Source organism: Bos indicus x Bos taurus, chromosome 18, assembly GCF_003369695.1.
Source record: "Bos indicus x Bos taurus breed Angus x Brahman F1 hybrid chromosome 18, Bos_hybrid_MaternalHap_v2.0, whole genome shotgun sequence".
Taxonomy (NCBI): domain Eukaryota; kingdom Metazoa; phylum Chordata; class Mammalia; order Artiodactyla; family Bovidae; genus Bos; species Bos indicus x Bos taurus.
The window spans coordinates 52764719-52904717 of NC_040093.1; the positions used below are offsets into that span (position 1 = coordinate 52764719).

General features: G+C 49.7%; 5 protein-coding genes across 9 annotated transcripts in view; 3 read left to right on the plus strand and 2 right to left on the minus strand.

Moving 5' to 3' along the window:
- Positions 1 to 2508: 2508 nt before the first annotated feature.
- On the plus strand, positions 2509 to 52043 carry ZCCHC14 (zinc finger CCHC-type containing 14). Of its 2 annotated transcripts, XM_027513854.1 has the most exons (13): positions 2509 to 3203; positions 19856 to 19979; positions 26907 to 26980; positions 35835 to 35906; positions 38749 to 38858; positions 39589 to 39683; positions 39765 to 39819; positions 40788 to 41067; positions 42605 to 42696; positions 43021 to 43148; positions 43995 to 44135; positions 44225 to 45694; positions 46721 to 52043. In XM_027513854.1, exons 1-13 carry the CDS (start codon positions 2646 to 2648, stop codon positions 46774 to 46776), a joined length of 3255 nt encoding a protein of 1084 aa, XP_027369655.1. In that variant the 5' UTR covers positions 2509 to 2645; the 3' UTR covers positions 46777 to 52043. The 2 variants fall into 2 exon arrangements, with proteins under 2 accessions (XP_027369655.1, XP_027369656.1); XM_027513855.1 differs by lacking the exon at positions 35835 to 35906.
- On the minus strand, positions 51873 to 65444 carry MAP1LC3B (microtubule associated protein 1 light chain 3 beta). Its single transcript, XM_027513856.1, has 4 exons — positions 65264 to 65444; positions 57201 to 57256; positions 54490 to 54596; positions 51873 to 53659 (listed from the first exon to the last, which is right to left on the minus strand). The coding sequence occupies exons 1-4, from the start codon at positions 65301 to 65303 to the stop codon at positions 53485 to 53487; spliced, it is 378 nt and encodes a 125-aa protein (XP_027369657.1). The 5' UTR covers positions 65304 to 65444; the 3' UTR covers positions 51873 to 53484.
- A 5239-nt stretch (positions 65445 to 70683) lies between these two features.
- LOC113875444 (mucin-7-like) lies at positions 70684 to 74180 on the minus strand. Its single transcript, XM_027513861.1, has 2 exons — positions 73558 to 74180; positions 70684 to 72087 (listed from the first exon to the last, which is right to left on the minus strand). The coding sequence occupies exon 1, from the start codon at positions 74177 to 74179 to the stop codon at positions 73571 to 73573; it is 609 nt and encodes a 202-aa protein (XP_027369662.1). The 5' UTR covers position 74180; the 3' UTR covers positions 70684 to 72087; positions 73558 to 73570.
- On the plus strand, positions 74146 to 110588 carry FBXO31 (F-box protein 31). 4 transcript variants are annotated; one of them, XM_027513857.1, is made up of 10 exons: positions 74146 to 74526; positions 84698 to 84769; positions 87954 to 88040; positions 94835 to 94911; positions 99482 to 99649; positions 100209 to 100283; positions 104662 to 104771; positions 105801 to 105954; positions 106828 to 107189; positions 108448 to 110588. In XM_027513857.1, exons 1-10 carry the CDS (start codon positions 74178 to 74180, stop codon positions 108668 to 108670), a joined length of 1677 nt encoding a protein of 558 aa, XP_027369658.1. In that variant the 5' UTR covers positions 74146 to 74177; the 3' UTR covers positions 108671 to 110588. The 4 variants fall into 4 exon arrangements, with proteins under 4 accessions (XP_027369658.1, XP_027369660.1, XP_027369659.1 ...); XM_027513858.1 differs by lacking the exon at positions 87954 to 88040 and having other exon boundaries at positions 74147 to 74526; XM_027513859.1 differs by lacking the exons at positions 84698 to 84769; positions 87954 to 88040.
- Positions 110589 to 120321: 9733 nt separating this feature from the next.
- Positions 120322 to 139999, plus strand: part of C18H16orf95 (chromosome 18 C16orf95 homolog) — an 85296-nt gene continuing 65618 nt past the window's right edge. Inside the window, exons 1-5 of the mRNA XM_027513672.1 lie at positions 120322 to 120449; positions 121167 to 121307; positions 125262 to 125408; positions 126253 to 126289; positions 129443 to 129650. Of these exons, the coding sequence (XP_027369473.1) occupies positions 121167 to 121307; positions 125262 to 125408; positions 126253 to 126289; positions 129443 to 129650 (533 nt within the window). The 5' untranslated portion in view covers positions 120322 to 120449. The remainder of the gene's footprint in view (positions 120450 to 121166; positions 121308 to 125261; positions 125409 to 126252; positions 126290 to 129442; positions 129651 to 139999) is intronic.

Here is a 139999-nt window from a genome sequence, read left to right on the forward strand (position 1 = left end):
TCCTTCAGGGCTGACTCTAGTCTCTGATCTCATCTTGATTCTTAACTGAATTATACCCACAAAGACCCTCTTTCCAAATAAAGCCACATTCTGAGCTTCTGTGTGAACAGGACTTTGGGGAGGACACATTTCATCTCAGTGCATATTCTGAGTAGCAAACAGTATGGGCTGAAGTGACAAGAAGGTGGCTGGGAGTTGGGAGCCCTCGATCTAGTTGCTTGTGGCTCAGTTGCCCCAGTTGCCAAGGGGCTCCACTAGCATCTCCGACCTCCATGCCAGCTGGGAGGTGGGGTTCCTGATTCCTTTTACAGACGAAGAAACTGAGCCTCAGAGGGATCAAATGAATGGCCAAGGTCACATGGCCAGCTAGAGCTGGGCCTGGAATCCAGGTTGACTGGCACCAGAGCTTAAGGGTTTCACAGACAAGTCTGGCTGGATTTGAGGAAGCCCTCAGCACCCATTAGGTCCCAAGATCTTTCCACTCCAAGGAACTTAATTTATCAACAGAAAGCAAAGGTGAACTGTTTTGGTTTTCATGTTCCTTCACTTTCTCATATTGTAGATTTGGGAATGTGGCTACTTCCCTGGAATCACTTGATAAAGTGCAGTTGGGGAGAACAAGGATTAACTCAATTACTCACAGGAATCAATCTGTACTGGGGAAGGAAGTGGGGACCCAGCTGGGCCCAGCCTTGCCCCTGCTGCCTGTGAGGATGTGATACACTTGGGAAGCTGTGCTGACCTTCACCTGGATGCGGGCTCCTTCCCACAGCAGCCAAGAACAGCAGGCGGTTCCAGGAAAAGTTGCCCAAAGAGTGGAGGGGGTGGAAGACTGGGAAGCAACTGTGTCCCCCACCCCCTCACCCCTCAACTATGGCTCTGCAATATCTGTGCAACTTTGAAGTCTGAAGGCTGGAGAACGTCGTTAGGAGGTTTGTATCTTGGACTATATCCTGAAGAAATGCATTCATTTACTCAATCAATCTCTATTGCCTAGTACCCGGCACCAGGCTGTTGGCTCCACAGGCGCGAAGGCAGGCTTGACTCGCAAGCCCCCCCCACCCCGCCCCGCCCCGGAGAGCTGCTGAACGAATGCAAAAGCGGGCCAGATGGACGGATCGACAGGAAGGGCCGGGAAGAATGACTTTCTTGCTCCCAGGGCCTAGGTTTCCTTATTGGAGATGGCAGACCGCTGCCCGCAGTTATGGCTGGGCCACCACCTTCTCCCCCGCCTGTCCCCAACCCGCAATCCGGGCCAATGGAAATGCTCCCTGACCCTGGCCGGTGTGCTCTTATCCTCTGGGCTCCCGAAGCTGAGGAAGTGACTCGTGAAAGGAGGCCGGCCTAACGGCTCCATTTGGGCGAGGTTTTCTCACAAAGCTTATTCCCGTCACATCCCAGGGCAGGCCAGCCGCCTCAGGGATGCGGGCGCCAGGCCTTTGTGAGCTCACGACTTTCTCATGGGCCGCCCCCGGAGGCGGCCTGTGGTCACCCTCACTTTCGGTGGAAGCACCCGGGGTTCAGAGAGGCCAAGCCACTCGCCCAAGGTCACAAAGCTTCGCAGAAGCAGAGCGGGAATGGCGATGCGGGGGGGTCTCCGGAGGCCCTCTCCCAGCGGCTTTTCGAAGACACCCACTACCTCCCTATTGTGACGCTCAGGAATAAAACAGGAAGGCCGGACGCCCGGCTTTCACCTAAGACAATGCTCCACGCAAATCTGCGCGAACAAAAGCAACCATAAATCCGCCTCGGGTTTTCAGCCCACCCGGCCCCCGCCAGCCAATTGACTCCGTCGGCCGCCGCGGGGCGGGCCAGGGAGGTTCCAACGTGATCGACAGCCCCGGGGAGGCGTGGCCGCGGCAGAGGCGCATTGGATTGGGGATCCGGAACAATCGCAGGCCGAGAAGGCGCAGCGCGGACCAATCAGAGGGAGGGGCGGGCTCGGCCGCCCGGCTTTCGTGAAAGGCCGCCTCCCCGCCCACTTGCGCCTCGTCGCGGCGCCCGTCAGCTGCGAACGCGGCGCTCGGCCCGGATTCGTCCGCGGCGCTGGAAGCAGAGGCGCGAGGCCGCGGCGAGTGCCGGCACAGATCCCTCCGCCGCCCGCTCCCGAGCCCTCTCCAAGCGCCTCTCCCGAGCTGCAGCGGCCTCTGTCCCGGGTAACGGCCGTCGGCCCAGTGCGGCGGCGCGGCGGCATGGCCCGGGCGGCTCCGTCGGGGGGCGGCCCGCAGTGACAGACCCTGCGGCGCGGGGGGAAATGGGGGCGGCCGCCTCCCGGGCGACGACGACGACGACGACGAGGAGCAGCCGCCGCCGCCGCCGCGCACCGGCCGCCGCCGGGGACGGGCGCGGGCCAGGATCCCGCCCGTGAGCGGGGGGCCCGAGGCCGATCGCCGCCCCCGGCCGCCCCGGCCGCCCCGGGCCCCCCCGGCGCCCCGCGCGCGCCCGTCCGCCGGCCCCTGGCGGGGGTCTCGCCCGCGCCGCGCGCCCCCGGCCCCAGCGCGGCCCGCGGCGCCCGGCCGCCCTCGCCCTCGCCCGGCCCCGGCCGCACCCCCGCCCGCGCCCGCGCCCGCGCCCGCCCGCGCCCCCGGCCCCGGCCCCGGGCGGCGGCCCCCGGCCCCGCGTGGCGGCGCGGCGCGGGCGGCAGCATGGTGGAGAAGCGCTGCCCGCTGCAGAGGGACGGAGTGTACCGCTGGTTCTCGGAGCTGCCGTCGCCGCAGCGCGTGGAGTTCCTGTGCGGCCTGCTGGACCTGTGCATCCCGCTCGAGCTGCGCTTCCTCGGCTCGTGCCTGGAGGACCTGGCCCGCAAGGACTACCATTCGCTGCGCGACTCGGAGATCAAGGCCAACAACCCGGCCGACCTGGGCAGCCTCACCAACCTGACGGACGAGGTGGTGCGCAGCAAGCTGCTGGTGTCGCTGGCGCTGCTGGGCTCGGAGCAGCGCGAGGCGGCGGGTGTGCTGTACCGCACGCTCACGCACATCGACTCCATCATCCACAACTACGGGTTGCAGCTCAACGAGGGCCGCACGGGCGATGAGTTCCTGCTGCTCTTCACCATGGCCTCCAACCACCCGGCCTTCAGCTTCCACCAGAAGCAGGTGCTGCGCCAGGAGCTCACGCAGATCCAGAGCAGTCTGAGCGGCGGCGGCGGCGGCGGCCCCGGGGGCAAGAGCGCGCTGCCCACCTGCCCAGCCTGCCACAAGGTGCGTACCCGCGCCCCAGGCCCCCACCCCAAACCCCCACCGGAACCTCAGACCTCACGCCTTGCTCCCCAAGGTGCCACATTACCGCAAACCCCTACCCGCGCCCGGAGCTTCCGCCCTAACGTGTCCTCACCGACTCCGCACCCCAACCTCCCACTCGCACCCCAAGCGTCCGCTCCACATTTCACTCGTGTCCCACGCCTCTCCACCCGGCACCTCCAACCCCACCCTCACTTCAACTTGCCATCCCCACCTCGCACTCCGAACCCGCACCCCACGACCCTGCCCGGCCCCTCACGCTCTTTGGGGGCCCGGGGGAGGGGGCTCCGGGATTGGGAAGAGCGCCCTGAGCTGAGTTAGCGGCCGGCCAGGCCTTCGGTCCACGTCTTCCGCTGGAAGCGCGATAAGGCCTTTGTCCCCTTAATCAGGCTCTTGGGCGACAGATAACCGTTACACAGTGTGTCCTCTTGGTTCCTCCAAATCTGGTGTTTATTATCAGAAAAGGAAGCCGCTAGTGAGGTGGGAGGTGGAGATTAGAAGGTGCTGGAAGGGTAGAAGACGTTTGCAGGGTGCCGTGCGGGGCCCGAGGCCTAGGTGCCGGTATCCCCGGAGCCGTGGGGCCCGAGTCGCCCCGAGGAGGTTAGGGTCGGCGCGGGCCGCAGGCCGCCGTGGGCACGTGTCCGTGTGTGCGTGTACGTGAGTACACCCGTGAGTGTGTGCATGTATGCGTGTGTATGGAGTGTATATGTGTATTTCTGAGTGTGTTCCTGTGTCTGTGTTAATATTGCGTGTAAGAATCAGGCTACCGTAACAGAAGGAAAAACAGGTTTGGAGCCTTGAACACCCGTGAAACAGTTACTTCTCGGTGACCCGCCTTCCTTTGTAGGAACGGATCCAAGACTGATGGGGAGCCGACTAGGACTAGTTAAAAGATCTGGTGTCTTCAAATTAAACAGGAAGGGCAGAGTGGTCATTCACTTAGAAATGTGAACTTTTGTCTAAATGTTTCAAAACTATGTAAACACAAAGTGTTTGGAGCTCAAACTTATTTTTAGCAGCCCCTTGGGACCCTGTGCTAGGATTGTGCTCCAAGCAAAAGGATTTATCTGTGACCATGTGTGGTGTGTGTTTTTATATTAAAACTGATTTTCTTTGGAAAGTGGAAGATTGCAGTCACACCAGTAGTCTAAGTGCTTTCCGATCACGGCTGAGTGTCCTAAACTAAAACTTTGATTCTCTGATTTGCTAGTGGTGGTTTTTCAGCTGTCTTTCACTGGTGAATTGTGGCTTTTAATGACTTCCTTTGAGACGTGGTTGTGGTACCTACATTGGTTTTTAATCTGTCATATCGCTTTTGAGATAGGTACTACCTCTGAGACTGTAGTCTCTTTTAAGTGTGTGTTCAAATCCCACCCTAAAAACGTTCTTGCATTTACAACAAAGGGAAAGCAGGGTCCTGTGAAATGTGGTTGTCCCCAGGGAGCTCAGTAGGCTTTGGGGTGCTGCTGCTCACGGGGGTTCAGTCCCCAGTGGCCAGTTTCACCAGTCAGTCCTCTGCTTCTGTTCCTAAGTACTGCCGCTGCCCGTGACTGTTACACCATTCATAGTCAGCTCTTGAAGGGGATTCTTTAGTGTGTAGAGATGCATCGCCTTATAAAAGCAGAAGATGGTGATGATTGTTAACGGGGCAGTGAGCTAACGCTGGAAAAAAATGGGCAGTGAGCTAAAGCTAGAAAAAAAATATCTTTGATAAGAGAGACTTTTTGTCAAACCAGAACTACCCCTTGGATGAGGTTGGGGGGCTGATTCCCCTCCCCAGTCCCCCCTTCCTCCCCCCTCTGCTGGTCTGGCATGGGCTCAGAATTGACTAGCTGTGTGACCTTGACCAGAAAGAATCCCCTTTTCCTGGTGTTTTGGAGTGGAAGGCCTTGTGGGCTTGTTTGAGGGTTCCATGAGGTCCCCTTTGAGGTGCCCAGCAGATATGCTGTGAGCTTCCTTTGCTGCTTGGTCTTCTTTGGCTTTCTTTAGAGGAGCACTGAATTTTTTTTTTTTTTTTAATGATTTTGGCTGCAACACAGGGCTTGCAAGATCTTATTTCCCCGGCCAGGGATTGAACCCAGGTCCCTGGCCGTGAGAATGCCCAGTCCTAACCACTGGACTGCCAGGGAATTCTCTAGGAGCACTGACTTAAGTAAGGCACGTTGTTAGGGAGTGAAATACTTATGTTTCAGAATGTTAGTGTTTTCTAAGTTGATTTTTGAATATGTAGTTACTTGGAGTTGGCATTTTTCTTGTTCATCTGTGGGAAATTGGAGAGATCTGCCTGACCTTTGATAATGAGGTTATAGTGAGTAACTTTGGGGCTCTTGCTTCCATGTTTCAGAAACGGTCATGCTGTCTAGTTTTTCCTGGACAAACTAAGGTCACTCACATTCATTTAACTTTCTGTTCCTTTGCTGATGTCCAGTATATGCCTGACATTGATGCAAAACTCACATGAAATCTACCATGTAAGCCTTTGCCTTCTTAGTGTCTCTTTTAAGTCTGACATTTAGGGCAGTCCTGAAAAAGCAGCCTGGTTAAATCTCTGTTTACATTTCTTTTTTAAGATGTTGTGTTTTGTTTTGAGCTCTCTTGAGTTTAGAGACTTTGTGTCTTTTAGAGATAATGATGATGATTGTTTTTTATTCTTTATCCTGTTTAAAGAGAGACTTCTAGTAATTAAATTTTCTGATGTAGTGGTTGTTTCTAATTGCTTCTCCAAAGTCTCACTGTTATTCTAAAATTCTTCTTTCTCCAAGGACCTGTAGAAGTTTAAAAGTGGGAAGAATGTAAACTAGACATTTTAACTTTCAGAAAGGAAGGTGTTCATAGAAAACCTGGAGGGAGAGTAGGGTGGCTTCATGGTGCCCAGTAGCTGTTGGCACTATGGGTGTGTAGTTCAAACTGGTGATGGTAGCTAGTTTCCACTTGACACTGCCTCAGTTCATTTTATTTAATTATAAAGTCATAGTTTGGGAAAGTGTTTACATCTATCCTTTGCTATCTTTTCTCTGTATAAATGATAAGGTGCTGTGGTATGTGCTTATTTTTTTAAATAATAGCTTTATTGAGATTTAATCTCTGTATTGTGAAATTCACCCCTCGAAGGTGTATGATGCAATGTTTTTTCGTATATTCATAGAGTTGTGTAACCATCCCTGCTGTCTTGATTCCAGAACATTTTTATCACCTCTAAAAGAAGTCTGTGCCGATTTGTGTCACTTCCCCTCCCCCCTCCCCCAGCCCTGAGAACTGTACTGCGTTCTGTCCGTGGGTTTGCCTGTTGTGGGCACTGGATGTCAGCGGGGTTACCGTGTGTGGTCTCTGTGGCTGACTGCCTTCCCCCAGCGCACTGCTCTCCGAGGGTCGTTCGTGTTGGATGGGGCCTTTGTCAGCACTTCTCTCCTTTTAGGTAGAGTGCTTTCCGTTGTGTGGGTGGATATGGCCTGTTCTGTTTATCCATCCATCAGTTGGTGGACAGGTGGATTGTTTCCAGTGCTTGTTTCTAGACTCTTTTTGCTTTGTGGCTAGTAGAGTCTTGTCTTAATCCCTTACACCTAACACTCACCTGGTCATCTTTGGAGTGTCACCAACATCTGGCCGCTGACTCTCAAGACCGGAGTCCACCTGGCGGAAGGCTGTGTAGCGCGCAGCGCTGTGCCCTGCAGGTTTTCCTCTGGAAGACCCTGGGCTTCCAGAGGAGCTGCGCTGAAAGGTGGCAGAGGCCACTCTGCTCTTGGGGCTGATGTCAGCTCCAGGGGCACGCTGTGAGCCCCTCCTGCCCTTGTGTCCGGAATCCTTGGGTCAGGAGCTTCACGGACCTACTGCGAGAGGGTGCAGAAACTGTTTTTGAAGTGCTTAGCGCAGGAGTGTGGTGGCTGGTGGTGGTCTTCTGGCCGTGTGCCCTGGTCAAGCTCTGGAGCCCTCCACTGTGGGATGAGCACCAGGGAGGCTCGGGGTCCACACAGGCGCGGTGAACACATCTGCTAACAATCCCTCGCCCAAGGCGAGCAAGAGCTGACTTTGTCTCATTGATTTTCCAAAAGTTTTTGGAAATCATTGCAGTTCCGAAGGGAGATACCGGGTAGTTTGTCATGTGAGCTAGAAGTGGCTTTCTCTGGTCTCTCCTTTAATCCTAAACCCTGGCCTGTTGGAGCGGGGAGTCGTCTGAAACCACAAGAAGGGACTTTGCTTGGAGCCGCTGTGCTTCCTGCTCAGGTTAAAGGAAGCACTGTGCCTGGGAGGCCACTGCGGCTCCGCGGTCACGCTTGTTCCGGGCAGCCCACGTCCAAGGCCACCCGTCAAGGCCACTCCCAGCAAGTCTGACTTCCTTCAGTGCACTGCAGGAGAGGGTGTCCTGAGACAGATTGATTGGATTTTATTTATTTATTTTTGGCCAGCTTTTGTAGGTCCCAAAGACTGTCCTCTTTTTATAGTGAAGCACATGGTATAGGAATTGAGACCTCCTGGGGTGCAGTTTTACCTGCTTTCCTGCTGCTGGTGTGTTCATTACAGATGAAAGCCCCTCACCTCTCCTGTAGCTGTCTCCCCGCTGTACGATGGCTCAGACTATGTGACACTTGAATTACTGTCCTTTGCCCTCATGTTAAATTCAGGCCACTTACTTTGACATGAGCTAGTTTACACGTGCGTCGTTCAACTCAACAAACATTTGCGTTTCTATTCCATACGTGTTCTGGAGTGTAGTTGTGGAAGCTGGAAGTTTCCTATCCTGTTAGGACGTGATGAGCAATGGGGTGGCATCACTGATGCAAGTTAGAACGTTAGTGTAGATAAACATCAACATTAGCCTTATTTCTGCAGTTTTTGAAGTTCATTATTTTTATTTAGTCTTTATTTTACCCATTTTCTCCTCATTCCTGTACACTTTATTTCCCTTCTTTTGGATTGAAGACATTTTGGATGAATGTATTTTCCCAACAAATTCATGTGTGCATTTTACAGCTTCAGAGGAAGTGAGGAGAAGGGACCTGAGCTGGTCCAGCTTCTGTTTGTTGGCAGAATTGGTGACTGTTAATAAATAAAATAAAAAGAAAATTTTTATTACATCTAGGAAAAGCAGTTTCTACTTAAGTGTGCTTTTTCCTTGCCTTCGATGGGTTAAATTTTAGAAGAGATCCCTTGAATAGCTTTTTTTTTTTTTTTTTTGAGAAACCCCCATTCAGAATACTACTTCTCTCTAGTTTAAGTAAGAACTGTTGCTGCAGGTTTACTATTATTGATAGCCTACAGATTATCGATGGGTTTCTGGTTTTTTACTTTTACCCTTGACGTAAATGGTTTAGAAATTAGTTTCCGCAGGAGAGCTTCATTCAGTCTCCATAGCTGTTTTGTATGCGCCTCACTCTGTGTAGTAGCCTCTCTGTTTTACAGCTGCCCCGTAAGACCCAAACGTTACAGAAACACTTCTGTCAAAGTCAAAAGCAGTTATCGAGAAGTGATAAAATATTGATTAGTTTTGAAGCAGCTTGTTTTGTTCTGGGTCAGAAGGCCTGGAGTCATTTCGAGTGAAGAGAAGACAGAGGCAGGACAGACCCTCTCTCTAGTAATCACCGCCCTGGCGGCTCTCGCTGGTGCAGATGTCACGTGTAGGAGGCAAGGCTGGCAGGGGGACCGTGGACGTGCCTGTGAGGGGTCAGGGCTTGGGCTGGGTGTTGTGCAGGTTTGTAGAAAAATCACCAGCCCTCAGAAAGTCTTCCCTGTCCCCGTCCTATCCTTAATTGCTCCTTTCAGGGGCAGAGCTTTCCTTTCTGTCCCAGGAAGCCCCTCTGCCTCTGTCCTGGTCACATCTTTCTGTTTCCTCTGGGACACTGTTGGGTCACGTGCTGCACTCTGCCACTTCCTGTCCTCCCCACCACCCCACGCCAACCTTTGACCTCCGCTGTTTTCCCACTTGGCGCATCAGCACTTTGCTGGAGGCAGCAGAACCCTTCCTTGCACTTGAACCCTCGGCCATCCACTGTGGTCTCGTTCCTCTGTGGCCAGGTCTTGCTTTCCAGGGGGCGCCCATTTTTAACAGTCTGGTGTGAAATCTTCCAAGGTTCTAATGCCTATCTAAATATATACTTATGTATTCTTTGAAAACATCATGTATACATAATTCAGTACAAGTGGATCTCTCATCTATGCCGTCTTCATGAGTGTGACTGAGCATGCACGCGCACACACGTGCACACACACCCCTAGTGATACAGGACACAGCAGCCTCCTTGGACTCAGTACTACTGCTCTGGGCCTGACTGTCAGCTATTCCTCAGCCTCCTGTAACCTGGCTTCTGCCCCTAGCCTCTTCAAGGAAAACAGTTTTAATTAAAGAGTACCCAGTAATCTTTTAAATTAAAAATATTTTAATAATGAGAGGTAAAAATAAATGGAAAAGCTACAAAAGAATATTCAATGCACCATCCCCTTCTCCTTACTCCCCTGTCCCCCATGCACTTGGGGAAGGATACATAGAATATTTCAAGCTTCTGTTCCCTTACCTGAGTGTAGATACTTTTTATTCCACATTTTTAAAACAGGTTTATTTTTACCCAGGAACCCATGCAGTTCTGTTCCCCTCTTTGTTTCTTGTGGAACCTTCCAGAAAAACTCTATTTATCGATAGATGACCCGTGCCTTAGCGCGCACACAGGTCTGTTCATCGCTTGTGCCTCTTGGCGTCTTTCTTGATGAGCATCGTGTTGCCTGCAGAGCTGCTGCCCTGGGTCTCTGATGATGGGCTCTGTTCCCCCCTCACTACTACAGATCACGCTGTCACTTCCCTGTCCTGTGCATGCCACCTGCGTGCGGCAGACAGCACGTGTGGCCCTTTATGTGTGGTAAGCGTGTCTGCAGAAGAGAAGCCTGGACGTGGGGTTGGTTGTGGGTCACATGGTCTGTGCTCCTGTGATTACTGGGGTGTTGCCGAGTTTGTTTGTGGGATCCCCACAGAATGTGAGAAGGCGAGGAATACCGCTCAGTGTGGAGGTACACGTTCAGGTGATCCATTTTATTTATTTTTGTTGAGCTTTCTATATCTTTTGTCCCCTCTCTGTTGGGTTATTGATCTTGTCTTTATTCTTTTTTAGGAGCTCTATAAGTTTCAAGGAAATTGTCCTTTTGACTCTAGTGAAAGTTTCAGGAATTTATTTTCCAGGTTTGGGTTTTTTTCCCAAAAGACTCTGCCATGCAGTTTGGGTTTTTCTTTTTAACGTTGTCTTTGTCAGTCTTGCCTGGCTTCAGGGTGTTGTGTCGTAATTAGAAATGCAGTGTGCATTGTGCACAGTACTGTACGCGTGCGTAGATTGTGCTCATATGAACGTAATGCATTGTACACAGCCACCGTTCCCTGTGGTGTGCTTATACAGAACTTGTGTGGTTTCTCATTTTGCATTTAACCAATCCATCTGGAATTTATTTGGTCTAAGGTACAAAGCTAGTTTTATATTTTCCAGATGACAGCCTAGCTGTCCCAGTGCCATGTGTTGAATAGCGCACCCTCCTCTCAGATCTGAAATGCGGCGTATTTCCGGTACGTTTCAGTTTACTTCTGGACTGTCTGTTGGGTCTCACTGATGTCTCTATCCTGATGACCTGTGATTTGCCAGATTCACCCCTTATCGTTCTCATCTCGTTTGTTCTGTGGGCTCTCTGCACTGTAAAATTCTCTGGGGGATGGTGTTTTGTTTTGTTTTTTAAACAACTGTGGCTGCTGAGACGCTCAGTTAAAGGGTCTGGGTGGGGCTTGGTTGGAGCTGCCTGGGAGCCCCGCCCCACCTTATTCTCTGACAGCCCTCCCCCACCCCCACCCCAAACTTCCTCCACTTGTTTGAGTCTTAGTTTCTGTTTCTCCTTCTTGCCTGCCCTTTTGATGATGGTATTCCTCGGACTTCTCTCCGCCTCTCTCTCTCGTTACTTGATGGTCTGCCCTCTCTCTTATTCCCCCAACTCTGTAACCAGCTGCGACTGAGCTGTGGCCGGATGCTCCAGGGAACTCTGGGTGTCCAGAGGCGAGATCCTGTCTTCTGTCTCTGACCGCTGAGCACATCCTGACCCGCCGGCCAGGATCCCACACCGTTGGCAAGTCTGCCTGCTTTCTCATCTCCACAGAGTCATTGATTTCCACCGACACTGCGACACGGCAGCCGGGTTGTGCTCTTCGTGTCTTTCGGTCTGTCCCTCGCTCCCCCTGTCCCCACCTCTCCCTGACATACTTGGCATGATGGTTACATATGCGGGACACTTCTTTGTAAGTGGATTTGGGTAATTTATGAGGGAGTTAGGGCACAGATCACAGTAGTCTTCTGGGAATAAGCACAGCCCTAGCTACAGGCAGCTCCACTTCATCCCGAGTCAGGAAGCAGGCGAGTGATGGCCTCCTTTTAGAATTAACTGCTGTCCTTAAGTCCACAAGAGACAACTTTAGAGCTTCTCTCCCTTGTTTTGTGATTAAATTTAAAAACAGAAACTTTGGTGCCTTATCTCTTTTTAGAAATAACAGTGACATGTTCGGGTGCTGCCCTTAAGTGGGCTCTGGTCTAGGATCCCCGACCTGGGTCTAGTGTGTGATGGTGCCACGCTGACCGCAGCCCCCAGGCGTCACAGCAGTGGCCCCAGGAAGCTGTCCGTAGGGCTGGTGCTCTCTGGCCTGAGCTCCTAGCGTGGCGCGCGGCGTCCCAGCGCGGCACCTGCCCTTGGCCTGGCTGTGTGTTTTCAGCTCTGTCTGTAGTCCGTTCCTCGTGTTCACGCACCCCCTTTTCCCCCAACCCCCCCAGATGCTCTTCTCTCAGAGCGGGCCTCTGGCCCCACTTCCTGGCTCACACAGTCTATAAAGCAGCCTTCTTTGGCTCCTTCTGCCCTAGCCCTTACTATACTGTGTTGTAATAGGTTTTTTCACATTTTCATTCCCAAACTTTGATTATTGGAGGCAGAGACTGTGTCGTCATCTTTCAGTCCCAGAGGCTAGTGGTCCCTGCCTCCTGGTAAGGGGGGCTGTGTCCTGAGCAGTGGAGGGACATGCCGGGGGTTTTCGAAAGGCCACTCGAGTGAAAACATTGTCTTCCTCAGTGCTTTTCTTTCCCGTGGGCCTATTAGTAACATCCAGCTGCTATTTCTCTTATGTACTATATAGATGCAGAGTCTAGTGAATTTTAACTTCTGTATCCTGCTGTTTTATTTTTCAAAAGCTGGTGTGCAAAAGCTTCTGTTGGGAGAAACTCTCTGAACTTGATGGTTTGGCTTTATATATACCTTAACAAAACCGACGGGGAAGGCAATGGCACCCCACTCCAGTACTCTTGCCTGGAAAATCCCATGGATGGAGGAGCCTGGAAGGCTGCAGTCCATGGGGTCGCTGAGGGTTGGACACGACTGAGCGACTTCACTTTCACTTTTCACTTTCATGCATTGGAGAAGGAAATGGCAACCCACTCCAGTGTTCTTGCCTGGAGAATCCCAGGGACGGGGGAGCCTGGTGGGCTGCCGTCTATGGGGTCACACAGAGTCGGACACGACTGAAGTGACTTAGCAGTAGCAGTAGCAGTAACAAAACCGAGTTGACGGACAGGTACACTGAGAGCTGGGAACAGAGGGTGTATTCTTCCAGTGCTCTGATGGGCTTGGCACCTGTAGAACTACGCGCGTGGGTCAGGTTGTCTCAGAGAGGAGTCTGTAGGTCTGAAAGTAAGACTGTCTGCTTGTATTCCTTTAATATTTGCAAAGTTGTGACTCGTGGTAAGCCCTAGGTATTTTAGTGTACTGTAGAATGGCAGGAAACCAACGGCTGTTAGCACCCTAGTTGTTAGTTTATATTTGTTATACTTTAAACACTGATGTGGAATTCATTATGAGAAGGGAGCATTGTAGCATCATTTCTGATTATTTAGGACTTTTACATAAGAACCTCAATAGAATTACTAGAAAGAAATTGTATCCTCAGTTTTCTTACTGATTCACAGTGAATCTAATTAAAACATGTATTATGTAGGAACTACTTCTAGAAATATTATAGTCTAGACTAGAAAAAAAAATAACTGAAAAAGAAAGAGAATTAATTTGTGGGGAAGAAAAACAGCTCCTCCTCCCATCACATTTGGGTATTTTAATAAAAATTAAAAGCTTGGGGATAATGGTAACAACCTATTGCTGTAACAGAGTTAATTAAGTGAATGAGATACTTTGATGTGGGTTGTTGGGCCATGTGGGACAATGTGTGGTGAAAATAACCTACAGGGGACGCCCCATCTGCATCTTGGGCTGTGACCCCACTGGACACAGCGCTCCCCGGGCCCTGCTTCCCCGGGGAGGACTGCGCTTCTCCTATCACCAGCTTCCCCACCTCTGTTCTGGTGTGCTAACTTTGCAGGTGGGAATTTTCTGAAAAGGCTTGTTTGTGTGGGTCTTTTCCTTGACTAGTTATGAAGCACATGAGCCATGTGCTGTTAATATTTGTACTGGTGGGGCTGGGTTACCAATCACAGTGATTTTTTTCCTTTCAGAATAGGCGTCTGCTCACAGGGCTCCTACCCAGACACATCCCCGGGGCCTGCTTCACTGGTGCTTCTGAACCTTTGATGTGTCCTCACGTCCTCTTTTCCAGCTGGGGGTCCGGCTCACCCCCAGCGTCTGTGGGTGCCTGTTCTGCCCGTCGCCGATGCCCCCGTGTTCTGGGCTGATCCTGTGTTGTGGCTCACACCCCGGGGCGTCGCGCAGCACCCCCGGGAACGCGCGCTGCTCTGCGATGCTCATGTCAGGTGCTGGAGCTTTACGTCAAGGGCCAAAGCGGGCAGTAGAGCCCACCTCACTTATTGTGACTAAACACTGAGCCAGGCTCTCAAAGAGTACCCCAATGTTGATGCGTCCTTCTGGCCAGGATGTACAGGATACCAGTGTTAGGCATACTGTGCCCTTCTTGTCAGAAGTGCTGAGGGTGAAAATAGCCTGCGGCAGATACCCTGTCTGTGTCTTTGGCTGTGATGTTCTGGAAAGAAACTACTGGAATGGACCTTGCATGCCGAGGGGAGCAGCTTCCACCAGGACATCAGTCACGTGACTTAGGTTTTTCCTGAAGGGGGAGGGCTATCTTCCTGAACATAGTATTTTACATTTCAGAGTCGCTTTTGGAGTTTATAGAGATGGGGGTTTGTTCCCACCTGGCTGTGCCTTTTGAACTTGTGCATTTACTAACATTTCTGTGTGACCCCTTGCATCACTGTGTTCCTCACCACTAACATTGTGCCTTTCTCTCCAAAGCACTGTTTTGAATACTCCCCAGCCCCACCTTAAATTTCCTGCCTCTTACCTGCTCAGTTCCAGGAGAATACACCTGAGCTGTTAGGTTGTTTAAAGTAAAGCTCTCAGTGAGAGCTGGTAGTGCACTGTTCAGACGAAGCCTTGCCTGCTCTGCGCCTCGGCCATGTTGCCAGCCTGAACCGTGGTGGCTTCCTGCAAGGTGACAGGCTCCAGGCGCTCCCCCAGTGCCCTCCCTTACCGCCGGACTCTGGTTTAATCGCAAGCTGTGGGGTGGCCTGGAGCCAAAGTTCTGAGCTTCCTGGGGCACTCGGTGGGGCTAGATGTGCCGTGGGGCTGTACCTCCCAGGACTGCTTGTGAAGAACTTGGCTCTAGAATTGCTTTGCTAGAACTCATCTAGTTACGTACTTGGTATCTCGTGCTGAGATTTTTGAGCGGTAATCATTTTTTTCTCCCATCTTTTCTCTCTTTTTAATGAGCAGAGCTCTAGGGTAGGGAATATTAAAAGGAATGTTTTTATGTGGAAAACGGTTTTTGGTTAGCTCTGGCTTTCACTTGTCCTAAGTCAGCAAATAGCTTTCACTATTAAACTATCTATTTTCTTGTTCTGGTTTTTTAGAGACACGTAATCACTGCTTTAGTAAAATGCTTACAAATCACTTTTCGTTCAGATTTTATGTGTTTTTTCCCATTGACTTACAAGTATCAACATTCAGCACGTTGTTCTTCCCGCTATAGAGGCGGCACTTGGAGGACAAGTTGGAAATCAGGGACTCTGTCGGTAGATGCTGGAGTTGAGGGTCTGTTCCTGCTCCTGGAAGCCCCTCCCGCAGGTGTTTGCTTGGCTGGCTCCTCTCCCGCCAGGCTTCAGCTCCACCGGCCTGCCCCCAGTGGCGGGGTTTCCTGTCGGCGCTTCTCAGCACCTCTGACAGCTCCGTGACAGCACTGGCCTGCTAGGAGACAGGGCAGCCACTGGGATGAGCAGCTGCCGTTTTTTAGAAGTTGCTTCTGTTTGACCTTTTCATGTTGTTTGCATGAATTTCTAAAAAATTAGAAAACAAAAAATATATTTTACTCACTCAGATAAAAAATACTATTAAAATTATGGCATATTTTCTTCTTTTTCCAATGCCTATAATGTATGTGTCTGTACAATTTCTATGTTACACATTCACATACCTAAATGTGAGTGTTCCCCATGCCTTTCATTTTCTGAAGTTGTTTTTTAAAGGCTGCATGATATTTAATCATATGGATGTACATTTACGTATTTAAATATTAACCTTGCTGGATATTTTTTTTCCTCCTTTTGGCCACACTGCACGGCTTGTGGGATCTCAGTTCCCTGACCAGAGATCAAACCCATGCCCTCAGTGGTGAAAGCCCGGAGTCCCACCCACTGCACCACCAGGGACTTGCCTGTTTTTCTTCTTTTGAAGCTTAGATGAACGTTCTTGCACACAAATCCTTGTATCACTGGTTATCTTTTTAGGACAGCTTCCTCCCAGTGCATGAGTGGGCCCAGGGGTCTAGAGACAGTGAAGTTTGTTACAGACACACGGCTGCAGTGATTTGCACTTGCTGGCTGGGGATGAGGTTGCTCCCCTGTGACATCACGAGCACTGACTCATGGGGCATTTGCCTGTGGTCCAGATAATCAGGTCACCGTCCATGCTGTTGCAGGGTGGCGCTCGCTCGTTATAGAAGAGTTGCCTGTGGGTGGAGTGTCTATTTAGAGGAGAAGGCAGCCCCCAGGTTCCCAAGACGGGGATGTGGAATCCGGGGCCTGCCTGGACTGCATCCCTGAGTGAGGTCAGTGGTGCAGCTTTGTGTGCTCCTCTCGGGGTGCGGTCGAGCGGCCGCCCAGGGGAGCTTCTCTGCGGGACCCTGTGGGTGTGCGTCCCCTCCAGTGTCCCCGCCATGCCGTGTGTCAGCACGTGAACCTGTGTGATTGCCTTCCCGACTGGCCTGCACGTGCCCTGGTTGTCGCTACAACTGCCACTTCACTGAGTCCTGACTGTCTTTCCAGCGCGCTACTTCTAAAGCTTTCCATTTAAATCTCACAAAAACCCTGCGAGGTGAGTGCAGTGGAGGAAGCTGAACGTGTGCCGGAAAGAGGTCTTGGCCTTGGTGGCTCAGTCGGCAGGGCCACGGCTGCAGAGCCCGAGCTGTGTATGAGACATGGTTGAGGGGGCCCTGGCCCAGGGCACAGCCAGGACAGAGGCCTCCAGTGTATCCTGACCATCTTCCTGCCCCGGAGGCCCAGTGGATGGAGCCAAGGGCCGTGGGAGATGTCAGGAGCCAGACCCCGTGGGTCGTAGGAGGGGCGGCTGGGAAGGTGGAAAAGGAGCTGACTGGCCCAGAGGGCGTCAGTCGGCGGGCACTGGCAGGAAGTGGGGCTGTGAGCCTAATGGAAAACATCCGTCAGGCCTGCGCTGGGCTGGTGGCTGGACCACGTCTTCCCAGAGCCTCCCGGCAGCAGCAGAAGCGACCCCGGCACCAAGCAGGGCTCAGTTCTGAGTCCGTCAGGCTGCTGACGGCTCTGCTTGTGAGCGTGAGTCAGACAGCGCTCGGTTGAGCTGTGTGGGTCACATGGGGCAAATTAGCTTCACCAAAAATAACCCCAAAAAACAGCATTTCTGGGAAGCACAAGTGAAGACAGCTTTCAATGTAAACAAAGGACCAGAACAAAGATAGAGGGCTGGGTTGAAAGAAGTGAACTTTTGGAAAACTAGGAAGAAATGCTTTAAAAGTGCCAAAGAAAACAAATGTTTTTTTTTTTTTTTTCTTGTTTTAGTTTTCTTTCCTGTATTTATGTAGGATGCAGTGCATCCATCCTGCTGGGTAACTCCAGGGTTCCACGTGCAGTCAGGGCTGAGAACCAGAGTCATTTCTGCGCCCCTGCCCTCCGCCCCAGGCTTTACTGGCTGAGTTCTCTGCCTCAGTGTTCACCAGAGTGGCTGAGGGCACTGTGGTCCATTTTTGCAGCCCGCTCCCCAAAGGCTGTGAGTCTGGAGGGTGGCGTCCGTTCTGGCCAGTTGGGCTGTTGCAGCCTGGGCAGGGGTGTGTGTGTGTGTCTGCTCCACACGGAGAGGTTCCTCACGGGCCAGCAGGGCCTGCACTTCCATTAGCTGTTGCTGAGACCCTCAGTCTCCCTTGCCTTAGGACCAGGACTTAGAATTACCCGCCAGGGCAGCTGAGAGAACGTGGGGGGTTCCTGGGGGTCAGGCCAGATGTGGGAAGTTGGCTGCCGTTGTGTTTAGGGTATTGGAAATGTCAGCCTCCCAAAATACTGTTTGTTATTTGAAGTCTTGCTCTTTGAGTAACTTTGTTGTGGCTCAGTTGCTAAGTCATGTCTGACTCTTTGCCACCCCATGGACTGCATGCAGCACGCCAGACTCCACTGTCCCCTGGAATTTGCTCAAATTCATATCCATTGTGTTGTACTTGTCAGTGCTTTTACCTTATTTAATAAAGAAGTTCATTTCTGGAATATTCTGGTCATCGGATGATAAAAGAAAACTTTGCTCCACCTAAAGGAAATAATGCAAATTAAACAACAAATATAAGTAATTGGAAAATACAGCATTTCGGTAAATGTTACCAAATGAATGGACTTTTTTGGTGGAGTGCTGGAGGGGGAGGGTTTTCTTCCTTGAGTTCCGTAAACTTGCAGATTAGCCAGACCTGCGGAGTTACTAAGCTTGTGTGGGGACTTGCGTGTGGGGAGGGGACACCTGCACAGCTGGGGCCTTCCTGGGCCAGAGACTGGCCTCTAGGAGCAGGCAGGGTCGTGCCTGCAGCGGCCTCCCTGAGCTCTGTCTGTGGGGGGCTGGGTGTCCCGTCTACCGAGGTGGCTGGTGCGTTCTGCCCACCTCCACCTGCCCCAGGCCCTCCGCCTCTGCCAGGTGCCCCGACCAGGCCTGCACACAGCAGGGTCTGTTCCGCCGCCCACCCGCTAGCCAGGTAACAAGGTGAGCCGAGGACAGCGGCAGCCAGAGAGCTTCCTGTGTGCATCTCGCATCCGCTTCGGGTGAGGGTTGGGACCAAAAGTCATGCCGCTTTTCCCAAACCTTCTCTTTGGCTGTGTGTGTAGCACTGTGTTTCTCCATGTTTTAAAACTTGCTGCTTTTGGTAAACTTTAAAATCGTAACTTTTCTCTACTGTCCTTTTAAATTGTGAGTAGGAAGACATTAAAGCATTGGTCATTTTTATTCCTCTAAATCCTAAAAGTAATAAATACATTCGGCTATAAAAATTTTCAAATACTGGTCGTCATTAGGGGAAAAAAGTAAAGGTGCTGCCCCTCCCCCCCCCAAGGACCCCCCCCTCCCCTCCCCTCCCCTCCCCTCCCCTCCCCTCCCCTCCCCTCCCCTCCCCTCCCCTCCTCTCCCCTCCCCTCCCCTCCCCTCCCCTCCCCTCCCCTCCCCTCCCCTCCCCTCTCCTCCCCTCCTCTCCCCTCCCCTCCTCTCCCCTCCCCTCCTCTCCCCTCCCCTCCTCTCCCCTCCCCCCCCAAGGACCCCCCTCCCCTCCTCTCCCCTCCCCTCCTCTCCCCTCCCCTCCCCTCCCCTCCCCTCCTGAGGTCACTGTAGAGTCCAAGGCGGCCTTCGGGGGTCCTGGCTGTCTGTAAACCTAAGATGAGGGAGCGGAGATGGGGCAGCCCTCCTGGCTCCTGTTGGGAACTTGGTGTAGGCTGAACCCCAAGGCAAGCATAGAGTGGGGGGCTGTGGGCGGTGGTCCTTTTTTTCCTGGCTCTCTATCAGTAGCTGTTCAAGGCATTTTCAGTGTTTCACTGTTACAGTGAGCGCGCCCCCCCCCCCCCCCCCACACATTATTCTCACCTGTGAGTACTTTGTATGACAAATACCCAGAGATGGGATTGTAACATATTTCTAGAATATGCTTTTTAAAAATGCACCCTCAAATAGATCCAAGTCTATCCTGTTCTCTCCTGTTTTTATTAGAGCATTTTATTATCTTTTCAAGATTTACAGGACAATGTTAAGTCCTGCTTTGTAATTGATAGGAAACTGTGATTTGAAGAACTGAAAAATCAGAGTATGCCTCAGATAGGATTTGTGACGGCTTAGTTAACAGTTTCTACCCAGCGAGTGAACTGCTGGCACAAGACACGAGTCCCCGTGTTTGCTCAAACTGGGATGGCTTTACATTTCAGTGGTGAGTGGTGAATTGCTCAAAGTTTTGTCTTCCGCCTGAAGTGCTCACACTAGCAATGACTGTTTTACAGAAAAATTGGAAGCTGCAGTAAGCGTAAGTGACTTTCAAATAAAAATGAAAATCCTTACACATGAACTAAATTTAGGAAGAAAATAAGATGATGGCGACTTTGTCCCCACAGGTCACGCCCAGGACGGAGCCCCCCGTCAGCAGCGTGGGCAACAGCTTGGAGAACGCGCTGCACACATCCACACATTCCACTGAGGGGTCGCTGCCCAAGAGGCCTGGAGGGAAACTGTCCAGAGGTGAGCCGGGGCCGCTGGGAGGACGGGGTGTGGGGAGGAGCTGAGGGACGTGGCGTTTGGCTGGATGCGTCCAGGTGGTTTGAAAACGCCAGTCTTAGATGTATAATTCTGAATTCCGCAAGTTCTACACGGATGTGTCTGGACTGGAAGTCTCAGGTCTTGATGTTCATCAAGGGGAAGTCAGTGGCCGTTGTCGTGCCGCGCCCCGCGCCGGCGCTCCTGCATTAGAGCAGCGCTTTGTGCAGTGATGCGCTGTTGTCTCTGCACTGACGTGGTCGCCGCCAGCCCCACGCGGGGCCCACGGGACTGAGGGCCTGAACTTGTCTTATTTCATCGCATTGCAGTTGCGCTGGCTCAGCGTGGACAAGGCAGCTCTCCCTCCCACAGTGGGAGGCTGGTCTCCCTGGTTCTCGGCTGTCTGGCTTCGTGCGGCCACAGTGGACAGTGTCAGGCCGGTGGCCCCCTGGCCAGTGGTGTGGGCCCTTGGGGGGCTCACAGGGACAGGATGGGGTGCAGCCCGCAGGGCCCCCAGCTGCTCTCGCCTCCCGGTTTGGAGCTGCGCGAGGATGCCGGTGGTGCCGAGTCCTCACACCTGTGGCTGCGGGCCTGGACGGCTGCCCTCCTCACGGCCCTGGGAGCAGCAGTCAGCTCGTTTCCTGGATTCTGCTGGAGGCTCAGTCGTCCTGAAGGCAGCAGGGCCTCTGTTCCTGGGTGGGTTGTTGTCACTCACTGAGCAGAGGGTCTTCCTTCATCATGTTGTTAAGGGGGAGGTGCCTCCTGGTGGGCGTTGCTTCCTCTGTCCCCAGTCCGTCCAAGTGGAGCCTGTATCTTGTACCCTCACAGTCCTAAGGGGGGAAGGCCACTTCTTCACCATTATGCTTTTCTCCTGTTGGCACAATTATCAAGACCCCTCGTTCCTGTGTTTTAATGTAAGTGCTGGTTGAACAGCAGTGTCTGTCTCTTGCCGGGATGCCTGGTGCAGGAAGGCAGGACTGTGGTAGGACCGGACCTGACTGCTCTCAGACATCATGACCCTTAGAAGATGCAGTAAGCCAGACCTTGCTGATTATCCGCAGTGGTCTCCATTCAGTGCTCACAGGTAACCATAGTCCCTCTACCGTGAAGCTGACCCAGCAGGTAACTGGTCATTGGTTCATTGTTCGTGCTTTCCCCAGTGCCCTGTTATTGCTCTTCGTAAAGTCTGAAGCCACTATCAGCGTTACTAGTTTTCTTGTTGTCTTTTCTGTACCCCACTTCAGTTTTGAATTGTCTATGCTTTTTAAAAGTCTTCAGAGACACAGTTCAACTTATAAAGAGGTCAGACTTTTGTGTTTCTTCAGATTACAGCTCGGGACAGCAGTAAGGACGGTCTGAAACCCTGACTAGTCTTAGAAGGTGGTCCTAGCTTGTTACATACTTTAACCCACCCGACCTTCCTAGGACCCTGTGGGACTCAGGTATAATAGCCTGGTTCATTGTAACTGCAGTCCCCATTTCAGACAGGAGAACTGAGTTGTGGTTAAGCAGCGTTCCTAAGAGAAGGTGGGATTCCAACTCTGAGATCCCAACACTTGGTTAAACAGAAGAGACTAGAAAAAGAAAGCCATGCACTCATTAGGCGGAAGCCTTACCTTTTTCTCTGTACTGTTGACTGAAGGTTTCAGGTACAGATTTCCTTGGGAAGCCGCCTGCGAGTTCACAGGAGCCTGCCAGGTGATGCCACAGCTCCACGGAGCAAGCTGGTGCTCGTTCTGTTCAGGGATTAAATAAGAGTGCCCAAGGTCATGCAGCTGGCGTGTCACAGTTCACACAGCTGGAGACTGCGGAGCCCCTGGTTTCCCCCTGCCCTGATGCATGGGTCCTGGGCCAGCCGCCTGCCTGGCCTCCTGTCCCGCATCTCCACCACCACTTTAATTTCCTCCCAGCACAGGTGCTGTCACCTCTGGGCCTTGACTGTGTGTGGCTCTGCTCAGCGGGCCCTTCCCTTCCCTTTTAAAGTCTTGCCCTACCGTGCTGCTGTGGACTGAGTCACTCTTGCACCAGTCATGGCACTGCGGGGCCTCATGCATATGAAGGCTGAACAAACGCTTGCCTTAATACACATAACAAATGTAAATAAGTGAATTCCTCAGGTCCCTAAGTTCAAGTGCTGTGTTGCTAACCATCCAGATGGAATATGCGTTCATTTCCTAATTTTCTACTTCAGACGTCTCTTTTATCAGCTTTGTGTTTTCTGGATCATGTTCAACTTTTGTTTATATCTTTCTGGAGAACTAACAAATCAAATTAATGCAGGGGAGCTAGATGATAAAATCAAAGAAAAGTAAATTTATAGAGTTCTTAAATTCATATAACATGACCTAAAAAGATGTACAAAAGAGGATCAGTTTAATTAGCATAGTAGTGAATGCTCAAATTTTAACAACAGTTAAAAGAAGCAGTGTTTTAAAAAATTGTTCCCATTAACACAGACAACTAAATGCTAGATGAAAGTGAGAGAGTAAATTGATATTTAGGAACATTATTTAGCTGAGACTTTTTAAGAGTACAGCTTTTAAATTCTTAGATTAAAATTAGATTTCAGTAATAAAATTGTAAAGCTGGAGGCATCTTAACTATTATTCTGGTTCAGTTTCTTTAATTATGAGGATGCTGAGTTCTGTTGTATGGAGCTTGAGAGAAGGTGGTGTGCTAGAAAATGATTATTTTTCATATTTTCTCTCACTCACCAATAAAACCCTTTTTACTATGCTTGCTTTTAGCTTTGGTTTAGTTTTAGGTGTGGCATAAAATTGGTTTCTTGTTATTGACTGTACCGAATTACGCTATTTAACAAAGATACATTGAAATCAAGTAAAACACGTAATTAACAGGAAACTGACGACAACGCATTTTTTTCCAGAAGTCTTTAGGGTAGAAAGGGAGGTGTTTCAGAGGAGAGCCTCCTTCTCGGGACATATTAAAGCCATTATCTCTGGGTGTCCTGTTCTCTCATGCGACGTGGCCCTCAGCGCCGGGGGGGTCACGTGACCGCACTTGGCAGCAAAGGCAGCCCTTAGGCTGTGGGTCTTAACAGGCACTCCCAGGCTGGGGTAGGGAGGGTGTTCCTGGACCTGGCGGTGTGGCTGCTGGAGGGGGTCTGTGAGCCCACCGGACCCCAGTTGGGCCTTCCAGGGCATCTGCCTGCACTCTTACCACGGTATGTTTTACAGTCTTATCCACGCAGCTCGGCCTCCCTCCTTGCTTAGTGACAGTAGTGCTCTGGTTTTTTTAATTAGGCATGGATCCAATTATAAAAATGGGAGTTCAGTGCAATTACACATCTTCCTGAAGGCCATGTGCTCTGACTCGTAAGATTTGAGAGAACCGCTGGTGTACAGCTTGAATAAGAAAAGAAGAAAATTTGAGCCCCGGAAATGCTGAAAGGAAGCAGCACACTGTCACGTGCTGTTTCTGCACGTGGGAGCAGGCTGGCAGCCTCAAGCCGGGGTCCCGCTACATGCCCCGGCCGAACCCCTTCACCGTCTGGGCCCCGGGGAGGCGCGCTCGTCCTGGGCGCTCTTCCCGCCCAGCCCTGGGTCTCGGGGGTCTTCCCAGTCAGTACTAATCCTGTCTTGGGCTGTGTTCTCTTCCTCAGGTGATGGTTTGATATCCAGCCCCTCAAACTGACAAATTTTTTGCTTATACGTTTCAGAAAGGAGTGGGGCTTCGTGTGTGACATGACCCAGTCTGCAGGCTCACAAGGGTGGCAGGAGGGAAGGGGGGCCTTGTCTACCAGTGGGCTTTCAGTGGGCCGTCAGCAAACGTGTGTGCACACAGGTAAACACTCTAAAACCATGAAACCACACTGCAGAGATGTGACAGGAAAACTAGCCATAACTCCACCACCAGGCAGTTAACCCTATCATTTTTGATCATTTATTTTCAGTCTCTCTCTCTTTTACATTTTAAACTATAATAATGTTATACATGTAGTTTATAATATTTCAGGTAACAGGATAAACACTTGTTCGTGTTTGTATTGTTATAAACATGGTCTTTAATAGTTTCGGAGTTGAGAGTATCTTATACTTCTTTGAAGCCCAGCTGAACACCCAGCCCGGCCCTCGTGTTGGCCACCGTCAGCGCTCTCACCTGCTGCTCTCACCTGACCCCACCCCCTGTCCCCATTGGGCCGTCCTCCGCCCTCAGGGCCCTGTGTGGCCGCAGGTGTCGCTTCCAGGGCAGGCGGCATCAAGAGAAGACAGCAGGTCTTGTCTATGTGTTTGGTCCAGAGGCGTCCTGGCGGAACTGGGGCTGGTGATGCAGACAGAGCACAGCGTCTGGTGGGCTGGGGGCTCCAAAGAGGTCTTGCTAACATCTCAGACCTCTGGTCCGAAATGCCTCTTTGATTTGAAAACAGCTGAGTAACATTCATCTGCTTTTCACATTTTCCTGTCCAGATATGAGTCACTTCCCGCCTTCAGTCCAGTTAGGGTTTTTTCTTTCTGCTTTTTTTTTCATAAATCCTAATATTCAGCCCTGGGACTTGTAGGTACACGTTGGTGTTCTGTGGCCCAGGAAAACGCCAAATAGGTTTTTCTGTGTTCGTTGACTTTGTATATTCTATTGTCTAAAGAAGTGAAGGGTCTGGATTAAAGTGAGGTCACTGTGGGTAAGTTTTTAAAAATAGTGATTGGGAGAGTGTAAGAGCTGTTTATTTGCTGACAGTCTGCCTGGGGAAGTCAGACAGGAACAGTGGGCAGTTTCACTGAGCGAGGTCGGGCAGTGCACAACTGCTAAAGGTGGTGTTTTCTTTGTTTTGCCAGAAAGGAAACAAACGTTCTTGTTTTTTTTAAACAGTAATTCCTTCCTGTGAGATGCTATTTTAAGTTTAAAATACTCTAAACCAAATGGGTTTTAGTGTCTCCCACGATCCGTATCAACTCTGATACAACTTTATAAACTTATAGAGGCTTAAAAATTCAGGCAGCGGTTTGTGAAGGCAAGGACTCTGGTCAGTGCCGGCCGCCTTGTGCCCAGCCCTGGAGTATAGCCCAACACACAGTAGGCGCTTCATGAGACGAGTTGGTGAATGAACAAGTTCTTGGTTTAGGGCAGGGATCGGCATGTTGTTTTCTGCGAAGATCCAGATGGTTGGTGTTTCTGGACTGGGGAGGAGGTGTGTGGAGTCTGGCACCACTGCTGGGCTCTGCTGTCGGCGGGGGGAGAGCGCCTTTGGTGGTGCGTCAGCCCACAGTGTGGCTCTGCACCCTGGAGACGGTCACACCAATGGCCGAGGGCTGCCTGCGGCCCACCCGCCCCTGACTTCATAGCGCCACCCAGTAGAACTCCCTGTGACGACCAGGGTTCTGGGTCTGCTCAGCGTGGCAGCTACTGGCTATGTGTGGCTGCCAAGTACTTAAAATGTGGTTAGTGCGACTGAGGAATGAGATTTTTAATTTTATTCAATTGTAATTAATACCAAAGTAAGTGGTCCCATGGGGTCAGTGGCTGCAATAGTGGGAAGTACAGGGTTAGAACCTTTCCGAAGCCTGGTGCCCAGAGTTGCTTGTTCTCTGGGCGCTTAGACATATTATGGGAGGAGAGAGTTCTGCGGCCAAAAAAAAAAAAATTGGGGAAATGTGGTTAATAAAAGTAGATTTACTTGTCACAGGACTTCTCAGAGCCTTTAATATGATCGCGTACATGGGCAGTCTACGAAAAGGAGTTTCTTAGATTTTCCCTCCAAACTTTTGACCACGAAGCTTTCTGGGGGTTGGCCCTGAACGTCTTACAGAGTGGTGTTTACTGGAGAAAACTCTGGATGTGTGGCCGACCAGGAGATCGGGCGTCTGCAGAAAGTGTGACGTGACAGTTTTGTGAGTTACACTGAGTGTGTCAGGTTAGACAGGTGTTGAGGATCTGCAGACATGTCCATAGTACACAGCCAAGCGACCTCCAGGAATACGGGTGAAAAGTCAGGAAGGTGTGTATGCTGTTCACGCAGGAAAGCCTCCCTCATTCGCTGGGGTCTTTCCAGAAGAGCTGATTGTCTGACTGCTGCACCTGCCAGAAGTTCATAAGCTTGAAGAAGCAAGCAGTTAAATGAGTATTTGAGACGCATTCATGTTTGAATCAGAAACAGGGCATACGTACCCGAGTGTGATTTGGGAGTTTGGAAACTAGATCATGTTTATTAAGTGCTGTTTTATTTTCAAAAATATTTGTGCTCGAATATTTGCATCTTACAAACTTAATTTGCATCTTAAAACTTAAGTGCTTACAAGCTTAATTGTATAATTTTCTTTCTGAGGAGAGGAAAAAAAGCACCCGTGGGAGTGACAGGGGAGGCATGAGGAGGGGATCACTTTGGGGCTGTCTAACGTGACTGTCTTCTGTCCTGTCCACCTGTGCAGCCGTGGCCCCTGCTCTGTAGGGGTGGCGCTAGGGGTCTGCAGCGCCTGCTCCACAACTGCGGTCCTCGCGCCTGCAGCCTGGCCCCGTCCCAGAAAGAGACAGAAGACGCCGACGAAGGCTCTGGGCAGCTACGTCTCTAAACAACCAGAGTGGGAGGTGTTGATCTTTAGTCTTTTAGGGATGAGAACAGAGCATAACTAACCTTCAGTTACAGTTATTATCCGTGCCCTCTAGCAGGCAAATAAACGTATGTTCTTTTCAAGTACCGATCCCTTTTTTTAAGATTTGTTTTTATATTTTCCCTGTATTTTCTGTCTCACGATCAACTTTGCCCTCATTCTGAGCTCGGCCTCCAGCTTCCCTCATTCCTGACGAGCTCCCCGCGGAGGAGATGGTGCCGGGTGCTGGGAGCTTTCCTGTGAAAGCCGCTAACATATCAATCGATGCAAACTAATCATGTACACTTCAAACTTTTATTTCGTTTTTATAATTGTGTTTGTTGTTTTTTTGTTTTGTTTACTTTTACAGTGACTGTTGAAAAGATAGACCTGAAGGGATTATCACACAAAAAAAATGAAAGAAATGTTGAATGTTCCTTTGAGGTAAGATACTAAGTTTTTTTTCCCCTTTTCTCCTCTAAGGGATAGGAAGGGAATATTTACCACGAAACAATACTTTTATTTATCTAAATAAAAGACAGGTCTTTTTTCAAAGCTCTGTGCCAGTGCTGTGGGAGATAGAAGTGTGGGCTGGGCCCTGCGGGTGACCGGTCCCCAAGATGCACTTGTTGGGGCTCCTTGCTCTCCATTGAGGGGGAGGGTCTGGGCTTGGGTGCAGCTTGGAACTCACGGTCCAATTGTGTCCCTGTTAGTTGTGTGACCAAGGACAGTGCTGAACCTGTCTGTGTCCCAGCACCTCCATTCAGCCAGAGGCTGGAATCTGGGGGAGTCAGTGCCTGCAGAGATGAGCCGTGTCCCTCTGCACCTCCCGGACGACAGAAACTCCTTGGTGGGTTTGGGGGGAGTGCGCCCTGGACTGACACACTCGGCTCCTGGTAGTTGGTCACCTAATTTGGCTACAGTGGAGAATTGTGAAAATTGAGGCGTACTGTTTATCAGGCCCTTTGAACCCCACTCACAGCCAGTCTGCTCGAACTGCGTTTGGATTCAGCCCCCATCCTCAGCCTCTCTATAAAGCAGTGAGCTTGGGCAGGGTGGACCCTCGGCCTCTCTCCAAACGAGGGGCTTGTGACCAGGATGGGTGCAGCAGGCTGGCAGACAGGGACACCCTGAGTCTTCTGGAGGTCCAGTGAACAGTTGAGTTTAGAAGTTTCTACCCAGATGCATAAGCTGAATGAAGTGTTTTAGTGTTTAAAGAAAAGCTTTGGTTATCTGAAAGCTTACTTCTCCTGATGAGGTAACTGATAAGCACACTCTTGTGTTTAGGACAGTGATAAGCCTTCACCAGCCAGCAGTTCAGCTAGGTTTTTTTGGGGGTGGGGTGGGGTTACTAACCTGATGTGCCCTCAGGGATTTACAGCCCCAACTGTATTTTTTGGATGGTAATTTGAGATACTAAGGAAAGATAAAATGAACATTTAAAAACACACAGCTCTCTTATGTATGAAGCACGCTGCTCGTTCATGCAGCTTCGGCCGTGTGGGTGCTCTGGGCAGTGAGTTGCCCTCTCCTGCTTGTGACTAAGTTAAGTGGCCGCCTGTGGGATGTGAATGTGTAACATGCGTGACCTTTGGTTTGGGCATCCTATCACGCTGGAAAGATGAGGCGCCTTATGGTTGCCTAGCTTCCAGGGTTTAACCACAGTCTCTGGCTGGCTGTGGTCAGAGCTGCAGTTCTGTAGAGAGGAAGGACCACGGACCCTGTGGGAACATCTCTGCACACACCTGTAAACTTACAGATTCTCTGTCATCTCACACAACTGTCTGCAAAAGTAAGTCCCAGGAGCATTTTTCTGTTCTAGAAATCAACATGATGATGCTAAAATTTGCATGGAGAAAATTCCCTGGTAGTCCAGTGGTTAGGACGCGGCACTTTCACGGCCGTGGCCCGCGCTTGGTCCCTGGTGGAAGAGCCACGATACTGCATGCTGGTGGTGCGGCCTATGTAAATAAGTGAATGAGTAACAAATAGCATGTATATGGAAGAAACTACAGAGCAGTCAAAGCAGTTTTGAAATGAACAAATTGGAGGACTCACTACCTGATCTCAGCACTGCTGTTGAAGTGCAGGGGCCCTGACACCGAGATGCTGAGAGGGGCAGGGGCCACCCCTGGGGCCAGAGCTGCTCTCACGTGTACATACATGGTCAATTGATTGTTTGGAAGACTTTGGGAGAATATCATTGGTGTTTTTAAAGATGAAACATTTTTAAAATTTTCTAAGTGACTTTTTTTTACACTTCTGATGAGACAGGTGTCATATACCATAAAATTCATCCATTTTATAAAATTCATCCATTTTAAGTGTTCGGTGTTGAGACCTCCCTGGTCATCCAGTGGCTAAGACATCTGCGCTTCCAGTACAGGGGGCCAGGGTTCGATCCCTGGTCAGGGAGGTAGGTCCCCCATGGCACAACTAAGGCCCAGTGGAGCCAAATACATTGTTTAAAAAATAGAAAAAAAAAATTTCAGTGTTTTTACAATTTATTCAGAATTTAGTAACCATTACCACAACTTAATTTTAGTATTTGTATCACCCCAAGAAGCCCCATGCCTGTTAGCAATCATTGCCCTCTTCTCCTCCCCAAGTCCCAGGCAGTACTAATCCACTTTCTGTCTCTGGGTTTGGCTGTGCTGTGTATTTCTCATGAGTGCAATCATACAATATGTAATCTCTTGTGATCGGTTTCTTTCGCGCAAATAATGTTTCCGTGGCTCATCTGTGTTGTATCATGTGTGGGTACTTCCCTTCTGATGGCTGAGTGAATCTCCACCGTGTGGATGGACACGTTCTGTTTGCCCGCTCAGCAGCTGGCTGGTACACTTCCGGGTGGTTCCCACTTTTTGCCTCTTATGGGTAATGCTGCTGTGAACATTTGTGTACAGTTTTGCGTGTGGACAGATGCTTTCGTTTCTCTCGGATATACGCCTAGGACTGGAATTACCGGGCCTTTTGGCTTACAGATACTGTCTTCCACTCTGTGGGAATTTATTTCATGTTCTTGATGCTGTCCTTTGACACACAGACGTTTTGACTTTCGAAGAAGTCCAGTTTACCTACTTTTTCCTTTGTTACTTGTGCTTTTTGTATTTAAGAAATCTTTGTCTAAGCCAAGGTAATAAGGAGTCATTTTTGAGTTTTCTGATAAGAGTTTTATTGTTGTGGAATTACCTGGCAGTCCAGTGGTTAAGTCTCCACGTTCCAAAGCAGGGGGCGTGGGTTTGACCCCTGGTTGGGGAGCTAAGGCGCTGCATGCTGCTCAGTGTCGCCAACAAAACCAAACAAGGGAACCGTGGCCCTCCGAAGGACAGAGGCTGCTCGGGCGCCATCAGTCAGGCTTGAGGTCCCTCCCTGCCCCGAGTGCTCCGTATGTTCTGGGTCAGGCAGCGCTCTGATGAAGCCAGAGCAGCTCAGGCTCCCACTGCCTGCGGCTCCGCTTGGGGTCGCCCTGGGCTGGGCTTGGGGTCGGCGGTGGTGACTGTTCCGTCTTGCAGGCCAGGCCTCCTCCGCTTTGGGCTAAGGCCCTGGATGCCACACCACCCTGGTCAGTGATTATTGACAAAGGTATAAAGGCAGTTCAGTGAAGAAAAAGGTTGGTCTTTTCAACAGACGGTTCTGGAGCAGACAACAATACGCAAAGAAAAAAGAATCTTGATCAAACCTCACCTCTTGTATAGAAGTTAACTCAAAACTAATTTTGGACCTAAGCATAAAGCATAAACTATAGAACTTCCAGAAGAAAGCACAGAAAAAAGGTTTGTGACTTAACAGGCAAGTATTTCTTAGGTAGGATACCAAAACATGACCCATAGAAATGGATGAATTAGGCTTCATCAGAACTTAAAACTTGCTCTTTGAAAGGCTCTGTGGAGAAAATTGAAAGACAAGCCACAGAACTAGGAGAAACATATTTGTAAATTACGTGTGTGTTAGAGGATTTGTATTCAAACTATAAAAAGAACTCTCAAGAAGTCAATGATAAGAAAATAACCCAATAAAAAATACACAGACATTTTACCAGGAAAGATGTGTGGAGGGCAGAGAGCACACGTGAACAGATGTGCAGTGTCATTAGCCGTTAGGAAGAGACCAGTTAAACCCACCACGAGCTAATGCTGCCTGCCCATCAGAACGGCTGAGGTCCGCAGGACTGACCACACCAACTGCAGGCAGGTATGTGGAAGGACTGTCCTGGGAGCATAAAATGGTGAAACTACTTGGGGAGACTGTTTGGCAGTTTTTTAAAAAGTTAAACATGCTCCTAAAATATGACTCATCAGCCCCACTTCTAGGTCAGTACCCAAAGGAAATGAAAGTATGTGTTCATACAAAGGTTTGTCCACGAATGTCTATAACAGCTTTGTTTGTAAGGCCCCAAATACCCATCACGGGAGACTGGGCATACACTGTACTGTGACCACACAGTGGGCTGTTGGGCGTGGAGGAGCGGGTTACTGATGCAGTATGGACAGAGAGAACTCCATAATTACACGTGTGAAGGAAGCCAGGGAAGAAAGTATGCTCCTTCCGGGTTTAAAATTTAGAAAATGTGAAATAATCTGCAGTGACAGAAAGCAGGTCAGTAGCTTGCTGGGGAGGGGTGATGGCCATGTCCGTTACATTGACCAGAAGGATGGTTTCGTGGGTGCATGCGTGTGTCCAAACTGGTCAGAGTGTGCATTTTAAATATGTGCATTTCAGTGTCAGTTATACTTCAGTAAAACACTTTTAGAAGTTACCTGAGGATTAATTTTTGTCCACAAAACCCTAAATAATTAGGATAAATTGTCCTTTAAATAGGTTGTCTTTTGAACTTGGAAATGAATGTCTATTGTACTATGGCCAGAACAGTAAAAACCTTTATTAGGAGTGGCTGCCGTACCACGGGGTGGTGTGCCCTCTGTTGCTTACAGTGTAGGAAGACTCAGGAAGCAGTTTTTTTCTGGAAGCTTTCACTTATTAAGGGAAAAGTCAGCGACACTTCCCGTGCCCCGCCCCCCCGCCACCCATTTTCTCAGCCTTGTTTATCTCTAGTTTTAATTTTTATGTGTCATTGTTTTCCAGGATGCAAATGAAAGGTTATTTTTTTATAGGAAGATGTAAGTAACAAATAGACTACAAGTAGGAGTTTGAGTTTCCTGTTCTTTTTTTTCCATGGAGTTGGTTTTGTTTTTGCTGAAGTTGTAATTGCTAGTTACTAGTTACTGTGGAAATCAAATCCAGGAAGCAGATGACAGAATCTTTTAAAATACAAAATGATTTTGTATCCATGTAGAAATGTCCACATATACCAGCTTTCCCAAACTCACTGTTGAATAACTAAAACTTTTTTTAAAGTATATTTTTCTTTACTTATTATGCATGAAGGACAGGGTGGGAAAAAACCCCAGAACATGACCCAAACACTTGAAATGCCTGGCAGACGGGAGAGTTGTATTGACTTAAGAGGAACTGTGGAGCAGGACCGATAAAAACCCCGTTCTTCTCACGCCCGTCTCTGTTGAGAACCCAGTTGCTGTTTAGTCGCTCAGTTGTGTCTGACTCTTTGCGACCCCACGGACTCTAGCCCAGCAGGCTCCTCTGTCCATGGGGTTTCCCAGGCAAGATACTGGAGTGGGTTGACAGCACATTTATTTTAGTGCTGTGTTTTTCTTTAAAAGTTTGCTTTTCCATCTTGAAACAGCCTTCACTGCCCTGAGCGCTCCTCACTGTTAGCTGAGGGCCAGTCCTAACGACTGCTTCTTGCTTAGTTCTTGCTCCCATCAGCTCCACGTGTGCAGGGACTCCCGTGTGCGTGCTCGCGTCACCAGGGGACACGCTGCACCGGTGCTTGTGCGGCAGCCTGGCTGCGTGGAGGCTGTGGCTCCCGGGCCGTGTGGTGGACGCTTAGTGCTGTTCCTTGCCGGTGCTCTGCTCTTCCGGGGGTTAATTGTCTCTATTTGTTGCTTGGGAACGCGTACTTGGAAAACAGCTTTGCCCCTAAAGTTTTCCCTGGTTGTGTTCAGATGGGTCCGACATTCCGTTGGTTCCCCCTCTGGAGCTGTGGCCCTTCTCCCACCTGGACTCAGGCTGGCACCGTCTCATTGAGGGCCCCCGTGTCTTCACCTTGGGGTCCCCTCTTCCCTTCCAGCTCTGGTTCCCTGCTCTTGGCTCGCAGATCACCTCTTGTTGCAGGTCAGTTCTGGTTCTTGTAGCTTTTTAGAGAAGGTCCTGGGGAGGCACAGTTCCCGACTTTCACGTTTGGCAGTGTCTTTATCCAGTTGTCCTGACACGTGGCCGGGAATACAACTCTAGACCAGCCATCATGTTCCTTAGGAGCTTGGAAGCACTTCTTATTTCCTGTCTTGCACTGTTGCTGTTGAGAAGCATGGCTCTGTTCTACAGTTTCTAGAAGTTTTAGGACCTTTGCTTGGTTCCAGTCACTCGCACATTTCTCAGAGCCACACGTGGGTGTAGGTTTCCATCCACTGTGCTGGGACGCATCAGCCCTTTTTGCCTAAGCCCGTTAACTTGGGGACCTTTTCTTGAATCATTCTTTTGATTCCTCTGCCCCATTTTTCTCAGTTTTATTTTGGAACTCCTGCTGTCGGCATGTTGGACCTTAAGACTGGCCCTCTATTTTATATCTTTTTGCCTCTATTTTCTTTCCCTTTGACTTTTTTGATTTACTGTGTGGAAGAGTCCTTCATCTTCTGTATCTTGAATTGACTTTTTCACCTCTGCTGTCCTGTTTGAAACTTGGAAGAACTCTTGTTCCCTGACAGTTCTTTCTTCGTAGCATCCTGTTCTTGGTGATGTTTTCCGCTTGTAGTTCACAGCAAATAACCGTTGATAGTTTTAGCATTAAAAACAGTTCTAAAAGCACGTGGTCCGTGCTGCTTCCAGGCTGCCTTGTCCTTTGTGACTGTTCTGCCTGTCCTTGTGTTTGGCTCCAGAGCTCCTCAGAGGCCTGATGGCAGGTCTGGTGGTACTGGGCACATGAGGGCTTCCCACATGAGGGCTGTGACCTGAGTAGCAGGGCCTCTTCCTAAGCTGCTGCCCCTGGACCAGAGGGTGCTGAGAGCAAGACAGACAGTGAGTCAGAGGAGTCAGACTCTGAGTGTGAAGAAATACTTATCTGTTCTATGCACAGTATGCTTTTTTGTGTATGTTTAAGATACATTGAAGTCCATCTCTTTAGGTCTCAGTGGCTCTTTGAGTGAGTGCAGCTGATAGGAAGCGACTGTGGCAGCATTTGATTGGCAGTGTTTTTTCTTGCTGGTACAGGAACCGTGGGTTAGCTTATGACTGATGCTATCCTGGACTCACTGGATCACGTGTCTCTAGCTTGTGGCAAGATGCTAGGCTGCTCTCCTGGTCCACACTCCTCTGGGGGCTGGCTGGCCTCTCTTCTGGCTCAGGGCTGGGTCAGGTCAGTCTGCGATTCCTGCAGAGGTGTGTTGCTGAAGTCAGCTGGTTTCCAATCGTTGCTTTGTATCTGCCCTGGGTGGAAACATCAACTCCTTTTGGAAGTCAAAGAAGATTATATCAGGAGCAGGCTACCTAGAATAGTTGTCCCTCTTTAAATGTAAAATGGTCAGGGAAGCAGATTGTCTGTTTCAGTGTAAAACGGTATGTTTGTGCTGTGCTCACCATCTGGGTGTTGGGCTCGATGCTCTGAGCTGAGTTAGGGTGTGTTCGTGCGCGTGATGTGCAGCGTGTTTTGCTTTGAAAACCACAGTGCCAACAGTGCTTGGGTCACGTATCTAAAGCGAGAAAGCTCTCACCTTGAATCGTGGCTGCTACTGCTGTTTTACGTGGGGAGCAGCTCACTACCCCGAGTCTTGTTTTTAGTGTTGTTAAAAGATTTAATTATTTCAAACAGAAAAAAATGGTGTAGGTATTTTCATTTTAGTGTAGGTAGATTTTGGATGGCGCACAGCACATTCATTAAAAAATGCTAGCACTTGCTGTGATGAGTTCTGGGAGGCGTCGATAATTCAGAGAGAAAGGAGAAAGGTTCCTTGCCTTGATCGATTTGTATTTTGTTGGGGCTTGAAAAACACAGCTTAGTAATTGTTCTGTGCTATGACAGCTCCAGAGTAGAAAGGGACTCGTGTGAATTTCAACAGGGAGGAGAGATGCCAGCCCTGAGTTCAGGCCTGGGAGACCGTCAGCAAACATGCAAGAGGCCGGCGGGTGCTGGGCGCTTGAGAGTTGCTTGATTATCTCTAAGCTCTGGTTTCTCTACATCAGTGTGCATGTAATGCTTCCCTTTGGGTGACAGAAGACTCAGTCATTTTATTTCCTGACTTGAAATCCTCCAGTGCTTCTGGACTTTAGGGTGAACGTCATGGTTTCATGGTTTACCCTTTCTTGTTCTGGGCCCTGCTTCCCTCTGTCCCATCTGCTCCCCTCTGTCCTGCCTCGCTCCTCCTGAGCTCAGCGCACGCCTTTCTCAGTGCAGGAGAGCCTCTGACAGGTGTCTGTGCTGACGTAGGTGGAAAAGAGCACAGACAGTGCGCCTTCACTTTCACTCTCACTTCCATGCGCTGGAGAAGGAAGTGGCACCCACTCCAGTGTTCTTGCCTGGAGAATCCCAGAGACGGGGGAGCCTGGTGGGCTGCCGTCTATGGGGTCGCACAGAGTCGGACACGACTGAAGCGACTTCGCAGTGCTAGGAAGCCAGCCCCCTGCCCCAGGGAACTCACAGTCTATTTGGGAAGATGGACATTTGTGCCCGCTGTACCAGGCTTTGTAGAACTTCTGGAAAGGCCTTTCTGATGTTCTCTGCTGCGTCCTTCCCCCGCCCCCTGCAGTGGAAGCTGGTCCCTGCTCTCCTGGTCCTAACTGCCCTGACTCGTGTCAGACTCCTGTGGGCCACCAGCACGGCCACAGCCCTGAACGGGAGCTCTCACTGTTGGACGGGCTCACCTCTCATAGCGTCTTATAGACTGACCTACCTGAGCAGGGGGTTCCCACATCAGGGGCTGTGCACACAAGCAGTCGGGGTCATCAGGGACTTGATGACGCTTTAAGGGGCAACCTTAGACTCCACACATGAGTGACTTAGTGATGTTTGAATAATTGTGCAAAACAGGAAGTTAAGCTTTAATGGACTAGAGTTACATGAACATCTTTTCTATAACACACCAAGGGGTATATAAACACACGAGGCTTTTATATATATAAAGTCTCGTCCCACTACCGCCATGTACTGGCTGTGAATCCCTGGAAGAATGTGCTGTGAATTGAGTATGTGGTGTCTGTTTTTAAGGTTGGTTTGTTTGTTTTTAAGGTCTTGTGGTCTGATTCTTCAATCACATCAGTAACCAAATCTTCCTCTGAAGTGACTGAATTTATTTCAAAGGTAAGGTGATTTAAGGGCTCTTATAAAAGTTATAGGGTCCCATTCATCACGGTCAGAAGGCAGCCTGATGCCCATGGATGCTGCCTTGAGCCAGGGCAGTGAGTGCAGGGTGGGCATTCCCACTTTGGTGCGGCATGTGGTCCACACTCCTTCCCGTTGTTGAGAACTGGGCGGGGCAGAAGGGTGTGAGTCCTCGGGTGCCAGGGCTGTTTGGCTGATGGCAGTTTGTTGCTCTCCCGCCACAGCTGAGGGAGGGGCGGCACAGGCGGCAGTGAGCGCAGACTCCACCTGCTTCCACCTTTGTGTGTGTGTACATGTCGAATCTTCCTGTTTGTGTTTATTTTTTCAAATATTAAAAAAATTTGAAAGGCAGCTGCTTGTTTTTAAATTGATTCAACAAATACCATCTCAACAGCAAGCTGCACTAATAAATACCTTTTTACCGCCATACACATACCGCCATACCTGCATGCTTAGAGTCGCCCAGCCTGGCCTTTGCCAGGCGGTGAACCACTGTCTTAGCCACAGTTGAGCATCTGAAGTGGCCACCTTTGCCGAGTGGAGCCAGCACGGCTGCAGTGTCTCCAGAGTGCAGCTGGCAGTTTGATTATCAGTTCAGTTCAGTCCAGTCACTCAGTCGCTCGCTGACTCTTTGCGACCTCATGGACTGCAGCATGCTAGGCTTCCCTGTCCATCACCAATTCCTGGAGTCCACCCAAACCCAGGTCCATTGAGTCGGTGATGCCATCCGACCATCTCATCTTCTGTCATCCCCTTCTCCTCCTGCCCTCAAGCTTTCCCAGCATCAGGGTCTTTTCCAGTGAGTCAGCTCTTTGCATCAGGTGGCCAAAGTATTGGAGTTTCAGCTTCAACATCAGTCCTTCCAGTGAACACCCAGGACTGATCTCCTTCAGAATGGACTGGTTGGATCTCCTTGCAGTCCAAGGGACTCTCAAGAGTCTTCTCCAACACCACAGTTCAAAAGCATCAATTGTTCAGCGCTCAGCTTTCTTTATAGTCCAACTCTCACATCCATACATGACCACTGGAAAAACCGTAGCCTTGACTAGATGGACCTTTGTTGACAAAGTAATGTCTCTGCTTTTTAATATGCTGTCTAGTTTGATTATAAGATGAGGGAAAACATCCCATGGGAGAAAATCTAGTTGAACACCCTGGACAGAAGTTGCTCGATCATGCCTCTTTTTTCAGCCTGTCCTGCCCTGAAGAGTGCCACAGACCTTCTTTTTAGGGATGTGGGTCCTGCCCCGGGCTCTCCTGCTCCTCTGCACCATGTAGACCACTGAGTTTCCTCTCCTCCAGGCCTCCCTACTTGTTTTGTGGAAAAGTGCTTCTCTGGACTCCGCTCATGCTGGCAGACCTTGCCGCTCTTGTCTGGGTATTTGCAGCAGCTGACACTCCCCTGGCTTTGGGTCCTTTGCCCTTTCTGGGCTTCTGCCTCACTGTCTTGTTCATCACCTCCTTCAGTATTTCTTCTGCTCCACTCTCTCTTCTCCTGGGCCTTGAGTTATGTGTACTTGACCCTGTCTTCAAGTTGAGGGATGTTTCTCCTCAGCTCTGTTCAGGTTGCTCATGAGCTGAACTCTTCATCTCTGGTACCATGATTTTAGGGGTTTTTGTTCATTTTCAAGTCATCTGATAGCTCTGACATCTGGGTTATTTCTGAGTCTGGTTCTAATGATTATCTTGACAATAGACTCCCACCTCTTTTTTATCTTATAATTTTTGATTGAATGTTAGACATCATGTCTAGAAACTAGCCTGGAAATGGAATCCATCAAACCATTAATGTGGCTTCGGGTTAGTCTTGTCAGGAGCAGAGCTGCGTTTGGGTTCCTCCAGAGAGACCTGCTGGTCCCTGGAGTCTCAAGAGGAGTATGGCGTGGTCTTGCCTCACCTGTGGAACAGAGCAGGTCTGCCTGCCCCATTGATTCCACTCCCAGGGAGGGCGCTGGGGATAGATTTGTAGTGGGGATGGGGGCTCCCTGTCCTGGTGCAGCCCGAGCTCCAGGCACAGGGTTGGGCCCTTTCTCAGCATCACTGCCCTTCCTTAGCATCGCTGCCCTTCCCTCCCCACCAGCTGACCTGGTCCACTCTGTGCTCATGCAGGCCCTTCCACTCAGGAGGGGTTCCTGCCCTTCCTTGGGGTTGGAGGGGTTTTGTTTTTACCTTCCCTGAGAAAAGACCAGTGTCAGGAGGACTTCCTCTTCTTCCTCCTCTCCCAGAGGCAGGAAGGTGTTCTTCCTCATCTCCAGAAACTTGGGGGTTGTGCTTGAGCTCTGAGAGCAGGCGCCATCTCATCCTGGCCTGTGACCTGTGGGCTTTCTGCTTTGGATGAAGAGCAGGCTCCAGGGGGAGGTATGGGGTTTCCTGCCTGGCCCCCGGGACAGCCGTTGCACCCTGTGCCACCTGCAGAGGCTCCCTGCGGCCTGCCGCCCACGGAAGAGAGCTCGGAAGTGAGGGCACAGTCTCCCTGCCCCGTGCCTGGGCTCCTGGCCGGCTGCTGTCTGACCCTCATTCAGCCTGTGGGGCGTGTATGGCAGCCGCCTCTTCCTCGTGTTCTGCTGCAGCTGGACAGCTCGTGTGCCGTCTCCTCAGAGGGCAGGTCCCTCTTGGAGTTGGGTTGATGTGGTGGCTTTGCCGCCCAGCTCCCTGTGCTGTGGTGGGCTGTGGCTTCCTGCATCCCAGTGGATGCAGAAGCCCAGACTCACACCAGCAGACGCCACCTCCTCACACCTGCCCAGGTGTTTCTCACACTGAGGAGTCCTGGTTCTGTTAAGTAGATTGTGCCAGACTTCCTGTGCCTTTTCGTCTCTTTCAGTTGTCTCAGCTGTATCCTGAAGAAAATTTGGAGAAATTCATTCCTTGCTTAGCTGGCCCAGATTCCTTTTATGTAGAGCGAAACCATATGGATCTGGAAGCGGACCTGAGGTAATGCTCCCCCTGACCCCCATAAGGCCACGGGGAGCAGCCCCCTGCAGCAGCACCATGTGACTGGTGGACCGACGGCCGTCGGTGGTGTAGGTGGGGCTGGGCCGCCTGGTCACGGAGGGGCTGCTCAGGTGACACGTGGTCTGGATGGTTCCCGTCTCCTCTTCAGTTACAGAGAATTTGAAGGGTCTTAACCTAGGCATGCTTTTGAGGATATACAAGTGAAGGAATTCTGAAGTATATGCCAACATGTACTGTAATTTTGACAGTCTTATGAAATAAAATCTGGTTATCCTTTCTCTTCTGTAGTAGAAAGGATGAAACGAAGACCTAATAAAACGTCTCCTGGGTCCAGAGACTCTGGACCCAGAGGGTGTCCTGCATGCTGTCCTGTACACATTTACAGAGGGAGCCCTGCTGCCAGGGCCCGGGACTGGGCCCGCCGTTGGAGTGCCCCCTGGCAGCTGAGACCACAGGCCCCGTGTTGTGGGCCCAGAGAGACTCTGTTCATACAGTGTAGTACAGTGTGAATGTGGGAAGGGGCTCCAGGAAACCCACGAATCCTGCCAAGAACTAAACTGAATAAAGCAGGAAGATGAGAGGTTAAGGTGCTTCTGTTTAGTTTTTCTCTGATACAAATGTCTCTTAATTGAAAATTAAAATTTCTCTCCCAGTTACTTTTTGGTAATAATACATTTTAATGCTGAAAAAACCACTCTTTGTTTTTTAGGTATTTGGCTTCGTTACCTTCTCATGTGTTAAAAAATGACCATGTTAAGAAATTTTTCAGCACTTCTTCTCCCACCCAACAGCTTCAAAGTCCAAGTGAGTTTGTAAAATGTAATTCAGTAAAAGTAGAAATATTTTTACGGTCTGTGAATGAATTATTCTCATTTTAACTTGTAGGTCCTGGCAACCCTTCCCTTTCTAAAGTTGGTACCATGATGGGCGTGTCTGGAAGGTGAGACTTCTCCCGTGCGACCCGCGCATTTCCAGGCAGCCTTGCTGCAGAGCTTGCTTCTCACTGTGTGCCAGCAGTTGCTTCTGGAGCTAAGGCATTCTTGATCTTAGTCTTGACTAGTAATATTGGATAAGAATTGGATAGAGATAATCTACTTTTTGATTTCTCAAAAAATAGAAAAAAAGGGGTTCTCTGAGCCACTGGAATTAGAATTCCCAAAGACCCTTATTGCAAATGCCAGTTTCTGGGCCCTGTACATTCTAGGAAACCAGAATTTCTGAAAATCTTCATTTTTACAAGGTCTCAGGGAGTGATTAAGCCCATGAAGGGTCAGAGTTGCTGCTGTCTGGGTTCTCTGCCAGCTGGGGCCCTAAAATGGGCTGACCTCACATGTTGGGGGGGGTGGTGCGCGCACACATGCACGCACACACACACGTGCGTGCGCGCGCACACACACACACACACACACACACACAGTCCTATGGACGCCAGTCAGGCAAGGAGATCTTTGGTGTCCCGCCTTTCTTGTTCATCCCTCACCTGGAGTGTGTGAGCACATGATGAATCTGTGGGTCTGCAGTTTAGTGTGGAAGGGGCTGGCACAGAGAGAGATGCTTTTGCTCCTTCCAGCATTCGGGAATTTACTTTTTAAAAAAAAATGTTTGGAGTTGATTTTAGTATATGTTAGTATTATCCTGTGATAGAAGCAACAGAAAAAAACTAGACAGCTCAACCAGAAGTCTGGTGGTGACACACACGTGTGTGTACATGTGCTCAGGCGCTGTGTCTGAACAGGTGCATGCACACGTCCATGTCCACAGATGGTCAACTGGGGCGGGGGTGTGGTGGCAGAGGCTGCAACTTGAACGCTAGTGGTGAAGTGGGCCGCAGATGCAGTCTGGATAGAGGAGCTGGTCTTGAGTGGAGGCCGTGGAGTTTTGAAAACCACCTGTCTGCTGTCCTCGCAGGCCTGTGTGCGGAGTGGCCGGCATCCCGTCCTCTCAGGGCAGCGCCCAGCACCACGTGCAGCACTCCGCCAGTGCGGCCGCCTTGCCCCACTGCTCGCACTCGGGGGGTGCAGGTTCGGCGCTGGCCTACCGGACCCCGATGGACAGCTCGCCCGCCATCCTGATGCCGTCCAGCCTGCAGGCCCCGCAGACCCAGGAGCAAAATGGGATTTTAGACTGGCTTCGGAAACTGCGTTTGCACAAGTATTACCCTGTCTTTAAACAGCTCACGATGGAGAAGGTACGTTGGTTACTGGCAGGCAGATAGAATGTGCTTGTTGTCTCGGGTAATCTTTCTTTCTTCGGACCTCGTTCCCAGAGGAACCGAGCTGGGTTTCAGCAGTGCGTGTGTTGTGGAGGTCATGCCACCTGGTCCTTAACACTGCCAGATGCGTGCTCCCCGGGTTCCATGAGTTCGCTGAAGGGGGCCATGGATTTGAATTTGAAGCTGCCTGGTTCATTTTGATATTTGGCAAAACTAATACAATTATGTAAAGTTTAAAAATAAAATTTTAAAAAAAAATTAAAAAAAAAAAAGGAACATAAATTGCTTGTGAACAAACAGCTTTTTAAAGGTAGTTTGGGGTCTTCCCAAGTAGATACTTGCTGTATGTGATGTGAAGAGTGTTGTGCCTCCAGCCACCCTGTGGGGGGTAGAAGTAGTAGATTCTGGAGCTTGCATCCCCCACCTTGCTTAGACAGCCCTCAGTGCAGGCCTTTTTAAAGGAGCCCGCATACTTTGACCCGGGTAAATGCTGGCTGATGACCTGGCTTCATTAAGGGCATAATAGCTAAAGGAATAGATGAATTTTATATCTTTCAAGCAGTCCTACATAGAAACTATTTTTACAATAGAATTTTGACAAGAAGCATTTTTTTTTTCCATTGTTAAATTCTGAAATTTCTTTCAAGTTTCAATGTCTCTGGTAAATTACACCTGTATGGGATGTTTGAACTCTGAGTGCCCTCTGCTGGATAAAGTGCTGTGGTAGCTTTGGTCTCTGTAAACATTTCCTTTGTCCAAAAACCTGCAATTGAAGAACTAGAAGTCAAGCTTTTACTGCTAATAAAAAACACATTTTAAGTATATTTTCAGTACTCTCAGTTTAGGATTCATAAGTCTTAAAAACAACAGATTTTACTATCAGTTTAAAAAGTTATAGTGTGATGTATGTAGTTGAAAAGGCTATAATCACAGATCATATTATGGGCCGTCACGAGAACCACGTAGGATCTTTTTCTTAGTACAAGGGCAGTGGGTTAGGTTTCCACTCAGTTTGGATGGCATGTGCTTTTCTGGATCACTTGCTGCCCAACAGAGTTGCTGGTGTCCCGTGATTCCAGAAACAAGAGCCGCTAAAGAGGACGATGCTCCTCTCTGTGGGAGTCGGGTCCCTGGAGCGGGACACTTCCATGAACCGCATCCCAGTAGCAGCTGAGACCGCAGGACACTGTCCCAGTCACCTGCCCGCACAGCACGCACCTTCCAGGGCCCCACGTTCACCCAGCTGTGGTCCAGACGCCTGTGCCGAAAGCTCAGGAGACACAGCCCGTGACTCTCAGGTGTAAAGTGGGTGTCTTGTATTTTGGACTCTGGACACCAAGTCACTTAGCAAGTAAATATTGTAGCGTTTCCCTGTCTTTTATTATCTGGTTAAGTTTTATGGGTTTACGTATCTGAGAGGTTGAATATGTTTATTAAGTTAAACTCCAAGTTCTTTGTTTTCAGAATCCTAATTAATTCTCAGTAACTTTGTAATTTGTTTCTTCTGTGGAAGTTTCTGAGCCTTACGGAAGAAGATCTAAATAAATTTGAATCCCTCACCATGGGAGCAAAGAAAAAACTCAAGACTCAACTGGAGCTGGAGAAGTGAGTGTGAAATTGTTTATGAAATGTGTTCATTTTAGTTTCTAACATGAGGGACAGATGCTAGGACTTGTTACTGCTGGTGGCTTAATTAATACTCTTAAACCTTAATTAATACTCTTAAAACTCTACAAATGTGGCTTTGGTTTGCTAGAAACGACCCTTTGGAGTGAATCTGACAAGTCAGTTATCTTCTACCCTGGGGATTATTTTGACGGAAATCACCCTTCTGTGGAGCATGTGTACTTAAGTAGCATCTGCGAAGCATTGAGAGTTTGTTCAGCAGAACTGAACACTCGGTTGTTGGTGTGCTTTCCTGTCACACAGGGAGAAGTCAGAGAAACGGTGCCTGAACCCCTCGGCCCCTCCCCCGGTCAGCAGCAGCGGAGTGGCCCGCGTGCCCCCCACCAGCCACGTGGGGCCCGTGCAGACAGTGCGAGGCAGCCATGCTGCAGGTGGGTGGGGCCGGGTGCGCCTGGACCCGGGACCCTTCTGGCAAGGGTCAGACCTCAGGTCACACCACTTTTCCATTTCCATCTCCTAGTACTTAAAGAGTTACTTTTCCTCGTTTTAGCTCTTATAGTTTCTGCAGTAGACAAATAGAAGGGACCTTAGGTTTGCAGCTGGAGACAGGTGACTCTCCTGAAGTTGTTTGGGCAAAAGGTTTAGACCCAGGAACTGCTCTGGTGAGAGGGAAAGAACAGGAAATGTGAAAATAGATGCCAGTCTCTCCCCTTCACGTGGGTGCAGAGAGGTGGCCCTAGGCTGCTGCCCTGCATGTCCACCCTGAAGTCCTTGATGCCGGACCACCAGCCTTCTCCCCTTCCCCCTGCCTTCCTCTCCTCAGGGGGTGGTGGAGGACCACGGTAACAGCCCTTCTGCTGTTTTCCTTATGCACTAGAAACATCAAGAGTGACAGGAACCAGGAAGAAAAAACTGTCAGTGCATCTTTTTGGTACTTGTTTGACCGAAAAGGTCTTGTGTCACTGGGCCTCAGAACACAGAGGTCTCTGTGTTGGTGGAGGGCTGCTTTTGTAGCACCTGGTGGTGGGGGGGTCCTTCTCCTGGTCTGTGGTGAGTGCTTGGGGAGCTGAGCACGGCTGTGTGTGCATCTGCCGAGCGTGGGAGCCTCAACCCTGTGTGCATAGGGCCAGGGTAGGACCTGCCTCCTTGGGGCTGATGCGAAGACAAGCGCGACAGGCATGCCTGTGGGCGGGAGAGGAGGGCACAGCCAGCGTCGTGTCCTGTAGCTCGAGGACCTCAGTGCCACCTTTGGACTGTCACCTGTCCCTTCTCCGCAGCGCTGCGGGTGGAGGTGGAGCAGGCCCCTCACCAGACGGCCCGGGAAGGCAGCTCGTCCGAGTGCTCCAGCTCCTCACCCAGCCCGATGGGCGTGCAGGCCCGGGAAGAGAGCTCAGACAGCGCGGAAGAGAACGACAGACGTAAGGATGCCCTTCCTTCCTGTGTGGCTCGCGAGGCGCTGCCCCCGCCCGGCCCAGGCAGGCTGTGCTGACGCTGTTTCCACCTCTAGGTGTGGAGATCCACTTGGAGGGCCCTGACAAGGAGAAGCCCGTGATGCTGCTGAACCACTTCACTTCAAGTTCCGCCCGGCCCACGGCACAGGTCCTCCCTGTGCAGAACGAGGCAGGCTCCACCCCGTCGGGCCACCACTCGCTGCCCCCACAGATGATGACGGCGGCCTCACACATCGCACCCATCCGGATGCTGAACTCTGTGCATAAGGCGGAAAGGGGGAGCACGGACATGAAGCTCCTCTCGTCCTCTGTGCACTCACTGCTGTCCCTCGAGGAGCGCAGTAAAGTCTCTGGACCAAGAAGCAGCATCAAGGTGGACAAGAGCTTTGGCAATACCATGATGGACGTGCTCCCCTCGTCCACCCCCCATCAGCCCATGCAGGTCCTCTCCGGACTCGCCGAGAGCAGCTCCGTGTCTCCCACTGTCTCCTTTGGTCCCCGCACCAAAGTCGTCCACGCGTCTGCGCTGGACAGGGTGATGAAGCCGGCACAGCAGCCGGCCCTGGTGGTGGAAGCCAGCACCGCTGCCGCGGGGACGTCCAGCACCGTCTTCCACGTGGCTCGGCCGCCCATCAAACTCTTGGTGTCTTCATCTGTCCCTGCGGATTCCGCCATCTCTGGGCAAACCTCCTGTTCTAACAATGTGCAAATAAGTGTGCCCCCTGCAATAATAAACCCCCGGACTGCTCTGTACACAGCCAACACCAAAGCTGCCTTCTCTGCGATGAGCAGTGTGCCCGTGGGCCCCCTGCAGGGCAGCTTCTGTGCGAACAGCAACACTGCCGCCTCCAGTAGCCACCCTTCCCCATCCTTCGCAAACATGGCCACCGTGCCCAGCTGCCCGGCCCCCAGCTCCAGCCCCGCGCTCTCCTCGGTCCCCGAAAGCAGCTTCTACAGCAGCAGTGGTGGCGGCGGCGGTGGTGGCAGCTCCCCCGGGAACCTCCCCGCTTCAGCCCAGAACCACCACCACCACCACCACCATCAGCAGCAGCCGGTGCCCCAGCAGCCGGCGCCCGCCCCGCCGCCCGGCTGTGTTGTGTGCACGTCATGCGGCTGCAGTGGGAGCTGCGGCTCGAGCGGCCTGACTGTCAGCTACGCCAGCTACTTCCAGCACCCGTTCTCGGGGCCCTCAGTCTTCCCCTTCCCGTTCCTGCCCTTCAGCCCCGTGTGCGGCAGCGGCTACATGGGTGCCCAGCAGTATGGCGGCGGCGCCTTCCCAGTCGTGCACTCGCCCTACGGTGGTGGCGTGGGCCCCGAGCCCGTGCTGGGTGGCCAGTCCGCCTTCACTGTCCCGCCTGTGCAGAACTTCATGGGGGCGGCGGGCGTCTACCAGGCCCAGGGCTTGGTGGGCAGTAGCAATGGTTCCAGTCACAAAAAGAGCGGGAACCTCTCGTGTTACAACTGTGGGGCCACCGGTCACCGCGCTCAGGACTGCAAGCAGCCGTCCATGGACTTCAATCGGCAAGGTAAAGGCTCTCGAGGTGGAGAGATCCAGACAGGAGTGTCCTTTTTATGAAAATAATAATCAACTTCCTTTTTTCTAAAGCAAGCAAGAAGTGATTTTCAAGTGCTCTCTGAAAAGGCACCAAACTCTTGATGGGCTGTGCAGCCCCCAGAGGGCAGCTTTGGTTCAGAGACTGTCTTTATGATTTCCGCCTGCTCCTCACTCCAGTGTGGCTCTCTGGCCGTGGCCCGACGGCTCCGCGGTCTGTTCTTTTGTGCCACGTGACTGGGGAGCAAGCGTGGGTGATTCAGAGCCACGCCCAGTGTTAACTGAGAACCGAGGGCGTGGCGTGTGAGTGCAGGCGCTGCCGATGGGACTCTGTCCCCGCTTGTGTCCCCGGTCCAGCGTGGCGTGGCCGTGGCCGCCGTGTGGCTCCGTGGTGTCCTCGCTCCCTGTGCTGTATCTTCTTCCTCCCCCCTCTCCTACTTCCACTCGCTATTTTTTTGTCTCCTTTAGTCAGGTGTGTGTCTGCTGTCGTTACCACACCAGGTTTGTTCTTGCTGTTTTTCTGGGCATGGGGATAGCTGGACAGTCAGCCACTTGCTTTCTGGAGAATTTTGAGGGGAGCTGCACAGACAGCCTGGAGTCGGGTCTGGTGGCAGGTGGGGTGCCTGTGGGCTGTGGCCACCCCCGTTGACAGAGATGGTGCTGCGTCTCCTGAGGCAGCGAACCCAGAGCCCTCTGTGGGGTCGGGCCTCCCTGGCCCTGCCCCAGGGAAGGGGCTGATTCTTGCTGTCTGAGCTCCCAAAGTTTGAGGGAAAGGACTGGGAACTCTGCAGTCTCTGCACCGTTTGTCTGATTTGATAAACTTTACAAAAGAGTTTTGGGGGTGCAGCAGGGGAATTGGGAGTGGTTAGAAGAGGTGGTTTAGATTTCCAGCACCCAAATCTTGACCAGTGACTCCGGAAATAACTTTGGACAGATCATGGCAGTAATTCTATGGTGATTCAAATTTGATCTCTTTTTTTTTTTTTCCCCCCTTCTCTAGGTACTTTTAGGTTGAAATATGCCCCTCCAGCAGAAAGTCTGGACTCCACAGATTGATATTTTTCTCTGGCAACAGAACACTATTAAGCCATGGAGACCTAAGGAAAATTAAATACAAAACTGAGAAGTCTAGTTGCTGTTGAGCTTAATATTTTTAATCCAAAGGTGCTTTACTTTACTAGACTGGATAGAAAACCTAGCGTAGGAATGCATCAAACTCAGTTTTATTGCCAAAATCCTAGACGGGAGCTTGATGTCAGGACTGGCCTAGTGGGTATCTCCACTGTGGGTGAAAACTGGCCACCTCCACCCTTGGTCGCAATGCAGAGACCTGCCGTCTCCTGAAGAGCATTGCCGTAATTGGTCCTTCTAGGCTCACACGTAATTCCAGGGCAGCTACGTGAGGTTGGATCGAGAACTGAAGGTCGGAGTTCTCCAAGTGGAGTTCTACCAGTCGGACTCTTGACACCCCTGGTGAGGGAAAATGTCGCCTTTGTTTTGTTCTGTTTGTTCTGTTTCGTTCTTAACAGTGGTTAGGCACTAATCTCTGGGCTTTTTAAGGATTGCACTACAGAAGAATGTAAACTGATGTCAATCTCTGCAGTTCTGGGAGACAGACTCCCTGAGACCAGTCAGTGCAAGACACTCAGAGACTCCGTCTTTAGAGTCGGCACCAGCAGGCTACATGACTTAGTACACAAGAGGTGTTAGTGTTCCTTCCCTCCTTAAAAGCACTTGTAGCAGTTTTCAGGTTTTTATTTTTTCCTGCAAATACATTTAAACTACATTATTAAACAGAAATAGTTACTTGCAACAACTTAATTTCTAAAAGGGTCCAAGTCCCAGAGAATCCCTAGCTGTCAAAGCTTTGAGGACACCTTCCTTCCCAGCCCTTCAGAGCTTTGAGTCCTGTCGTCTTCCCCATGAAGGAACCCTGGCAGACGCGATAGCAGCACGGCCTCGTGATCGGCACTGACGGGAGGCTGCGTATCCTTAGCCAAGTTTGCAAGTTATTTTATCTCCCATGGACTTCCCAAGGACCCCAAGGCTCACTGCTAACGGATTCACACTTGAGACAGACCTTTCAACAATAATACAGTCCTACAATCTCTGAGCAAACGACTGAAATTTTCTCCTGTCAACTTCTTTTGTATTAGGCTCTGTATCAATAGTTAATTCCATTTAAAAATTACCGGAAAACTACAATAGAAAGTGGTTAAGACTCTGAAAGAGACTACACCGACAGGACAGAGCTACAAGACCTGCAGAAGTCTAGTTTTATCAAGGTGGGAAATACAGTCCACCACGCAGCTCTCAATTTTACCCCATGCAATGAGAGCTTTTGTTGTGAAAGTTAGGGACTTAAAGCTTCATGGCTAAAGGGAATTTTGTGCTTCAATAATACTGTTTTAAATGCTACAGCCTTCAATGTTAAAATACTGATTGGTAAGGCCTTGCCCAGGGATTTTCCAGTTGAATATTTAAAAGAGAAAATAATAATACACAGACCATTCTTAAAATGGACAATCAGCCTCATGCAAAATTGGTGTAAATCAAGAGTACCCTAGAATTTGAGGCATTGTGTTGTAAGGCTTCAAAATTTTCAGATCAGTTTCCTGGCTGCTTGGAAACTAAGGCAGAAAGTTGTTACTTTTTTTAATGAAAGGCTTTTAGTAGAGTTTTTTAGAGTTTTATTTTAGTAGTTTTGTTTCTATGCAATGCAGAATTGACAGACCTCTGTATTCTCTCTCCTTGGCACAGTGTTACCTACAGTTTTGAAGTAATGATGATGCTTACAACAGCTTTTTGGGGGAATGTTACATTGATCTCTTAAATTATAAACACTACAAAATGTCAAAATTGTGAGAACTGACACAACTTTGCCTTAAAGAGTACTAGACTGGAACTTGTCATATTATGTTTAAGGAAGACTTGGAGTGTTCATTGATGTTTACGATTTTAATATTTCTGAAGGCCGTTACAGTGGCCTGGATATGTGCTGAAAGCCAAACTTTTAAAATTTTTTGGTTTTTTTTTAAACAAAGAACTATTTTAAATAAATCCTATTTCAACACAGTGAAATTGTTGAAAACTGTCTCATAACAAAAGAGAAAAATCATATTTAGGGTTTTTTTTTTGTTTTAGTCGTCAGTATCGGGGAATGAAAGTGTCTGTTGTTACCCTTATAACTGTTTTGATAAATATTAGAGGTTAGCGTCAAATACAACAAAAAATCAGAACAAACTTCAACTTAAAGTATGACATTCAAATTGAGAGAAATAGGTTCAGACATTGTGTGGCTGTGTTCCAGTTATGAGAAGTCTGAGAGTAACTTCTAGTTGTCTTTGAAAATGCGTGTGGCCACTCAGAGTTGCTAACGGTAAAACATGAACACGGGACACACAGGCACAAAGCATTCAGCTGCCGCCCCGTGAGACCTCTTCTCGAGTGAGCGGGTCCCATACTTGGGAATATTTGCTAGCAGTATCGTCTCTGATGAAATTTCTCTCCAGAAGCAACCACAGTCAGTGAGCCTAAAGAGCATTTGGCATTGCCTCAGAGGATGTCCTCATCAGCTAGAAACAGATCAGGCTGGCCCTTTGAATCAGTCACTGAAGTTGTGGGCTCAGTTTCTAAATGCTGTGGCCCCAGCCACTGTGCTCTGTGTGGTCTGTCATATCTTAAAGTTTCTATCCCCAAGAATGGGGAAAGTGGAATGTACAGATTGAAGTAGATACGTTGGGATAAAACACTAATTTTTTTTGTTTTGTTTTTTAAAGCAGAACACTCGATTTTCTACCTTATTTTCTAATTTTTATTTTATGATACTGAAAATTGGAAAGTGTATAAATGTTGAAAACTTCTAATTGCTAAAGAGCACTGAGAAAATGGGAGCTAGCACTTAGAATAATAAAGACAAAACTATTTTCTTGAAAGCAGGTATGTGATTGGATGTTTTTAAAAAAAAAAACCAGCATCATTTATAATCTCCAAAAGATTACACGAGTTCAGCTTGTTAATATAGTAGTCAGTAGGTTCAGTATTTTAATTTACCAATTTAGAATTCTAGGTCCTTTATCGCAAGAAGTCCCACAGTTAGTTTATACTGCACGCTGTGTGGAGGTGCAGAGCGGGTAGTAACTTTGCCTACCGTTACACGGCTGTCACGCGTTCCCGTCTGAGCACAGGCTGACCGAGGCTTGCATCTGTCCACTCACTCGTGTTGCTAGTGAGCACTTTCCTGAGCGGGACTTGGGTCGCACCCTCCTCGCTCCCTGTCACTGTCACTCTTCCTGCTTCTGTGGTGGCTTACTAGATGCCTTGCTAGTTTTACACGCTGATAACTGATGGCGTTACATGTCCAAGAGTCTTAAAGGTTGTAAGGGAAACCGTGACCCTGCTCAGCTCGACCACCCGTCCAGTGGATGGGCCCGTGGACCCTGAGTGAGGTGGCCGTCCTTTCCAAAGTGCAGATGACTCCCAAAGAATGAGGCAGGTGACATTTACATCCATGGGTTCTGAAGAGGCTCAATTAAAAGTCCTGAGGTTCTGAATCAAAGTGAGTATCTTTAATCAACACTTGCAAACTACGTACTGTGCTGGTTGAGGCCAAAGGTCAATGTTACTACACTGTTACTGGAGGGAGGGGCGCGCCGGCCAGTCCATCCCGGTGCTGTGAGGAGCCCCTCATGCGTAAAGTTCTTAGATGCACAAAGACAGGCTTTGGTACTGAAACTGAAGACCTCGTGTACTCAAGAATCTTCACAGCTTCTATTGGACATATTTCTTTTTAGGAATGAAGGAAAATTCTCCCATTTTTGAGCCATTCTTTTATGTCAATTCTACAAAATTGCATGTAACTTTATAAATATTTTTAAAAGATATAGTTTTGTAAATATTTAATATTCTGCTAATTTGATTTTGAATTGTAAATGTCAAGTATTCTGTTTTTGGGGTTTTTATGTTTTATTATACTTTGTTAAAAAGGAAAAATTGTACATTTTTAGAATGTTTTTATGAGTAAATTTAATGTACTGAAAATAAAAATTAAAAAAAAAAAGGTTCTTTTTATTAGGTCTTTGTCTCATATAATACAAGGCACATATCCTTTCCAATGGTGGCTCTTGATCTCCAAGCTAGGGAGTCTGTTCCTTCTGCCGCCTTCTCAGTGTTACAAAAGGAATACCTGGTCTTAAATCCACTTTCTGTCTAGTTTCCTGGGTTTTTAAAAAATGTTCTATGTATGAATAGAAATGTGAATTGATTTGGGATTGGTTTTAAGGTCTTCCAGCTCCCAGTTCCATAATCAGGGTCAGCATTACTAGACCAAGTGTCCTTCGGACATTTCCAAACTCGTAGTGAGTGTGCCCTGGCGTCTGTGGCCATGTCCTCCCTGGACTCGGGATGGTGGCAGGCTAACAAGCATGTGTTTGCCCTGGTCTGCGGTGCTACCCTGAGCAGTGCAGGCCACAGAGAGAGAATTCAGGGACTTTCTCCCTAGCAGGAATCTCCAGTTTGGCTTGGTCTTCTCAGACTTCTGGATACCCGGAGAAAAACATATGCACATGCACGGTTCCAGGACTGGTCAGGGCTCCTGTCAGGTAAGTAGCATCAGGAGACACAGCTGGCCACTCCTGGGACCTGTTAGGTTGCAGCCCCCCAGATAGGGAAGGCCTCCCTTTCTGGTCACGCGCGGGGACTCCTAGGATGGGGATCACGTGCACACCTGCTGTTTACTGTGTACAGCCCCCGACCCAGCCACGTCAGGCACCACGGACCACCTTGTAATGCCTTCCAGACCACACCCCACACACAGTCAATACTTCTTGTGTTGTACTTTAGTTCATTTAGAGCAGGTTTTCAAGTGCTTATTCCCACAAAACACCTACCTCCGACACCCCCCACACACACTTTGTGAGACATCTGTAATTTTAAGATAATTGAGTTTTTTGAAGGCAGGACACTTTGACCAACGTGAGCAAGGTGGAGCAAGGTCTCTTGCTCATAAGGCAGGGACCTTTAGAGGTGGGTGTCCCTCCACCCACAGTGAGACCAGCCTCAACACTCCTCACTTGGGAGGGTATTATCCCCGTGGCTTTGGATAGTACAGACTGCAAGTCTCAAATACTAAGCCATTAACTTGAACTTTGATGATAGTTTTTAGTTGTGCCTTTATTCACCTTAGTTCATTAAAAATGTTTTAAAGATCCTATAAATAGAGTGACCACCCATTAATGTGGGATATAAGTTAAGTCAGCCCTCTCAGCACGGTATTTTTGTCTTTAAAAAGCAGAGTTTCTTATAGGAATATTATTGATCACACAGTAGTTACAAGAATGTCAGATATAATGATGTATACAATCTAAACAAGACAGGCTAATTAAGAATGTACATAATGTAAAAATATACATATTAAAAGTTACATGTGGACAGATGCATGCAGCAGGAAGAGCAGATTGGGGCTGAGCGCCCGTATGCAGTAATATTGCTTTTTCTTCCTCAATTACAGTAAATAACTGCCACTAACAGATACAGGTTTTCCACACACATCTAGATACACAAGAGTGAACGGTGGCCTGCTGCGTGTACAGTCTCAAGTGGGTCTGATCCTTCTGTGGCAGCTCTCACAAAAAATGGTACATAGTGAACCCCATGCAGGTAGTAGGAAGCACTCGTTATTTACTCTAGTTGGACTTCAAAAATGTTTAACGTCTGACATCAGTATCTGTGAAGAACGTTTCCTTTTGCTATTTTCAAAATTGACATGCACATGGAGCGGGAGTACTTTGATGACTGCCTGACCTAACAGTGATAACTGAAATACTCTTAAAAATGTTTTAATAACATATTTTAGTCACACACAACATAAAACATGGATCATCTACAGCTACAAGCCAAAAGGCAGAAGTATCTGAATCTCAATGCTTTTAGTTTCAGTATCCTGCAGCTTTCTACCTTTGTCCCAAAGAATGAAACCCATGTAACTGCTTGTTTATTTACCAAAGCAGGCACCATTCTGAGCTCTTAAGAGAATATTCAAAACAAAAAATGTCTTTCTCTAGGCCTTCTGAGAAACTTGACCAAAATTATAAATTATTCAAGGTTCCTATTGAGCAGTGGTGTTTTTCTGTGTTACTGTCTAGAGAACAAACCAAATGAGAACTCTGGAACGAGAGTGCTAACTTGAAACACACTTACTAGCAAGTGGGGACCCTGGACAGCAGCACGGTTTCCTTATTTCCTGTACACCCCCATTCACCCTGCTTTTTGCCAACTATTATGGCAAATGCATTGGGGGTAGGTGGCTATACCTGACAACATATACTTAAAGATCCTCTCAAGGAGATTCCTCCAGTTGACTGCAAACCCTTCTATAAAAAGTTGGCAGCTTCTGTGAACCTAGAGAAGACAATGTCTCTCTGAATGCTCAAAACTGCAAGTTTCTTTTGGGGGAAAAAAACATTAACTTGAAGGTCTATTTTATTGGCAACTTATAATGCAAAGTATTTTATTTTTAAACATTAAATTTAAAAACAAGATAGCCTAGGTGAAATAATAAAGTTTCCCAAAGCTGAATGTGCTCATCTGGAGCTCAGTTTTTCTGTTTGAAGTACAAAAAAACAACTTCCTAAAACTCCTAGGCAGGAAACTACTGTTTTGATGATCGGTGATTAGATGAACTGATCAACCTCAGTTGGTAATATCCCTTTTTTATTCCTTGGTAAGGGTTTAAAAAATTCTGTAACACGCATTTTTCTTTTAGTCTTACACAGATAATTTCATTCCAAAAGTCTCCTGAGAGGCGTATACCATATACAGGAATCCATCTTCATCCTTCTCGCTTTCATACACTTCACAAATCGGAGTGGACACACTCACCATGCTATGTCCATTCACTAACAGGAAGAAGGCTTGATTAGCATTGAGCTGTAAGCGCCTTCTGTTGAAAGAAAACATGTGAAGAAATATTGATACATCAGTACACAGGGAGAATGTACAAAACATCACCCACATTGGATCAGTATAAAAGTATAAAGTGAAGTGAAAGTGAAGTTGCCCAGTCGTGTCCGACTCTTTGCGACCCCATGGACTGTAGCCAACCAGGCTCCTCCATCCATGGAATTTTCTAGGCAAGAGTACTGGTTACCATTTCCTTCTCCAGGGGATCTTCCTAACCCAGGGATCGAACCCAGGTCTCCCACATTGTGGGCAGACGCTTTACTGTCTGAGCCACCAGGGAATCCCATAGAAGTATAAAGATTTTGCTAATGTTGCTTCTGGCAAAATGCAATATGACTTAACTGATGATTTGAATTTCTTCTTACAAAGCACAAAATGTTTTCTATGACTATATGCATGATAAGTATTAACGATAACCCTTGAGAGATCATTCTTACTACACTCCTTAGGCCAGTTTTAAACTAGTATGCTGGACTTTCCTGGTGGCTCAGTGGATAAAAATCTGTTAATGCAGGGGACACAGGTTCAATCCCTGGTCTGGGAAGATTCCACATGCTTTGTGATAGCAACTAATTAAGCCCATGCACCAAACTGCTGAGCCCGCATGGTATCTACATAGATGTCAGGATGAAGAATCAGAAAACACTTGAGATGCAGCAGGTAAGAAATCTGAAGACTCAGAAATGGAACGCCTTATAGTGTTACTAAGTTGCACATATTTTTATCAGAACTAGATGGCAGATTTATCTGTAAGCCTGTTAAAGAATGAGAAGTTACCCAAAGAAATAAGTTTAAAAGATGATTAAATACCTTATTATCTTGATGAGCTCACTCATGTTGACATGATCAGGCACCAGAAACTTTGTTTTATCCAGGACAGGAAGCTGTTTCTCACCTTTGTATCGTTCTATTATTACCTAGAAAAGAAGCCACAAAAGTGGTTTTTAAAATAGCCATTAACAATGAAAAGTAGTTAAAATACTTCCTTTGTTGTAACTGGCACATGCCAAAACAGGGTTTACAACAGCACACTTGTTCCTTATGAAATACAGTGCACGAGACAACACAGCTGCCTTCAGAGAAGGGCAGGGGTGCCACCAGGGGGGAAAGTGCTGTGCCTTCTGTTATTTGCAACTATGAAAATACACTACAGAAGAAGAGACCCCAAGCCCTAAAAGAACAGAGATGCTGAGTGCCAGCTTTAATGATCTCAATCTACACCAATTCCACTACCTGTGACATGACGAGAGTTTTAATAAAACTTTAAGATCTTAAGTATGGTAATAGACTCAAATGCTAAGTAAATATCTGACAAGTAGAGATCACGATTAGCTGGTCTGGAGACAATTTTTTATTTTTGTTTTTGTTTTTTTTTGCAGACTTCTCAGAGATTCTGTCACTTTGATAAAATATCTTTGCTTTTTTAACAAATGAGTTTTAAAAGAATCTTGAACCACGCAGTGATCAAAAATAGTTCCACATTACGACTTAAATCCATTAGCTTCTTGCCATACTTCCTTCCTGTAAAGGAAAAAAGTTGTTTTTTAGTGGTAAGCCACATTGTATAAGCTATGACTGCAGACTAGTGACTGCCCATGAGCCTTAGTATTACCTATTTACTGAGCACCATGGATAGCCTTCCCCATGTAGAGCGATTCTTTAGCCTGCTGTTACAACAACAAGAAGTTGTAAGGCTGCTGCTAAGTCGCTTCAGTCATATCCAACTCTCTGCGACCCCTGAGACGGCAGCCCACCAGGCTCCCCCATCCTTGGGATTCTCCAGGCAAGAACACTGGAGTGGGTTGCCATTTCCTTCTCCAAGTTGTAAGGCAGGAATGGGGAATCTTTAGGAGAGTTTAAATGCTTATATATATACTGTTCCACTGTATGGGGCCTACATGAGGTTCTGTAAGGCAAGCCAAGCTGTCGTCACCTTCCCTGGCAAGATCAATAGCTTTCTGTATCTACGAGGTATGTTCAAAACATGGTATCTGCAAGTAAGAATATGACTTCTGCAAAAACCCTGAAACTACTAGCAAAAAGATGACCGAAAATGTATGCAAACATTCATATTTCAAAAGGAGGTTATGGAACAATACTAGTGGACTGTTGGGCTGGTTATTTTGATTCCAATGACTGCCAAGTACCTGCTAGCAAATAGACACAGCAGGTACTCAAAAGTGAAGAAAAACCTTAAAATTAGGGAAATTACCCAGAAACCTCATGCCCAGGTCATATGTAGGCCTAAGCGTGAAGACAGACTGAAATTTCCAACCAGTCTAAGAAACACAGCAAACATACGTTTAAGTACAGGATCCTCCAGTCCTGCCCTGCTGAGCAGACCCTTCCTATCATCTCTTCTGTCTACTTCACAACCCTAATCCCAGATCTTCCCATCTTCTCTTCCCTCACTTTGGTACGAAATGATCAACCAGAAAGCCAACTATGGAAGCTTCTGCAGAAGTTAGCAGTGGATACAGTCTGTAAGAGGTGACAATCATGTCCCCAGAATTATGCACATTTTCCCAGCCACGTGGGATCGGATTCTCTTCCCATTTTACAGATGAAGATACAGCAGCTCCTCTCAGAATTTTAGTAATTAGCCCAAGATCACTTAGTAACCCTGAACCTAGGGCCACAATTCAGCCTCTGTCTGAAGCCACAAGCTCCTTGACCATTTCTCCCTAGACCTAGTGTCACAACAGGAACTATTTAAGGTCCACCACCAAAGGACCCAGGGCACAGCACATGTGGGCCCTTACACTAGGAGCAGCATCTTTTCCCCCATCTCCTGCAAAGAAACTGAACATAAGAAGTCTTCTTTCTCTGGGGCCAAGTCAGGCAGCCTCGACTGTCCAGTCACAGTTAAGTCTTGCTGCTGCTGCTGCTGGTAAGTCGCTTTAGTCGTGTCCGACTCTGTGCGACCCCAGAGACGGCAGCCCAACAGGCTTCCCCGTCCCTGGGATTCTCCAGGCAAGAACACTGGAGTAGGTTGCCATTTCCTTCTCCAATGCATGAAAGTGAAAAGTGAAAGTGAAGTCGCTCAGTCATGTCCGACTCTTATCGACCCCATGGACTGCAGTCCACCAGGCTCCTCCATCCATGGGGTTTCCAGGCAAGAGTACTGGAGTGGGGTGCCATTGCCTTCTCCAGTTAAGTCTTGAGAGATACTGATTTTCCCACAGTTGTAGTCTCTGCTTCCTTCAGAAGAGGGTGGACACCACCCTTCTTTGATAAAGTATCAACAGATCTAGCCCCCTTATCCCTTCTCTACCAAGTAAAATTTACATGGCTTGTGAAGTGTGTAACATTAAGGCAGCAGACTCAGACTTGGGGGGAGGAAACAGTGATCAGATTACACTGCAGATGAAGACGCCTCCATTCCAGGTCACTAAACAAACACACTGGTTGCATGGTTGTAGATTCCTGCAGAAGCCATCAGGCAGTCACATGGAGAAGCACTACTGAAGCAGTGCTCCCTTCTGTGTACATTAACAATAACTGAAACAGAGATGACCTACCGGGATTTTGGTAGGATGCTGCTCTCGGATAAGTCGGACATCTTCTACTCTTTGTTCTGTAAAGAAAGGAAGAAACACCGGCATTATTAAGGGCCAAAAATCCAACTTATTTTCTGCACTGGTAGACTTCCATATCTGACCCCACCTATCCTTAGCTGTGGCAGAGCAAAGCAGTAAAAACATCTTCCCTAGAACTGAGAGAAACTAAACACTAACACCTCATATCTCGCAAAGGTTAGTATGCAAGGTTAACATACAGACACTGGTTGCATTTCTCTACATTAACAATGAAATATCAGAAAAGTAATGTAATATATATATATATATATATATATGTATGTATATGTATATCTTTTAAAGCTGCATCAAAAACAAAATGAGACTTGGGAATAAACCTGACCAAAGAGGTGAATCACTTATACATTGAGAGCTATAAAACATTAATAAAATTAATGTTGATTCAAAGAAATGGAAATATATCCCATGCTCTTGGAGTGGAAGAATATTGTTAAAGTAGCCACACTACACAAAGCAATCTACAGATTTAATGTAATCCCTATCAAGTTACCCTTGCACAGAACTAGACCAAATAATCCTAAAAGCTATATAGAACCACAGAAGACCCAGAATTGCCAAAGCAATCCTGAAGAAAAAGAACAAAGCAAGAGGAATAACTTTCCAGACTTCAAACAATACTACAAAGCTATGGTAATCAAAACTGTGTTAGTCGCACAAAAACAGACATATGGATCAGTGGAACAGAACAGAGCACCCAGAAATAAATCCACACACCTACAGTCAATTAATCTTTGACAAAGAAGGCAAGAACATACAATGGAAAAATGTCTCTTCAGCAAGTGGTACTGGAAAATCTGGACAGCTACATGTAAATCAGTGTTAGAACACACTCTTACTATTCACAAAAATAAACTCTAAATGGTTTAAAGACCTAAATGTAAGAGGACACCATAAAAATCTTAGAAGACAGTACAGGTAAAACATTCCCTGACATAAATCTTCACAGTGTTTTCTTAGTCTCCCAAGGCAATAGAAATAAAAGCAAAATAAACAAACAGGACCTAATCAAACTTACAAGCTTTTGCACAGCAAAGGAAACATTTAAAGGAACAAAAAGATGACCTACAGAGGGGGAGAAAAATATCTGCAAATGATGCAGCTGACAAGGGCTTAATTTCCAAAATATACAAACAGTTCATACAACTCAACAACAAAACAAACAATCCAATTAAAAAATAACCAGAAGACCTAAATAGACATTTCTACAAAGACATCCAACAGGCACACAAAAAGATGCTCAACATAACTAATAATTATCATGTATCAAAACTACAGTGAGTTGTTTATCATCTACACTGATCAGAATGGCCATCATTAAAAAACCTACAAATAAATACTGGAGAGGGTGTGGAGAAAAGGGAACCCCACTACTGTTGGTGGGAATGTAAGCTGGTGTAGCCACTATGGAAAACAGTAAGGAGTGCCTCAAAAAACAAAAAGCAGAACTACCATATGACCCTGCAATCCCACTCCTGAGCATATATATATCTAAAGAATATATATCTAAAGAAAACTAACTTGAAAAGATACATGCACCCCAATGTCCACAGCAGCACTATTCATGACAGACCAGACAAAAAAGCAACCGAAGTGTCTATCAACAGAGGAATGGATAAAGATGTGGTATATACATACAATGGAGTATTATTCAGCCAAAAAGAATGAAATAATGCCATCTACAGCCACATGGATAGACCTAGAGATTATCATACTAAGCAAAGTAAGAGAAAGACAAATATATGATATCACTAATATGTGAAACCTAAAATATGACACAAATGAATTTATCTATGAAACAGAAATAGACTCAAATACATAGAGAATGGATTTGTGGTTGCCAAAGGGCAGGGAGGAGGGGGAGTGTTAGATTGGGAGTTTGGTATCAGCAGATGCAAACTACTATATAAAGAATGCATAAACAAGGTCCTATTTTATAGTAAGGGAACTATATTTAATATCCTATAATAAATCATAGTGAAAAATTAAAGATTCGATGAGATCATTGGTACACCCCTTGCAAATATCTGCACATAGTAAATGGTTAATAAATGCTCCATTATTCAATATGAAATAATGTCATTTGCAACAACATGGATGGACCTAGAGATTATCATATTGAGTAAGTCAGAGAAAAACAAGTATCATATGACATCACTTACAGTAGAATCTAAAAAGTGATACAAATGAATTTATTAATACAAACGGTTTGGAGTGCTTCTGGATGGAAGGAGAATGCAATTACCAAACTCCAAGGAGACAGAAACTCCTGTGTTCAGCACTCTTCCTCACCCCATGCATCTCTTCCTCACCCCATGCATCTCTTCCTTCAGCTGTTCCCTGGCAGGCTTTCATAGCCTTCATATTAGGTTGGTGCAAAAGTAATTGCAGTTTTGCACTGTTGAACTTCACCATTTGATACTGGAATACATTCTGAAATAAATGTGGTTATGCTATACATCATTTTAATGTGAATTTCTCACTTTATTTTTTTTTGCTGATAGCATTACTTGCTGTTTATTTTTTATCTAGACTATAGAAATGATGTACAAAAAGCAAATCTGAGCAATTTTTTAATGAGTTCAAAACGGGTCATAAAACATCAGAGACAACTTGCAGCATCAACAACACATTTGGCCCAACTTCTTTGATGGTTCAAAGAAGTTTTGCAAAGGAGATGAAAGCCCTGAAGATGAGGATTGTAGTGGCCAGGCATCAGAGGTTGACAATGACCAATTGAGAGGATCACTGATGTTGCAAGAGAAGTTGCCAAAGAACACAATGTCGACCATCCTATGGTCCTTCAGCATTTGAAGCAAACTGTAAAAGTGAAACGCTCAGTAAGTGGGTGCCTTGTGTTGTTTAGTTGCTAAGTCGTGTCTGACTCTTTCTGACCCCATGGACTTTAGCACACCAGGCTTTCCTGTCCTTCCCTTCTGCGGGAGTTTGCTCAAACTCATGTCTGTTGAGTCAGTGATGCCATCCAACCATCTCATCCTGTCATCCCCTTCTCCTGCTGCCCTCAACAGTTCCCAGCATTGGGGTCTTATTTCCAATGAGTCACCTCTTCGAATCATGGCCAAAGTACTGAAGCTTCAGCATCAGTCCTTCCAGTGAATATATTCAGGGTTGATTTCCTTTAGGATGGACTGGTTTGATCTCTTTGCTGTCCAAGGGACTCTCAAGAGTCTTCTCCAGCACCACAGTTCAAAAGCATCAATCCTTCCGTGCTCAGCCTTTTTTATGGTCCAACTCTCACATCCACACATGACTACTGGAAAACCATAGGTTTGACTATATGGACCTTTGTGGCAAAGTGATACCTGCTTTTTAATATGCTGTCTAGGTTGATCACAGCTTTTTCTTCCAAGGAGCAAGTGTCTTTTAATTTCATGGCTGCAGTGAGCATCCACAGTGATTTTGGAGCCCAGGAAAATAAAATCTGTCACTGTTTCCACTTTTTCCCCATTTATCTGCCATGAAATGATGGAACTGGATGCTATGATCTTAGTTTTTTGAATGCTGAGTTAGCAGACTGAAAATAAAAAAGAAAATCATCATTCTAAAGTGTTGTCTTCTCTTATTCTATACAAAAACAAAGAAGCATTTCTCTATTGCATTGTGACGTGTGACAAAAAGTGGATTTTATATGACAACCAGTGACTGACTACCAGCTCAGTGGCTGGACCGAGAAGAAGCTCCAAGTGTAAGTGTTAGTTGCTCAGTCGTGCCCAACTCTTTGAAACCCCATGGACTGGATCTGAGGCTATCGCCAGGTAGTGTCACAACTGAGTTAAACAGGACAATGAGCTGAATTGCTTGTTGTGTGGAAAAACACTTATGTCTGGTGTCAGAAGTGAGTCATACACACACACAAAAAAGTGAGCCACAGTGTTCAGGACAGTACTGTCAAGTAGAAGAAACACAAAGGCAGAGTTTTTCTTTACATCATCCTTTGAACTCCTATTTCTGGGGTGTCACTGATACTGCATCACTTCTCTCAGCTCTGTCCTTATATCTGTTCTATCCCAGAAAAGATGCTGAACCACCTATACTCCACTACCAGCCCTCTTCATAACAAAAATCTTTATCTTGTCAGAGCAGATTTCACAAGCAAAGGGAAATCATAATTTACTTAAATCACTGCAGCCAATAAATAATAAGTTTAACATACCCTGAGATGTTTCACATTTAAAAGCTTATCCAAATAAATTTAAGGTAAAAGGAATCACATGGCATCACCAACTCGATGGACATGAGTTTGAACAAGCTTCGAGAGTTGGTGATGGACAGGGAAGCCTGGTGTGCTGCAGTTCATGGGTTTGCAAAGAGTCGGACACAACTGAACTGAACTAAAAAGGAATCACTCAAGCTTAAGGATGAAAGATTTTTTATATAAGGAGAACAGGTTTATTATGGTTAAGTGGGGAAGGGAAAAGCAAAATGGACTCTAAATGTTGGGCTTCAAACCATAGTGTCAAAGCTTTATCTTGATTCATCCCCCAAAGTGAAAGTGAAGTCGCTCAGTCGTGTCCGACTCTTAGCGACCCCATGGACTGCAGCCCACCAGGCGCCTCCATCCATGGGGTTCCCAGGCAAGAGTACTGGAGTGGGGTGACATTGCCTTCTCCAGTTAAGTCTCGAGAGATACTGATTCTCCCACAGTTGTAGTCTCTGCTTCCTTCAGAAGAGGGTGGACACCACCCTTCTTTGATAAAGTATCAACAGATCTAGCCCCCTTATCCCTTCTCTACGTCCGACTTATCCTAGAGCAGCATCCTATCAAAATCCCGGTAGGTCATCTGTTTCAGTTATTGTTAATTTATCCCCAAAATATGGCCCAAAAAGGAAGGCAAAAATGATCATTTTCACTGAGGAAGACAAGTGACTTCCTTAAGATGACAAGAGTAGTACCAAAGTCCTAGAGGAATATCATTAGCGTCCTGGCCAGCTGCAATGAAAATCCAGCGGTAAGCCTTGAGAAATTAAATATAAATATAGTATATGCTGAAACCTCTTTGAGTAGAAGGCTGCTTTCAGAGGCCAGCAGTATATTTAACAAAAGCATTACCAACACCACTGATCAACGGCATAAAAGAACACTTCTTTCACTCAGTTACTTTCTTAGCACTGTTACGATCTGTTTATCATTTGCCTTTCTCAACAGACTGCCCCGGCTTCAGTCACTTCTGTATTCCCCCAGGGCTCAGGCTTGTACAAAGATGAAATGGAAGCATAATAAATATTTCCCCCAATATGCCTAGAAATAAACAATGTAAAATCCCACCCATCCAGGAGTGACATAGCTTAAGCTCAGCGAGTGTTATCTAGGTGTTGGCATAAACTCACTCTTCAGTCTACCTGTTAGAGTAATTGGAGTTATTTATTCTAGACTACTACATCAACTTCTGAGAGAACGCAGACCCATTTTGTTATTGATGGTGAAGCTTAAGATCTAGGTTTAACATTGAATCTCAGCAGATTATGTCTAGGAGACAGATCTGTTATTAAACTAGGGCAACCCAAAAGAAAATGGAGTGAAATTATGACATTTGAGAAAACTGAATCCAAAAATATTTGCTCAAGTATAGCTTTAAAGTTCACAAAATTATTCAAAATATTTGTAAGGACACATCACTGCCTCTTGACTCAGTGCTATTCCACTTCATGTACTGGCTACCTCCTGGAGGATGAGAAGAATTCCTACCAGAAGGGCTGAAGGACAAGTCCAGACTTTGCCACTAGGTGGACCATGATCTCCACCTCTCAGGGCCCCACCCAGTTTCCTTGGCTACAAAAGGAAGTCCTTGTTTTGGGTGAGCTCTAAGATTCCTCTCAACCCTGGTAGAATATATGTATCAGAGCTATACTCAATTTTTAATTAACCCAAACTCACTCACTTGGGAAGAGTACTTATTGCTCAAGCTAACTGGGGCTGGTCTTAGGTTCTACAAAAAGGGTATCTCCAAAGAACTGATTGACTCATTTACTGTGCTACAAAATAATTTCAGTGCTGATTATCATGATCAACAGCAAGGAAAGACAGTAGCCATTAAATGATACATTCTTCTGCAAAATGACTATTAAGCCCTTTAAAAAAAAAAAGGAGAGGGTAATACTAATTCTTCTAACAAGGAGAAAATATACCTTTTTTATTGATGTTAGATGGACGTGAGTCTGAGTGAACTCCGAAGTTGGTGATGGACAGGGAGCCCTGGAGTGCTGAGATTCATGGGGTCGCACGACTGAGCGACTGAACTGAACTGAACCTACTGTAGTCATCATTGCACAAGATATGTAAACCAAGTCATCATGCTGGATACCTTAAATTTACACAGTAATGAATGTCATTTCTCAATAAAAGTACACACACACACAAAAACGAATCAAGAGTCAGGAGACAAGGGAGGAAAAAAAAAGGAGTGGTAGTAAATAAAGGTGAACAAAGAGGAAAGCCCACAAATATAGTACAGGCAACATACAAAAATGGAGAAAAACTAAGGCATTCCTGCTGGTTTACCCTCAGGGCCACAGGCACCAGGTGAATTCCTTCTAATTCATTATTTTATTGTCATTTATTTTCACTTTTATTCTCATTATTCCTCACTTTTCCTACTCTACCTACTCTTCTTCAAGGATTTTTCTAGATAACCTAAAAGTACTCTAAGCAAAAAGAAAGTTAACTATTGTATCCAGTCATGAGAAAACGGGCATCTTTCCCATACAAACGTCCCCAGTTAACTTTTAATGCCAGTAAGGAAAGAAGCCAGGTACAATGGCAAATCTGCTCCCAGGGCTGCACAAAAACTAATATTCACGAATATCTTAGTTCACAAAGGTCACTACAGACAAAATTTCTTTAAAAAAAAAAAAAGGAAAGACACCTCTAAGTCTTGCTAACCAGCCAACTGCTTCAAGAGGCTGAAAGGATATGCTCTTCAGATCACTATGAATTTCATTTTTTGGAGTTTCTCAAGCACAGGAAATAATTATCGATAATGAGATCTACAAAACCATATCCAGGTTCAAATGAACGCTTGCCTCTTTTCCAGACTCCGGGAAACTAGACCAAAGTAAGACAGCAGAGATACTGCTCAAGATCCTGAAGAAGATTAAGACAGGAAGGAACGCTGGTCCCGCCCTACTCCACCTGGCCTGAGATAAACAAACAAGCCCTACACAGGGGATATACAAGGAGGCCACGCTGTTATTGCAGCACTGTCTTGCTTTAAAAGGAGCACCAATCACTTCCTTCCCATCGGTGTTGTGCAGGAGTAAGTATTGTGATGGTGTTACTTTCGGTTTCCACCAAACACCAGCGTGCTAAGTAGGGACTCCAGCCGGAACTGGGAGAGAACGGATTTGCCGCTGGTGTCAAAGAATGCTGTCGCTAGCCAGTGAGAAGAAGAGCCACCCACCCTCGCGCTTGTGCCACAAATAGGACCAAGACGTCGCAGCCATGCGGGGCTGCAGGGGAAGGGGCGGGCGTGAGGACCCCTCTCCGTGGAGGTACTGACGTCTGAAGGGACCATGTGTGACCTAGACGTGCACCCGCGGTGCCACCACCTCTGAGAACCCGGCCCGGCGCCGGGCCAGACTCCCCCACAAGGACTGCACCCCCGCGCCACTAGCGCTCGTCTTGTCGGAGGGCCCGAACACGCCGGGGCTGGAGCGCTGACGGCCCCGAGCTCACAGCCCGCCGGCCGCCCAGGCCGAAAGGTGATTCAGCAGCTCCCAGCCAGCGCGCCCTCGGCCCCTTAGACCCCCAGGCCCGGCGGCCCTCGGCCCGTCAGGCTCCCTGCCTCGACTCCCTCGGCCGCCCGGGCCCGGTCTTCCCGCAGCTCCCGCCTCAGCTCGCCTCGGCCCCTCCGCCAGGTAGCCCTCCGCTCGCCCGCCCTCTCCGGAGCCCCTCGGCTCGGCCGGGCCCCGCTGCCTCGGCCCCGAAGCCCCCGCCGGCCCTCAGACAGCGTCCGGCCCGCGGCACCCACCGAAGGTTCGGCGCTGTTTGAAGGTTTTCTCGGACGGCATGGCGCTGCAGGCTGGGTGGGGGCGGCGAGTTGGAGGCTGCGGGCGGCGGCAGAGGCGGCGACAGCTCCGACGGTGGCGACAGCGACTTCTCTTGTGTCTCCTTAGCCCGCAGCCGCGTCAGGTGACCTGCGCGGCGTCCCGGGAGGCGGGGCCAGGGGCGGGCCTCAGCGGCCGCCATGGCGGGCGTGGCGGAAGCGGGCCGCGCGCAGCGGCCGGGGCGGGGTCGAAGCGCGTGAGTGGCGAGGAGCGAGCCGCACGCATGCGCAACGGGTCAGGCCCGGGCTCGCGGGAGCGAGTTGGCGCGCGGCGACCGGCCACTGGCCGGGGGCGCGCGAGCCCGGAACCTGGCCGTCCCCCTCGGGCACGTGCCCGGCAGACGCGCGCGGTTCTCCTTCCCTGGCAGAGATGCAGGGGCGCGGCCTCGCTCCTGTTCCTGGTGCCAGTTACGGTGGCCAGCGATGTTTCCACAGGAAAATAAAGGCCTGTTGTGCCCCTGCCTTCTCAGAGCTCACAGCTAGAAGCTGCTGGTTCTTTTCCGTCGGCGGCTTTCTGTGTCTTTGTTTCCGTTGGCTTTCCACGTCAAGGACATCTCAGTTTTCTCTTCTAAGGAAACTGTCAACTGGTAACTTCCATCACACATTGTCCCAACTGGGAAAAGAGCCAAAACTGCGTTATTTCAGGTTATGGTCAGTCGAGTCTGGCTTTGGAGAAAGTCCGTGCCCTGGGCTTGACATTCGGCCTTAGGTGACTTCTGGGGTGGAGGGGGCCCTGGGCATCATCTGCAATGGCAGGGCCCTGGCCTGTCCGCACTTGGCAGAGTTCACTACCTTTCACTGATCTCCGCTCTTCTCTCAAATAGGGAGCCTTACCCAAATTCAGTCCTCACAGTCTTTCAGTGACTAACTGGCAGAACTGCGTTGAATACCTAACCATTTTTCTCAGTCCCAGACTCATTTGTACTATATTTTAGAACTCCAGGTGTTTGCTGAGGAGCAGATGGAAGTGACCTGGTAGAATATAAATCTCTATGAAGCGTTTAGTGAGCAAGTCAGTTATTGCCCAGTTCAAACATCTAATAAACAGCTTTGTGAATGAACAGCACTTGATTCTTTGACTGTTTTTGCTTTTTAATATCTTGGACTTTGAAAGTGTTCTCCCCTTTTTTGAGTTGGAAAAAGCCTTTCTTATAATGTCTGATAAAGTATTTGGATTGTGCTAATGAACATTTATTATACAAACATACAGAACCTACTAAAACATAGCTCTCAAAAGGGTTCCAGTGCAGCTGGAATTTCCTTTACAGAGAAGCAAAGTCTGTCGTATAATCACCCCCACTCAGAACAATGCTGTTAGTTGTGGCTCTGCGCTGTATCACTGTTCACAAAAGAACACTGTATTGGGCATATGTCACTTTCCCAGGTTCCCCCCCCCACCGCCCTTTCTGTCACAGTTCTTTACCTTGAAAAATCTCTGATAAGGTACAGTTAATAAAGAGGACTTAGGGACTTTCTTGGTGGTCCAGTGGCTGAGACTCCATGCTCCCAATACTGGAGGCCTGGCTTCTCTTCCTGGCTGAGGAACAAGATCTCACATGCTGCAACTAAGGGTTCAAATGCTGCAAGATCATAACTCAAAGATCCTGCCCGCTACAGCTAAGACCCGGCATAGCCAAATACAATTAGCAAATAAATTTTTTAAAAACAAGACTATATAGAATCCAATTAAAAAATAAAGAGGACTTAAACATTCTATCTGGTTTCCAAAGGAAGGTTTTAAGCTCCATGGGCATTCTTAGTATTTTTGTATTTATTCTGCAAAGATTGGGATGGGGGGAATCCAGTAAGAGTACCCACCTTCTCCCAAACACAAAATGATCAGTTTCGAAGTCTCCATGAGAGTGTGGACGGTGAATTGCTTTCTTTTCTGGGTTTTTACGATATTGAGTATTGACTGGTGAGTGCTTTTTTGGCTTAATTGCTGCCTTGTAAGAAATGGACTTTTTGTTCCCTTGCTGGACAACTGCTCCCAATGCAAGAAGAGTGAAAAAAAAATCGATATCAGGCATATGGAACTGGGGGGAGGGTAAAAAGGGTTTCATATTTTCTAGTCCCTTAGGCATCCATAAAGCTTTACCAGATTACCTCAAGCCTTGGGTTCACTACCCCAGGGATTACCACAAGGGCTATAATAGTGATGGGGCAGGATTACTCTATGATTTTTCAAGTATTGAAGTCCATATTAACAGTGATTGGTATGGTCTTATCTTAAATTCCTACTTGAATTTAAAACCTCACAACCCCATAGGTATCTCAGAAAATCATTTAAAGCAGTTGGTGTGTAAAGTTATCTCATGAGCCTGAAAGAGAAGCATATTGAAATAAATTATATTTAAAGTTGACTAATTTGTTATATGCAAACAAATATCAACCAATAAATACTGTAACTTCACGTGAATTTTGAAAACAAAGGTACTTAAATGTGAAAAATTTCATGTGCCCTCAGATTGCAGTTCAATAGACATTCAATGTAAATGATATTCAATGTAAATGATATTCTGAGTGGTCAGTTAATATCACTCATATAGAATCCAATTAAAAAATAAAGAGGAGTTAAACATTCTATCTGGTTTCCAAAGGAAGGTTTTAAGCTAGTTAATATAAGCATAGCAAGATTTATTTTTAAACAAATAGCAAATATGACTCATCTTTTAAATAATCTACATAATGTACAGAAGAACAAATCTGTCTTGTGAATTTATTCAGTGCTTTCTCCAGAAACCTCATGGTACTTTTTAAACTATCACATAATCATTCTAGAAAGCCAAGCAGGGTCAGTTTTAAATAGCTCTCACCCTATTCCTTTTTCCTAACATGAAATGACCATAATCGTGGGGGATATAAGGTAACTGCTAGAATATGATGTCCCAGCATTAGTGAAGTAATGCTGTAAATCATGTTACCACGCTATTTCTGCGAATCTGTAAATAAGGCATGAAACGTTAACCTGCACTACAGAACATGTTAGGGTTATTTTGCCACACTCAGTATGGAGGGCAAGTCACACTGAGCTTTAAGTTCAGCTCTTCAGGCCTGCCCGGCCTGTCCCGCCTCTTCTCTTTCTGATTGGGAGAGATATCCAACCCTCCTTGTTGTCTGGGCTACTATTGGCTGTTGGTCCAATCAGTCTTGTGTCATCCCTGCTCTTTAGCACAAGTAAACAAACAAGTATTGCTCAAGAGCAGTGTCCTGGCTATTCTCAGAAAGGATTCAGCCAGGAGGGTGTTGCAAGTGACGCCCCATAGCTTGCAGTCTTTCAGAATGTCTTCACCGGGTCCAGGAGAGAGTGTCCAGAGCGAAAGAGGCATGGCGCGCGGGAGAACTTCCTCTCTCCCATGACGCCCTGGCTCTCCTGTACAACTTCAAAAATCAACACCCCGGTGACTGCAGGAAAACGATCTCAAATCACTCCTACAACCTAATACTATCTCTTAAGTGAGCATGTAACATGTTCATGTAACCGGCTGGCCTTTCACAGGCCTTTTTCTTTGTTATAGTCATTTGTTCCTTTAATTGTAAACAAATTCTGAAGGACTGCTCTTTTTCCAGCTTTTGCCCATATATGCTGCTGTTGAGACTCATAAGAGTCTCACACCAAATCTCTTGTTTAGCCTTTGAATATTTTCTATTCTCTCCACTCACCTTGATTATTTCTTCTGAGCAGATGCCATTTTCAAATCTGGATTCTGAGAACCAGCATGGGGAAGTTGACAAGGCTTTCTTAAGTCCAAGAACTACTATTTTCCATGACTTTTGAGGCAATCAGTTGAAAAGTGCCTTGCCCTGTACACTACTAATTTCCTTAGATAGGAGTTCTCAATAACAAAGAGTTCCCTCTTGTAATTCCAAGAGGGAATGTATTGGGAGCATGTAGTCATTTGGTAAAACAAATGATTTTGTGGTACAACTGCTGTGGAAATGGTATGGAAGTTTCTCAAAAGATTAAAAACAGAACTACCATCAGTTCAGTTGCTCAGTCGTGTCTGACTCTTCGTCACTCCATGGACTGCAGCATGCCAGGCTTCCCTGCTCATCATCAATTCCTAAAGCCTGCTCAAATTCATATCCATCAACTTGGTAATGCCATCCAACCATCTCATCCTCTGTCATCCCCTTCTCTTCCTGCCTTACATCTTTCCCAGCGTCAGGGTCTTTTCCAATGAGTCAGTTCTTCACATCAGGTGGCCAAAGTATTGGAACTTCAGCTTCAGCATCAGTCCTTCCAATGAATATTCAGAACTACCATATGACCCAGAAATTCCACTCCTGGATATATATCTGAAAAGACCCCACTAATTAAAAAAGATATCAATACACATACCCCAATGCTCATATCAGCATTATTTACCATTGCTGAGATATAAAAGCAACTGAAGTGTCCACAACATTCATCAACAGATGAATGGGTAAAAATGTGATGTACATATGCACATACAATCAGGCATAAAAATGAACAGAATTTTTGCCATTTCCAGCAACACAGATGGACTTGGAGGACATTATGCTTAGTGAAATAAGCCAGAGAGAGAAAGAAAAATACTGTATGATATCACTAATATGTGGAATCCAAAAAAATACAACAAACTCTAGTGAATATAACAAAAAAGAAGCAGACTTTACAAACATGGGGAACAAACACTAGTGGCTACCAGTGGAGAAAGTGAGGGAGGGGCACAAGAGGGGTGGGGAGTGGGAGGCACAAGCTTATATGTGGAATCTAAAAAATACAACAAGTGAGGCAGCTACTCACCTGAGTCTGCCTGCTCTCCCACTGTGAGCATACTTTCACTTAATAAATCCTCACTTTGCTTTCTTGGAAAAAAAATAAATTAAAACTACAACAAACTAGTGAATATAACAAAAAGATGACTCACAGATACAGAGAACTGGTGGTTACCATGGGAGGTGGCAACACAGGAGTGGGAGAGGCACAAACTTTTGGGTGTGAGATAGGCTCAAAGGTGTACTGTATTACACAGGGAATATAGCCAATATTTTGTAATAACTGCAAGAAAAAGTAACCTTTAAAATTGTATACAATTTAAAAAATTTTCCATTTAAAAAGATCTCTTCTATCTAATCTTCCCTCATTTTAGCATGAATGTATCCTCTTTGGCGTTTTTTTGTAAAGGATCCAGTTCTACATAACGGGCTGTAAAAGCTTCAAGGACACAAAGCTTTCAGGGTTCAATGTGTAATTGTTTTCTGCGATAGCCTAAGTCTTCCCCTCTGGTTCTTCTCCCCCATTATGGATTACCACAGTTCTCATGGTCATCCATTTCTTTCTGTTCTAATGGTCAGCACAAATTCAAACCTTTAACATCTTTGTGGGTTATTGTACACAGTCTTTTATTGTTCCTGCTGTCAAAAATGTAGATTTAGGTATATCTTTTAACTGAATTATACATAATTCAAATTATGAACATGGTTAACCATTCTTAAAAAGATGGAAATTTAACCAAACTATTTTGTACATTTTAATATACCCTAAAACTTTTCTAGAAGAATATTTTATTAGTAGGACCTAGTAATGAGTAGACAGATTAAAAAAAAACAAATTGAAATATACAGCAGCAAAGTGCATGCTTTATAATCTATGGATCCACGTAGAACATAGCATGTAGGTTAGTCAGGCATTCTGTAAATACTTATCACATGAGTTGACGCATTTCTGTTTGCTGAGACTTCCTAGCTTGGATGGGGATGGCAATGATCCACAAGGCTTCTTTAAATCTGTTTGGTTCACATTCCTCCCTTTGTAGCCATCTAGCCAGTTTGTTGTTCTTCACTCAGCCAACGTGTAGTCAGTACACATTTGCCTATTACGTGATGTATGCTAGCATGTCTGTCATGCAACAGAGGATACAGCTGGTGAGGCTGCTACCAGAGGAAGCACGTGTTTGTAATAAAACAAATGATGGTGCAGTAATAAAGGGACATTCCGGGAAGGGGTACCATTTGAGGACGAGGTGGAAGGGGTGACTGTTTACTGGCACAGACTGGGAAGAGGGTTTTCCTGGCAGAGGAGACAGCTTGAACAAGGGGCAGGGATGTGACAAGGCATGGTGCGTTCCCACTAAGGAACTGGGTGGCTCCCATTGAGAGATGTTTGGAGACAGGAGATGCTGCCAGACCTGGAGGTTAGGCCTGGATTGTGAAGTACTCTGTGTGATGTGATACGGAGTCAATGGGGTCATTAAATACTAATATTAAATAGGTGAGTGAAGCATGACTCTTCTTTTGTTTCTGTGTTACCACTTGCAGGAGGCGAGTTCTGATAACAGGCTAGAGGACAGTTTGAAAAAACACCCAGATACAGGGAAGGCAGTCACAAGCTGTTTTTCAATTGCCCGGAGCTGAGATAGTCAAGGTTTGAAGTCCAGCATTGTTACTTTTGTCAAAAGATGCACTTCCCTATTTATGGGATTCTGTGGACTGGGGTAGGCAGCCTCTTTTCTGCTTGGAGACCTCCTTAGGGAAGTAGTGAAGAGCCAGGACCTTGTGGAGGCTGGGCCCAGGGAACTGGTGGAGTCATTATTTTTCAATCTGAGTAGAAAGAGCAACACTGACCAGAAACACTGGAGTGGTCTGTGGATTCTTAGCTTCCATATGGGCTCTGGGCAGTTGCTCCAGCACTTCAGGGTGTTGACGTGAGTCTGGACCAGAAAGGAGTTGGGCTCATCCAGGCAGAGGTCTGCTTCCATAATCTCGTAATCACATCCTTCTCTCTGGAAATGACAGTTTCTTGTTATTAGTGCTGCTTAAGGGGAAGCCGCTGTCACAGGAAGGCTTTGTGTCACCCCTGCCCCAGGCCCCAGCTGGCTTCCCGTCTAGAACCCACAGTACCCTCCAGCACAGTAAACAAGGTAATCAGGGCACAGAAAGGTCATATAGATCTGATAGACAGAGTGCCTGAAGAACTACAGACAGAGGTTCATGACATTGTACAGGAGGCAGTGATCAAGAAAAAGAAATGCAAAAAGGCAAAATGGTTGTCTGAGGAGGCCTTACAAATAGCTGTGAAGAGAAGTGAAAAGCAAAGGAGAAAAGGAAAGATATACCCATTTCATTTGAAAAGACCCTGATGGTGGGAAAGATTGAAGGCGGGAGGAGAAGGGGGTGACAGGATGAGATGGTTGGATGGCGTCACTGACTGGATGGTCATGAATTTGAGTAAACTCCAGGAGTTGGTGATGGACAGGGAGGCCTGGTGTGCTGTAGTCCATGGGGTAGCAGAGTCAGACTGAGCAACTGAACTGAACTGAAGATCATATAGACTACCCACCTAGTGTGATTTCCCCTTTTTATTGCAATCAGGGTAGAAATAAGTGAATGTCAGTTTTTAAATAACAAAGGCACAATTTAGGGTCCGACTTGGCTTAACTAGTTCCAGGTGCTGTAAGTTTGTGTTGTTCCCCTAATCACACCTTATATGACCCTTCTGGGTCATGGGGAGGTGTGGTGGGGGTGTCCTTGTGCGCATCCTGAATTATTCTCTGAGGGGGGATCCTTGAGATGTACACTGGGGGTCCTTTGAAACTTTTGGTGGGGTTCTTGGGATCCTGCAGGGAGTTCTTCCAGGCCTTCCTGGGAGGTCCTCAGAAGAGTGTTCTCTGGGCTACCCTGGGAGGTTCTTCATGCAAGGGTGCTCAGGGGGGTTTTAGAGGTCCTGAGGGTTCTAAGAGGGCTCCTTTGGGCCTTCCTAAAGGGTCTGGGGCTGGTATCCTCTGAGCCTTCATGGGGGTCAGAAGGAGGACTCTCTTCCAGGCCTTTTTGGAGGATTCTCCAGAGGGTCCTCAGAGCCTTTCTGGAGAGTTCTTGGAATCCCCAGGGGTCTTTTTGGTGCCTTCCTGGGACGATCCTGTGCGGGTGTCCTCGGGGCTTCCCTGGATGGTTCTTTGGGGATCCTCAGGGGGATCCTTGGGGGGCTCCTTGAGGCCTTCCCGAGGGTCCTCGAGAGAGGGTGTCCTCCGGTTTCCCTGGGGGTCCTCTGGGCCTTCCCAGGGGGTTCCTTGGGGATCCTTGGGGGGAGCTCTGGAGGGGGCCTTAGGGCCTTCCCGAGGCATTCTCCGGGGGCGGGGCGGGGGGGGGTGGCCCTCGTAGGGTCTTCAGGGTGACCTCTGGGAGAGCTCCAGTCCGGTACTCAGGAGGTGGTGAGTTCGGCCCTCACAACCGGCAGCACGCCATCTACTGCCTACCTGTCGTGTGCGCTCAGTCGGGAAGGGGCGGCCGTCGTGCGTTTGTCGGTGACATTCCTTTCCCGTGCTCTGTACTGGCGCGCGACTGGAGGCCCGCAGTCCTCAGGTGAGCGGAGGCCAGGGCCGCCTGGGACCGGTGGGGCTGCGAGGAGAGGGACCTAATGAACCCTGAAGGGCGGTCGAGGCGGGGGGCTTTTCGGCTACGCCAGCCCAAGACTTTTCGGGTCCCCTCTGGTGGGCTGGACCAAGCCCCAGACAGGGACTTCGGCAATGTACTAGAGGCGTGGCTTAGCTGTCGGGAGGGGCGGGGCCTCGAATCCCGGGGGGGTTGGGGGGGGGGTGCCTTGGTTTCCCCGCCCCCCAGGGGGGCGGGGCTTGGCTCTCTGAAGGGGCGTGGCGAGCAGGGCTCTCCCAGGGGTGGTGCTCGGCTCCCCCGGGGGGCGGGACTCCGCGCTCCTGGGGACGGGGATAAAGCTCCCTGGAGGGGCAGGAATAAGGCTCCCTGGAGGGGCGTGGCGTGGAGTGGCGGGGCCGGGCTCTCCGGCCGGGCGGGCGGGGCTCGGCTCTCGGGCGGCGCGTGCGCACGGGCGGCGGCGGCGCGGCGGCCGTCAGTCGCCGGCATGGCGGTGTGCGCTCGCCTCTGCGGCGTGGGCCCCTCGCGGGGATGCCGGCGACGCCAGCAGCGCCGGGGCCCGGCCGAGACCGCGGCGGCAGACAGCGAACCGGACACGGACCCCGAGGAGGAGCGCATCGAGGCGGGCTCGGCGGCGCTGTCCGGGGCCGGGGGCGACCGGAGCGCGGGCCCCTCGTCGCCCCCGCGATGCTCGCTGCTGGAGCTGCCGCCCGAGCTCCTGGTGGAGATCTTCGCGTCGCTGCCTGGCACCGACTTGCCCAGCCTGGCCCAGGTCTGCACCAAGTTCCGACGCATCCTGCACACTGACACCATCTGGAGGCGGCGCTGCCGGGAGGGTGAGTGCGCCGGGGCGGGGCCTGGGCCCCAGGGGGCTTGACTGGGAGGGGGTGGGGTGGGGTCCCCACGGGCTCTGGAAGGGCAGCTGCCATCGAACAGGGATCCAGGGGGGAAGGTTCCAGCCGCCGGGTGCTGCTGTGACCCCAGGGGCCCTTGCCACAGATCCGGGGCGCGGGTTCCGGGCGCAGCGGAGTTCATGGGGTGCTCAGAGAGGGTTGAGGGGGTCTCCCAGCTACGGGGGCCAGGACGCCGAGGGCAGTGACGCGAGCTGGGGCTGGGTTTAGGCCGGGGAACTAGCTGACGTCTGTGACACCCTTCTCGGTCCCCAGCCCTTGGGGGCGGAGCTGACGAGATCGATGAGGGTGAACTTGAATAGTTAGGGGAGTCCGAGGGTTTGGACGGTCTCGAGGGCGAGGACCTGGTCTATGAAGCGGTGGGTTGTGAGGCGGGCATTGCTGGAGGGCGCTTATGCCCCGCTCAGGGATGCTGATGTCCGAAGTGAGGGTGGTGAATAGTTTTGTAACAAATCCCCTGAAAACAGCTTTACTTAACCCAGAACGTTGACAGATCTCTGCTGTTCACTAAACTCTAGAGTTTCGGTAAAAAGGATAGGTAAGAAGAAAAATCAAACAATGAAGGACAACAAAGGGAAGAAAGTAAAAAAATCATCAGAGATCCTTGCTATCAAAGATAAGCCACTCTTAAAATTTTGGAAAACATCTCTCCATACGCACATGTGGAGTCATGTACACATTTTTCCGTAAATGGGACCGTATCATTTATGATTTCATAGAGGGTTCAGTATAAAAAAGCTTCATAGTGTTCCACTGCCTGTGTATGCCACAGGCTAGTCCTTTACTGTTAGACTTTTAAGCTTGCAGTTTTTCCTTGTGCCATCGAGACTGCCTTTGTGCATTTTATAGGAATTGGTGGGACTTACATATACCTTTTAGAACTTCTGAGACTATCTTCTTGGGGTATAACTTTCCAAAGTGGGGTTGTGGGCAGCAGGGAGGCTGTCCATCTTGATAACACCTTACATACTCATTGCCCAGCTGTTGGTATTTACACCCCCAGGAAGACTTCATGAGAAGGCCTGTTTCCCCAAATCCTCTCCAGAGGGAGGTCAGTCAGTTCATCATCTTTCTACCATAAAGCTCAGTGGTCAACCCTCAGGATTGGTCATCAGTGGCTAGACTCTGTTTATCTGCTCTGAGATCCTGGACATGCTGCTTCCCTGGCCCAACTGTTATTGGGAAGTGCTGAGGGTAAAATGAGATGATACAGATGAAGCCCTCACACCCTAACTGGTGATGATGCTTCACGGCCATTTTAATTTCACCTCTTTCGGAGGCAAAGAGAGTTCCACCTTTTCATTTGCTTTGTTTTGCATTTTGTACCCTTGTGAGTCCCAGATTTGTCACAGATGTTGCTTTGAGCGTTGTGAGTTTCTCCATCAGTCAGCCAAACCTGTATGGTGGTCTCCAGGGGATTGTCTCTGGGGAAACTGTAAGATGTGTAGGAACAGAGGCTAACAAGACTTCTGTGTGACCAGAAAGCTCAGAGGTGTGCCACAGAGTAAAATTAATCAGAGGTACAGCTCAGGACAGGTTCTTACAACTTCTAGTGGAAATATGAAAAGTCCTCCTGAAGATGTAGAAAGGCATGAGGGCAGATGGAGGACGACAAGCCCTTCCTTTCCTGCTCTTGTGCCTCTCAGTGCAGCTCTCTGGGGACAGCAGACACCGTGACAGCTGGGTCAAGGCCTCCTCTTCACCAAGGTGGCCTGGGCAGCTGGGAGAATTTTCCCTCTGAGAAATTAAAAAAATGAAAGACAAACATGGTAAAGCAGATGCCTTCTTAGTCATCCCCAGTAAATAACAGTTAAGTCTTCTATCATATTTGCTTTTGATTTTTCTCCTTCTTTTTTTTTTTAAAGAAAGCCTTCTAGCCAGCTCTCAAATCCCTCCAGATCAGCCTTGTCTTTCCCACCCCCAAGAAGCAGCCACGTTTGTGGGTGGCTTTTACTTGTATATACATACACCTGTAACATCCCCAACATTGTCTTATTGTGCTTTAGTTTTTTGGAAATATATCATCCGTGAGTATTATGCATCTGTCAACTTGTGTTTTTAAATTCTGTCTATGTTAATACATTTAAATCTGGTTCCAGCTTCCTGAGCACTGTGTGGTGGTTCATAATTTGGAGAGGCCGTGTGTGGTCCTTTGCTCGTTTTAATTTTTCTCACTGCACACAGTGTGATAGTGAACGAGCTCATATGTTTCCTTGGATGCAGTTAAATTTGATAATTTCTCTGAGGAATATATCCAGAACTGGTGTCGCTGAGGTAGTGGGTTATGAGTTTTGTAGTTTTGCTAGAAACTGGCCAGTTATCTTGCGGGGGGGTGGTGATTTTTCACTCCAGATATTAACAGGTGTGTTTTCCTCTTTGCACATCTGTCACGAGGCGTGCACAGGCAAGACACTGAAGGTAACAGGAGTGCTCTGTGCTCATCACAGAGCTGCCTTTGTGGTCTGGGTTCGTTATGTCGTTTAATCCAGTGTCCCCTAAAGTTTTTCTGGTTTGAACCATTTGTTTCTAAAAATCTGTGCCAATCTGGGTGAGAAACAGCATCTCATTTAATTTGCAGATGGCTGATAACTCATGAAGATGCGCATTTAAAAAAATATAATTATTGGGACGCTTTGGTTTCTCTTATTTCTGTGTCCTTAATCTTTGCCCCTTTCTCCATTGTGATTTTTTTATTATTGATTTGCAAGTTTTATTTAATCTGGATCAATTTCTGTTTAATATATGCAGAACATTTTCTCATAGTCAATAGTGCTTTACTTTCAAACTTCACTTATAGTCACTTTTGCAAAAGTTACAGCATTGATCAATGTTATGTACTGGTAGCTTTCGGTTTAAGTAATGATTGTCATCCTGAGGTTATGGAGGTTGTCAACAGCCGGGTCTTCAGTTTCACTTGTTTGTTCTGGTAACTTTAACTTCCAGTTCATCTGGGTCCAACGTTGGATGGTTGGCAGTCCCATGTAGCATTAACAGGCATCCCATAGGGTTAGTGTAATTACGACTGGAGTATGTATAAGGATAGTCGTGCGTGAGACAAGTCTCATTTCTCTGAGTCCCTAAACGTCTTCCATCCTGAACTAGACATTTGGTTGTGGTGGGAGATAAGGTCAAAGTCATGTGCACAGAGGCAAAAACCAAAACGATCCCAGCCTTGGTGAGCAGGAGGTGGGTGGTCGCAGCCTACTGCAGTCCTGGCTCTGAAGCCCCAGGTCCAACCCTGACACTTGTTAGTGTTCTGGGAGGACGAGTGAGGTGTTAGTGAGTGTGCGTGTTTACCGCTCAGTGTATGTACCTTTGCTTTCTGTGTTTTGATAATCAGTTTTCCCAGAGGAGAAGACAAGCAATCTGGGGAAGAGGGTGCTGCACACCTGTGTTTTGTTTTTAAAAATTTTTTTAATTAAAATTTGTTTTCTTGCGGGCAAGACATGCGAGTCAGGGGCTCTTTTTAAAATGAGAGGATGACTTGGGGGCAGGTGGAGAGTGGTGGGGGAGGGGCCCTAGAAACTTAGAGTGAGGTGGCTGTTACAGTGCTAGTGCGAATCTCACAATTTTTCAGTGTCCTAGCAGTGGTAAATCAATAATAATAGATCAGTAGTTTTTATAGAATTTGGTTTTCTGAGCCCCCTGCCTAATGGAGCTGTTGGATTAAATAGTTTCTTTCGGCAGGTGAAAGAAAGTTGCTACTCAGAAGCCAAATATGTGCTTCTGTTTTGGGGGCAAGTACACCAAATAAGTGATATCTCCCCTCTTATGGGAAAGCAGAGCAGCTCTGGCCTGCAAGGCAGCACGGGGTCGGGAGTGAGCTGTGTTCCGCCTCTCCCCGTTTCCAACCCCTGCACCCCCCCACCCCCCAGCCGTGTTTTGATGCATCACTCCTTTGGCTCCAGGCCTCCTGCAGTTACTTGCTTGTGGGGCTATAAATAAGCCGTCATTTCTCAGAGCATAGGGCAGAAGCCAAGTCCATTCTTTGCCTTTGACCCTGACGAGGCTTTTCTTGGTTAATACTTCACCGTTTAGTTGGTGAATTCTGAAACACTGGCCATTTTTAACACGGTTCATCTCTGCGGCACTTTGTGAGGTCTACCTGAGGCTAATGCGTCTAGAAAATTCAGACTGTGATTCCAACTCAGAGCATTCAAATGATAGCAAAAGATATATTTAGAAACAAAGGAAATGCTCACACATAAAGACATAGAGACATAAAGTCAGGTTTCAACTATATAGTATATAATTTGCCCATTTCTTCTCTTGATGGTAAGTGCCTCAGTGACCCCTGGAATAATATTTGTATAATATTTTGATCAGTTGTAAGTCTAAGGTGGGCTGAAATTCCATCATAATTAGAAATATCCTTTTCCCATAATGTTTGAGCTGTATGACAGAAATAGGAAAATCAAAAGTAATATTCAGTTTTGTATTTGCATACAGAAGAAAACACTGTTTCTGTTCTGTTTAGTATGCTGACATGAAATGTGAAAAATGTGGCTTTTGATAAACATGGCTGAGCGCGGAAGGATCATCCAGGGAGGAGGTGACGTGGGCAGGTTGTTGGCTCTGGGAATATTTTATGGTTCTCGTTAAGCAATGCCTGTTGAGCCTGCTTGTTCTGGGGGTGTGGGGTGGGTGGTGGTGTATAAACAGACTGTCCAGGTAGGAGGAGCAGCATCCCTGTCCCAGTCAGGAGAAAGAGGAAGCCAGGTTGCCTCCTGGACACACAGCAGGGTCTCAGAACTGGAGGGAAGCCCTTATCCTGTCCTGCTTTGTTCAGTGGCAGGACTACAGGCTCTTTATTTTTGGGAGTTGCATCATGTATGCTGCTCCACAGAGAAACCTAATCCTTCCAGTTAGCAGAGTAGGAGGGCTGCAGGAGACGCTTCCTCTTAGCGGACATCGCTAGCCTCAGAGCAGCAAGCTAGAAAGCGTGTCTGGCCCCCAGGAAGTGCTGAGCCAAGATTCCCCCTTGGCCATATTTAACTGGACAAACACAGGTGCCTTGCCAGGAAGAACTGCTGGGCTGTAGTCACTGTTTGCTGTGTTTACAAAGTGGTTATGTAATTCAGTTGAGGATCTTGGTTTGTCTTTCTGGCTGGAAGGAATGTGTCTTTGGGACTTTGGAGGAACCACGTCCTTTGAGAAGCCCAGGACTGGTCCAGGAGGTGGCTTGGGTTCTCACTCATGAGTCAGCATCCTTTGCCAGTGATGCCCTCATTGTCTGCCCCACGGTGATGGGCAGGGGAGGAACCTGGAGTAGCCCCAGCAGGCCTGCTTGCTGAATATTAGTGGGGTGTCGGGGAGTGTCTGAAATCTGAGAGGAGGTCTGGGGAGACGTGATGGCAGAGTCAGACTCTTGCTTACCCCCTGGTCTCAGGAGTGGGTGGTGAGACCCAGCAGGGGTGCCTGTAGCAGGAATAAGTGTCTAAGAATGACAGATGGGCCTCAGTGGGAGTGGGGCTCCCTTGGCCAGTGGGTGCCCATCATGGAGCTGGACAGGGTCAGCATCTTCTGGCTGGAGGGGCGAGGCTCCTGTTGGCACTGAGGCTGTTCATCTTTGCAGAGGTGGAGCTGGTTGGGAAGAAGTCTCATTGACTGTGTAGGTGGTATCAGCTGTCCTGGGGAACTGTTTGCTTAGCAGCCTGAATATTCTAAGTGTTTAATAGGAAATGCCCATGGGCTGCGTCTAGGTTTGGTTTTTACATTCGTCCATCCTGAGATGCGCTGGCTGCAAAGTGCTTTTCCAGATCTGCTACATTATTATTATTTTTTTTTTTTTAAAAAGGCATTTCGTGCAGTTACAGTAACAGCTAAGAAAAGTAGCAAGCTGTGGGACACATAGGAGTTTGGAACCTGTGCTCTGCTGTTGGAGGGGTGTCCTCAGAGCAGGAGACCTGAAAGCCAGTTGCCTGAAACGCCCCCACCCCAAGCCTGATGGACCCCCCCTTCTCCACCAGCTCCCATCCCTGCCTCTGCCTCCTTTTACAGCCTCAGAAATTCCAACCATACTTTATTAAGGGTTATAATTATCCCCTAATCTAGCGCAAACAAAAATGAACTATATTTCCAATCAATATTACCTTTTGGTTTTGTTTGGGGAACTGAGTTTACAGCAGGTGGGAGACGACCCAGCCGCATTCCCCCAGCCCCCTTCCTCCCACTGCTGCCTTCTGGGGGCCACGGCTGGGCCCCAGCCTTTCTTCTGCCTTTGCCTTGCCTGGCAGTGCAGTGGCCTCCGCACCAGACCCCCTACCTGTGCCTCCAGGTGTGTCTCTGCCGGCTCCACCCACAGGTCGCCCCATCTGGGCGCTTTGCTGCCTGAGCCTGTCAGTGCTCCTGCGTTGCCCTGGACCCCCACCCCCGTCTCTGGAACAGCAGGATGACCTGCTGTTCCCACTCTCATCCCGTGTGCGCCTCGCTTGCGTCAGAGTTGGTCCTGGCTCTGTGGCCATCCAGCGTGGCAGAGCCCTCCTGAGTGGCCTTTATTGGAGCATGGGGCTGAGTGCCCTGTAACTGCAGACTCCAGGACTGGTGCAGCCCATAGACGGATGTCACTAACTTTGTCACCTTCGATTCTGACACAGAGTGCCTGTACGTCCTAGCCACAGCAGGCACAGGCACCAGCTCCGTTCACTTCCGTTTGTTCTTCCAGGGTCTTGGGAAGTAGCATGTGACCCTTGGGTCCTCCTGTAGAGGCGAGAGAGTGGAAAAGAGAGGAGAAAACTCTTACCCGTCCCCACCCGTGGAGACAGAAAAGACCTCCTGCACATTAAGAAACACGTCTGTGGTTGGGGGCTTGGGTAAAACCTGGGCAGCAAGGGACCTCACTGGACGGGAAGTGAATGAGGAGGGCCGGGAGCCCCTGGCAGTCGGGTCACAGGAGGATGCAGCTTCAGTGTTGACTCAGCCCAGATTCCTGGCCTGTTTTTCCCTCTTGGCGAAACATGCATTAAATAGCTTTTCGGAAATTTCCTGATTGGAATATTTGGAAGTGGCAATTTAAATTTTTTCTTAATTGTGGTAACATATACACAAAGTGAAATGTACCACTTTGACCTTTTTGAAGTGGGCAGTTCAGCGGCATTACCTGCATTCACGTGGCTGTGCAGCTATCACCAGAACTATGGCCAGAACTTTTCCATCTTCCCCAGCGGCTGCTCAGTCCCCATGACACAGTAACACCCCGTTTCCCTTCCGCCAGCACCTGGCACCCTCCATTTCTACCTTCTGTCTCTGAATCGGGCCGCTCTCGGGACTTCGTATCAGCGGGACCATACAATGCTGCCCTTTTGCGATGGGCTCATCTCACTCAGCACAGCGTCCTTAAGGTTCAGCCAGGCTGTGTCAGGTGTCTGCCTCTCTTCCTTTTTAAGGCTGAGTAATATCCCACTGTGAGGATGGACCTGTTTTACTTATCCGTCATCTGTCAATGGACACTGGGGTTGCCCCCACTTCTTGGTTATTGTGAACCATGCTGCTGTAAGCAAAGGTGAACACACATCTCTGAGTCTACTTTCATCTCTTTTGAGAATGTACTAGAAATAGGGTAATAGCTGGATTCTATGTTTAATTTAAATTTCCTCAAGTCTAGCTTAGCCAGCCATTTTTCTCCCCCTTCCCAAACTATTTTTTTTTTTAGACTGTGTTGCTGGTTTTAGAGTAGACACTTTCAAAAAAGACTTTCACAAGCTGCCTGATGTACTAGTTTAGCAAGGAAACTTTTTGAATTGCTGGCAATTAGAAAGCAGCTGTGGGCAGCATGGTTTGGTGTGCTAACTGTAACCATCTTGGGCAGGAGGATGAGTTTTTCTGGGAGGGAGGCTCGGTGATGGTGTAGGTTCACTGGCCTTACTGCTACTTTATGGCATTTCCCCAGTGACTTATGGAAAGGTTTATAGAACAGTCAGAGGAGGTGGAATCGTTCCTAGCCACAACTTTAAAAAAAAACAGCCTTTCCCATCACGTGGAAAATACCGAACATTTCTTGCAGGAACATTTGGGTCAGAATGACATTGTTCTGCTTTGGTGAATGTATTATCTTTGGGGAACATTGAGGAAAACCCACTGAGCGTTGCCATATTTATTAGCACTGTGTCATACCTTTGCTTTCCTTCCGATTGTCGGTGGCCTTTTCTGTGGTTGGTTTGTCTGCTCATGCAGGTTCATCTCCTGGGTGATATTAACAGGGCCTTTTCTCGACGCGTTGTGCAGAGAGATTCACCGTGTTTCAGTCATCCAAAGTTCGAGCCGTCGCTGGGAGGCAGTGTGTTGTTTGTCTCAGGTTGGACGATTGCTGGACTCAGACAGGAAAACCACAGATCAGGTTGCCCGCCTTCAGCGACTCGGCCCCGGGAGGTGCATGTGGGGTGGCACCGATGCCTCTGCGAGATACAGGCTTCCAGAGCACATGTGGGTGCATCTCTGGTCTGTGCCCTGAACCTGACCAGCAGTGTCCGTGTGTATCATATAAGTGCAGCGGGAATTTGCCGTATGGCTAAGAAACTCAAACAGGGGCTCTGTATCAACCTAGAGGAGTGAGATTGGGAGGGAGATGGGAGGGAAGTTCAAAAGGGAGAGGGTATATGTATACCTATGACTGATTCAGGTTAGGGTTTGACAGAAAACAACAAAATTCTGTAAAGCAGTTATCCTTCAATAAAAAAATAAATTAGAAGAATAAATGAGAGAATAAATTAAAAAAAAAAGTGCACAGTTTGGAGGAGAAGGCTCCCACCCCCTGCCCCCTAGTGGGCTCCCAAACCATCATGTCCATCGTGTCTGCGAGGCAGTAAGAGGCAGGTCTTGTTGACCATGTGCCCTAGTTGCTGCTGGAACCGAGGGGGAGGAGCTGTCCTTTCAGAACCACACAGCAGGTCTTGTGTGGTGACAGTTTTTGAGTACACCGTCATTGGTGCAAGGGAAGGACACTGTTTATGGGGATCACCCAAGGTGGTGACAGCCCTGTGGTGGTCAAGCGGCCGCCTGACCGTGGTGGGAGCTCATGAAGGCCATCTGGTGTGGGGCCGAGCTCTTCTCAAGAGTGTGGGCAGACCCACTCCAGCTCGACCGCCAGCCAGGGTGGAAGTGGCCCTTCCAGCTGGTCCCCCACGTGGTCTGAGAGGGTTTGGGGCCTCTTGGTTGCTGGTGGCTCATGTGACATGCAGGTGTCACCCCTGCCCCAGGTCACACACAGCATGTTTCACTATCGAGTTCCTTTCAAGTTCTTGCGACTTGCATGACTCTCCGGAGTGGAGTCCACATTCTTCTTGGCAGGAGGGTAGCATGTGTGCTTTTGTGTGATCACGAGGCAGGCCATGGGCTGTTCGTCAGCAGGGGAGGCAGGGAGACAGGCCTGGTCTCAGGGAGGTTGCCAGGTGGTGACCGCCTTGCCCCAAGCGGTCTGCATCTTGAGCTTGGCTTGGACACTGTCACAGTCCTCGCAGCCACAGAAGCATTGGGTTGACGTCAGGCGTTCCACTGGAAAGACCAGGCCTTGGCAGGGGGAACGGCCATGGTGTGACGAGGTGGACAGCCCTTTGCTGGCCTTCTGCAAGGAATGCTGAGTCACCAGCCTCTCTGAGCCTGGGGCCCCTGCCTGAGGTGGGGCAGAGCGCTGTCGTGGAGGTGGTATAGGGTTTTGCTTCAAGGCTACCCTGCGCAGCCCCAGCTGTGTCTTCACTTCAGAGTCAGTAGCCGCACCGGGGTCTGGGGCCTTTGTGGAACCCTGATACCAGTGATGGTCTTATTTCCATGGGAACGCACAGCATTCACTGTGTTCATGAGCTGGTTGTCTGGTTGTGGGTTTGAGCGATTAGGTTTCCAGAGCTTATCAGAATAGACAATGCAGATTGCTGTTTCATTCAGAGTGGTGTCATCTAAAAATAGAACAGTGGCTTCACTGGTGAGTGAGGTGTTGACTGAGTGTGGAGAAGGCCCGTAAAACCTCCGCAGTGGGAGAAGGGTCAGGCTCGGAGCACACGGCCAAGGCTGAGGCATGCCCACCCCAGCCCCTCCCCTAGTCTTTCTATTGCTGCTGCTTTCTGATTTCTTGACTGTAATTCCCAGCAAACGTTTCTTGTTACAGAGTACGGCGTTTGTGAAAACTTGCGGAAGCTGGAGATCACGGGCGTGTCTTGTCGAGATGTCTATGCCAAGCGTAAGTTACTATGTTGTCATCTTCCGCTGACTGGTTCCAGAGGCGGACCCTCACTGAGCAGCAACCACGTAAAGTAAAAGTCCACGGCCCTCAGCCCACGGGCCAGTTCTCAGATGCCCCCTTAAAGTCAGAGGTGACGCCGTGGAGCCAGCACAGGCGTGACGGCACTGAGCAGGCAGGGGGCTCTCTTCTCCCCATTTCTGGCCAAAGCATGACTCTGACTTTGCAGCACAAGTGCATCAGGTGTCATTTATCTGGGAGACGTGGCTGCCCTGAAAACAGCTCCGGGGGCTCAGAGGCGCCCCTGTCTGGGTCCTGGCCTGCAGCCTGGCTGGGGATGTGGCAGCAGGGGTGACCGTGATGTGTGACAGTAGCCGGGCCCCTCCTCCTCCCCGAGCCCTGCCCTTCCTGGGCTCGCTTCCTGCAGCAGTGGTGAGCCTCCAGTCCCTGCCCCTCCCCCCATTTCTTGTCCCCACCCCTTTGCCTTCCAGAGTTGCCAGCAATGCTCCCTGATGCCCAGAGCCCCTGCCCCAAGCATCTCTCCTCTGGCCCTCCCTCAGGTGTGAGGCTGTTGGCACTGATGCCACCCAGGGTCCCGCAGAGGGCATCCTGCCTCTCCCCACCTGGGCTGGGGTGTGGTGCGCTGTTAACCCTCGGGGCTGGGTTGTAAAAGACGGTGTAAGAAAGACCTTTGGCCTAAGGGAGACCTGCTGAATTCTCTGGAAAGGACGTTAATTGTTCATCTTAAAAGCATCTTGGTAGATTTTGGGTTTCACCTTCTTTTGCACTTTGTACCAGTTCTGCAGAACACTCAGACCAGATGGTGCTTCTCCCTGAGCAGCTTCCTAGGAAGCCAGGGCTGGGGTCCTCTGTGGGAACACCTGTGATTCAGAATGGGGGGCTTCCCGGTGGGCCAGCCCCTCCTCACGTGGCCCACACCCCCTGCACAAGCAGAGAGTGGGGAGGCAGGCCGTGGGCCACAGTTGGCCCCTGAATCCAGGCTGACTTTCTCATCCCCTCAGACTTCTCTCCATCTCGATCCCGTGGCCACTTGGGGGGTGTTAGATTGGGCAGGTGTTCCTGGGTTAGTTTGCTCACAAGTTGGGAAATCTCCTGTCAGTCTCTGGGTTTCCGTGGATCTTCCTCTGAGGAGCCCAGCCACCTGGACATGGGCAGTTCTTGGTGTTGGTGCTTGACTGTACCTTCAAGGTGGCCATGTCCCCGCTACCCACCGCCCCCACTCCCACCAGAGCCCTACGTGTCCTGGCCCTACTTCTACCTCCCATTACCACAGTTCCTCACTTGCCAGGGGCCTGGGCTGCATCCTTGCCCACCATAGCCACCATCCCTGCCCTACCCCCACCCAGACCTGTCCTTGGGCCTGGACTTCCACCTTCCCCCCACCCCTGTCCTTGGGCCTGGTCCCCACCCCTCCCTGCACCCTCTCCCTGTGCTTGGTCCTGGTCCCCACCGCTTCCTGCACCATGTACCTGTCCTTGGTCCTGGTCCTCCCCTCCCCCACCCCACCACTGTCCTTGGTCCTGGTCCCGGTCCCCACCCCTCCCTGCACCCTGGCCCTGTCCTTGGTCCTGGTCCCCACCCCTGCCTGCACCCTGTCCCTGTCCTGGGTCCTGGACCCAGTGCTGGTCTGCACAGGCTTTCCCGCTCCACCTTCCCTGTCCACGTTCGCACTTTGGTTTTCTCTGACCTCTGCTCCATGTCCCACTCCCCAAGAAGACGTGTCTCCAGGGGAAGTGGATCTGGGGGCCCTAGTGGTCACTCCTGGGAAAGTGTAGTTCCTTCTGGTCCTCTGGTCTCAGGGGCGAGAACAATGCTCCTTTGAATCCTGCAAAGCCCAGAGTTCCAGGGGTGGAGAGCTGGTTGTGTACCCTCTCCTCCTGCCCTCTGTCCTGGGGGTGTCCCCAGGGCCCCACTCCACCCTCGGCTCCAGCGTTGCTCCCCCAGAGTTGGAGTCTTAAGTCCGGGGAGTTCAGGAGGCCACCCTCGCTGTGGGCATCAGTATCTGTCTGAACCACACTGGCCACAGTAGCCTTTGTCAGCACAGAAACGAGAGGCTTCCTGGCTTTGGGGAATGGTCAGCTGTTTCCTTGAGGGTCTGATACGACAAGTTCTTATCATCGGGCCGCTTGAGTTTGTTAGGCCATTTGATGATATCATGTGAAAGTGACTTGAGTTCCCTGTAAGAGCTGTAAGTCCTGAAATAGTCCTGGAGGGAGGCTTATACCTGCCTGGTGGTGGGGCTGAAGTGCCTGGGGGAGAGCATGCGTGAGAAATTAAGGCCCCCACAGAGCTCATCTCAGCTGTGGGCAAAGGGGCTGGGGGCAGCTGTCCTGTGGAGGAGATGTCTGGGCACAGTGAGTGGGCAGGTGAGCAGTAGAGAGGGGCAGTCCAGCAAGAGGGGACAGGGCCATGGTGAGGTCACAGGCAAAGCAGGACATCTGGAGAGGTCATAACTGCTGGCTCTCAACCCCTTGAAAGTGGTGGCCGAGTGCAGAGGATGATTCGCAGTCTGTTAACCGGTATCCCAGAGTGTCTGATCTGCCTTGGCCAGCGTGAGCTTCAGCTTCTGTCCTCACATCCCCGGAACCGTGTTTCTCTGAGTTTGCTCTGAGGGCCTCGTCCTTAGCTTCCGGAAGAGGTGGTGAAAGAAAGTCACCCCTCTCCTCCTTAGATAGTGGACCCAGCTACCTTGATTCAGGAGCAAGGGGTCTGACTGAGTTCTGGGGCTGGCAAGTATTGTCCTTCAGCACAAACAGCACTGTCAAATGCAACAGGTGAAGGACATGCCAGGTATGCACCGGGCAAGCCGGGGATCCTAGCTGGGGTACAGGGCTCCCTACACGGTCACCCCAATATCTGTGAGCGTGACCTCTGCCTTCCCTGCTCAGCAAGCCTGGGGATCATGGTGGGTGATGGAGAGAGAGCCTGGGGTTGGGGGAGTCCCGAGTGGGCCTGCCGTGGGGAGTTCCCAGCATGGATTGCTGACTGGCAGCAATGCCTGTCACCACAATTCCTTCTGGCCGGGCCTGCCACCATGGCGAGTGCCCCTGCAGGTTCCAGGGGTCAAGGATGTAAGGGAAGCGTGTGACGTGGGTGAGCAAGTGGCAAGTCCTGTCGAGAAGGCGGAAGCCCCCTCAGTCCCTTGCCTGCTGTGTCTGTTCAGGTATAAACCCACGCGTGAAGTCGGGACGTTTCATGAGAATTCTGCCCGATTACGAGCACATGACGTACAGAGATGTGTACACCTGCCGTACGTACCCCCACCCTCAACCCCACCCTGGCTTCCGCTTCTGTGGCGAGCACCGCCGAGATGCTGCCGGCAGGGCCTGTCACCCAGGCTCTGGTCCCAGCAGCGGGCTGACCTCCTTGGCTTTTGCTGGTTTTCACCTCCTGAGTGGTGGCCCCGGGGCAGTTATACAAATGGGCAGGGTTTCTGCAGCCGCTTTGGGTTTGGGGTTGTAGCAAGCACGAGCATGTGTTGCTGTGCATTTTAACATTTATCGCTTCTTGAGACATAGGAGCCTTAAAACCTACCTCTTCTGAGATGAAATGTGAGTGTTCACATCTAGGCTTTGTAGTCATCATGTGTTAACAGTAGACGTCAATGTAAAAAGTTTACACACACAACAAAAGTACGTAGAAACAGTGGGTGTTTCCTCCTTTGATGGGCATCACTTGAGCTCTAGACATTTTCCTAGGCCGTGTTCCACAGGGGACGAATGCTGTCTCTCTTTGTATTGGGTTGAGCCAGGATGCACTGGAAGCTGTTTTCACGTTTTCGAGAAGCACAGGCAGCCCTCTCCTGCTCTTTTCCCCACCCCTTTGGGTGTCCAGGGGCCAGCATCGTCTGCATTGAGCAGACCCGCTTCTGAGTCTTAGAAGAGCATAGTTTCCAACAAAATCTGCTTAGAACAGAGAGAACAGAGTCATTGGTGGAATTTTTCCTAACCCCCACCAGACTCCATGTAGCTGCCGTGTGCTGGGCAGTCCTGTTTTACTCAGGGGTCATCCCGAAGTCTGGGCAGGGCTGCCTGGGTGTGGGCAGTGTGCTCTGGGGCACTTTCTGGGCACTGTGCACTTATAAAGCCACCTCGTGTGTCACCCAGGCCCAGGGGACTGGTGTGGGAGCAGTCACCACACACCCGGGCTGGGCTGGCTGGCTGAAGATGTGAGTCCTGTTCCTTTTCTGGCCCTCTTGGGAGTGGGCTCTCTGGAACACTATGTCCTGGGCTGTGCTATCCCCCCCATGCCCAGCAGTCAGTGAGCCAGGCGCCATCTCCAGCCCCATGGGACAGATGGTGACATTTCGGGTATCAATGAGAACAGCGGATCGATGGCACTGGCTGTGCTGAGGGGAACCAGGTGTCGTGGGCTTTTAGGCACAAACAGACCAGCAGCTTAGAGGTTATCATGTCACAGGGCTGTCACAGGCTTCTTCCAGGACTTACACCGTCAGGCTGATGTGGAATTCCAACACGCCTCTGGGGGTGACCGGAACCAGGAAGTGCCTCAGGTTGTTTTGAGAGGTGTCCTTCTCTGTGCCCAGAGGGTGGAGAGAAGCTTCCTGCAGTGATGAGGATGAGTCCTGAGTCCCGATGGTTGACCACGCTTCTGGGAGACCGCATCTCGAACTGATGTGGACCAGAGCCGCATGCGTGCTGTCCCCATTGCTTGTAGCTGACGCTGCCTTGAGGACCTGCTTTAGTGGGGGATTGCTGGCGCCTCGAGCTGTGAGTGTAGTTATAAAAGCACAGCGGGACACCTGGACGATCTAGAACACAGTGACAATAACCAGTTGTCAGCCTTGGTTGCCTTTCTCTGAGAACTGGTCTGTTATTTTAGATGGTCTACAAGAATATCAGGGAAGAATTAGCATGCGTGAAAAAAAGAAAAATCAATTTCAACTGAGCTTGAGCTTCTGTATGCCCAGGTTGTTGTTCCAGGTTCCAGTGTCCTAAGGTGTCCCAACTGAGGGCTTCTTGGTATTCGTGCTCTGATGCTCTCCCGAGCTCCAGAGACGTCTGCTGTGATGACTGGCTTGTGAGGAGCGAGGCTCTGGGCTCTTCCTTGTCCACTTGTGCTCTGTCTGGAGCCATGGGACCTCAGGTCCCCAGGTCCCCTGAAGTCTTCTGGGCCTCATTCCCTTGGACCTGAGAGACACAGTCTCTCTGAAGCCTTGTGGCCCAGATCCGCTGCTCCTAGGGGTGGTGTGTGTGTGTAGCTAACTGACAGTCTTGACAATCCGTGTCTGTAGGATGTTGGGATTGTACCGGGGCTGTGTGTGTTGCCTTTATGATGAATCTAGCACATGTCTGTGTGTGTGAATCGATGGTGCACTTTGAACTTAAAAATAACCTCGTGTACCTTAGGGCTCTGGGCTTTGAGGCTCAGACCCAGCATTCTGGCAGTGCTCCAGGTTGCTCGAGTAGATGTGAGGTGTTTAGTGGAACATCACCCCCATGGGTGAGGAGATGGCCAGGCCATTTTTAATCCTCAGGTATAGATGGCACAGGGTGGAGTCCTTGGAGGGGAAGTCCTCTCCAAAGCCCAGTCTGCCAAGCGGAGCAGAGAACGCATTACAGGATGGCTACGGAGAAAGGCAGGAGACCATGGGTAAGGATAAAGCAGAAGGGCCCTCCTGGAAAGGCCTGTGGGCACCAGTGGGGTGTGTGTCTGAGAGAGGAGAGCATGTGTCTGTGGGATGTTTCTCCTGACTTTGTTCCGTATATCGATTTTGTATCCTGCCGCATTATGTAATTCATTTATTCAGTCTGAGTTTTTGGTGGTGTCTTTAGGATACGGTAACATGTCATCTGCAAAATGGTGGCAGTTTTATTTCTTCCTTTTCAGCGTGAACACCTTCTATTTCTTTTTCTTGCCCGATTGCTCTGGCTTGGACTTCCAATCCTACACTGAATGACAATGGGGAGAGTGGGGATCCTTGTTTTTCAAAAGCTTTTTGCTGTTCATGTTTGATGTGCTGCTGGCTGTGGGTTTGTCACACGTGGCCTCTGTTGTGTTGAGGTACGCTCTCTCCATATCCTTTTATCATAAACGGATGTTGCATTTTGTCAAAGACCTTTTCTGCGTGTGTGGAGAGGCTCCCGTGGTTGTTAGCCTTCATTTTGTGAATGTGGTGTGTCGCATTGATTGATCTGTGGGTTTTGTGTCATCCTTGCCTCCCTGGATAAAATCCCCTTCATCGTGGTGTGCGGTCCTTTTTGGTTTGCTGACGCTTTGTTGAGGATATTTGCATCTGTGTTCAGCAGGAATATTGGCCTTTAATTTTTTTTTCTCGTGGTGTTCTTGTCTGGTTTTAGTATCAGGGTCATGCTGGCCTCACAGAGTGAGTTTGGAAGTGTTTTCTCCTCTGATTTTATTCCAGCTACCTAAAGTTTCTAGTGGGTGGCAGGAGATACTGTCAGTTGCATATAGGGTTTTCCTTTGGGCCTGAAACCTCAGTTCTGCACGACAGATGTAGTGATTCAGAAATGATGTTACGGCCTTGTGGGTGGCGGGCCGGCTGCCCCGAGTGTGGTGGGCTGTGGCAGCTGCTGGCAGGACAGCAGGGAAGAGACTGCTCAGTCTCAGCTCATGCCGAGGAGAGTTGGGTCTGTTAGGCTGGGTGTTGTCAAGTGTGTTGGAGTTTCCCACTCGGCTTGTTAAGTGGCCCTTCCCGTTGGCAGATGAGAATCGGCTGGCCCTGACTAGGACAGAGTGTTTTTCTGTTAGCTCCTGGGCTGAGAGCTTCCTTAGTCATCTTGGACCATTGTTCCTGTTTTGGTGCTGGTGGTGGGGTGACCTGAGAACCTGGGCTGGTTTTCTGAACACAACCACGCTGACCTTGGGGATCAGTGGTCGGCAGGGTCTCTGAGCTGGTGCTCCTTCTGGAAGGCCCAAGTCCTGCTTCATGGGGCTGAGAGCAGGAGCATTTTCACTGTTCTCACTGAGTTAGTGTGGTTCTCTGGTTTCTGGTTGCTTCGCCTGTGAACTGGAACGCCCGGCTTCCCCGGATTCCTGGGACTTGGGCGCTTTGAGCACGCCTGCTTCTGGTGGGACAGCCCCTGAAGGGTCTGACCCCGTCCACTGGCTGCCTCAGGTCCCAAGCCCGCTGTGTGCACGTGGGCCGGTGTCAGGTGTGCCCCGTTCAGTGTGTGTGTGTCAGGCACTCAGTCATGTCCGACTCTTGGACCCCATGGACTGTAGCTCGCCAGGTTCCCCTGTCCATGGAGGTCTCCAGGCAAGAATACTGGAGTGGGTTGCCATTTTCTTCTCCAGCCCCATTCAGTAAGTGGGACTGAATCCCACTTTACTCTCCTGACTTGAGTGGTCAATGCGTGTTTGGAGATGGAGGAAGGAGGGCTTGTTGAGCTGGGGATCCTCCTCCAGGAGGGGAGCCCTGGGGTGTGTTGAGCGCCTGGGCCAGGAGGTGCTGGGGACTCTGTCCTAAACCCGGGGGCCCCTCCTCTGCCTGAGGCAGCGTGCGGCGCAGGTCAGAGGTGAGCCCGAGGGCAGGTGCTTGAGCTTGTCTGTGCTTGTTGCGTCCTGTGGCCGTGGTGCCTTAGAGCTGGCCTCCCAACAGGCCTGGGCACAGGCGGCCACCGTGCACATGGGGCTGCCCTCCCCGTCCTCACCCTGATGTTTTGTGTGACTCAAGTGGACGCTTCAGTCCGAGGGCCGCTGGGGCTTGTCAGGTCGCTTCTCCTGGACTAACCCTGAGACTTTCTTAAGAATATGTTGTAAAGCACAGGCATCGTGTTATCTTAGGGAATCGAGTGCCTCTGGGCCAGCATACTCCCAGCCCACCTGACGCTGGTGGTCTCTGACTTTCCCTCCAACTGTCCTGGGGGCCCAGGCTGGGTGGGCCAGGAGCCACGGGCATACCTGTGTGTGCTCACCTGCGTGGAGCTTGCAATCCAGAGGCAGCTGCTGCTCTCAGCACGCACAGGAGGCTGGACTCTTTTTTTCAGAGAGATGCTGCTTTTAAAGCAGAAGAAGGAACTCCCCTTTGGAAATTGCCAGGTTGGTGGCAGATTCTTTGGACAGAGTTTCCAGGGGCTTTGGGATCAGATTGATTGATCTTGGAAAGATGGGAGACTGGAGACAAGAGAAGGCCATGCTGTATGGGCCCATTTGATTTTTTCTCCACAGTTACATGGCAACATTTTAAAAACATAACAGAAAAGTAGAGAGAATTGTGCAGTGAGCACCCACTTACCCGACTCCATAGCTCTCTGCCCCACTTCACCCCCACACACCTGTCCATGCATCCATCGTATAATGTGCTGTGTTTCTAGGTAAGTGGCAGACATTAGTTTGTTTTACCCCTAAACACGTGCGTGTGTGCTGCACCATCTGGAGCTTAGTATTTGCTTGTGACTCTGACCCCGCTTATTATTGCTTGTTTAACACACGCAAAACCTATCAGGGCACGGCCATGAGACAACCACTGACTTTAACATATGTCTTGTAAGCTGACTCAGAAGACGCATGTTCTGAGGGTGCGACCTTAGGGAGGCTGGTGGAACATTCCCACCAGTCTTCTGCATGCCCTGTGGGCTCGGGATGGTGCTAGACCCGCTTTCCCTTCCCTGTACCCCAGACCAAGTGGTGGCCGCAGAGCTGCTGTCTGGGCTCAGGTCCCTTTGGACCCAGCTGCCTGGCCTTCCTCCCTGAAGTTGTGATGATGCAGCTCCTGCACTTGGAGACCATCCATGGCTCCCACTGGGTGTTAGCCAAGGTTTTTAGACACAGAACCAGTTCCTTCATATAGAAAGAGAGCAGTATAAGAAGTTGGGTTGCACAGCTATGGAGACCCTGACCAGTCCCAGGATCTCCAGTCAGCAGCCTGGAGACCCAGAGGAGCCAATTGTGTAGTTCCAGTTCGAAGTCTGGCAGGCTCCAGACCCAGGAAGATCCCATGTTTCAGTTCAAATCCGAAGTCTGGAAAAGACCGTTGTCCCAGCTCAACATAGTCAGCCAAGAGAAAACTCCCTTGTTTGTGGGAGGGTTAGCCTTTTTGTCCATTTCAGGAAGAGCCCATGATTAGAGTTTGAAGTTAGAAAAGACTAATCTCCCAGCATTCAGCCAGGTAGGAGGAGCTCCTTCATACTCATGGGAGCACCAGCCTTCTTCTGCTCAGTCCTTCAACTGATTGGACATGGCCCACCACACGAGGGAGGGCAATCTGCTTTCTCTGTCAGATGGCAGATTGAAATGTCACCCTCGTCTAGGAACACACACACACCAGAATAATGTTTGACCAAGAATGTCTGCCCACCCCTGGCCCCCATGGGCAAATCCAATTGACAGATGAATTCTAGCACCACACTGGCTGTGGTGAGACCCCAGACCCTGCAGCTGGCAGGCAGGGCCCTGCATGAGCTGGTTCACTTCTTTGTGCAGTTTGTTCCTCTTTTCACTTTTTCACTTTTCACTATTCACTCCACAAATACCCGTGCAAAGGAAGTGGAAGTGAAGGACTTTTCCCAGGACACCTGCTGCACTGGCCATGGCCATGCAGTGGGATCTCAGGTTGGCCTCAAGTGCCCTTTTCTCTCGTTGCCTCCAGTAAATATACATGCATTGCTTTTGAAATAAGGCGGGAATGTGTTTTGTTTTTAAAGAAGGATGACCTAATTTAAATCTTACTCTACAGCCCCATGACATTTTGGACTCCGCCCTGGTAAAGAGTCCCATGCTTACTCCATCGTGGAGACCGACGGGAGGCTCATCACCTCACCAGGGTGCCCACTGCATGTCTTTTGAGGCAGCAGTTCCTCATCACTGGAGCTGATACGCAGAGGCTGGGTTTCAAAATGACCCCGTTATCATGCTTTCTAAAGACATTTTTACTCTTAGAATGATTTAGGAACTTGTAAGTTTTACTTGAAGCCCCATTTGTTTGCACGGCTCTCTTGTGAGCCTCCATGAGTGACCTCTTCACAAGCCTCACCCCCCGCCAATGCCCTTCCCTCCAATTACTGACTCTGCATGGTGGCCGGCTGACTCTACAGCGAAGCCCTGTCCTCTCTCTCCCTGTAGTGCTTCACCGATACAGACACATCCTGGGCTTGTGGCAGCCGGATATTGGGCCGTACGGAGGACTGCTGAACGTGGTGGTAAGTCTGAAGAGCCTCGGGCCTGGATTCTTGTGCAAGGGACTTTGTTCACCTGCCTGAGCGGTTCCCGCCTGACAGATAGTCGCAAAGACTCAACAGGCCAGGCGTTATTTTCTAAATGAGCAAAGATTCGTTCTAAGTAGTTCTTGGCCCCCGCCACATCCGGGGACTTTGTGATGCAGAATGCTTTACCTGGTCCCTGCCTCTTGGACACCAAGGGCCATTGATGGTCACAGGCACCGGACACTCCCGTCTTGGGTCGTGCACAGGCCCTTTGCCCTACATCAGGGTCTGAAAGGACAGGAGGCAGTGTGGGGCCCTCAGAGGCTGGCTCTGGATGGAAGGCCCATGCTGGCTCTGCTCCAGGGTATGTGTGGCACGTGCGTGGGGTCGTGGCAGGCACCTGTCCCTCCTCTGCAAGCCTGCCCTCTGCCTCCTCAAGCAGCATTTTAACTTCCCTTTTTCAGCCTTTATGGCTGGTCCCAGCAGGAGCGGCTGTTTGATATAAGCTCCTTGGTGGTAGCCAGGAGAGAAGTCTTTTGGTTTTAATCTGTATATGCTTCCTGATGACTTGCCTATCTTATATAAAAAACTAGCTGATCAATTTTTGGGTCCGTTTGAAAAACTTCAGACCTGACTTTCCTTGGCGTTAAGTGGAGTCGGCATCGAGGAGGACACGGCCCTTGCTGGTGTTCTTGCTGACACGGCTACAGCCTCCAGGACAGAAGCCGGGCGGGGCCTTGTGCTCGCCGAGCTCCAGGCGGGCCCCGGCCGTTGTGTCACTGTTGCCCGCAGTGCGGGGAAAACCAAGCCAGGGCTCCTTCCGGCAGCCTGCGGTCCACCTCTGCTTCCCTCTTGCTGCACATACACGCGGCAGGCCAGAAGCCCGAGTCCAGGGCTCTGGCTGCAGCTGGGTCACGGCTGGCGGGTCTGCCTTGCTGCGGCTGTCAGGGTCCCAGAAGCCAGGTTCTCGTGGACCGCCAGGTGACTCTGGTGACTGGGTTTTGCTCACCAGGTGGGGTTTGGTTAGGGATAAATATTGCTTCATATTCCTTATAATGTAGTGGAAACATCTGTTGAGAAACTCACTTCACATTTGTTTAATATTAATACCGCCAGGGAAGCCTTGCTGTTAGAATGTTCTCTCGGGGATAAGCCAGACAGCTCCCAGCGTGGGCTTATTCTCTCCTTAGTTTCAGTGCGGGAGGGGGTCACTGTTTTTCTTACTGGCAGTGAGTAATAGAGTTGTGTGGGGTTTTTTTTTTAAAGGGCTTCTGAAAGCAGGGGATAATTAGGGGAAAGTGGGGCCCCTGACAGAGCACCGCCAACTAGCCCTCCTCTCAGACGATTAGTGATTGAGTTCCGTCCTTCTCTGTCGCTGGAACCAGAAGCTGGGGACTCAACCCCCCCGGGGAGGCAGGACTGGCTGGGGGGCCACCATGTGGGCGGCAGAGATGCCCCCGCCCTCCACGAGAACGTACGCTTGCTGAGTGTGGTGCCCGGGGACTGTCCCCTCCTTTATCCCCGTCACCACGTTTATCGTGTGGCACTCTAAACACACACAGGGCGGCAGGGTGACGCCCAGATGCCCGCCTCCTGGCAGCTGCCTGGTGCCAAATTCACAGCATCTTTGCCTTTTCTTTTCAGTATTTTAATGCAAACCCCAGGCTCCTGACAGTCCGTGTTTGTGCTTCAGCGTGGGTCTCTAACTCCAGCACCCACACACTTGAGGTTCTGACCACAGCTCACCATAGCAGCACTGGTCTCCGGGTCCCCTAAGACCCCGTCCACACTCGGGGCTCCCCGTCCATCTCAGAACCACCCTCAGCTGCTGGCTCATCCGCCTCAGGATCTAAGCCAGGCCCTCCTGCCACGCGTTGGTCTTGGCTCCCGAGTCTCCCCTGGCAAGAGCAGCGCCCGTTCCTTCTCGGGTCGGCTGCCCTGTTGGGGGTCGCTCTCTGAATCACTCCTGCTTCTTTCCTGTGTCTTTGGGCTTCTTCCCTTGCCCCACCCCCCGTGCCCACTTCAGAGCTGGACGCGCTCTCTCACTGGCTTGCTTGGATCCAGGTCTCACCGCTGTATTTTCTATTGAAAAATTAGCTAATTTTTTCAGCTTGGTTTAGTATAGTTACCAAAACTGTGAGGTCTGTAAAGTGTACCTTGTGGCAATTTGAGGCACAAGTAACATCGTGGAAGGAGTCCCCCTTCTAGTTAGTCAAGGTACCCATCACCTCACAGTTTGATCCCTTTGCGAGGGGTGGGGAGAACTGTGATTTCTGTTTCTCAGCATATTTCAATGATGTAACAGTGTTACCAGCTATAGCTACCACGTTTCATGTTGGATAAACTACTTAAATTAGTTATTTAATTAATAGTTAATTAATGGCTGGAGAGACCATGCTCATCCTGCCACTCTGGATCCCCACAGGACTGGGATGTGGATGTGGCTGGTCCTCACTGTTGGGGGGGTTTCAGTTCAGTCTCAGTCGTGTCCGACTCTTTGCGACCCCATGAATCACAGCACTCCAGGCCTCCCTGTCCATCACCATCTCCCGGAGTTCACTCAAACTCACGTCCATCGAGTGGGTGATGCCATCCAGCCATCTCATCCTCTGTCGTCCCCTTCTCCTCCTGCCCCCAATCCCTCCCAGCATCAGAGTCTTTTCCAATGAGTCAACTCTTCGCATGAGGTGGCCAAAGTACTGGAGTTTCAGCTTTAGCATCATTCCTTCCAAAGAACACCCAGGGCTGATCTCCTTCAGAATGGACTGGTTGGATCTCCTTGCAGTCCAAGGGACTCTCAAGAGTCTTCTCCAACACCACAGTTCAAAAGCATCAATTCTTTGGCACTCAGCTTTCTTCACAGTCCAACCTCACATGCATACATGACCACTGGAAAAACCATAGCCTTGACTAGATGGACCTTTGTTGGCAAAGTAATGTCTCTGGTTTTCAATATGCTATCTAGGTTGGTCATAGCTTTTCTTCCAAGGAGTAAGCGTCTTTTAATTTCATGGCTGCAGTCACCATCTGCAGTGATTTTGGAGCCCCCAAAAATAAAGTCTGACACGGTTTCCACTGTTTCCCCATCTGTTTCCCGTGAAGTGATGGGACCAGATGCCATGATCTTAGTTTTCTGAATGTTGAGCTTTAAGCCAACTTTTTCACTCTCCTCTTTCACTTTCATCAAGAGTCTTTTGAGTTCCTCTTCACTTTCTGCCATAAGGGTGGTGTCATCTGCCTATCTGAGGTTATTGATATTTCTCCTGGCAATCTTGATTCCCGCTTGTGCTTCTTCTAGCCCAGTGTTTCTCATGATGTACTCTGCATATAAGTTAAATAAGCAGGGTGACAGTATACAGCCTTGATATACTCCTTTTCCTATTTGAAACCAGTCTGTTGTTCCATGTCCAGTTCTAACTTTTGCTTCCTGACCTACATATAGGTTTCAAGAGGCAGGTCAGGTGGTCTGGTATTCCCATCTCTTTCAGAATTTTCCACAGTTTCTTGTGATCCACACAGTCAAAGGCTTTGGCATAGTCAACAAAGCAGAAATAGATGTTTTTATAGAACTCTCTTGCTTTTTCGATGATCCAGCGGATGTTGGCAATTTGATCTCTGGTTCCTCTGCCTAAAACCAGCTTGAACATATGAAAGTTCACAGTTCACGTATTGCTGAAGCCTGGCTTGGAGAATTTTGAGCATTACTTTACTAGCGTGTGAGATGAGTGCAATTGTGCGGTAGTTTGAGCATTCTTTGGCATTGCCTTTCTTTGGGATTGGAATGAAAACTGACCTTTTCCAGTCCTGTGGCCACTGCTGAGTTTTCCAAATTTGCTGGCATATTGAGTGCAGCACTTTCACAGCATCATCTTTCAGGATTTGAAAGAACTCAACTGGAATTCCATCACCTCCACAAGCTTTGTTCGTAGTGATGCTTTCTAAGGCCCACTTGACTTCACATTCCAGGATGTCTGGCTCTAGGTGAGTGATCATACCATCGTGATTATCTTGGTCATGAAGATCTTTTTTTGTACAGTTCTTCTGTGTATTCTTGCCACCTCTTCTTAACATCTTCTGTTTCTATTAAGTGCATACCATTTCTGTCCTTTATCGAGCCCATCTTTGCATGAAATGTCCCCTTGGTATCTCTAATTTTCTTGAAGAGATCTCTAGTCTTTCCCATTCTGTTGTTTTCCTCTATTTCTTTGCATTGATCGCTGAGGAAGGCTTTCTTATCTCTCCTTGCTGTTCTTTGGAACTCTGCATTCAGATGCTTATATCTCTCCTTTTCTCCTTTGCTTTTCACTTCTCTTCTTTTCACAGCTATTTGTAAGGCCTCTCCAGACAGCCATTTTGCTCTTTTGCATTTCTTTTCCATGGGGATGGTCTTGATCCCTGTCTCCTGTACAGTGTCACGAACCTCAGTCCATAGTTCATCAGGTACTCTATCAGATCTAGTCCCTTAAATCTATTTCTCACTTCCACTGTATAGTCATAAGGGGGGTTAGGGTGGGGATACTGTGCCTCACCCACCCCCACCCTCACCCTCGTGTGGACCTGTGTGCAGGTGGATGGCTTGTTCATCATTGGCTGGATGTACCTGCCGCCCCACGACCCTCACGTGGACGACCCCATGCGGTTCAAGCCCCTGTTCCGAATCCACCTGATGGAGAGGAAGTCAGCCACGGTGGAGTGCATGTACGGCCACAGAGGGCCCCACAACGGCCATGTCCAGGTGAGGCCAGGGCTCCTCGATGCTCCCTGGGGCCCAGTGCCAGCTGCCTGCCAGGGTCTTCCCAGCAGCGCCCCCAACCCGGGCTGGTCAGCAGGAGTGGGGATTCAGGCTTGGCCCAGTCCTTCTGGGTGCTGTTGACGATGCTACCCTGCTTCAGAGATTCACTGGCTGGAGCCATCCCTGCTTCTGCCTCCACTTAGAACCATGTGTCCTTCTAGGCGAGGTTCTTTTCTCCTCCTTTGGAAGGGTGTCTGCTTGGAATAAGACATTTTACTCTCGGGTGTGGGCCTGGCAGATAGCCACCCGCGAGCGAGTTAGTGAGCGGGCATCCTCGCTGCCTCAGTAGGAGAGTGCGGCTCTAGGACACCCCCTGGGAGCAGCAATGCCACCTGCGCTCAGGGGATCCCCAGTGCCCTTCTAGGACCGCCTGCCATCTGGCGGCCTCTGGGGCCCCCAGATGATGGGGGGCATGGGAGCGGGAGGGCCTGGTGCACCCCTGCTCTGATGGGGCCGCTGGGGCTCACTGGTGACCCTCTCTCCGTCTTACGGAACACTCAAGATCGTGAAGAAGGACGAGTTCTCCACCAAGTGCAACCAGACGGACCACCACAGGATGTCTGGCGGGCGGCAGGAGGTGAGGCCAACCCTGCTGTCCCGGGGAGTGACGTGAGGGTGGACATGCGAAGGGAGGCCGCCTCCCGGCCTCATCCTCACGGTGTGGATGTGTGTGCCGGGCTGAGGATAAACACGCTGAGTAGAGGTGGTTCTCTGACTGCTTCTCCATCGCCTCTTTGACAAGAGGCCCGAGGGCTGCGGGGTCTCATTGCAGGTGTGAGTTGCAGGGAGACCAGAGGCTTTATCAGGGCGAACCCCTTAGAGCCAGAGGCTGGGCTGCCTGAGGTGCTGGGGGGTCCGCCCCAGAGTCCTGGGGTGGGGAGCTCACCACCTGGCCCATGGTCACTCGGCCCGTCTCAGCTGCCCGGGGTGTCTCTGCTGGCTCCTTGTGCTCCATCTCTCCACCTCTCTTTGTCTCTCCCTCCAAGTAGAGAGTTAGAGGATAGGGTTCTTTTGTGGATTCACTTGTCAGCTGAGACATCCCCACTCTTAGCTGTCTTGCTGACCTAGAGAGTGGCTTCAGGCTCCAGGGGGAGAGGAATCCTGATGGCTCTGAAGATAAGATGAAAGCCTGAGCCACCCTGTGCTCTGATGGTTGATAATCATGTAAAATTCTGGACCACAGTGGTGCTTCCCAAGGGAGTAGAGGACTCCTGGTGGCCTCAGAGGGCTGGAGGGTAAACTTATCACTGTGCTTATCACTGTCTCCAGGCGGAGACCTGTCCTCGGCTCTGAGCCCCTGGCTCCTGCTGGCTCTCACCCCTCCCTCTGCTCAGGGAGGAAGCCCCACCCCAGCCCTTCTCTGCCCTCATCAATGCCCAAAGCCCGCTCTGCATAAACTGCATCCTGAGGCTTGCCAACACCCCGCCCCCACCTCCACCTCCCCACGCTCTGGGTTACATACCAGCTTTGTGCCACTTCCAAGGCCACGTCCAGACTGTCTTGGCCTTCTTGGGACTGGGGTGTTGTGCTTGCTCCTTACCTGTCCCTCTTGAAGCTGCAGCCTCATCTCTGGGGCCCCAAAGGGCAGTGCAGAGCTTTGTCCGCCCAGACCCCAGCTGTGTGCCTGTTGTCTAACTCCCACTGTGGACGGTGCCTGCTTTCTTCCTGGGTGGGATGGCGAGGCTGAGCCACCATACCCACCCCCATCTGTCCAGACCCCGCGGCCTGAGGCTTCTGGAAATCGGGGGTTGGGGGGAGCTGTGAGGAGGAGCAGGGATGGCAAAGGGAGGAGAGGGTGGCGGGGTCCCACCCGCGGCGTGCAAAAAGCCTGTGGCGCTGGACGCTCTCAGTTACACACACTCAGTTGCTTTTATTTTGCTTTCCTTTGTCTTATATACTTTCTCACTGCCTTCCCAAAATGATGCTTCCTGAACTGTCACCATCAGATGCAGAATGCTCAGAATCCAGAGGGAGAAGAGTGCTGAGACGGCCCCACCAGGGTGGCCTCCGCAAGTCCACTCTCCATCATTCCTTGTTTTCCTCGGCCTTTGTGGTGTCACTGTGGTCGATAATTTAGATAGTTTTTCTGTTTTTTTCTTTTTTGTTTTTTAGCTTAACTGGTATTCCAGAAACATTTCCCAGTCTCATTAGTATTATTTACAAGCTTTTTTTTTTGGCTGTGCTGTGTCAATTGCAGGATCTTCGTTCCCTGACCAGGGATTGAACCCATGCCCCTTGCTTTGGAAGCACAGAGTCTTAACCACCAGATGGCCAGGGATGTCTCTGCAGACTTTAGTTTTTATGCAACATTCCATCCATCATCTTGCTTTGGTGTAACAACCGTAGGTGTGTGACTGTCCTGCAGTCGGACATGGGGTTTGTGCTCAGCTGTTCCCGTCATCCTTTGACCACATGCTTGAGTGACCTGCCCTCCGGGAGCCTCAGCCCTTGTCTATAAAATGGGGCCCTGAGATTGCCTGTAGTCGTGGGTGATTTGGAGCATTGAGTGGTCAATGGCTTAGAGGCAGGCCTGATTGGAGCTGCCCAAGAGAGATGCTGGGCATTATTTTTGTGACTGCTGCCTGGACTCTGCAAAAGTGGAATTGTATAACAGGGCCTGAAGGTACTCCAGATTGTACTTCAGATTGTTTTTCCACGCTGTCAGTTTGCTGGTTCCTGTTTACAGCCCACCATGGCACGTGGGGCCCTCTGCCCTGCTGCACTCCTGCCAGCCCTGATTGCTGTGGCAGAGATGAGACCGGTGAGCATGTGGCCTTGGGTTATTAGCTTTAATTCTGTCACCTGCTAGCTGTGTGGCTCTGGAAAGTTCTATGGACCAGGGAAGGTGTTAGCACCCAGCTCCTAGGCCGCTGTGCAGAACGAGGCGATGGTGGTGGGGTGTTGACCGTGGTGAACCAGCCCTGGATCTGTAATGGACTTCTTGTCTGGTATGTTTTCTGCCCCTGTGTTTTTCCTTGTGGATACATATCTGATGAGATAATTTCATAGTGAGCGTATCTGTTCTGAGTAATTGGGTCTGGTTGGTATTCCTAATGACTGACCTCATGTGAAGGAAATAAGATTATGACGGTTCACAAGCCAGTTTCTTGGCTCTCAGCTCAAGTCTGATTATGTGCTGTGACAGCACTGAAATCCTTGCTCGCTACATTCCCTCACCTCCATCTTCATCTGTTATTTCTCTATTTGATTTTTTTTAAGAGCCTTTCCTCCATGAGTTCAGCCACGTAAGTGGGAGGTTTTGGTTTTGATGAAATCTAACCTGTGAGGTTTTTTCTTTTGTGGTTATTGTTTCACCCCCAGACTGCAAAGAGAGTGCGTTTCTCTCTGTGATTGTTTTTAGGAGTTTGGTAGCTTCACGTTACGTTTCGGTCTGTGACCTGTCTTGAATGGTTACTGTGTGTGGCGGGGTTTGCTTCTTTGTTCCCTGTGGTTGTCGGTTTGTGCCCCATTTGTGGAAAAGAAAGACTTTTTCCCTGTTGGGTGGCTTGGATGCTGTGGTTTTAAGTCCATTCCTGAGACACACGTGGGTGTTTCTAGGCTCTCTCTGTCTTTTTTTTTTTGGCAGTACCACATGTCTTGCAGTGTCTCAGTTCCCTGACCAGAGACTGAAGCTGGTCCATGGCAGTGAAAACCCAGAGTCCTAACCACGAGACCACCAGCGAACTCCCTCCAGGTCTCTCCCTAGCTCTGACCTCACGCTCAGCCGCCATCTTGGTTACTGTCGCTTTGCAGTGAGTCAGTCACGTTAGCGTGCATCCTCTAGCCTTGTTCTTTTGCAAGGTTGCTCTGGATATTCCAAAGGGGTTTCAGAATCAGCTCAGCAGTTTCTCCAGAGAATCTGATGGGATTACGGCTGGCCTGGTGTTGAGTCTGTAGGTCAATTTGAGACAGTTGCTGACCTAATACTGAGTCTTTTGGTCCACAGGTGTCTCTGACCTGTGGGCCTCTTCACCCCCTTTCAGCAGCATTTTGGGGTTTTCAGAGTAGAAGTGTCACCCATGCTTTGTGTATTTATTCCTAAGTCTGTGTGTTTTTTGAGGCTGTTGTAAATAGGATTTTAAAACTTTCATTTTCCAATTTTGTTCTGTTAGTATATAAAAAATTCAGTTAATTATTATTTATTGAGCTTGTATGTCTAACAGTTGTTTATTTCAGTCACTAGTAATTTCTATTCTTCGCCAGGGTTTGGGCAGTAACATATTAAAGCAGTTGACAGATAGTAGCCTTTTTTTTTTTTTAAGTAAATTGTTTTTGCTTTTGTTTGTAGAGCTAATTCTAGATAGTCACTGGAAACACTGTACTGAGTTAGGAGCACGTAGCTGTGGATTAGCTATGTTGAATGTACAGAACAAAACAATGAAGTGCTAAATATCCTTCGCATAGCTTGATGCCATAATGAATTATGGGGCTTCGTGGATGCACTGTTTAAAAAGCTTTCTTTTTACAAATATACTTACTGAACATAACTAGGAAGACAGGTTTTAAAAAGGAAAGTCCGCCTACACCCTCCACCCTGCCCATCCCTGTCCTGTACTCACTGGGGGCTGCAGAAAGCAGACGTGGCCAGCACAGGCGTCCGATGTGCCTGCTCCCCCAGAAGCCCGACAACCAGGCTCAGTGTACATGCTGCCGTCTTGCGCGGAAGCAAGGCTCGCACAGCTGCCTCCCAGGCGCTCTTGATGGTGCTGTGGCCCCAGCCTCCACGAAGGACGCCCATGGTCCCTACGTGTCCTTCCAATTGAAGTTGGGAAAGTGGGGACCAGAGCCCCAGGCTCCTCAACAGGAAGGGAGGCTGGGAACTGGGAGAACGAATGCACACAGTCCCGTCCCTCCTGCCCGGCTTCCGTCTTCATGCTGTCCACGCACCATCACAGCAGGCAGCCTCTCCGCCCCCTTGTGTCAGGGTGGTTTTGTGACCTGTGTTCTCTTGGAAGGAATTCCGCACGTGGCTAAGGGAGGAGTGGGGCCGGACGCTGGAGGACATTTTCCACGAGCACATGCAGGAGCTCATCCTGATGAAGTTCATCTACACCAGTCAGTACGAGTGAGTGCAGCCCCTGGCTGGGGGCAGGCAGTCTCTCCCTCCCAGGTGCTGTGTGCACAATCCCTCTCTTCTGGGTGCTATGAGCACAGTCCTTCTGGGTGCTATGAACACAGTGTCTCTCCTGGGTGCTCTGAACACAGTCCCTCTGGGTGCTGTGAACACAGTGCCTCTTCTGGGTCCTGTGAGGACAGTCCCTCTGGGTGCTGTGAATGCAGTGCCTCTCTTCTGGGTGCTATGAACACAGTCCCCCTGGGTGCTGTGAACACAGTGCCTCTTCTGGGTTCTGTGAACACAGTCCCTCTGGGTGCTGTGAATGCAGTGCCTCTTCTGGGTGCTGTGAACACAGACCCTCTGGGTGCTGTGAATGCAGTGCCTCTCTTCTGGGTGCTGTGAATGGAGTGCCTCTCTTCTGGGTGCTATGAAACCAGTCCCTCTGGGTGCTGTGAACACAGTCCCTCTGGGTGCTGTGAATGCAGTGCCTCTCTTCTGGGTGCTGTGAATGCAGTCCTTCTCTTCTGGGTACTGTGAACATGGTTCCCATGGTACTTTGAGTACAGTCCTGCTCTTTCTGGGTACTATGGCCAGAGGCCTTGTCTCCTGACCCTCCGTTTTCTGCCTGTCTGACCCCTATCACCCACCAGTTGTGTTCTCACAGGCCTGGCCTGTGTGTTAGAGCCTCATGTTCCCTTTCTCATGCCCACCTGGGCAGCCTCTTCGCCCCGTTCTCTGTCATGCTCTCTGCCCTCCGACCCTTTCCTGCTGCCTCTGTTTGGCCCCTTGGCGGCCTCAGGAGTCCCACCCTGAGTACTGGAGAAGGTGTGAGGTGTGTGGGCACCCATGCATTGGGATGAGTGGAGCTCAGGAAGGAGGGGTGCCCCTGCTCCCACTGGCCTTGGGGGGAACCTAACGCGGCCCACCCTGTGCAGCACAGCGTGAGCCCTGTGTTCTACCCCCGCGCCCGTGGGCTGTGCCAGTCGTGCTCTCACGCTGCCCTTCCCCCCACCCACCCCCCCACCCCCTGTCCTGCAGCAACTGCCTGACCTACCGCCGCATCTACCTCCCACCCAGCCGCCCGGATGACCTCATCAGGCCAGGCCTCTTCAAGGGCACCTATGGCAGCCACGGCCTGGAGATCGTCATGCTCAGCTTCCATGGGAAGCATGCCAGGGGCACGAAGATCACGGTGGGTCCTGGGGGCCGCCCTGCCGGGCCCAGCACCATGTGGACGCAATCACATAATCCTGGCGTAGGGCGGCTCGGGCTGCGCCCCAGCTACTCAGAACAGGCCCCAGACTGTGGCAGCACTTCCCCAGGGGTCTTGCTGGGAACTTGACATCTCGGGCCCCACCCGGACCTGCTGATTCAGGGCCCACCTTTCACATGATCCCCTGGGAATTCTGAACATTTCCAAGGCAGCCTTCCTTGCACAGCCCTTGGCTCTGGCCACACCCCAGGATTCCTGGGGAGGCAGAGAAAACCCTGATGCTGGCCCCACTCCAGAGGCTCTGACTTAATGGGGGTAGGCCGGGTGTGGGCTCCAGGAGCTCCCTGGGTGACCCTCTGCTTTAGCACTTGGGCCCCCACAGCCTGTCTGGGCCTCAGCAGCTCGGGAGCATGCCTGGAGGGCTGCTGAGCTGAGTGGGGGCCCTGGACAAAGGGCCCCTTGTCTCCTGTTCCAGGCACACAGTCTGGGCTGGCATTTCCGGCCGGCCCTGCCTGACCGGGGAGGGTTCACAGACCTCTCGAGGCTCCATCGCTTAAGCTGTCAACATAGGGTGGCTCCCACCCCAGGTCTTTGGTGTAGGGGTGCCCATGGGCTCTCCCAGGGTCACCTGTGGTATTGTCATTCCCTGTCTTCAAAGGCCTTTCACAGGAGGCTGCCTGCTCTGGGCACTGTTTTTTTTTTTTTAAGGACGTATCAGATATTCCGACTGGTAAGGGGTCACTGCCAAACCAGTGGAAGGGCTCAGCAAGTGCCCTCGGCCGGAGGCAGGACTGGTGCTGGAAGCTCAGCGCGGTCTCTGAGCCTGCTGACGGCTGCACACTGGCTCCACAGGGTGACCCCAACATCCCTGCCGGGCAGCAGACAGTAGAGATTGACCTCAGGCACCGCATCCAGCTGCCTGATGCCGAGAGCCTGCACGACTTCAACGAGCTCTCCCGCGTTGTCCTGGAGGTGCGTGAGCAGGTGCGCAAGGAGCAGGAGCAGGAGCAGGAGGGCGGGCCCGAGGACGCCGAGGGCCTCGGCCAGCAGAGCCCCCAGCCCCGCGAGGAGCCGCCCGCTGAGCCGGCCCAGGCACCTGGAGACGGAGGGGCCGCGGCCGTGGCTGAGCCACCTGCCCAGTCGGGGCAGCCGTTCGTGTTGCCAGTGGGCGTGAGCTCGAGGAATGAGGACTATCCCCGGACCTGCAGGATGTGGTAAGGATCGGGGCGTGGGCTTCCGGGGTCCCTTGCCAGACCAGCACAGAGGCAGCCTGGGGTGGGGCCAACTCCACATGGAGTGGGGAGCATTGCACCGTGGGAAGCTCTGCCCACGTGTTCCAGGTCCTGGGTGGCCAGTGCTACTCCCTGGGCCCCACGCCGAGCTCCCCAAAAGGGATTTAGGCATTGGTGCAGACTTGACAGACAAAATCTATTACATCCTCTTCATGTTAATACCGTTGTGATAAAAGAGGCTGAATATGGGTTTTCCAGAGGGAGGTGTACACAATAGCGTTCCAGTGTAACTTCACCTGCTGTGAATTTTTGAAAGTCATAAAGGAGACAGATCTCTCGTCCCTGGGAAACTTGACAACTTGCAGCATCTCGAGGCCAGCTCAGAGCCTTCGGGCAGAGCTGGCCTGGAAGCTCTGGTCCAGCCCCTGCTATGTCACCAGAGGGTCTCCACCCCAAGCTGGATGTTAGGGGCCCAGCTCGGGGGGGGTGTGTGCGTTCCCTAGCCCAGCTGCAGAGCCTGTGCAGCACACATTTCTATGAGTCCAAGCTTGGTGCCCAGGAGCCATCCGAGCCACGGGCCCTCAGGCGCAGGGCTGCAGTCCCCTCCTGCCCAGCAAAGCCTCAGTGTGGTAGGCAGAGGTGGGGTCCTAGGCATTATTCCACACACCGGGAGGGTCAGGCCAGTCCCAACTCCTTGTCATCTGTCAGAAACACTGAGTTCTTTGCAAGAAAGACATAAACGCATTAGAGCCCGAGTCTCCAAACATGGCTGTAACGGGTATTTGCAAGTTTTGCTTTTACGTGCAGATAAGTCATTGACTACATTTGAGTTGTTCACACGTGCACGTGACTATCCTGGGAACTTAGGTTTCTGTTGCCTGGGTCTGTGCCATGAAGATGTGCACTTTGGGGCAGCAATACGAGGGGGAGCTGCCTGAGACCCTCATCCTTTTGTTGGGGTAGAGAGCCGCGGTCCGCGGGGTGAGCCCAGCCATCTGGGGCGAAGCAGCAGGCCTGCTCACGCCCTCTAAGTGAACGCCAGCCTCCCGGAAGGTGCGGAGCCCACCAGCCGGACCCCGCGTATTGCCCACTGCTGGAGGATGGTGGACGTAACCCACGTGGGATCTCTGGGGGAGGGTGTTCCAGAATGTCCCGGACCACAGGGTGATGGGCCGGGGCCACCGCGTGTCTTCAAGGGCCCTGCTCACCCTCTCTCCCCACACTCTTTATTTTTGTTCAGTTTCTACGGCACCGGCCTCATCGCCGGCCACGGCTTCACCAGCCCTGAGCGCACCCCCGGGGTCTTTGTCCTATTTGATGAGGACCGCTTCGGGTTCATCTGGCTGGAGCTGAAGTCCTTCAGCCTGTACAGCAGGGTCCAGGCTGCCTTCCGGAACGCAGACGCCCCGTCCCCACAGGCCTTCGAGGAGATGCTCAAGAACATCCAGTCCCTCACCTCCTGACAGTCCACCTCCCCACGGCGGGCGGCTCAGGGCTGGGAGGGCAGCAGCATGCGCTCGGGGGGACTCGGCCAACACCCGACACCCCCCTGCTCGCAGGAGCCTCTGCGCGGCCGCCCAGATGCTTTCCACGGAGCGCACGGCACACCTGCATATCCGCCAGTAGCAACAGGAGGGCTGAGCATGTCTTGAAAAAAACAACAGAACCAGAACAAACAGACCTGGAGGATGGGCCGCGGGGTATGTAGGGACTGAACTGGAGAGACTGGCCGTTTTCTAGGGAGAACACAGTCCTCCTCCAGGGAGGGTCACTCCGCATGCACGGGGGTCTGCTGCCTCCAGCTCATGGAAGGAGTCCTGGGGGAGGCATGTTGGCTCCACCATCCCCTCTGCGGGGAGCAAGCCGGAGGGCCACGGTGGCTTCCACGCAGCCTGGGCGGGTGGGGGTGCTGTGTGCGGAATAGGAGCTCCGGGGAGACGGGGTGGGGCTCAAGACCCACTTCTCCACCTATCTGCTTGGATTTGGGACAAGTGCACGTCACTCCGATCTCAGTTTCCAAGATCAGTGAATGGGGCCGGTGATCCGGGTCATGAGGAGATGCCCACTGCAGGCCATCCGGCAGCTCGGTGGCCCTGGTCCAGCACCACCTGGCCCTGCTCCCCGCAGCACAGGGTGCCTGCCCAGCCTCTCTCAGGTTTAGAACCGAGACCTGTGCTGCAGCTGTTCTGACAGGCAGTCACTGAGCGCCCTCCCTGCTCCCCCACCCCACACTCACTGATGTGAGACCGTGAGTTGCAGCTGCCGGTCTCAGAACCAGGACAGGGCCCCTTGGAGATGACCCACGTCTGCTCCCCTGCGTGGTTTACGAGATGCCACTCTTGAAAGGGGCGGAACATTGGGAGGGGTCGTGCCGGGTGTTTGATGCCCCTCTGCAGGGGAGAGGGCAGCTTTCTGGAAGTGTCAGGGGACCAGGCCCCTCCAGCGTGGAGAACCCGGGCGCTGACCCTTCTGCTGGCGCTGTCCCCATTGTTTTGTTGACCCCTGCATTTGGGAACCCCCACGAGGCCTGATCTTGCCATCCCCTGAAGAACAGAGCCCCGTGTGCCTGGGCACAGACCTGCTGGGGTTATGCTCAGCCCTCCCTCCAGTCCTCAGAGCATCACCGCACCTGCCTGCCAGGGCCAGTGGCTCCCCGGGGTGGACAGACTCTGTTGCGACCCAGCTTCTTGTCCTCATTGGGTGGACTGCGCTGAGCCCTCACTCTGGGCGCCCCAGGGAGTGGGCAGCTCTGTGGTGCCTTCACGTAGAGCCCAACCCGAGGTGCCCCATGAAACGTGTCCTGTGTTTCCTGGTAGAATTCTTCCTGACTGGCCCTTTTCTCAAATAACTTCAGTCTCCGCTTCAGTCCATTTGGCTACTTGGGCCTTCCTTCCTTTGCTGCCCAGAAGCAACAAGCTCTGGGCATGGCCCTGAAATGCAAACTAACCCTCCCAGGACCAGGACTCTGTGGGGTCCACCCTGGGCCATCACCGGGCACCGTCAGCCGAGTCTCATCAGTGACACCACCTCACACCTCCCAGATCCTTCCAGCAGGACCCGCAGTCGGGTAGGGACGTGGTTTCAGTTCCTGTATCTCTCGCAGGACTGAGCCTCAAAGCCTGTTGCCCTCCCCATCTCACAGCGCGGCTGTTCTTCTCTTGTGCCAAGCGTGGCTGTCCCCGATGGTGCAGCCACAAAGCCTTGAGGACAGTGAAAACGGAGGACAGCTGGGCGCTAGGCTGTTCCTCTCTAGGTTTCACCACTGTTTAAATAAAATCAAGAAAATGCGTGTTTTACCCAGAGCTAAGGGACTGTCTCCGTCTGAGGCCCCCAGCATTGTAAAGATGAGCATTTCTGATTAAAAACCAATCTCAAACTAAATGCTATCCTGCCTCTAGTGTCTGGCCTACGCATGGTTGCCACTAACAGTGACTAAAATAACCTTGGGCTGCTGGCCGCATTCACGTTGGCCTCCGTCTCGGGTGTCAGGTGGGGCCTGTGGGTGGCAGCGGCCTGGGTGTCGCCGGGCAGGGCAGTAGGAGTGAAGGGCGTGGGCTTGTCATCTGCCCAGAGGGCTCCTAGTCTCCCAACTGTACTTAGTTTCCAGTTCTGGAAGCCCCAGTTTCCAGTTCTGTAGGTGAGGTACGCAGACAGTGGCGGTTCTGTGCACCGACCCAGTACTGGCCGCTCCCCCTCATGGTGGATGGTCAACCGGCCCCGGAGGGGAACTTCCAACCAGTTAACTCACTGTAGGCAAGGATTCAAAAAGGCAGAGGGTGTTGTCCGAGGCTTTTGATAAAGCTGGTTCCAATGGGGATCTCTAATGACCCAGGTTAGGGGCTGGCCGTGCTCCTGTGGGCTTGATCTGGGGGTGGCAGGTGGACCTCAGGTGTCTTTGGGTGTTCCCCACGGTGGGCATCATCTTCACTGCCACTTTTGCTGCCGTGAGGTTGGGTATGGGGTGGAGGGATACCTCTCTGCATACCTGGAGGGCTCCACGCTCTGGGAGTTGATTATAAACGTGATTGGAGATTTCAGACACAGGTCATGGGGATTCTTCATGTTGGGGCTGGAGGTGTTTGGTGTGAGGCTGTGTCAAACACCCTTATTTTTTTGGCTTCGTGATGTAGGCCTGGCACTATACCCGGATCTGTTCCTCGCCCCCCCCCCCCCCCCCCCCCCTCCGTGCCTCCTGGGGGCTCAGAGCTCCAGCATCTAATACTGGTTGAGAACAGGTTTAGGGGCATTGTGGTGGGAGGGTTTCAATCTCCTTCCTCTGTCGGTTCAGACTGGAACCTCCCTTCTTAGCCTTGCCCTGGCCCCTCTGGGACAGTCCAGCTCACTGTGGCTGGTGCTCCAGGCCACTGCTGCCCGGCTCCTCCCCTTGTCCCCTCTGGCCCTGACACCAGGCCTGGTGTCCCTGCTCCGTGCAGGGTACCTATGTCCCTGGCCGATGAGGAGGGTGGGAAAGCGTACGGCCGTCTAACTAGCTACATTCCCACTGCCTGCAGAACAAGCTCAGGGGTGAAGCTCTCCTGCCTTTCTCACTGACAACTTGGAGTCGTTCCCAGACAGCCAGATCCCTTCCTCAGCCAGCCGCCCTCTTGTCTGACACTTCAGGACTGTCTTCACTTTTCAGGTTGCCTGGGCTTTCTCCCACTGCCGCTGAGAGATCTGTTTAGTGCTTGTGAGCCGAGCCGGAGTGGGTCAGAAACCTGCTCAGCCCTGTGTCATTTGGGGAGTTCCCCGAGTTCCTTGCGACTGTGGTATCTCAAGTGTGGACCGGGAGCACCTGTGACTCGGTAGCTGTGTTCTCCTGGATACTTTCATGCTTTAATTTTAAGAATCCTTATGTGAGTGTTCTCAGGTAACCCTCACCTACCTTGAGGGTAAGATGCCTCAATTCACGGAGTCCATCCCAGTGTTAACAGGATACCTTCTCTGTCTTCACTTTTGGGAGAAGATCTGCAGTGTACTTTGTACGTTCTCAGAACTATTTAGACAGAGAAGAAAGCCACATGCCATCAGTTTGCCTGATACTGTGAATGGGAACCACATGGAGTGCTGTGTCATTTATAGCTCAGCGGCCAGCAGGCCAGCCTTCCGGGGCCCAGGGTCACCAGCAGTGACACCTGATGCTCCAGCAGAAAAGTAGCCTTCTTCTGGGTCCTTTCTGCGCCTGCAGGGAGACCTGCCAGAACACGCGAAGGGATGAGAACCCTTTGCTTTTTTTTTTCTTTTTAGTCTAATTCTAATTTTGGTTGTGGTTTGAGATCATGAAGCCTGCTTGGAGAAGAAAAACATTCATCCTGTTTGATCTTGAAACCCCACCCCCCGAGTGATGAAGACAACAGTTGAGATGGAGGCTGTGATCACTCTCAGGCATCTGCTCGGGCTTGCCGGGTGGGGCAGGGTCAGGACCCCAGGAAGGTCTGACTTGTGACCTGGACTCAACAACCTTGGGGTGTTGTTTCTCCATAAAGCAGCTTTTGAAATCTTGTGTGCTTTGTAATTTGTTTCTTTCGGGTTATGATTCAGATGGAGCCTGGAGCCCTAAGTGACATGGGCTTTGGATGTGGGCAGGGGCCAATCACAGGAGAGTGGTTGCTGGTCGACAGAGAGGACTGGGTCACCAGTGTGGGGGTGGGGCCTCCCCAGGGGCCTGTGCTTCTCACACCCGGTCTGGATAGTTGTGATTTTCCCAGTTATGGAATAGAGTGGCGAGTGACCCTTGGGAACCCAGACAACGGTAGGCCCCTGGGTCCCTCCGTTTGGTCTGGGACCTGTACCCTCTCCCCAAGGGTAGGGTTGTAGTGGGTTCTCTTAGTCTGAAGTCTAAGTTGCCATTTCTGAGAACCGAAAGGTGGGATAGATAAGGGCAGGGATGTGCTCAGCGGCTGAGTAGACAGCCAAGGAGCTCATTTATGTATTATTTTCACCTGTTTACAAGAGTAATATTCTTGTGAAAAATTCAAATAGTGTATAGAAAGTAAAACTACATCATGTTCCCATCCAGCTGGGCCTGGATTCCTGAGAAGGGTTGAGGCTGAGCTCCGCTATCCACTGGGGTCCCATGCCCGAAGGCACCGTGCTCCCCCTTCCCCACTGCAGGGGGCTGCTTTGCCAGGCCTGGGGGCTTTTGCTCCCTGTAACCAGGTCCCTTTGTAGCCCCTCCTCTAGTGGGCCCTTCGGGTCACTGCATGCTGCATGACCCCAGCCGGCAAGGTGAAATCAACGAAGACACGCCTCTAGGGTAAAGTTTTCAGACCTTTCCCCCAACTTTGACTTGAAAATCCATTTAAGTGATGGAAGGCTGCCTCTCAGCCTCCTTCCTGGGAGAGGAAACTTGGGGGAAGGAGGGCTGGTAGCTTGACACTATGGTGGGAATGGTTGGGCTGTCCTTTTTTATTTCTTGGCTAGGTTCTTTGAGATGTAATTTATGTAAATTTGTAGTGTAAGTACATGTCTTTAAGTTTACCAACACACAGAGCTGTGAACAGGCACCATAGTCAGGATATAGAATGTTCCATCCTCCTCAAAATCCCTGGTGCTGCCCCTTCTTAAACCACTCCTCTGTTCTCCATCCCTATTGTTTGGCCTTTCCTAGAATGTCCAATAAATGGAAATACTTAGTATGTAGCTCTTTTAACCTGGCTTCTTTCATTCATTATCATTTCCCTCCAAAGAGCCATTGTACACATTTTCCCCTTAACACCCCCCATGAAGTTTTAATGCCACAGACATAGTTTATATGTATAACGCATTTGTGCTTTCAAACTTTGGTGCTGGAGAAGACTCTTGCGAATCCCTTGGACAGCAAGAATATCAAACCAGTCAATCCTAAAGGAAATCAACTCTGAATATTTATTGGAAGGACTGAGCTGAAGCTGAAGCTCCAATACTTTGGCCACCTGATGAGAAGAGCCAACTCATTGGAAAAGACCCTGACGCTGGGAAAGATTGAGGGCAGGAGGAGAAAAGGGCAGCAGAGGATGAGATGGTTGGATGGCATCAGCGACTCAATGGACGTGAGTTTGAGCAAACTCCGGGAGATAGTGAAGGACAGGGAGGCCTGGTGTGCTGCAGTCCATGGGGTCGCAGAGTCAGACACGACAGTGACTGAACAACAACAACAAAGCATTTGTGTGGGTCTGTGTGGGTATGGGAGCCCAGGCGGATGGCCGCATCACCATGGAATGTCTCTCCTGTTCACAGAGTTCCACAATTCTATTGGAAGGCAAGCTCCCACGGGCTGCCATGGGTGTGGGGGAAACAGTGTGGAGGCCTCTCCTAGAGGATGCTTCGGTGATCTCAGGGCGAGTGCTAGAATGGGGTACCTGGCACCTTGCGGGTGGGGGTGAGACAGTGACACAGGCAGTTGGAAATGAGAAGACTCTCCTGGCCTGGCTACCTGGCCTGGCCGTGCCATTTCATAGTGCCCCAATGACAGTGAGAGAAGGATGACAGTGGTCCTGTGTCCCCCCCAGCAGACTGCAGGAGCTCACAGTGAAGGAGGAGGAGAGGCCAAGACACTGGTGTCACAGCTGCTGAAGAGAGAAGTCTAGGTGTCACGGTTGGTGAGGTGACAATGAAGCCTGTGGGCCCACAGGAAAAGGGTAAGGTTGGGGGCAGCAGAGTTGACGGCATGCTGGTCACCAGTGTACACCTGTCACATCATACAGGGCCCTCATCTGGGTAAAAAAGTGAGTCCTGTGTTCAGGGCTGTGACGGTGGTGGCGCCTAATGTAATCTTGACCTGACCACTGTGCAGCTTGGGTTCAACCTGAGAGAGACCCAAAAGTCATGGGACACGAGAACTTAAAAATTACAGTTCTTGCTTAGACTTTATTTGAAAATCATGATTTCACTTAACCTACAGGATTTAGGTTTGTGAAAACTGTTACAGGTCAGTTAGGCAAGATGATCCTGAAATAACAAGCCAACCTCAAAACCAAACCACAACTTTTTTTCTTTAGCAGCAATACATGCTTTTTTAGGAATGTTCTCAAAGATACAGATGTCTGTTCTCACACAGATACGTGTGAAGGAGTGAGAAGTGGCTGTCCTCCAGCTGCTGGCTGGGCTGGCACTGTGTGTGTTTTTGCTGGTATCTTCTGGTGGACATAAGCTCTATTATCTTGGGTGATTACCTGGGGTGGGGAATTGCTTAGTCACAGGATATTCACATGTTTGAGTGAGTGAAGTAGCTCAGTCATGTCTGACTCTTTGCAACCCCAGGGACTGTAGCCTACCAGGCTCCTCTGTCCATGGGATTTTCCAGGCAATAGTACTGGAGTGGATTGCCATTTCCTTCTCCAGGGGATCTTCCCAACCCAGGGCTCGAACCTGGGTCTCCTGCATTGTAGACAGACGCTTTACTGTCTGAGCCACCAGGGAAGTCATTCACATGTTTAGACATTGTAAATACTGCCAGTTTGCCTACATGGTTTTATCTGTTGTGTAAGGTGTGAGGGTTCCAGCTGCCACACGCTCTACAAACTTGGTACTGTCAGTCCTTTTAATTTTAGACATTTTTGGTGGAAATGGTGATGAGTTGCACTTGATGTGAAATGGCATGATAGTGTCAAGAGTGGTGAGGGCCAGTGCTTCTGCGGGGCTTGTGGGGCATAAACCTGTCTTCTGTGTTACAATATTCCAGTGGGCTCAGGAGAATAGAAATGACAAGGAATCCCAAGGGCCCTCCAAGGTTTGCAGAGATGAGACAGCCATAAATAAAATACTAGGCTAATGGTGAGATTCCTCGATAAATTTTGTCATTAGCTATTAAGAGACCAGTGCTGACATTATTTATACAGATACACAGGTAGGGGGTGGTGTCCAAAATAATTAGCAACTAAAAGACAGAATAAAATAAATAATTAGCAACTAATATAGTGGGGGTGCTGCCCAATCAGCATGGGTGCTAGCTAGGAGAGCCTGCAGGGTGGGAACTGGCTGGAAGCTCAGCCCTGTTCATAGGTCATGAACTTACCAGTTCAATAAAAGAGCCATGAAACCTGAGTAGCGCCTGGGAAATCCTGTTTGTCTATGGCTAGGAGAAGGCAGTGGCAACCCACTCCAGTACTCTTGCTTGGAAAATCCCATGGACGGAGGAGCCTGGTAGGCTGCAGTCCATGGGGTCGCTAAGAGTTGGACGACTGAGCGACTTTACTTTCACTTTTCACTTTCATGCATTGGAGAAGGAAATGGCAACCCACTCCAGTGTTCTTGCCTGGAGAGTCCCGGGGACGGGGGAGCCCGGTGGGTTGCCGTCTATGGGGTCGCACAGAGTCGGACACGACTGAAGTGACTTAGCAGCAGTAGCAGTCAGCACAAGGAAATGTGGCCCACCAGGGCTACCGTTGCTTATGATGGTTTGATCAAATATTAGTATTAGTTGAGAATGTTAAAGTCAGCAAAAAAGGGGAGTTCCTTAGTTGTCTAGAGGTTAGGATTCAGGGCTTTCACTGCTGGGGCTGGGATTCAATCCCTGGTCAGGGAACTGAAATCTCACAAGCCGAGGTGTGGCCAAAAAGAAAAAAAAAAGTTAGCAAACACTGAAAAGTTTGTTTTCAAGAGATACTACAATCAGTTGTTCTGAATTCCACGGCCTTCGAACCCTCGGTTGCTTCAGAAACACACATCCTCAAAAGTCACAATTTGAGTCCGATTCAGCCAGTGACAAAGGCGCCCAGTTAAATCTCAGCGTCAGAAAAACAATGAAAGACATCAAATACAAATACGTCCCAGGTCCTGCGTGGGACACACTCCTACCGAGATGCTCCGCGGTTCTCGAATGGGCCCTGGGCCCGAGTCGCGCACCTCTTTTCTCTCCTTCCAGGGGACAGATACCCCGTCTACTGTGCCCTGCAGCCCCGCAGGCCCGTCTGCACGAAACAGTGAGTGGATTTTCCCGGGATCGGGCGGGGAAAGGTGTGTCTTCCGAGGCCGACGTCCACCTAGGCCAGGTCCAGACCACAACCGAGGAGTCTTCACCTGCGCCTAGCCCGACCTCCGCCCCGGCCCGGCCCGCCCCCGGCCCCGCCCCCGGCCCCGCCCCCGGCCCCGCCCCCGGCCCCGCTCCGGGCCCCGGCCCCGGCCCCGGCCCCGCCTGCTCCGCCCGCCCGCTCCGCTGACCCCGAGCCTGTGCCTTCAGAGCCCAATCAGATGCCAGGTAAGTAAACATGTATAGAATGCAGCATCTGATTGGCTAATAGAGAGCCAATCGACAGCTAATAGGGTGCTGTCGCCGGAAGAGCCTGGCCTCAGAGGAGCGGGAGGGCGGAAGGGGTGGGGCTTTCGAGGTCGAGGGCGGTCCCGGGGACTGACGGGGCGGTGTGAGGGGCGGGCCCGAAGAGGAGTGACACGGTGAGCCAGCCCCGACTTCCGTCACGGCTGTCATCTTGAGCTTCGTCACCGCCCTCACCATAACTTAGCAGAATCGTGGCGGGCATTTCTGGGAGCTCTCGGGTGTCCGTTCGGTCTGTCAGCGCACACTCACCCCGAGCGCGTCATGACAGGCAGGTGCCTCCCTCAGTCTTGCACGCTGGGCCGCCGCGCCACACAAGGGGCCCGGCACCCGAGTCACCTGAGGGGGCCCCGGACCCCGAGTCACCTGGGGGCGCCCCACACCCCAAGTCTCCTGAGGGGGCCCCAGACCCCGAGTTACCTGAGGAGAACTCAGACCCTGAGTCACCTGCGGTGGCCCCGGGACCTGTGTCACCTGGGGAACACCGACCCTGAGTCAGCTGGGGCACCCCAGACCCTGAGTCACCTGAGGCGATCTGGACCTCGAGTCCACTGGGAGGCCACAGACCCCAGTTCTACTGGGGTGGCCCCAGACCCTGAGTCACATGGGGGGCTCTGGACTGAGAGTCATCTGGGGGAACCTGGACCCTGAGTCACCTGGGGAGCCCCAATAGCCTCAGGTCACCCTGTCCCATGCTGCTGCTCCTGTTGCTGCTAAGTCACTTCAGTCGTGTCCGACTCTGTGTGACCCCATAGACGGCAGCCCACCAGGCTCCCCCGTCCCTGGGATTCTCCAGGCAAGAATACTGGAGTGGGTTGCCATTTCCTTCTCCAATGCATGAAAGTGAAAAGTGAAAGTGAAGTTGTTCCGTCGTGTCCGACTCTCCAGTGACCCCATGGACTGTAGCCTACAGGCTCCTCCATCCATGGGATTTTCCAGGCAAGAGTACTGGAGTGGGTTGCCATTGCCTTCTCCGACCCCATCCCATACTACTACTACTAAGTTGCTTCAGTTGTGTCCGACTCTGTGCAACCCCATAGACGGCAGCCCACCAGGCTCCCCCATCCCTGGGATTCTCCAGGCAAGAACACTGGAGTGGGTTGCCATTTCCTTCTCCAATGCATGAAAGTGAAAAGTGAAAGTGAAGTCGCTCAGTCGTGTCCGACCCTTAGGGACCCCATGGACTGCAGCCTTCCAGGCTCCTCCATCCATGGGATTTTCCAGGCAAGAGTACTGGAGTGGGGTGCCATTGCCTTCTCTGACCCCGTCCCATAGTAGCTTGTAAAAGGTAGGCAGGAAAGACACTACACTACATCATATAAGCAGGAAAGGCAATTCACTGACTAATTGAGGCTGTCAGGTGTAAGTCAGGAACCGATGTACACAGATGCTTAAGGACTGTGGTCAGGGACTGTTGTCTCCATCTTTCAGCTTTGTTTTCTTCCCCTCTGGGGGCAAAATGACCACCAAGACCTCTGGAAAAGCTCTTGCAACTTCAACAGAAAAGGAAATTTCCTTTCCTAGTAATTTTAACACAAAGCCCCAGAATGAGGGAAGCCTGACATACTGCACCATGGGGTTGCAGAGTCAGACACAACTGAATAATAACAACGAGAATGAGTTTCACTGGGTTGACTTGGGTTATGATATTCTGAGCCAGTCTCTGGGACTAACTGGCTTCATCTTCTGGGCTGGAGGTTTGGCCTCCACAAAGGAAATAACAATGCTCTTATGACTGTTAGGGGGCTTGGGTGCTATGCAGGGCAACATCCCATATTCTGTGTTGTCAAGGATCAGGTGTGGGAGTTGAGCTCTGTGACCTGAAGCTATTACTGTAAATAGATAGTAAAATAGTGATTATTATGATGATATCACTCTTAACCATTGCCATGTTACATATGCTATTAGGAAAGCTGGAAGTTTTGCTTTGTTTTGAATTTATGCTCACTGGACACTCTCCATATGGTGGCCAACATACCAGCAATTTGTTGTGCGGAGAATGGGGAAGAGTAGTAGAATCTGTGTAGCTCCAAATGCTTTTTCAGCCCAAGAGAGAAAGCACCCAGTTTTTTTTTTTTTTTACTGCAAAGAATTTCATTAGATGTACGGTTTTGACAGTATTTTCCTTCAGAATTCTAAGTAAGCTCAGGGTGTATGATAAAGCATGTGTTGTGGTTGGCAGCTACACGTCTTGGAAAGTTCTCACCAGGTTGGAATGTTCCTGTCTTTCCTAAAGGTCCTAGCATAGGTTTAGCTGGAGTGTGCCTGGTGGTAGTGGTTTAGTCACTAAGTCATATCTGACTCTTGTGACCCCATGGACTGTAGCCTACTAGGCTCCTCTGTCCATGGTATTCTCCAGGCAAGAATACTGGAGTGGGTTGCTGTTTGCTTCTCCAGGGGATCTTCCCGACCTAGGCTGATTCCAGCTAAACCCTTTGGGGATGCAGGATTCCACAATAGCTTGACATATGGGAACCCCTAGACCTTAGCCACGTGAGTGTGTATCTACCTGCTTCTGTTGTCACCCTCTGCCCCCTCTTTGGCTCAGAATGATGACCCCTTCCACTCTTGGGGGGCCAGTTGACTAGGATCTCAGAATGGGCAGTTGACTAGGACTTCCCTGGTGGCTCAGACAGTAAAGTGTCTGCCTACAATGTGGGAGACCTGAGTTCGATCCCTGGGTTGGGAAGGTCCTCTGGAGAAGGAAATGGCAGCTCACTCCAGTACTCTTGCCTGGAAAATCCCATGGACAGAGGAGCCTGGTAGGCTACAGTCCATAGGGTCGCAAAGAGACATGACTGGGCGACTAAACTTTCACTTTCACTTTCCACTCTTGGGGTTTAATGATACGAGCCAGGCTGGCTCAGGCTCTCATACTAGCATTCCTGCCTCCAATGTACACAAAGTCCAGAACTTTCTAAGCCATCTTCTTTTCTAGGAAAAGAAGCACATTTCCAGCTTTTGGGAAAGAAGTGTGTCTCATAGATCATTCGGTAAGGAAAGCAAACCTCAACTACTTTGCCCCAACCCTGACATGCCCTTTGGTGGGGAGTAGAGCAGAAAATATGGGTCCAGAAGCAGCATCTCACAAGAGGGTGTGTCAGCCAGTGGGGTCCATGGTTTAAGTGGCCATGCAAGCTCCCAAATCTCTATATAGGGTCACCCACTGCCTTCCCCGCCCCTCAGTGCCTCATGATACCTTGAGACAGGGATTTAGGAGGTCTGGGAGAACCAGTGCTGCCCCTTAATGTATCTGTTCTGGGCAGCTCTGTCTGCTCCTGGAGAGGATGACTTTCCCTCTCCCCCAGCCTGTGGGTGTGGTGGGATCATATGGGATGGATGTGGAAGGTTTTGCAAACAAAGTTCTATACGCAGACTGACGTGGACAACCACAGAAAGAGCGGTCATCCATCCTAGAGTTGGTTGTATTTCTCCATTTTTAGAAAGAGAGATCCAAGACTTGCTCATAATAATGTGGCTGTAAGTGATTGCACATCCCGGGTCTGCGGGCTCTGTGGTCCCCCTCCAAGTGACTTTGGAGGATCTCAGGACAGTCTGCAGTAGCTGAGGCCCCTGTGCCTGCACTTGCCCTGGATGCCATGTCTTAACCTGGCTCCCTCTGAGTGTGGATTTACCATTCAGAGAGTGCCTTGGCTTGCATCACTAATGCAGCATCACGTTAAATTCTGTTTTGTCTGCCTCTTGCTCAGATGTGCCCTGTCCCCAGCACTGTTCATCTAGAGCCCATCTGCTGTGAGTGCCAGGCCAAATTTGGGGGCTACCTGCCAGTGCCCAGGGCTAAGGCAGCACTGCCTTACTGGGTCCCTCGCTCCTTGAGACCCCAAAATCAGGTAGGTGACTTGAATCAGGGGTTCAGATTTGTGGAGATATGATTGACATGTGATAAAATGGCACACATATAAAATTTGATAAATCTTGACATATGCACACACCCATGAAACCACCACCACAATTGTGATAATGTACAGTCATCTCTAGATATTCACAGGGGATTGGTTCTAGGATGCATGTAGATACCAGAATCCAGGGTGCTCAAGACACTTGTATAAAATGGTATAATGCAGTACATGTACACAACCCCGAAAGGTTTCCTTGTACCCTTTTCAAAATTTTATTTATTTCTGTTTTGCTGTGCTGGGTCTTCATTGGTGTGCTCAAGCTTTTCCCTAGTTGGGGTGAGTGGGGGCTACTCTGTAGTCGCAGTGCATGGATTCTCACTGCGGTGGCTTCTCTTGTGGAGTATGGACTCCAGTAGTTGCAGCACAAAGGCTCAGTAGTTGCAGCTTGTGGCCTCTGGAGTGTGGGCTCAGCGGTTGTGGTGCATGGGCTTAGTTGCTTCCTGTCTTGTAGAATCTTCCTGAACCAGGGATTGAACCCATGAACCATGCATTGGCAGGCGGATTCTTAACTACTGAACCACTAGGGAAGTCCTCCTTGTTCCCTTCTGTAATTCCACTCAACCCTCTCTCCCCACAGTCCCCAGGCAACCATGGGTCTGTTTCTGTCACTATAGATTCGTTTGCATTTCCTTGAATTTTATATAAATGGAATCGTATAGTATGTACTTTTTTTAGTCTGGTTTCTTTTGTGGTGGTGGTGGTTTAGTCACGGAGTCGTGTGTCTGGCTCTTTGCGGCCCCATGGACTATATATAGCCCACCAGGCTCCTCTGTCCATGGGATTTCCCAGGCAAGAATACTGGAGTGGGTTGCCATCTCCTTCTCCTGGGGCTTCTTTTACTCAGCATGATTATTTTTGAGATTCACCTATATGGTTGTGTTCACTGATAGTTCATTCCTTTTTACTGCTGAGCAGTGTGTTGTTATATGGATAGACCATTCATCCAGTGAAGGACGTGTGGATCATTTCCAGTTTTTTTCTATTTTGTCCAACAAATAAAGCTGCTGTGAACATTTGTGTATAAGTATTTGTGTGAACATGCCTTCATTTTTCTTGGGCAAGCACCTAGGAAAGGCATTGCTATATTGTATGGGTGGCATATGTTTAATTTTCTAAGAAACTGTCAACTGTTTTGCAAAAATGGTTGTTCCATTTTACAATCTTCCCAACAATGTATAAAGTTCAAGTTGCTTCATGTCTTCATGAACGCTTGGTTTGGTGAGTGTTTTAAATTTTGGCCATCTTAATAAGTGTTTATCTCATTGTATGTTTTTTAATTAAAACATTTTTAAAATTGTGGTTTCAAAGATTGCGGGATCTCAGTTCCCTGATCAGGGACTGAACCTGCACTCCAGGCAGTGAAGGTGCAGAGTCCCAACCCCTGGACCACTAGGGAATTCCTCTCATTGAGGCTTTAACTTGTGTATTTCCACAGTGACTAATGATGTTGAGCATCTCTTCGTATATTTTTACCATATGCATATCTTACTTGATTTGTGTCTGTTCAAGTATTTTGCCCATTAAAAACGTTGAGTTGCTTTTTTTTAATTACTGAGTATTGAGAGTTCTTTATATATCTGTATAAAAGTTCTTTATTAGATATTTAGTTTGCAAGTGTTTTCTCCACGTTTTTGACTTGTCTTCTAATTCTCTTATTACTATCTTTAAAAGAGCAGAAGTTTTAGATTTTGATGAAGTCCGATTATCAATTTAATAATTTAGTCCTTTCTGCATCTTGCTTAGGCATGCCTGTTCCCAGCACAGTGGTGTATCATGGTTGCCTTTCATCAGGCTGAGGACTTCACTTCTATTTCTAGTTTGTTGAGAGCTTTTATCAGAAATGAATCATTTAAGTTTTCAGGAAGACTTTGTGTAGAGTTGGTGTTATTTTTCACTTCTAGTGTTTTTAGATGTTGGCCGTGGGTCTCTTATATGACAATGTACATGGCAGAAAGTGAGTCTTCCAGAGTCTTCCAAAAGGTTACCTCCTACCTTCTCCTCCTTTTCAGGGATAAAACATTCCCAGAAGCCCAAGATTTTTTGTTCCCTTACCCCCCAGACCCTTTGTTGGCAAGAGGGAGTGGCTGATCCCTGGCCTGACCGCTTTGCATCATAAGCAAAGTTGGTTTCTTTTAACAAAAGGAGGAATGATTGCTGTGTGGCTACCCTCGTAGTTCTCTTGTCATGTCTTTTGGACTCTCAGCAGGCATGGTTGCTCTCTTGATTCTCCACCTAGCTGCCCCTCTGGCCTTGAATGTTCTCCCAACTCTGCTCCCCGAGTCCCAGTGTTTCTTCTTTCCCAGTGGACAGTGCTGTGCAGGGAGCTGCTGTGGGAAGGATGAGGTCTTGTTGCTTCTGGTGCAGCACCTGCCATGGAGAACGGGCTTAGCAGCCATGGGTGGATTGAGTAGAAGTGGCCAGAGTATCCTTATCCTGGCGGGCAAAAGGGTCCTATGTGAGAGGGGTCCTGTGCCATGGTGACAAGGAGCCAGGGCGCAGGGAGGTGCCCGGGTCTCCAGGCCTCGTCTTATCTGCTTTGGAGGAGGTCCAGGACTCCCTTCCTCCTTCCTGCAGCAGTGTCTGCTTGGCAGCACACCTTACACCCAGGGTCCAGTGCAGTCCTCCCACGGCCTCAGAGGTTGCAGGGGTTACTCGAAGTAGTTTTGATTATGTTTTATAATGTGAGCTGTGAGCACATGGTTGGAAATTCCCACAGTGCAGCAGGGGTGTGGTACACAGAACTCTGTCCTACCCCTCTTCCAGAGGTGTCCTCATTTGGCCTTCTGGAGGTTTTCTGTGCTTGTGTTGTTTGGCTAGCAATGTACAAGTCACCCTACGACCCAACTTGATACAGCAGTCACTGTGATAACTCATGTGGCTGAGGGACACTCTGCTGGCAGCTTGGCCTCAGATATCCTGATCTTGGGGTCAGCGGGCTGTCCCAGGCACTGTCTTGTGGCCATGGCAGAGATGTGAGAGCAGCTGGACACCTATGAGGTCTTCAGCCTGACAGATCTGGCTACTGTCACTTCCTACTTATACTGTTGGCCAGTCCAGTACGTGATCTGACCAGAGTCAAGGGGCAGAGTCTACTGTTCTGGAAGGAACTGCAGAATTGCAGAGCAAAGAGTGAGGCTAGCGGTGGTGATGAGGCATTGGGGTAAGGATCTGACCCATCACAACTCATATACAAACAACACTGCACACATATTCTTTAATTTTTTTGATGTAAATGGTAGCATGCTGTATTCACAGTGCTGCATTTCTCACTTAATATTGCATCTCTGTGCTCATTGTATGTCAGGACAGACAGATCTGCATTATTCTTTCCAAAGGCCATCCATTCCCTTTGTCCCTGTGTCCGTTATTTATTGTCCCTTATTACCAGATTCAGGCTGATTGGTCACTACAGTCAGTGCTGCACTGAGTGTTCTTGAGCAAATGCACATGTGTCTTCACGGGATGCGGTCCCAGAAGTGCAACTGCTGGACCAAAGACTATCCATGTTAGACTTTGACCAGTGTGGCCAAGGTGCTGGCAGAGTCCTCTCTCTCACTGAGATCGCTGAGGCTCAGAGGGGCTAAATGTGGCACCAAGGGTGCTCCTGGAGGCCGGTAGTTTCAGGACGGAGCCAGGTCTCCTGACTCCCCCCATGTGTCCCACCACAGCACCACGCCCTGTGGATGTGCAGGTGGTGGGTAATGAGGGTGCTGGCCACCCCTGGGAATATCATGATGGGGGGACCTGCTCCCTCAGCTGGGCAGTCGGGGTGTACTGTGGGAGGGGCATAGCAGAGGCACTCTCCAGGGCCCTGTCCCTGAGGCTGAGGTTTTCTGGGGTGTGGCTCCACCCCTCTTTGGACCTTCTCTTCCCTTCCTCTGTTAGATCCAAAAGATGGTCCGGTCTTATATTCCCAAAACCACCAAGGCATGCCCCTGCCCATGCCACCGCTTTGGGGGCCACCTCCCGATGCCTAGGGATCAGGCCGTGATGCCCTACTGGGTGCCTCAGGTCCTGAGGTCTCACAAGAAGGTAAGAGGGAGGCTCGTATGGCAGCAAGGCCTGAAAGTGAGGGGTGGGCCGAGGGGGACCCAGAGATGAGGGGAAGGGTGCCGGGTTCCTTCCCCACAGTGGTCTGCATTGGTGTCTGGGGGTCTCCTCCAAGCTGTGGCCTAGGGCAGCAGAGAGCAGGAGGCAAGTGGTACTCAGGGCAGGCCCAGGTTAGGTGTCCTGGTGGTATTGGGAAGGGTGGGATACACTGCGCTCTGAGGGTCTGCTGCTACCTTTCCCATCATTTCTTCTGCCCCTCCTCCTCCCCCTCTCCTCCTTTCTCTTCCCTCTTCTCCAACTTGCTCACCTCCCTCCCTCCTTCTTCCCACCCCACCCTGCTGCTCCTTGCCTCCCCTCTACCTCACTTTCCTCGGCCTGTCTGAGCAGCCTGACCTTGTAGCCCTAGCCTGGCAGGCATGGAGCAAGGGTTCTGGGGAGGGGCCGTAGCTCAAGAGTCTGTGCTCACTCTTCGGCTCTGTCTGGCCACCTCCACACCTCTGGGTTCCAGGTCGATGTTTGTGGTGGGGTATGGTTGGCCAGGTCTAGCCCCGCTCAGTTCCAGGGCCACTCCTCTTCCTTGCTTTCTGAGTGTCCTGGAATTAGAGGCTTCTTCTGCCTTCACCCACATTCCATCTGCTGGTTTTCTGTCACCAAGTAGCAAACTGTCACCAGAATTAAAACCTGGAGGCCTTTTAAAAAAACATAACTTGCATTCTGAGCTGGTCATGGACCCGTTTCTGGGGGTCTCCAGGCTAAATCACTGGGCCCCCGTCTTGGTGGATCACTGGGCTGATGCACTTGCCCACGTTCTTATCTTTTATCCTAGGTGGTGAAAAGGCAGCAGAGTTTTAAAGGCGTCCCAGGTAACTCAGTGCACTTGTGTCTCATCACCCCCTCCCCAAGGAAGGCGGGGTTCTCATGAACATCATGATGGGAGTGGGGTAGACTTCTGTCATGATGGGTATAACACAGAGAAGGCCACAGTCTGGCACACATACCACTTCTCCGACACCTACCCTTACCAGGCATCACTAATCACCCCTCATCTTTTCCTAGTGAACCCAGAGAAGCCTCAGACTCTATCAGTTATCAATATTGACTCTCAGGATGAAACCAATTTGCATCCTGGGGTTAGGTGGTATCTGAAGTGTTTTTTAAGCTCTAATCTTCTATGATTCATGATATGACTTGTGTATGTATGTGTTATATATAAATATACATTTATGACAGTGTATAGGCTTGTATGTTGACATATTCTATCTTCATGTATTCCTGACACATTGTATGTTCATGATACCACACTTATGCATATATTCATCATACAGTGTATACATATATTCATATGTTCATGACAGGCCTAGCGCATACTCACATGTTCACAGTGCAGTTCATAATCATGACAAGGTGTGTTCACGTATCCTCATATGTGGCCTGATGTACGCGTGTCCTCACACGCTCAGTCTCGGTGTGCCAGGAGATGGTGTCTCTACTTGCACCTTTACTTTCTTCATCTCTGAAATGAGCAGAGGTGCTTTTCCTCACAGATGGTTGACATGTCTGCTTTCTCTGCATTGCATGTGAGCAAGGGAGTGGACGTGTTTTGTGCAGTCTGATCACACCCTCCTCTTTTTGTGCTGGGGCCAGATTGCATGGTGAGTGCCCTTGATGGACTCTCTGGAGGAGGACCTGAGAGAACTGAGAGGTTGGGTGTCTGACAAGGGGTTTTCCTGATGAGCAGGTGATTTGAGCGGCCCACCCAGAGCCTGGGTGTGTGCAGGTCGGGGTAGAGTGGTTGGGAAATGAGCGGCCACTACCTCTCATGCTCACCTCTTCATGTAGAAGATACTTAACTTTTCCCTGATTTTAAAAGCACAGTTAGGAGGAGCATGAATTGTCACAGCCTTTGGCAGAAGGTTTGGAGGTATCGATCAAATTTTATAATGTGAAAAATCTTTAATCCAACAAGCCCATGTCTGGGTAATATCTGTGGGCACTCCACGCATGTCTGTCTGTAGCAGTAATTTCTTTGGTGAAAAATTGGAAGCAACTTAAGTGTCTCTTCGTGGGAGGATGGACATAAATAGAGGTGCATTTGAAATGTGGCACCAGCTACCTAAAGTCCACAGCTGTTAGGGATGATGAAACGGACCCCCCAACACATTGCAAGGTAGAATAACAAGTCAGTGTAGCCCAGGCAATAGGACTCCACTAGTGTCAATTTCAGAGAAGGCAATGGCACCCCACTCCAGTGCTCTTGCCTGGAGAATCCCATGGACAGAGGAGCCTGGTGGGCTACAGTCCATGGGGTCGCTAAGAGTCGGACACGACTGAGCGACTTCACTTTCACTTTTCACTTTCATGCATTGGAGAAGGTAATGGCACCCCACTCCAGTGTTCTTGCCTGGAGAATCTCAGGGACGGGGGAGCCTGGTGGGCTGCCGTCTATGGGGTCGCACAGAGTTGGACATGACTGAAGCGACTTAGCAGCAGCAGCAGTGTCAATTTAAAAATGAAAGCTCTGTTTATGTGTAGGTTAAGGTTGGTTTCGTGTGTCTGAGCTGACAGTCACAGGTAATCCCTGTGGGTGGGAAAGGGGCAGGTCAGCCCAGCAAAGAGAGGCTTCTGGGGTGTGTGTGTGTGTGCGCATGGTGAACAAAACAGATAGCAACACGTTGCCTCAAGTTTTAGGTGGAAGAGCCAGAAATCACTTTATTAAAAAAAGTGGCCATAGAATGAGAACCACCTGAGAAACTGCTCTTCTTACTGTATAGTATAAACTCACCAATTTAGTGGTTTATTTTTATTGGTTGTTTTTGGCTTTGACTACTCTGCGTCTTTAAGAAAGTGTAAAAGCTTAGTCGTTTTATTAGTGAATCATGCATCCATTGATAACACTGTTAAAAACCAGTATTAATTTTTACTCCAGCCATGGTTTTATAGTTCAGGTGATTTATGTTAGTAATATTTCAAGCCTCAAACCCATTCAAGGACAGGAATGAGAATGTGTTCACAGGATGGGAGTGAGAGTGTGTTCACAGGATGGGAGTGAGAGTGTGTCACAGGATGGGAGTGAGAGTGTGTCACAGGATGGGAGTGAGAGTGTGTCACAGGATGGGAGTGAGTGCCAGTCTCACTGCCACTAGGAGGTTAGGGAGCCTTCTCTCCTCTGAGCTTCATACAGAGTGACCTAAAAATAAGAGATGGTTCGTTGGCTTCAAATCCAGCTGAGTTCCATTTTAGAAAAATCTGTGTTTCTGATCTTGTAAATAGAGGGCTCATGTGCTTTTCTTCTTTATGCTCTTGTGATAGTTTTTTATAAAGAAAAGATAGTTTATATTTGTTAAGAATGTATTTTATATTAGTATGATTAGAGTCAGGGTACTACATTTTTAGTAGTAGCATATTAATAGCATAGTAAAAATAAATAAGAGATATAACATCAAGAGGGTCACATGTGACCAAAGCAGGTCTTGAAAAAGCTAAAGAGCATGGAGGAGATAGAGATGTTTGAATTCCATTTGTGTTTGTGGTGGTTGTTTACTGCTTATTATGGGAAATATCAGATACTCTGCAAAAGCCCATGTTCCCTTCCCTCGGCTACAGCCACGATCAACTGATCAACTCTTGGATGATTTGGTTTCTTCTGTGCTTCACCCACTCCATACCCCCTCCTCCCCCCCAAAAAAAGGAAAAAGAAAAAGATTACTGTGGAGCAGATCACCACTAACTACCATATCCTTTCATTCATAAATCTTTCAGTAGGCAGCTCTAAAAGATAAAGACTCAGAAAACACAGCCACAAAGGCTCACAGTCGCCCTAGAAACAAACACATAGCCATGCTGTCTTCATCTCCGTGGGCGCTGTGTGAGTGCTCACACCCCAGGGCTGCGACCTGCCTTGCTGTGACACCTGGTTCCTTTGCCCTGGTTTCCTGAGGGCTCTCTCATGGGTACAGGCTCGAGAGTACCCTGGCCCCAGACCCCTCGGGGCCTGACTCACTTTCTCTGCCTAGAAGCCCCTCTGGATGTGCGCTCCGGGTACAACCGCTGGCGGATCTGTGGTGAAGGGCGCCATCTCCTCAAGTGGCAGCAGCTCCAGGCTCTTCACCAGGCTGGGCCGGTGGCCTCGGGGCAGCCAGAAAGCCCCCCAGCCTCCCTCCTGCCCCTCAACCTCAGCCTCCTGACACTCCTCCATGCCCTGCTGAGGGTCATGGAGGCCATCCGGTGAGCAGGTGTGGGTGGGGCAGTGGTGGCCTTGGGCTTATCTTACGTCCTGGGGTTTAGTTGAGTTGAAGGTGTGGGAGAACTTGGTTGTCGCGCAGCAGAGGGTGAGAGGTGGGCACCACTCTGATTACTGTTACGTTGTTAGCATCGTCTGGATTGTTGCTCATACCTGACACACACATCTTCTTCCAGAAAATGCAAGGGAAGAACAAACCAGATGCATCAAGGTTAGGGCCAGTGGTAGGGTGGTGGAGCATCTACTCACCTTTATTTTCTCACCTGCCCTGTTCTCAAGTTTCTAAATTCCCCTTCCCCCAAAAGACCACTGGTTTCAGTTTCTACAAACTTCTGTTGTGTTGGGGTCCCTCTGGAGTTTAAGCACACTACAGCCTCGGGGAACCTGCTGCCTCTCTCACAGCCCAGCCCCAACTATCAAGGCTCCATATTGAAAAGCCCTTTCACCAGCCTTGAACACACCTGGCCTTGCCCAGGCCTGCATTTCTCACCTGGGGCCCCACTCTGCCTCTGCCACCACCCAGGAAGCCTCCAGGGCAACCTCAGGTTCATTGCAGGGCCTCTCCTCACCTGGTTACTTAGTCCCCTCAGTAACAGCTCTCCTCCTCCTTCTCGTCCTCTTAATGCCCCAGTTTACCCATGTCCCCAACCATTACCCCATCCACCTTCTTCTTCCTGTTTCTTTTATCACACCTATATATAAATATATACAAACACACACCAATATGTAAATAGAAGGCATGCAAATACATATCAATATGTAAATGTGCACAATTAGAATTTACATATATTGACTTATTTACTTTTTGTCTATCTCCTCCACCCAGTTGTAAGAGGAATGTTCTAGAAAATGTCCAGTATCTGAAAACAGTTTCAGATGCCTTTTGCCCAGTTTTTTAGTTGTTCAAATAGGAAACCAGCTCTGTCATTGTCACTCCATCTTTTCTGGAAGTGGAAATTCCTCTCCCTGCATCCTTCCTGGCCACTCTCCTAGTACTGGGCACTCCCTGTGGTCACATATGACGCCGTGATGCACATTTGCATACAGGTGCCTGTAGTGGACCTGGGTTGCAGCTTCTCCAGGGCGAGTGCCCCGAGGAAGCAGCTGGCCAGGGTTGTCAGCTTTGCATGATCTGAATGGGTCAGCACTGTGAGACTTCCTTCTTTGTTTAAGTTTCATCTTTCTTTTTGTGTTTGTCAACTTGATGTCAAATTTGGTTGGACTCCCTGGTTCCCACTCTGGGAAGAACAAAGATAGAAACTTGTCTGTAGATGATCCATATTAAGTATTAATAGGTGGTTCAGGTGGGCCAAAGGAAAATTGCTAATACTTTTATGGGAGGTGTTTGCTTCTGAGCCAGGATCTTAGGGCAGAGGTCAGGCACTAACCAGCTGTTAGGAGAAATTCCTTACCTGCCTGGGGTGTATGTGGGGTGCCCTGTGAGAGCCCACAAAGCGCACACCCAGTTTATCTCAGGAGAAGCTGCTGGCCCATCTGCTGGCCTGGCAGAGGCTTGCTAGAACTCAGAGGCCATAGGAGAATGGATGAGCTCCGAACCTGCCCAACAGGGAGCCCAGAAGAGTAGTAATGAGTCAATCCTTGCCTTCTGGTCTGGACTTGCTGTGCCTTCGTTTTATTCAGTTCCTTCCACAGTTCTGCAGAGCTGGTGTTCTCCTTGGAGCCCAGAAGGGGAGAAGGGGCTGAGGGGGCTGAGTGCCTTCCCTCAGGTCGCACCCTGGACAGTGAGCCAGCCAGGGTGGCTCCCTGTCTCCTGTGCAGGCTCCTCAGTGGCCGAGTGTGCATTCTGCTCTGCCGCAGGGTTTCCTCCACCCTCCACCGCAGGGAGGCTCCTCACACGGGCCCTACAAGGCCAGTGTGGTTTCATTTTGGGGTCAGTTCCTAGTAATTGCCTTTCTCTTTGCTTTCTAGCCAGCTTTTTTGGGTATGAAGTTGAAATCAACGGCTACTGTCAAGAACATCAACAGAAATGTCCATCCTCCTCAAGGTCTTTAACAAAAGCCATCAAATCAGGGAGAGTCTGTGATAGTCACTGTTCTCTCAGTCAATGCAAGTTATTTATCATCAGGTGATTTTTAGTTGTAGTGGAGTTGCTGTGAATGTGGGTGAGATTCCATTATGAATATGATCAATAAATGTTATTTGTGAAACTCAAAGTGATCACTTTTTGAAAAATGATTTCCTCAGATTTCCCTTTGTGAGGGTGGGACTCGTTCTCCACCTCTGTGTCCCTGAGGGCGGGGGGCCGTGACTGAACTCTTCTTCCCTTTGCAAGGACAGCACATCCTCTGGATGAGGATCCTGAAACAGCTTTAGCATCTGTTTCATGTGGATCTCACTTTAAGTAACATAAAATTGTATGCAGTTTATATTTTTAAAAACTGAGATATCATTCACACACCGTAAAATTCACCTTTTTTAGAGTGATTTTGTGCTTTTTTTTTTTTTTTTGCTATATTTACAAGGTTGTACAATTGCCACTGCTACCTAATTCCAGACATTTTCACCCCCAAAAGAAACCCTATACCTATTAAGCACTTACTCCTTGTTCCCTTCTCTCCTCACCCCTGGAAACCACTAACCTACTTTTTCACTTTTCCAATTTTGTATAGATGGAATATGCATCCTTTGTATCTGGCTTGTTTTCATTTGGCATAATATTGTCAAGGTTCACCCACATAGTAGCTTCATTCCTTTTTTTATGGCTGGATAGTAAGCATTGCAAGGACAGACCACATCTCGTTTATCTGTTCATCAGTTGGTAGATATTGGCTTATTTATACTTTTGGGGTATTACTAATAATGCTGCTGTGAACGTTTATTTATGACTTTTGGTGTCAACATGTTTCATGTCTCTTGGGTATGTACCTGGGGGTGCTGGGTAATATGGTAACTCTCTTTAATGTTTTGAGGAGCTGCCTCAAGTTTCCATGGTGGAAAACACTGCCTGATTTATTTGTTTATTTATTATTATTATTTTTTATAGCAAAGTTTAAAAAAAACTTATTTAATTTTGGTTGCTCTGAGTCTTCAGTGCTGTGTGCGGGCTTTTCTCTAGTTCTGGTGAGCGGGGTTATTCTTCACTGCAGTGTGCAGACTTCTCATTGCAGTGGCTTCTCTTGTTATGGAGCACAGGCTCTAGAGCACGTGGGCTTCAGTAGTTCAGGCACACAGGCTCATAATTGTGGCTCTCAGGCCCCAGAGCCTGTGGGTTTCAGTAGTTGAGGATCACAAGCTTAGTTGCTCTGCGGCAGGTAGAATCTTCCAGACCAGGGATTGAGCCCATGTCCCCTGCGTTGGCAGGCAGGGAAGTCCCTGTGCACCGTTTCCCATTTCATATTCCCACCATCAGTGCATGAACTTTCTGATTTCTCCCTGTCTGAAGAGACTCGTGTACTCAGGGTGTTGCCGTGAGTGCTAGTTGTGGGGTGACTCTTGCCTGTTGTTTCTGCTCAGGTCAGTGTGGGAGCCGCTCTGCAGACACAGGTGTATTGATGTTTCTGAGTGCTTCTGTGATGCGACCCCACCATGCAGCAGTGACAGGGCCTCCCTTCCCCACACCTGCACCGGGCATGCCTCCTCCTCTGAACCTCTGCCAATGTGAGAGGTAAAGCGTGCTGTGACCTTTTAACTGGCATTGCTTAACTGAGGTGTGAGCAGCTCCTCATACTTTTGCCAGCATTTGTGCTGCCTCTTGGAGAAGGTGATGGCACCTCACTCCAGTACTCTTCCCTGGGGAATCCCAGGGACGGGGGAGCCTGGTGGGCTTCCGTCTGTGGGTTCGCCCAGAGTTGGACACGACTGAAGTGACTTAGCAGCAGCAACAGCAGCAGTGCTGCCTCTGCTGCAAGTGGTCTGTCCACAGCCTTCGCCATCCCTTCTGCTGTCTCACGTGGTTCCAGCTGAGGACAGCTGATGATGCCAGTTGCTGTACTTAAAGAAGACAGAAGAGCGAGGCATCTTTAACTAGAATGTCCTTGGACTTCAGAGTGCAGTCCTGGGGGCTGCAGTCATGGTCGAAGGTGTGTGTGAAGCATGGAAAGTTAGCCAGGCATAAAGCAAAGCACAGGCTAATGTGTGTGGGTCCCTGAGTCACTAAAGTTTATGAGCTGGGATGGCAAAGTACGAACCCTCATGGGCCTCCGATTGTCATCAGTTGACACAGTTGGGACCTGAGACATGCTGTTTCATAGGCATAGCTTTCTTCCTCAGGAGGTCTGACTACAGAAACTGAAAGCAAAGAGATGGTCAAGTGGTGACGGTGCTAGGAAGAAAGGCAAAGCAGAAAAAAGATGGGTGGTGATTGGGTGGGGGCCCTCTCTGAATAGGAGACCTGAGCGGAGGATTGAATGGGGTGACAGTGGGGACAGAGCCCCAGACTGTGGGGCGACAGGTGCAAAGGCCCTGACGATGAATATGCATGGGGTATGAGGAAGCTTAGGAGCCCAGTGTGACTACAGCGGAGAGTGAAGTGGACTGTGGTCAGGGATGGCAGTCTGGAGGTTAGCTCAGGCCTGGTCCTGAGGTCTTGGCATCATTTGCGGGTCTCAGGGTTTATTCTGACTCGAGGAAGCCCTTCGGAAGCGCCTGGACTGAATGGCCCCAGGCTGGCTTCTAACCTGCTCCCTCTGGTGGCCATGCTGAGGACTGACTGAGGAGGGGCAGTCTCGCTACCTGGGAGGGTGGGAATGAGCCTGAGCTCCTGGTGTGTACTGAGCGTGGAGACAACAGGATTTGCTGGTAGATTGGCTGGGGTGGGAGAGCAGCGGGGGAAGGAGTGGGTGTGATGGGCATGGTGGAGGAGCCACGTAGAGGCGCTGACATCACTGTTAGAACTGAGTCTGCGTGGAAAGGGGAGCTGTGGCTGGAGGGGTAAATTTGAGTCACCAGCTGGCTTGTTTTGGAGCCCTGGGGCTGGATGCAGTCACCTGGGAGTTGATGTGGGTGGGGAGGATGGAGACTGTGGCAAAAGGGGGGCCAGCTCCTGTGGGTCCTGCCATCTGCCTGCTCCGGGTCATCCAGGGCACCAGCAGACACACCTTCTCTACCACTGGATTTCTGGACGGCAGAGTTGAGACTACATGCCAGGCCAGAAGACTGTGATCTGGTCACTAAAATGATACTGAGGTGTTCCTAAATGATTGACATGTCGCATAGCAATAAACATGGGATCTGATGTTGTTACCTCTCCCCTCTCCCTAGCTTCCTCCCCTTCCTCCTCTCCCATTCCCTCTGCTTCCTTCTATCCCCCTTTTACCCATTTTTTCTCCTCCCCCTCCTCCCAGTCTTCTTTCTGGGTAATCTTTCTGCCATCAGTGATCATGTACCAGAGGCTCTCTACAGTCTAGGAGGGCCAGTTTCAGGATCTTACGGTCTGTCTGTGTCCTCCTGGTGCAGAACTGTGGAGGACCCCCTCCCCTCCATTACCACCACCGAGGGGTTGCCATGGACAGCGGTGCCTGGCAGGCTGTAGTCAGTCCATGGGGTTGCAAAGAGTCGAACAAGACTGAGCAACACACTTAATGGTAAAGGTGGTAAATTTTGTTTGTGCACTTCACCATAATAAAAAATTAAATGGAAACAAAACTGAAATCATTGATGTTTGCCATTGGTGTCGATCACTTGCTTGTTGTGCTCACAGCTGTTGTCAGCTCGAGTGTTGTAGTCTGTGTCTCGTGCAGCCTAGGGGACCTGAGGGCTGGGCTCTAAGAGCACGCTGGTGGAGTCAGCTAATCTCCAGGGCAGGGGGATCCTGTTGAATTGCTCTACATGTTTTACGAGGTGCCTACTATGTGCTAGGGGTCGTGCCAGCCACTCATGTGGTTCCAGCACCCAGTGTGAGGCCTCTTAATTGGCTTCAAATGTAGCTGCGGTGTTCCTGAGCCGCTTAACGACCTTGGGTAATGAGGTGTCTCAGGCACAATATTTGTTTAATGCTTTATTCATGGGCACAAAACAGTGGTAACATTAACTTCAGGGGAACTTTAATGATGTATGTGTTTGGTGAAGTCCCCAGCTCCCGACCCTTAAGGTGCTAGATCTGTTTGGGGCCATGTGAAATGTTTTGCATCACTTACAAGAAAGAAAAAAGAGGTGCTGTTTTTCTTTGGGAAAAGATGAGGTATTTCACAGCCAAACCTTGTTCTCCTGTGGAACATTTGTCAAAGACTGCAGAAAGGAAACACATGGAAATTTCCAATACTTCTTCTAAAGGAAGGAGCTGGGCTTGTCACATCACATGCACCCATCTCCCCATCTACTCACCTGTCACAGGCTGAGGCCTGCTCTATTCCACCAGTTCTGGGGTCAGTGTTTGTGTCCAACCAGCTGGATGAGGCCAATGATTTCATCTTTCTGAGCTCCCATTTCTTCACTTGCCAAGCGAGGCTTTGTTGGTGACAGGCTTGGTGCGTAGCCCAAAGCCTGGCCTAGAGCAAGCAAGCCTTCGATGCATGTAGTCAAGTTGTAGCCATGACCAATAATAATAGTAATATATTCTGAGATAGGCACTGTTTTCACCCCATTTTACATATGAAACTGAGGTAGAGCCCTCTGGTTCTGTTTCCTCTTAGAGTACAGGTGTGAAATGTGCAGGAGCCTGGCCAGGCTGGACCCTTGGAGCTGCTCCTTGCTGCTTGAGTGGCTGTGACTTCTAGATCCCTGGGTATCCCCAAGAGCCTGGGATCCAAGGGCCTGCCTGAGAGGAGGCCAGAGGTTGTAATTTCCTACCTCTGGACACAGTGAAAAGATTAGAAACAGAAAGATTATCACTTCATTTCTTTTCCTATTTAAATAGCTACCTTCCTTCCTGCTCCCCTCCAATCATTCCAAACAAAGTTTGCTTGGGGTGTTCAAGCTTCTTCCTTGTTTCTGTCCTCCCAGGTGAATGAGAAGCTGATTACGACCCGGGTGGGCAAAAGCAACCCCTGTTTGTGCAATCCCAAATTCTTCCTTCTTAAATAAAATTTAAGACCATCTGAAAACGAGCTGCAGGGGTGACCTCTCAGCTTTGATTCTTGGTTGAGTTTCTGAAAGGCATATGAAGCTGAGCCTGCTAATGCGCTGAAATAATTAACCTCAGCTCCAGGGAGGTGTTAATGCCTGAGGTATTCGCTTGCCAGTTGTCTTGCAGCTAGTGAGAAGCAGTGTCAGCCTCTCCCACTTACTGTCAAGTCGCAGCCTTACCATCTTTTCCAGGCTTGCTGTCGATCCCAGCTGACGGCAGCCACTTGACTCTGGTCCAGAGGATGACATAGGTGCCTCCACCTGTGCTTCCGGATGGTGTCCCTAGGGACAGACCTAGACAGGTGGTGGCAGCCAGCTTCCACGATGCCCAGTGGTTCCCCCTCCTGGAATTCACATCCTGTGAACCCCTGCCCCACTCACTGCACCACAGCTGGTCTGTGTGGCCAGTAGACTCTGCAGAAGTGATGCTGTCACTTTTAAGGTTGGGTCCTGAACAGTGCTGCGGCTTCCATCTTGGTGCCTCCTCCTCTCGCTCTCCTACTCGCTCTCCTCTTCCCCCTCCAACTCTGTCTCTCTGTCTTTCTGTCTCTCCAAATCTCTCCCCACCCTTCCCACTTCTCTCTTGGATCCTTTTCTTTGTGGAAGCCGGAGGCCATGTCCTGAGGAGCCCTGTGGAGAGGCCGCATGCCAAGGAACCTCAGCCTCAGTCGCTTGAGTGAGTGTGGCTACAGGTCCTCCTGCTTGTGCGGAGCCTTCATGACTGCACCATGCCATCTGCATGGTTGACTCTTCCTGCAGGAAAGTATCTTGGGTCTAGTAAGAGCTGGAGACATTTACTCATTACCCACCTACTGAGTGGACAGCTGATCATGAATAAACTCAGGAAGGAAGGAATGTGAGAAGATGCTTCTAATAAATGAGCTAGAGAGACTTCTTTGCGGCAGTTACTAAGCATTACATCACAATGTTTTGCTGTTCTGTGATGGAAAAGGGGAAGGGAAGTGAACTGATGTTTTGTAAGTGTCAACAGTAATGATACCTACTCTTCACTGTTTCCCACCTCTACCTGCTTCACATTCTTTTTACATGCATGGTGTTAATTCATCCTTCCTTTAACAAACAGGTGAGGTAATGGAGGCTCAGAGAGGTATAGTGATTTGCCCAAGGTCACACAGCCAGGCAGTGTGTGAGTGTGGGTTCAGCCCAGCGATGTGTCCTTGCAAAGGGGTGAATAGTGAATGGGACAGATGTGGAAGGGACAGTGCATCAGAGCTTGAAGGCACTGACGTTCTATAGATGGTGATCATGTTATCAAAAAAAGAAAAATTGAGACATACTGACTGAAAAAATATTTTTTATCAGGTGTATGAATTTATAAGAAAAAGAATCTTAAAAGACAGTCAAATAAATTGCTTGTTTTGAAAAGAAAGTTACATGAAGAGAAAACAAAATTATGCAGAAAGGTTTTTACCTATCAATGTTAGGCCATATCATATCAGAATGTTGGAAATTGGGAAGACCCTGGAAGTGAGGCACTTATGGTCATCATGGCTACATGATCTGGTTATTCCAGATTAGCTCTAAGGATTGAAGCTTTGGTCACTCTATCTTCCTGGTGAAGCAGCTGGCTGGGTTTCAGGTCCTGGCTATTCCTGTGTCAATCATACTAATTTTTAAGTAAAATTTTAATTTTTTGATAACTTCAGATTTGTCAAAACTAAGGAACATTGTTCTTAAGTAAACTGTAGATGGTATTCAGATTTCACCAGTTTTTCCATTAATGTCCTGGGGCTCAATTCAGGATACCTTACTGTGTTTCTCACACATTTTGAGTGAACTTGAATTTGCTCTCAAAACCTTGGACCCTGAGCTGAAGTCCTACTAGTTAATCAGGAATCCATTCAACTGTACCTTTAAGGGATAGCAGCCCAAAAACTTCTTGTGCTTTAAGCCCATTTCCTCCAGTGGCATGGTGGTCACAGTGGGTAGATATATTTCATCTCCTGGGCCGATTGTAATCTGTTGGTGGGTCTGCGTAGTGTGTCAGGAATGAGGAGACCACATCTGAATACCATGATCAACTAGCAAAGTCTGTTCTAGTCATGGGAGTAGAGAGGAGTGATGTGTGCTGAGTATATGCCTTCAGCCCCAGAATGTTTCACATTTCAACATTCTGTCCCCATGTCTAGGAGGGGAAGTCATATTTGAGTGCAGGATTATGGAATGAGGTATCTCTACCATCCTAGGCACACTTAGACAAGGGTAGTGGTTGTGGTGGTGATGATGATGTAAACATAGCTGCTGCTGCTGCTGCTGCTAAGTTGCTTCAGTCGTGTCCAACTCTGTGCGACCCCATAGACGGCAGCCCACCAGGCTCCCCTGTCCCTGGGATTTTCCAGGCAAGAACACTGGAGTGGGTTGCCATTTCCTTCTCCAGTGCATGAAAGTGAAAAGTGAAAGTGAAGTCGCTCAGTTGTGTCTGACTCTTAGCGACCCCATGAACTGTGGCCTACCAGGCTCCTCCATCCATGGGATTCTCCAGGCAAGAGTACTGGAGTGGGGTGCCATTGCCTTCTCTGTAAACATAGCTAGGTACCATTTATTGAGTGCTTCTTAAGTCTCAGGCACTGTATTAAGTTTGCCACGCAGATATTGTGCTTATTCCTTAGAACAGCCCTGTGAGGTAGGGCACGATTGTCATTCCCATTTTATAAATGACAAAATTAAGACATAGGTAAGGAATTTTTTCCAACTCCTGCAGCTTTAAGTTTCCTTTTAGAGGAATCATTGTTCTCCAGCAAGGCAAGGGTCGCCAAGTGCTGTCCATTCAGAGGTTCTCTGTCTCAGGCCGCACGTCACACCATTCTCCTTAGGTGTTGATCATCATCTGACCAAGTAAACTGTTTTGGGCTTTGGCAACTGCAGCATTCTGTGGGATTTATTCAGAGGCATTTGGGGCAAGAGCAGGACTGAGTGCAATTTCACAGAGGTGGCAAATAGGGAGGGCCAAGAGCTGTATGCCCAAGAGAACGTCTGCAGGGTTCAGGAATTGAGAAATGATTTCCTTAAATGTGTAATGTATATCTGTGCCAGGGATGCAGATTAAAATCTGGGGTTTCAAAGGAAAAATTGCCGTCCCCCTAAAGGAAGTTCTTCATTGATTGCAGGAAAAAACAGATTTATTTTTTTTGTTTTGTTTTGGTAGGTAAAGTTCTCAGTAATCTGAGCCCTTACAAGGTTGTGAAACCCCATCTGCCCCAGGGCTGTCCTGGCCGCACACCCCAGCCTGACTGTTACCCCAGTTTTTATTTCCAGCCTCCTTTCCTTTGCTCACTCTCTCTGCTGAGAG

Excerpts from the sequence above, each read along its gene's own strand:
- LOC113875444 (XM_027513861.1), bottom strand. The coding sequence starts at position 74,179 with ATGCCGGCGACTGACGGCCGCCGCGCCGCCGCCGCCCGTGCGCACGCG.
- ZCCHC14 (XM_027513854.1), top strand. The coding sequence starts at position 2,646 with ATGGTGGAGAAGCGCTGCCCGCTGCAGAGGGACGGAGTGTACCGCTGG. Across the intron at positions 39,684-39,764 it reads CCAACAGCTTCAAAGTCCAA|GTCCTGGCAACCCTTCCCTT; the intron begins GTGAGTTTGTAA and ends TTTAACTTGTAG. Across the intron at positions 43,149-43,994 it reads GCGAGGCAGCCATGCTGCAG|CGCTGCGGGTGGAGGTGGAG; the intron begins GTGGGTGGGGCC and ends CCTTCTCCGCAG.
- FBXO31 (XM_027513857.1), top strand. The coding sequence starts at position 74,178 with ATGGCGGTGTGCGCTCGCCTCTGCGGCGTGGGCCCCTCGCGGGGATGC. Across the intron at positions 94,912-99,481 it reads GAGGACTGCTGAACGTGGTG|GTGGATGGCTTGTTCATCAT; the intron begins GTAAGTCTGAAG and ends ACCTGTGTGCAG. Across the intron at positions 100,284-104,661 it reads TGTCTGGCGGGCGGCAGGAG|GAATTCCGCACGTGGCTAAG; the intron begins GTGAGGCCAACC and ends TTCTCTTGGAAG.
- MAP1LC3B (XM_027513856.1), bottom strand. The coding sequence starts at position 65,303 with ATGCCGTCCGAGAAAACCTTCAAACAGCGCCGAACCTTCG. Across the intron at positions 57,257-65,263 it reads CAAACAGCGCCGAACCTTCG|AACAAAGAGTAGAAGATGTC; the intron begins GTGGGTGCCGCG and ends CTTTCTTTACAG. Across the intron at positions 53,660-54,489 it reads GAGCTCATCAAGATAATAAG|AAGGCGCTTACAGCTCAATG; the intron begins GTATTTAATCAT and ends TTCTTTCAACAG.